General features: G+C 54.7%; 1 protein-coding gene across 1 annotated transcript; it reads left to right on the forward strand.

Annotated features, from left to right (window-relative positions):
• The first annotated feature begins 5,715 nt into the window (after positions 1 to 5,715).
• Positions 5,716 to 74,692, forward strand: SPSB1 (splA/ryanodine receptor domain and SOCS box containing 1). The gene is made up of 3 exons (XM_060013670.1): positions 5,716 to 5,851; positions 63,611 to 64,453; positions 72,681 to 74,692. Exons 2-3 carry the CDS (start codon positions 63,760 to 63,762, stop codon positions 72,806 to 72,808), a joined length of 822 nt encoding a protein of 273 aa, XP_059869653.1. The 5' UTR covers positions 5,716 to 5,851; positions 63,611 to 63,759; the 3' UTR covers positions 72,809 to 74,692.
• The last annotated feature ends 66,608 nt before the right edge of the window (positions 74,693 to 141,300 follow it).

A 141,300-nucleotide genomic window follows, 5' to 3' on the forward strand; every position in this document is an offset into this window, starting at 1 on the left:
CATTCTCCAAACTGGTCCCTGTGGGATCAATGCTAACCTTAGAAACTCCCGGCACAGAATGGGAGCTCACTCCCACTAAATGTTTGCGTAATGAATGTGGCAGCTGACCCCCTGGCTGGAAGATGGGGCATCCTGTGATGAGGATGGAGTAGAGAGGCCAGACCTGTGAGTTTGAACTCATTTTCAAGGTGTCTACCAAACATGGCAAACTGCTGTGGGGGACAGGAAGGAGATATGAGTCCCTGACTATCGGAGGTCTCTGATCTCTCATTTGGGACAGAAGGGTTACCTTTCTAGAATCTTTACATAGAGTCTTTAAAAAAAAAATAATAATTAATTAATTAATTTTTGGCTGCGCTAGGTCTTTGTTGCTGTGCGCGGGCTTTCTCTAGTTGTGGCGAGCAGGGGCTACTCTTCGTTGTGGTGCGCGGGCTTCTCATTGCGGTGGCTCGTCTTGCTGCGGAGCACGGGCTCTGGGTGTGCGGGCTTCAGTAGTTGTGGCACGCGGGCTCAGTAGTTGTGGCTCACGGGCTCTAGAGCGCAGGCTCAGTAGTTGGGGCACAGTTGCAACTGTGCAACGCGGGCTAAGTTGCTCCGTGGCATGTGGGAACTTCCTGGACCAGGGCTCGAACCCGTGTCCCCTGCATTTGCAGGCAGATTCTTAATCACTGCACCACCAGGGAAGCCCATAAAATGATTCTTTATTATCACTTGTTACTCTCTGAAATGATCTCATTTACTGTTTATTGTCTGTCTCCCTCACTTACATGGAAATGGCCAGGAGTCTGGTCCATTTTGTTCACTACTTTCTCTCCAGCCTGCAGAGGAGTGCTGTTCGATATTTATTCATTCAGTTCCTCAATATTTAGTAAAAAATAAAATAAAATAAATACTTGGAGGGGTGTTTCACTTGTACTGGAGTTTTACTATAATATTGAAGATGTTCCCACGGGGAAAAAAATACACTGAAGGACTATTGAAAACCTCTGGTGAAGAGTGAAGACAGGCATCGAGGTCTCAGCTGGCTCACTTTCAAGTCACTGAAAGTGTTTTTGAATAACTTTACAATAATTATTGTCACAAGCCCAAGGTCATCTCTTTATTAATTTCTTCTCAAGGCCATAGGAACTCTCCTCAAGCCTGGTTGCCACCCAATGTCTCATTTAAAGCTTCTGAAACTTTGCTCAGCGTCATCCCTTTGTTCTGATGACCGGCAATGTCTGATAGAGCTACACTGCAATATCACACTCTGCCAGCAGGTGTCCCTGTCTACTAATTATGTGATCAAGAGTGAAACCCACAGACCTTTAAGGCAGAGAAGAGTCTAAGAAAAGAATCCGTGTACTAATTCATGAATGCTTTAAGATCAAAGTTCTGCAAGATAAGGTCTATTCTACTTCAGTTTCACTTCATGAGCTAAGTATATGCCGTGTTAGGGATGCAGAATGGGTTTAAATTTTTTAAAATATGCTTCAGCGTTCTTTTTGTTTTGGTGTATCCTGCCACACTTTTGTGTAATGGATCCCATGCTTTTAAAGGAAACCTCTTTTTCTTATTGTCAACAATACTATCTAAAATGTGTCTATTACCTTGACGTTCCTCTAAACCCTCTGGATCTCATTTTAGCACAATACCTTTCACATATTGTACTCAATGAATATTTGTGGAATGACTGCTACTCTTTCCCCACCACCAAATCCTGGAAAACTTTAGAGCTATTCTACAGGTGAGAAAACTGGATCCCAGAAAGATTAAGTAACTTGCCCAAACTCACACAGCTGGTGAATGGCAGCTCCGGGGTTTGCCCTAGACTTGTCTAATCCCAAATCCCAATCAACAAAAGGGACTCAAAGACAATGGGAGCCCCCAGGAGGCAGGAGCTTGTGAGGGCAGCAGGATTCTGCTCTGAAGGCTCAACGTGTGTCTGAGACATCATCTCTGGACAGACTTTTCATCATCAGAAAAAGCAGCTGATAGCTAATTTGCTATCTAGTAATTTCTCCCCATCATTTTCCTGAAACAGATTAGAGAGGTGAGCAAACAGTGCTGATGTAAGTGATGAAATGTTGAGAGGAGGCGGAGGTGGAGTTGCGGGCAGATGACACCACCAGGAGCCACAGCCACCCCCCCTCCCTACTGACCCCTGTGGAACACAGATACTTGGTTTAAGACTTGAGTCAGTCTTCAAACTCCTGGATGGTGTTTATCAGCTGATGTCACAATATGACAAGTTTCTGTATCTTTTTAACAATAGTATCAGTGCTGATGGCATGAGTATACACCCCTTTCACACAATGTGGTCTCCACAATTGCTCAACACTGTTCCAGGTCACTGCTGGATGACCAGCTTCCCAGCATCGATAGGCTTACCTGCCCATGCCCTGGTGGAGAGGAAGGCTCACTCCCCAGGGATTGCTCTGGGAAATTTAGGTCAGCAGGAGCTAATTACCCAACTGGATCAGAGCTGAGAGGTCCAGATTAATGCTGAAGGAGGGTGGGGTGGGAGCGCTGCGGACTTCTGATTGGGAACGGTCTGTTTCAGGGCCCTCACATCAGAAGTGGGGCTCTGGTCCCAAATGGATGGACTCTGCCACTTGAATTACACTTGGTCTGCCCTGGAAGGTCAATAACAACATCTAAATATCGTCCAGGCTAAGGGCGAGGCCTGGAGGAGCTCCCCTCAGGAAGGCTGACAGCATCACGGTCCCAGGCTATGTGGCTGAATCACCAGCCTCCCTCCACCCCCTGTCCCGGCCAGGACAGCTCCTGGCGAGAGGTGCCCACTTCCCGCATAACACACTGACTATGGTTATTCTTTAGAGGGAGAGGAATGGAGCACAGAGGCCATAGAGGCAGCTGTACTTTGCAGCGATTAGGCTACTCTGGGGGCACACCAGGAACTCGGGAAGACTTCCTGCCACCCTGGGTGTTTTTGAAACAGGGGGGAAGGGGGCAGGGCACAACCTTTAAAAGAATGACATAGCCATAGGACACGGTATAAACTGGTTCGAACCAACTAGGTCCAAGACGGTGGACGAGTCCACTTCCACTAGACCTTGAGCCTCATCGTACACTTGCTGTAACACATCAGCACGCTAAGTGACACACCCACAGACGCCATGACAGTTCCAGGCCCGACCATAAAGGTCAAACAGTGGGCGGTGGCCCAACTGCTGGAAATCCCCACCCCTTCCCCCCAATAGCTGGAATACTCCCCCCACTCATTAGCCTATGAAATTACCCACCCCTATAAAAACCGACAACCCCATACCCTGGGGCGGCTCTCGCCTTCTGAGGGACCCACACTCTGTCTGTGGAGTGTGTTTCTCTCTAAATAAATCCACTTCTTAGCTATCACTTTGGCTCTCACTGAATTCTTTCTGTGATGAGACATGAAGAACCTGAGCTTCATTAAGTCCTGAGACCAGGTGTGTGATCTCAGTTAAAAGACCGTGGGTTCAATCCCAATCTGATTTACAAGGTTTCATCTTCATGGTTCTCCCAAGTCCCATTTCATCTTGGGATAACTAACAGTTCTCAAATTGCAAGCGGTTAAAGGGAGTCCGGTGCTCTTTTTAAATGCAAAGCACCCCTGGGGTGCTGGCAGTGGCTCCCTGCCTGCCAGGCCTAGGTTCAACATACTAGACAACTGTGACCCAGCGTGTTAACCGAGGCCAGAACACAGGCCCGCCCTGCCCGTGACTGCTCCTTGAGCCGCAGTATTTTTTAAATTCAAAATAAAACAAAACTGACTTTCAGCACCAGTGAGGTGAGCAGACAGCTAAGTCCGGGATGTCACAGAGTCCAGCCGGGCCCCAAGCTCTGCTACAGCAGGGCCTTTCACCAGTTACTGCTGCCGACGCCCTAAGCTCAGCCTCTGTGCACCGGTGCCGAACTGAATCTCCGAGACAGAGTTTTGGGTGAAGTAGAAAAGAATAGCTTTATTGCTTTGCCAGGCAGAGGGGGACACAGCAGGCTCCTGCCCTCGAAAAATATGTGTCCCGACCCGGGAGGATCTGGTGAGGAGTTTTATAGCAACAGTTCAAAGGGGGAGGTTGCTGATAAGATTAGGGTGTGTGCAGGACCTGCACTCCTTTAATCTGGTCTCAGGTCATCTTTTATTTATTTATTTTTAAATTTTTTGGCCACACCGCAAGGCACGTGGGATCTCAGTTTCCTGACCAGGGATCGAATCCACACCCCCTGCAGTGGCAGAGCGAGTTAACCACTGGACCGCCAGGGAAGCCCCTCAGGTAAGCTTCTTGATGAGCTTTTCTGGTTCCTTTAGTCTGGCCTCAGGTGGTCTTCTCTGGTATGAGAATGCTGACATCTTCCATTTGTTGGGTTTTAATTCCATAAAAAGAGTTTAAAGATATTATTGTGTGTGTCCCTTGGGACCCTGCCCCAAGGCTGTACGACTATTTCTTGGGTGTTCCTCCCTTGACTCTGCATGCCTTCTCTTCCCGGATTGGCAACTGTTCAAATCTGCCCTTTGGAACTCAGAGAAGGTCATGAAGGCTGCACAGAAAGGCTCCCTACGCCCAGGAGCCCCTACAGGGTCCTGCTCGGTTTCACTGCTTCATCTTTGCAATCGGTATAACAGTCCCGCCCTCATAGTTACGGTAGAGATGAAATAACTGTGGAGCCACGTTCTTCCCAACAGCTTCTCCAACAATGTTAATTCTCCATTCCCTTCCAGGGACACTACACACAACGAGGGGTGGAGGAATGTAAAGAGATTTTGGTCTTTGAAACCTTCTTTCCTTACAATCTTCCCAGTTCTAGGGTGCAACTGCCTGCTCTGTTGAGGGCAGGGGAGGAATTTCTTTGGTGACCTAGAGAAGTCTTGGCGGGGTTGGGGGTGGTGGGTACCTACCAGGCATTCTCTCCTTCCTTCCTTCATTCATTCAACAAACACTCAGGCGAAGCCGCCTGCTGTATGCCCAGAGCCATCAAGGAGCTGGGGATGCCGAGGTGCCGAGCCCCCAGGTTCTGGGAGTCCCAAGACCGCGGTCCTTGTGGGCACCGAGACGGAAATGCATCCCGGGGTTCCGGCAGGGCGGCGAGTCCCTGGGTTATCTGCCGGCCCAGGAACTCCTCTCCCGTGCCCTAGAATTACGGAACTTTAAGCTGCTGGGAATTTGAAATGAGGCAAGCAAGGCCTTGCTCCCGAGGTTATTGAAACAACACTGATCCTCCCAAGAGATTACAAAAATTATTATTAGTAAGCCCCCCGCCCCCACTCCGGGCCCAGCGCCGCCGCGGCCCTCCGGGTGTTGCAACTCCGGCCTCTTGCCCAGCGGAGGCTGCCCGGCGTTTCCCAAAGACGCCTCCGGAGGGACCACAGCTTCGGCGCCGCCCCTCGCGGCAGCTCGGCCGCAGCCCCTCGCGCCCCGATGGCCTCCGGGTGGGGCGGCAGCTGGGGCGGCCGAGCGAGCGCCGGGCACGTGACGCACCGCCCGCCCCGCGACCCCGCAGCCGCCGCCCCCGCTGCAGCGCTCAGCGCCCAGCGCGCCGCAGCCCGAGCCGGAGCCGGAGTCGGAGCCAGAGCCCGAGCCCGAGCCCGAGCCGGAGCCGGAGCCGGAGCCGGGGGGCGGGGCGGGGCGGGCCGGGGGCGGGCCGGCCCCGCCCCCCTGCGCTTTCCTTTTTTCACTTTAAAGCCTACGGGTGCTTTTCCTTCTTCGCACAGAAGTCGCGCTCGGCAGCCCGCGCGCCCGGCAGCCCGCGCGCTCGCAGGAACCAGGCTCCAGGCGCTGGCGCCGGGGCCGCGGGGAGGAGGCGGCTTCTCTCCCGGCGGCAGGAGCCTCCTCGGCCCCGGAGAGCTGGCGGCGGCGGTGTCCTCCCCGGAACGGTAGGCAGGGCCAGGCACGGGGACTGGGTGGGTGGATAGGGGACCGGGCCGGGTGCGCTCGGGGATCGCACTCGGGGACCGAGTGGACACCCGGGCGCGGGGCCGGGCAGTGGGGACCGGGTGGGGTCCCGGCTGGGGACCCGGTAGGGTTGCGCGGGGAGCCCTTCTCTCGCCGCGGGTCCCAGTAGGGGTGCGCGGGGAGCCCTTCTCTCGCCGCGGGTCCCAGGAGAGGGGGCCGGGGCGCCGCCCAGCGCCGCTGCCGCCGCAGGCGCGGGCAGGTCGCGCGGCCACGGGTCCCACCTGGGGTGACGAGACGGGGCGGGAGTCCCGGCGGCCCCGGCGACCGTCGCACCCGGGATTGAGCCTCGGCAGCTGCAGGCCCAGGAAGGGGCTCGGGACGCGCAGCGGCCCCCGCCGACTTGTAGGTGCCGGCACTCCCGGGGGCCTCCGTTCCCGGGACCATCCCTGAGGCCGAGGCGGGGAGCAGCGCGACCCCGCTCCGCGAAGTTACTTTCGCTTTTCCCGCCATCCGGTGTCGCAGCGCAGCCCGACTAGACCCCTCGGGGCTCCCCAGCTCTGCCCGCAGCGCCTACCCCGGGGAGCCCACCGGGCAACAACCCGGGCGGTGCCGCCTTCACCGCCGCCCCGGAGCCACCGCGGCTTCTCCCGGCCACCAAGGGAGAGCCGAAGAGTTCTGTCAGGAAATCGATTAAAACGGAAAAACCGGAGCAGCCTGGGGCCGTCGGCGGTAATTGTCCTGTTCAAGTTCAAGGCAAAGGCTCCTCGGAATGCTCACGGCCCTAGCGGCGCCGTGGCTTGGTCTGTGGGGAGAGACTGCGAGTTATGTGTGTGTGAGTGTATGGTGTGTGCTGAGGGTACGTCTGTGTGTGGGAGGGCTGTGTGAAAGTGTGTCTGTGTGAGCCCGTCTCTGTGTGTGTGTGTGCGTGAATAAGTGTATGAATGTATATGTGCTAGGGTGTGTCTCTGAGTGCATGTGTGAGTGTGTCCTTGTGTGAGTTGGTGTGCACCTCTGAGTGCCACTGTGTGTGTGTCTGTGTGTGGTGAGTGTGTCACTGTGAGTGTGTGTGCGTGTGCCGTCCATGGTAATCTGGCAGTGGGACCTGCTGGCTCCTGAGATCTGCTTACCTCGACTTTCCCCGCTTGGTTCTCAAAAGAGCGCTGCGCTGGACCCGGGAGCAGGGGAACAGGGGACTCGGGCAGTTCTGCTGGTACCAACTGAGGAGGGCTCAGGCTCCTCCCTCCCTCTCTTTTTCTCTGAAAATGAACTGTACGGTTTGGAGGTGAGTTGGCAGGGCTGCTTCCTGAGTGAGTAATATTTAATTAAATGCTCCAGCCGGTAGCATCAGAAACTGGTCATGAGTTGAGTTTTGACAGGTGTTGATGGTAAAAATGCCATCTCTGCTGACTAAAGGTGAGTATCCTTGGAAGAATTCTCTCCTGGGCAGAACATTCTGGGGGGAGGCAGACCTGTCACCTTGGTCTGGGTGTGTGGACAGCAAGCAAGGAAGGGGGCGGGGCTGCCCCACCTTCTCTGCTGCGCCCCTTCCTGGCACCTCCCCGACTCCCACCGCGGGAAGCGTGCTAGGTTAAGTGTTAGGGGTATAGGCAGACGTCTCCCCCACTGAGGAGTCATGGGGCCAGGGAAGCCCTATGTTACTTATAGGGCATCTGTCTGGGCCAACGCTTCCTTTCCCTGCAGAGGCCCAGAGAGGGTGGCGGGCTTACCCGTACCGTACAGCCAGGGGCTGCGGACCAAGTCCCCAGAGCCCTAAGCTGTTGCCTTTGGTTACTGTCAGCAGTGCTGAGGTCATGTGCCAGGCACTTGTGTCTCCCCAGCTGTAAAGTGATGGGCTGGATTAGATCATTTAAACACTTCTCTCGTTCCCTTACTGCTTTGTTTTCTGCAGGGAGGGCTTTACCCAGTAGATGGAGAGAGAGAGAAAGCAAGAGACAGAGATGGGGAGGCGTGGAGTGGCCTAATGCAATAACATTACAAACTTCCTTTTCTTTCCCGGTCTGGCTACCACCAGGGAAGCAGAGAGAGTAAAAGCAGGGGCACGTTGACCACAGTGGCTCTGACAGTCAAGAGCGGGGGCAGGCCTGGCTTCAGGGAGGTCGGGGCTCTAGGAAGAATCAGTGGGTTCTGTGGGTTCCAGGCCTCTTAGGGAGAAGTGGTCCAGCCCGGGGTCCCGGGTGATGTCACTTTGGAGCTGGGCGAGGCTGCGTTCCTTGGGCTGCTCCAGTAAGGCTGAAACCCTTCAGTGGGCTCCCTTGGGTTGCCCGGTAAAACTCTGACATCCCCTGGGGAATCATCTTCCTATGGGTCGGGGGAGCGTGGTGGGTGTCCAGCTGGTGGAGGCCCGCACTGCCCACTGCTCGCTGAGGATGAAGGATGCTGTGCTCCCCCGTGCTGTGCCGTCCTTTCTCGCACCTTCCTCCTCCTCCTGGGTGAGCAGAGACTTGCCTGCTCGTGCGTTTTCACACTTAGCAAAGCCTGTGATTCTTACGGTGTTCGAGAGCTTAGTCTGGGAATTTTGCAACAGTTCTTCCCAAGAACTAGGTGGTGGCTGTCTTTCATGACTGATTTATCTTTTAGTTCCTGAAAAGTTTGAGAATGAGCATCTTTATCAGACAGAAGCACAGAGCAGGTGTAGGTGCGCCTCGGTCCGCCTAGAGTGGACCTCATCCTTCCCCCACGAGCCTGACCGATGAAATCCAGGCTTTAAAGGACCTTTATTCTGGACTTTCAGCCGAGTGCTCTCCCATCTCCCTGTTATCTGCTAGCATCCCTCCCAATCTAAGAGTGAAAATTCTGCTTTAGTAAGTGCCACGTGCTGTGGTGTAAGTGCTTTGTGGGTACGACCTTGTTTGGTGGTGATGATGATGATACCAGTAATAATAATGACAGAGGGAAACAGTGTTATAGCCCTGCACTATCTGAGTCCTTAACCCTTGTCCTCTTCCTAGGAACCCAGGGCAGTGAGTGGGTTTTCCCGTCGTCCACCTTCTATTAGGCTGGAACAGCCACGTGACTTGGCTAAGGTTAGAGTTTTGCTACTGTTTGGTGGAGGAAAACCCTAAACGTGATTTTGGCACCCGGACCCTTAACCAGTAGTCTCCCACCTCCATCACCTTAGCCTTTTCTTCAGGAAGCATTGGTTAATTATTTTTTTTAGTTTTTATTTTTTTTGCGGGACGCGGGCCTCTCACTGTTGTGGCCTCTCCCGTTGCGGAGCACAGGCTCCGGACGCGCAGGCCCAGCGGCCATGGCTCACGGCCCAGCCGCTCCGCGGCATGCGGGATCTTCCCGAACCAGAGCACGAACCCGCGTCCTCTGCATCGGCAGGCGGACTCCCAACCACTGCGCCACCAGGGAAGCCCCATTTGTTAATTTTTTAATGAAAAATTGTTATTACTATGGAAAATTTCAAACATATACCAAAGTTGTGAGAAATATAAGGTTCCCTCACCAGCTTCACGTGTCAGCACACATACACACATACGTATGTGCACGCACACGTGCCCATGCCCACACGTACACACACATGCACACACTCATCCTGGGTTATTTGGAAGCAGATCTCAGACGTGATGTCAGTCACCTGTAAGTACTTTCTAGAAAGCGTTTAGGGGAAGCATTACGTCTCCAAGAGGTAGACTTTGGAGGGCAAGTCGGGGTGAGTGTACTCTTCCGGACTTGGAGCTGAGGGTCCTTCCTGGCGGTGCCGAGGGGAGGGTGGCTCACGGCAGGGGATCTGTCTTGTTGCCACCAAAGCTCCCACCCCCCCACCCAAAGCCTTTGGAAAGCTTCCTGCTGTTTTGTGTTTTAAAAATTCTCTTTGTTGCCCAACATAACAAATAAATGAGTCCGCTGGTCAGAAGACAGAGCACGCGAGCTCCCTGGGCCTCCCTCGGAGAAGCCACCAAGGCTGTGTGTCGTCCGTGTCCCCCCCACTGAGGCTGGGCCCTTGCAAGGCAGGCATGGGCTTCAAGGCAGGGCTGGGCGTCAGGGACGCGGAAGTGGTCCGTCCACAAGCGCTGCCCCCACCGTAAACCCAAGCTGAACCGTCCTGAACTCCCCCTGCGGATGATGGTGGGTGGGGGGCGTGTGGGAGCAGTGGCTGCCCTTGGGGTGCCTCTGGGGAAATGAAAGAGGCGGTGGGCGATATGTGCCCAAGGCTGAGGGCGTAGCGCCACGCTGAGTAGGAATCTAGGGTCAACCTAGTGACATGGTCTCAACAGCTGCTCCAGCTGTGAACAGCCCTCGCCAGACAGGCTGCTTGTGGCCACACACAGCTGCCGGCTCTGCTCTCGGGGCCTCTGACTGTTAAAAAGGTTTCCTTGGGTTACGTTGCGTCTGTTTTCCTGCCGGGCAGGGTGGAGGTGGCGTCTTCAGGGTGGGGTTGGCAGGTTTGGTAACTAGTTGGACGTGGGATGTTAAAGAAGGGGGAAGAATTGTGGCTGTCTATTGGGGGGTCAGAGTGGACGGTGACCCTATAGCGAGGGCTGCGGGCTAAGGACACAGACGTGCCTTGAACCTGTCCCAGGTGGAAATGGTCTATGCCGACGTGTCCAGATGGCAGCTAGGCCTGGGGCTCGAGAGAGAGGCCTGGGCTGGAGATAGAAACTTTGGAACCTTCTTTTAAAGGGGGTTAATGCCATCAGCAAGAGAGCATTTGGCATGAGATGAAGCCTGCAGAGGGCATGGAGCCCTCATTCCTGGCATTTCCACCTAGGACCAGGGAAGAGACCTTGGCGCTAGAGCCCTCGGCCTAACGCTCCTGTCTGGGCCTGCCATGTTCTGGGAGAGTGCACCTGTGACAAGGAGGGTGTGCGCTGGGGTCCCCACAGTGGGCGTCAGGGTGCCCGAAGGCCCTCTGGGGAGCTCTCTCTTGGTTTAGGGGTTTGCTTCTCTCCCTCTTTTCTTAATCACGGTAAATACACACGACATCAAAAGTACATCTTAACCGTTTTTAAGTGTGTCATTCAGCGGATGAAGTACATTCAGTTTATTCTGCAGCGATCATCACCTCCGCCTCCGGAGCTCTTTTCATCTCGCAAAACGAAAACTCTGTCCCCATTAAACCCTAACTCCCCATCTCCCCGTCTCTCTCCAGCCCCTGGCAATCACCCTTCCACCTTCTGTCTCTGTGAACTTGACCACTTGAGGTCCGTCATATAACTGGGATCATACAGGATTGCCCTTCTGTGACTGGCTCATTTCACTCAGCATGATGTCTTCAAGGTTCGTCTGTGCTGTAGCCCGTGTCAGAGTCTCCTGCTCTTTTAAGGCTGAATAACATTCCACTGTATGGATGGACCGCATCTTGCTTATCCACTCATCTGCAGTGGACGCTTGGTCTCTGGTTTTTCATTGCCCTCCCTGAGAGTTACAGGCTCCAGGGAGGGGCCTCATTTCGGACCTTTGGGGTCCCTGTGGGGATGAGGAACGAGGGGCTCTGATGGTGGGCTTGGGGGCTCTTGAGCCGCCACGATGTGACTGGCCCAGCCTCACAGCCTGCTGCCCCCTCCAGCTGGTCAGAGGTAAAGTGAGGCCCCTTGTGGGGACTTGCAGGGACCGGGGAGCCAGGGTTGCAGCAGAGAGGGGCCCCAGGGCTCAGGCTTCACTTGGCCGCGAGTCCCCAGAGGTGCTCTCAGGGTGGGAGAAGCGGCCTCTGCAGCAGCCATGCAGCCTCTCGTTCCCAGGGCAGCACACACCTGGCTTCCACTTCCTCACTTCCCTGGTACTTCTAGGTCTTCCCAGCAGCCCCTGGAGGTCACCAACCTAACTGCCCTCGCTCGCGAGGACCTTTCAGTTCACGTCCACTCGCCATCCCTGCTGCTTTGGTGCCGTTGCCCCTCTTTCCTGCATAGAGAGAGCTCTTCCCACCCCCCCCACCGCCCCGGCCCCTGCTGCGCCCCTCCTGGCCCTTCCTGCCATGCCTCCCTCACAGAGCCCTCCCACCCGCATGCACGGCCCCTCCTCACATCTCTCTCAGGCAGCCCACCATCTCACTCAGGTCCCGCTCGCCCCTCCCAGCTTCAGTCACCTGCATCTGTATCCTGTTGACCCCTCCTGGATTCTCGTCATGGGGCCTGACTGCCAAGTTTTCAATTCACAGACCAGAACTTCCCCCACGGCTCTGTGGAAGGTCAGGAACTCCAAAACAGGTCTCTTCTCGTGAGCTGTTATTGGACCGCTGGTGTTCATTCTTTCATTCAGACATCTTCTGAGCACCTACAGTATGCAGCCAGTCTGCTGGGGCTGAGGATACAAAGGATGGAGGCGGGGGAATCTCACTTTCAGAGACCTGTCTGTCTAGTGGGAGATGTAGGCCTGTCTCCCGTGATGACCTGACGCCAGGACGTAGGGAGATACTGACAGGGAGAAGGTGGCTGGGAGGCAGGTGGGTATTTCAGGTGGAAGGATGGCAGGTGTGGAAGGTGAGCATGGACCAGTGTGTGGCTGGAGTGGGGCTGAATGCAGGCAGAGAGGCTGGAGAACACCAGGAGATGGGCCTTGGGGAGAGGGGCCAGCACATTGGGGGTTGCTCCCATGGGGAGGGTGAGGACATGGGGGCTGTTCCCATGGGGAGGGGGAGGACATGGGGCTGCTCCCATGGGGAGGAGGAGGACATGGGGGATGCTCCCATGGGGAGGGGGAGGACATGGGGATGCTCCCATGGGGAGGGGGGGACATGGGAGATGCTTATGGGGAGGGGGAGGACATGGGGGATGCTTGTGGGGAGGGGGAGGACATGAGGGATGCTCCCATGGGGAGGGGGAGGACATGGGGGATGCTTGTGGGGAGGGGGAGGACATGGGGGATGCTCCCATGGGGAGGGGGAGGACATGGGGGATGCTCCCATGGGGAGGGGGAGGACATGGGGGATGCTGTTATAGGGAGGGGGAGGACATGGGGGATGCTTGTGGGGAGGGGGAGGACATGGGGATGCTCTTATGGGGAGGGGGAGGACATGGGGGATGCTCCCATGGGGAGGGGGAGGACATGGGGGATGCTGTTATAGGGAGGGGGAGGACATGGGGGATGCTTGTGGGGAGGGGGAGGACATGGGGATGCTCTTATGGGGAGGGGGAGGACATGGGGGATGCTCCCATGGGGGGGAGGACATGGGGGCTGCTTGTGGGGAGGGGGAGGACATGGGGATGCTCCCATGGGGAGGGGGGGGACATGGGGGATGCTCCCATGGGGAGGGGGAGGACATGGGGGCTGTTCCCATGGGGAGGGGGAGGACATGGGGGATGCTTGTGGGGAGAGGGAGGACATGGGGGATGCTCCCATGGGGAGGGAAGGACATGGGGGATGCTTGTGGGGAGGGGGAGGACATGGGGGCTGCTCCTATGGGGAGGGGGAGGACATGGGAATGCTCCCATGGGGAGGGGGGGGACATGGGGGATGCTCCTGTCCAGGGGCTGGAACCCAGGGGAGGCACCTGGAGGGTGTGCTCTGACTTGAAGTCCTCAGGGCAATGCCTGGTTCCTGTTGGCTGTCTTCACCTTCTTGACCTTGGGTCCCTGCAGCGGGATGGCTGACTCTCATGGCAGATGCTGCCTCCTGCTGCAGTTTGTTCACTAGGTCCTCGCTATAAATAGGCAAACTTTGACCGTGGAGAGGACTCTGGGCACAGTAGAACTGGTGTGTGTGTCGGAGGAGAACCCATTTTCCTGCAGGATGCCTCCTACCCTGTAGCCCAGATGCGGGAGGTGGAGGTGGAGGTGGGAGGGAGTGTGGGAGATGTGGGGGCAGGTGGATGGGCAGGATGGGCTTAGGGGCACTTGAGCACCAAGCTGGACACTTTGGACGGGATGGAGTCACCAGTGTAGGAAGAAGAGCCACACACAAGAGATCAGGTAGAGAAGGGCAGCATAAGTGCAGGCATAGGCTGGGCTCAGAGCACGGTCACAACAGCCACCTAACGGAGGCTGGCTTGTGTGGGTGCACTCCCAGGGGCTGTGTGTGCGTGAAGTCACCCAGTCTTCATAATGTCAGCGAGGCCTGTAGGGCAGGTAGGTGCTGCCCCATTTTACAGATGAGGAAACTGAGAGGAGTTCAGGGCTGCCCAGGAGCTGGGAGCTGAACCCTGCAGCTTGGCTCTCCCGGGTCTGCGCCCTTCATCGTCAAGCTCTGCCACAAAGAAGGAAAGCAGCAGAAACGAGTGCCTGAGAGACAGGCCAGAGGGTCACATGTCTCCTGTGGCCTGATACATAGCGTGTAGGGAGCTGATGAGAGTCAGAATTGGCTCCAGGTTGATGGGGAAATGGTGACTCCCCCCCAACAGAAATGGGATTGGTGGCTGCAGACTCCAAGAGGTCTCCATGTGCTGATGTGCTCTGTGATAATGGCTGACTGTGGGGGGTTTTTGTTTTGTTTTTTAAATTTATTTATTTATTTCTGGCTGCGTTGGGTCTTCGTTGCTGTGTGTGGGCTTTAGTTGTGGCGAGCGGGGGCTACTCTTCATTGCGGTGGGAAGGCTTCTCACTGCGGTGGCTTCTCTTGTTGCGGAGCACGGGCTCTAGGCATGTGGGCTTCTGTAGTTGTGGCTCGCGGGCTCAGTAGTTGTGGCACGTGGGCTCAGTAGTTGTGGCTCGCGGGCTCTAGAGCGCAGGCTCAGCAGTTGTGGTGCACCGGCTTAGTTGCTCCACGGCATGTGGGATCTTCCCGGACCCATGTCCCCTGCATTGGCAGGCAGATTCTTAACCACTGCACCCACAGAGAAGCCCCTATGGGTTTTTTTTTTTAATTGAGGTGAAGTCCACATAACATAAAATTAACCATTTTAAAGCGAGCAATTCAGTGGCATTTAGTACATTCACCATGCTGTGCACCCACCTCCATCTAGTTCTAGAACGTTTTTCTCACTCCAAACAGAAACCTTGTACCCATTAAGGAGTCACTTCCCGTGCCCCTCCCCCAGTCCCTGGCAAGCGCGTTCTGTCTCTATGGATTTGCCGGTTCCGTACATTTCCTATGAATGGAATCATCCACTCGGGGACCTTTTGTGTCTGGCTTCTGGCTAATTATGTTGGGCGCAGCACATTGAAGTGTTCCCTAGAAGGAAGCTGGATTTCCCCTCCTGGCTCACTTGGGGGCTACTCGAAGGTGGAAATAAGAGCTTGTCTTAAAACATTTGCCTGGACGAAGCAGGAAACTGCAGATACCTGCCTTTCCCCCCGTATCCATAGCCACCAAAGACCCAGCCACTGCCCTCTTGCACCAGTGAACTTTTTCATTGTTCCTCATTTTTTCCATTTTTTTTAAAACCAGGTCTTTATTTATTTATTTATTTTAATTAATTTATTTGGCTGCATTGGGTCTTCGTTGCTGCGTACGGGCTTTCTGTAGTTGTGGCGAGCAGGGGCTACTCTTTGTTGTGGCGTGCGGGCTTCTCATTGTGGTGGCTTCTCTTGTTGCGGGGCACGGGCTCTAGGCATGTGGGCTTCAGTAGTTGCGGCACGCGGGCTCAGTAGTTGCGGCGCACAGGCTCAGTAGTTGCGGCGCACGGGCTTAGTTGCTCTGCGGCACGTGGGATCTTCCTGGACCAGGGATCGAATCCGTGTCCCCTTCATTGGCAGGTGGATTCTTAACCACTGCACCACCAGGGAAGTCCCTCCAGTGAACTTTTAAAAGTGAGCACCTGACAACATCAACTTCCTTCTTAAAGCCCACCAACAGCATCCGTTGCTCTTGGGGTGAATTCCCAAACCCGTGACGTGGCCTTCAGGGAGTGACCTGGTCTCAGGCTCACTTTGGGCACCTCCCCCTCCCCACCCCCGCCCCATCTCAGGCAGCGAGGCCACACGTGTCTTTGTGGACCAGCTCAGAGGCTGGGGGTCGGGGCGCTCCTTCTCCCCCCGCCGCCCCTGGCTGGAAGCTGTTTCCAGGATTGGTCTCTGACAGCGTTGCAACTCGGTGCCACTTTCCAATCCTATTGGCCCGTCTGGGGGCAGAGCTCCGGCTTTAGCCAGGCCCTTTCTCTCCCCTTTCCTCCCAGTTTCCTGAGACCTGACTGTCTCTGTCTCATCTGCGGTGTGACCGAGAGCTTCCTGCCCTGCCTTGGGGCAGTGATGCCCTGCCCAGTGTCCGTGAACAGTGGGGCCATTTGCTCTACGTCCACCCTTGACTAGGTCCTCGGCCTTGGTGCCATGACCGTGGGTGAGGAGACACTTTGCAGACAGGCACAGAGGCCGGGCGGGGGCGGGGGGAGGGAAACTTGCGCCGTCACTGCCCGAGAGCACACCGGCCCTGTAGTTGTAGGAGCCGTCTGACAACATTTTCCCGCCTTTTCCTCCCATTCTTGGGCCAACACCTAGTTGAGGGTATCTTGACTCCCGTTTGCTCTGTGTATGACTCTACCAGAAATGGTCTTAGTTTTTATCGAATGTCTCCCATGTGCCTGGCACTGTGCTTTCTGCCATAGACGGATTTCTCGTCCTTCAAACGACCTGTGAGCAGGTATGACCTCCCCATTGACAGATGAGAAAAGTGAGCGTCAGAGACATTTTCTGTGCCGCCGGAGGTGACACAGCTCCGTGGATGCTAGGAGGTTGGCCTGATCCACAGCTGTGTTCTTCCTACCGTGACAGCTGAACACACCACGTCATCTATTGGGCCCTTAATCTTTGCCAGACATCACGCTGGAGGTGTGGGATGCAGCCCCGGGCTCTCAAGAGGCTGAGGTCGAGCAGGTAGAGATGACAGGTGTGTGCAGGAAACACTAGCTTGTTGCCAGGTGTGCTGAGTGGGCGCAGGGGGCCTCCTGTGGCTGTCCAGAAGGGTTTGCTCTAGGCTGGGGGTTTACACAGAGTGACCCCGAGGAGGACGGACTGGCTGTCACGAGGAGGATCACGGGAAGGCTGCTGTGTGGGAGGGAGCCCCGAATGCCGGGTCCAGGGGTTGGTTATCAGTGGGTACGGGGTGACCTTGCATCCCCGCCCCCATTTGCCCCAAACGTTGCTCCTGTGAAGCGCACATAAACAAGACACTTTGTCTCCCTTTGCTGTGGGGTCAGCGCTCTGACCGGTGCCTCTTAGGAGCCTCAGGTCAGTGCCCTGGTCCTTTTGCCTGGATGCACTGGGCGCCCGCTGGGCCGATCGTCAACCGTCTGCTTGGCGCTTTGGCTGCAGGTCTGACTGAGGTTGGGGTTTCTGGCTGGGGTGGTGCTGTGCCTCTGTGGCCCTGCACCTTCCCTCGGGAATGGGGTCTGATGGGGAGACCCTGTGAGCTCCCACACCCATGGTGGGAAGGCCGCACGGGAAATGGGCCTCGATGGGTTGATGCCAGGGAGCCTCCTGCAGCCCCGAGATGAAGCCGAGAGTTCAGAGGAAGGCGGGTTTTCAGAGGGGAGGGGGCGCCTCTGTGGATTTCTGGAGGGGGGAGGGGTTTTGCTTGTCTGAGTGTCTCCGTTTGGAGCTTTTAAGAAGCTCTAATGAGACCGGTTGCCCTGCCTTTGGGAAGCTTGGCAGGATCATCCTTAGGGGCAACACCAATGTGAAATCTGTTCTAATTACGTATAAATTATATAGAAATGTCAGGGTTCCTTTAAAAAATCTTCCTCATCTTTGGAGAAGTGTGAGGTTCAAAAGATAGGGCTTTCCCCCATCCTGCCCATTCCTTGCGGTTGGGCCAATTTTGAGCCGTTTTGTATATTTTATATCTTTGTCTCTTTGCCCCGCACCCCCTGCCTTGTGCCCTCCAAGGCCCCAGAAAGCCCATCTTCCTCACCATTATGTCACTCTCAGGGGTGTCTAGACAGCTTGGGATAAAGGGTTTTTAAATTCCTTCCTCATTTACCAGTCTTCCCTGAATGCCCCCTCTGTCTCGGCTGCCACAGTGCCCGCACTGGAAGGTGTCCAGACAGCGCCGACCCAGAAACAGTGTCTGAGCCGAGTCCCGAGCCATGACTGGGGTGTCTCCCCCGTCTGCACCCCCAGGGTGTCTCACTCTGCTAAGGTTTTGCTTTGCAGTCAGTGTTTACATGTATTTTTTAATGGAAAAAATTTTTTTAAATAAATTTATTTATTTATTCAATTTTGGTTGCGTTGGGTCTTCGTTGCTGCACGCGGGCTTTCTCTAGTTGCGACGCGCGAGGGCTACTCTTAGTTGCGGTGCGCGGGCTTCTCATTGCGGTGGCTTCTCTTGCTGCGGAGCACAGGCTCTAGGCGTGCGGGCTTCAGTAGTTGCAGCACATGGGCTCAGTAGTTGTGGCACATGGACTCAGTAGTTGTGGCTCACGGGCTCTAGAGCGCAGGTTCAGTAGTGTGGCGCATGGGCTTAGTTGCTTTGCGGCATGTGGGATCTTCCCGGACCAGGGCTTGAACCCACGTCCCCTGCATTGGCAGGTGGATTCTCAACCACTGCGCCACCAGGGCAGTCCTAATGGAAAAATTTGAACACAGGTAAGAGCAGAGGCCAGTGTCTGGAGCCCCCCTTCTGCATCACACTGGCAGCGGGCACCACCCAATCATTCGGCTCAGCTGCGCGCAGGAGACATCCGCCTTTCTGGACAGATTGGGCTGAGGGATGACAACGAAGCCCCGGGAGGGTCAGATGGGGCTCTCGTGCTTTGGGGGTTAAAACTGTGCTCTTGTTTCCTCGGCGGCTCTGACAAGGGGCACTGGGCGTCCCGGGACCCCATGCTCGGAAGGCTGTGCAGGGCTCTGTCCCATGCCTGTGTGGACGCCACCTCCCCAGCCCCCGATTTCCCACAGAGCCTCAGGGATGCCACACAGAGCAGGGAGACAGGCCATTTGAACAGAGCACTTCAACTTGTTTCTTTTCTTTTTTCTTGAGCGGGGTGGAGTTTTGTACAAGGCTTAATTTGGGGGGAAAATCACGGAGCTGCTAAAAATAATTTTGGGGGCCACTCTCCCAGAGGCAGATTAGGGGTGGTCTTCTCCCACCCACTCCTGCCTCTGCCCTCCCCGCAACATGCGTCAGTAAACCTGTAGGAACAGATAAAGGTCGGGACCAGGGTGAACTGCAGCGCCCAAGATGGTTCTGCCCGAGTTACCACGTGTTGGGCACAAGATGTGGTTTTATCCACCATGTTATGGGTTTGAGGATGGGATCTCTGTTTTCTTCCCAGCAAGGTGGGTTTGGAGCCTCTATGGGGACTTTTCTCCTTGGATTGAACCACACTTCCATCCTAGCCAGATAAAATAGCTGTGTTCAGACAAAGTAGAAAAGTGGGGCTGGCTTTCCCTTCTTCAGTCACGGGGAGCCTCTTGAGGACCAAATGTTGTGTTGGTGTAAGTGCTTCTCCTGAATTTTTTATAAGACAAAGCAGGTAGTACCCAACCTTTCTGGAAATTGTAGCAGTGGGAGGCTGTCTCTTCGAGGCTCAGAGTGTAAACCGTAGGAGCTAATGCAGGATTCATTTCTCTGCAGGTGGGAACCGAGGTAGGGGGATTGCAGTTTTCCTGAGTCCGTAAATGCTGGTAGCGATGTAGGCAGGTACGATCATGGAGGTTTCTTGGGCAAGCAGCTCATGAGCTGAGTTTTGCGGACTGGACGACCTCACGTCTTGTCATCTCACGGAAGCAGTGCGGTTTTGGAAAGAACCTATTGAAAGCTGCTCATGTGGAGTTTGGGGCTGTGTGGAGGATACCAAGGTGAGGTGACCAGGGACAGTGAGTGCCAGTTGCTCAAACCGGGCTCAAGGCTGTGCGTATCCCCAGCAGACGTGCGCACATGGGCCACCCTTTCCTCCTGTGTTTAGACCAGTTTGCTTAATGTTTACTGAGCATCTGCTATGTTCCAGGCATCGTTCTCGGCACTTTCCGTGCATTAACTTACACTGTTCCCAAGAACCCCGTTGAGTGGGGGGTTATTCTGCCCATTTTACAGATGGGAAAACTGAAGCACACAAAAAACATCAAATCATTTGCCTGGGATCACACAGAGCCAAGGAGTCGAGCTGGACGCAGACCCAGTCTGTGCTCTGCTCTGAATCACTGCCCCACATGGCCTCAGGGCGTGGGGAGGCTCACGATCTGGCGGGGATGGGGAGTGGGTCAGGAGGCAGCAGTCACTGGGAGACCGCACAGTGGCAGTTCTGCGATACGGGTGTGCCTGGGGTGCTCCGGGGGGATGGTGGGGGAGAAACCTTTCTGGAGGAGAGAAGCCTTAGCCAAGCAAAGGAAAGGGCCCATGAAGGGTGCCCCAGGTGGAGGGGGCACGAGAGTCAAGACAAGGAGGGGAGAACGGGTTCACGTGATGCTGCAGTGCGGGGTCGAGGCAGGTCCAGCCTCGCCCTGCTGTGTCGCCATGGCCGGCCCTTTGCAGTGGAGGCTGAATTTGCCAAGTGTCATTGGTGAGGCAGGGAAACGGGAGATCCTGAGTCTTGACTTCTCCCTTCAGGAGGGACCCAGACAACTTGAAAAAATCCTCAAACGTCCACTAGACAGTTTCAGTGTCTCTGCTGAGCTGTGAGTAGGCTCAGCCGTGTCTGCTGAATCCTCTCTCTCCTGCCCCCTTAAATAAACGAAATAGCCCCCCAGCTCGGAAAGCTGGGGGCTCCCCGTCCTGGGAGCAGCTGTCCCGGAACCCTCCTAAAGGGTCCTTGTCAGCGTCTTGACCCACTGCCCACCTTCTGCACACCCAGAGGGGCGAGATCCGAAGAGTTAGCCCTCTTTGGCTTCAGAAGCCAAAGGAGAGGGAGGGAAGTTCGGGCGGTGAAGGACAGAACCCTGGACACACGCTTCTGCTCTTTTTCTAGTAAATCCCGTAAAGAATTTCAGCAGACTACTGCCCCCTTGCTGGGTTTCCCCTGGCCACAGTGGGGCATAAGTCTTCTTACATTGTCATGTTTTTCTCTGAGAAAAAACCAGCCTTAAGCATCAGACTTTAATTACTTTCCCAAGGGACACTTCCTGTAGATATTTCCAGTGACAAGGGGCTGAGGTTGTGCTCCTAAATAAAATTAGGGTTTTAAACTGGGTCACAAACTCAGCTGGCCCCAGGGACCAGGAAAGAGGTGCAAATGAAGCAGCCAGTGGAAGGCTATAGGGCGGAATGAGGACTGTGGCAAAAAGCATGCGTGTGTCCCGTAGAAGCGGGGGCCTCTCCTACCCAGAGATGTGGAGTCCGGGGCACTCTAGCGTCCACTTCTTTCTCCCCTAAGAGAAGCCAGGCATCCAGATTTTTTTTTTTTTTAAGTAGGCAAATAACTTAAATAACTTAGTGGGTTTTTTTGTTTGTTTGTTCTTAAAGAAACAACACAGAATAGAATGTTTGTGCCCTTTCTGTACAGATGAGGGGGCAGGGCCAAGGCACCCAGTGGAGTCACACAGCTTGGGGCTTGTTTATTTACTTAGTTTTGGCTGCGTTGGGTCTTCGTTGCTGAGCACGGGCTTTCTCTAGTTGCAGCGAGCGGGGGCTATTCTTGGTTGCTGTGCGCGGGCTTCTCATTGCAGTGGCTTCTCTTGCTGCAGAGCACAGGCTCTAAGCACACGGGCTTCAGTAGTTGCAGCACGTGGGCTCAGGAGTTGTGGCTTGTGGGCTCTCGAGTGCAGGCTCAGTAGTTGTGGCACACGGGCTTAGTTGCTCCGTGGCATGTGGGATCTTCCCGGACCAGGACTTGAACCTGTGTCCCCTGCATTGGCAGGCGGGTTCTTAACCACTGCGCCACCAGGGGAGTCCCCAACTTGGGGCTTAGGGCTCTGGGACTAGACCTGTACCTGCTGGCACCTGACCTGTCCCAGTTCCCACTGGGCTGTACCACAGGCTGGGTAAAGCAGCAGGGCTGGGAACCAGCTCAGCAACTTCCACTGCACCGAGAGGGACAGAGCTCCACGGGACAGACCCTAATACAGTCACATCGGTGCCCTCCTTAGCTCCCCAACGAAAGGCACCTTCTCAAGAGTCAGCGTTTATGGCTGCCTCTCTAGCGCCAGGCACAAAGAACTTCCCCTAGATTGTCTCTGGTGATCTGACAATGCACCTGGCACGTTCTGTAATCCTCATTTTACAGATGAGGAAACTGAGACCCGGCGGTTCAACTCACTGGAGGGGGTGGGATTTGGAAGTGAGCCTGACCCTGAGCCCGGGCTTATCACCATTGCCCGTGTACAGTAGTGAGAAGTGCATTTCACCCTCCACCCGGTGCCAGTGGACGCACCCTCGAAAGGCGAGGCATTCTCATGCTGACCCACCCCCGGGGCATCACCTGGACTTTGGAGAACCTGGCATGGAGATCAATGCTGCCCTGCTTCCCTGTTCCTTCTGGACAGGAACCTGGAGAGCATAGGCAGTTCCACCCACAGAGGGACGGCTCCTCTGCTCACAAGGTTGCTGACTAATTCTCTTTGCAAACGGTTCAGTTTCACATGCTTGAGTTTCCAGTAACTACGTGGGTGGATTTGTTTCATTTAAGGGGAAAACAAAACAAAACAAAACATGGAGGGGGTTTTCTTTCCCAAGAAGAGGACTCGCCAGTTACGGGTTTACTGCGTGTGGCTCCGGGCATCCCGGTGCCGATCCGCGGCCAGCGGGGCCTCTTGCCAGGCGGGCTCTGAGGTGGAAATCGCTTAGTCATTTACCAGTGGGGACCAGGTGCGGGAGGTCAGGGAGGTGCAGCGGCCACCGGGTCCTGCAGCCTCTTCCCCGTTCAGCCCCGTCCCGCAGGGTCGGGGAGGGGCACCTGGGGAAGGTGCCAGGTGAGACAGCCGTCCTCGCCTGCCCTGCGGCTGGCTGCATCTCCCAAGGGACTGGGCCTGGGAAAGAGACACTGCCCAGATGGCCAGGCCACCTGCTTCAGGTGAGTTGGAGATGGTGGTGTGCCCAGTCACAGTAGATTCTTCTGGGGAAGGGTTGAGAGGCAGCCCCCAGGGGCAAGGGGTGTGTGTGTGTGTGTGTGTGTGTGTGTGTGTGTGTGTGTGTGTGTGTCTGCCCACACAGGCTCCACCGTGTAATGTCTGCATGCCAGTTTGGCGTGGCCACTGGCCAAGCAGAGCAGACTTGCATTGAGGTTGGGTCCTGGGGCTCCTGCCATGCCAAATGGTGAGGGGGCATGGGCTGTGGCAAAGGGGCTGATCAATGGAGGGGGCGTCCAGGGCCTCAGAGAAGTCGCTGTTTCCCAGCAGGTCTGGGAGCGTTGGGGGATCTCAGAGCCCACACGTGTCCCTGTGCCTCAGAGCACAAACGCAGGCGCTCTGCTGGCTGGTGTCTCTGGCCCACGGTTTCTTCTCTGGAGGATGCCGCCCCAGAAGCTGCATCTAGTCTGGATGCAGGGGCTGGAGCAGTTATGAACCTGGCTTCGGAGTCAGATAGAGGTGGCCAGAGTCCTGCTGTGGTACTTCCTGCCTCTCTGACCTGGGCCTCAGTTTCCCGTCTGTGAAAGGGGGGTGTCAGAGGACACCATGGCTGGAATGGGTTGACATGGGTGAACTGCCAGGTGCTGTCCTTTCTATAACTGGGCTCCAAGGCCTGAGGTGGGGTGGGGCCTTACCACCCATGGGCTTTCCTGCTCCGAGGAGGGAACATGCCTTGGAATTTACAACCCTTAATCCTGGCCTTTGAGAGCTTGCTCCGTGTGCTTTCTGGAAGGGAAAAAGGGCAAATATACTGATAACTGTCAAACAATATCATGTTAGGCATCGGGTAATAAAGGCAATGAGAGGTGAGTGGAGTTCTGGAGGATTTTGATGAGGTCAGAAGGCGAATCCAGGAAGACTCCCTGGAGGAGGTGACACTGAAGCTGGCCCTTCAGATGTGTAAGAACTAGAGAGAGAAAAGGAAGGGACGAAGGGAAGTGATCTTTCACTGGTGGCAGGGGATGTGCATATGCTTAGGAGCTTAGATGGTCCCCAGTGTGCAGTAAGCGCTTAATAAATACCATCATCAAAATCAACAGGACTCCAGGGTTTTCACTTTAGGTGTCTGGTATTTTGTGTCTGGTATTAGGTGTCTGGTATTTCGGTTTAGGTGTTTTTATAGATGTGGGAACTGAGGCTCAAAGAAGCTGAGTAATTTGTCCAGGATCCAGGGTGGAAGACAGAATACAAACTCATTGCCTTCGCAAGTCAAGAGGTGAAGGGGTGAAGCGTGTGTGTGCGCGCGTGCACGTGCGCAGGTGCGGGGTAGAGATTTTCAGGCCGCCGTGTGGGAAAAGGCGGTTTAGAAGCCGCGCGTAGCTGACTTCCTGTGGCGAAAGGGGACTGATGTGTTTTGAGCCCTTGCAGATCCGCGGGCTTCTCGGGTGGATGCTTTTTATTCTCCATTGACCTTCCGGCCTCTGTCCGTATGCCGGGCTCCGTCCTGCCATGGTCGCACAGACAGGAAGCGGGGACACAGGCGAAGGCCTGAGGGGAGTCCCAACTGTTGTTGGGTTTTTGCGCCCAGGCTCTTCTGGGACTTCCCGGTGCCCCGGGCCTGTCCTGGAGTGTCCGGGGTGGGTGGGAGGGTCTGACCAAGTGTCCCCCGGGAGCCAGCGGGGAGCCAGGGGATGCTGTGGAAGGTCGCACCCCTGACAACCAGGTGGGGACCACAGGAAGCCTCTGCTCTCCCTCTTCCTTTCCGGGAAGATGCGTGTGTATGTGTGTGTATATGTTGGGCGGGGGGGGAACCGGCACTTCCTGTGGCCTGGTGAGGGCGGAGCCCGGGGATCTGGGTTGATGCGGTGAGGGGTGAAGATGGACGTGGGAACCCAGAGGCCCTTGAGGCCCCCGGTCCTTGGCCAGGGGGCGGCCGTGCGTGCCTCCCCGAGTCTGGCCCCGCTGGGTCTGCGCTGCCCATGCAGTCCATTCCCTGTGGCCCCTGCCTCCTTGTGCTCCCTCCCCAGCTGTGTAGGCCCTGCCTGAGGCAGCGCGTCTCCAGGCAGCGGTGGGACAGGAGGTAGGACACGAGGCCCTCCGGCCGTGTTCCTGTTTGCCCGCAAGGCCACCTCTACTGTCCGGCTTCCAGCAGCCGGGGAAGACCATGAGTTTTGATTCTGGCTTTCGTCCTGGAGAGGTGACTCAGCCTCCTTGAGCCTCAGTTTACACGTGTGTAAGAATGGGCGTGAGGGTCATCACGAGGATGAAAGGAAGGACTTAATTACCTGTGGCTGCTGCCTCGGAGGCCGTTGTGTCCTTCATTCAGAGAATTGATCTTTGGTCGTCTGGCAGTTCGGGCGGCTTGCCCAGGTCAGTGTCTCTGCCGCGCTCCGGACACAGCAGGGACCCCTGAGGATTTTCCGTCCGTGGTGGGGACAGTCACGTGAGCTATAATCATAACACGGCCTGGAGGGTAGGTAGGGACTGGGAGGTGGGAGCTGAGCGGACAGCGCAGGGCGGACACCAAGCAGCAGCGGCATGTGGGCTGCAGGCAGAGTGTGGGCCCGGCAGGCTGGGGAGAGAGACAGACGGGACCACCACGGCCAGGTGCCGCTCGCCTTGCCCGTGGGACACGCCGCGCCTCCCTCAGGGCAGGGCTTCACCCCCAGTGGCTACTCCTCACCTGGGGCCTTGGACTGCAGGAGAGGAGGCCGCCTGGAAGGACAAGGACAGTGCAGCCCCCTCCCCCCTCGGGACCCCGGGCTGACGCTGTCCCCTTCTGAAGTTGGGGAGGAGGTGGGGGCCGCCCGGGGTTAGGAGCTTGGTGAAGTCCTGCCCTGCGAGGCTGATTGTGAGTGGGGAGAAGGCCTCGGATGTCCACCTGGATCAGAGAGGGGGTCGCAGCGGCCGGGAAGGAGCAGAGCACAGCTGGATTTCAGTGGCAGCGGGTGATGGATTTTCTGGGGCTTTGACGTGCAGGCTCCCCCCAGGCCCAGGCGTGTCTGGTGCGGTTTGGTTCAGGGGTGATGTTGGTAGGGCCACTTCTTGAAGGGCGGGGCTTCAAAGCACTGTCCAGCCTGGTGGGAGGAGACAGGACAGCCCAGTTGGAACGACCTCCTGAGTCCACACCCGCTGGTCCTTTGGCCACCTGAGCTGCTGCCTCTCCACCTTTCCTGTCCCCAAGCATCCACCCCCAGACCTCCTGGGAGGACCCTGGCTGGGCCTGGCCCTGGGCTGGCCACCTGCCCGCTTGGTCCTGGAGTTGGAGGTAGGACTCTCAGAAGGGTGGAGAGGAATCCATTCTTCAAGCCCATTGGGTCAGGTGACTTCTTTTGGAAGGTAAGACAGACTTACCTGCTCAGGACAGGGCCAGAGTTCTCTGCCCAGGCTTCCAGATGTCCAGGTTGGTGTCTGTTTCTCACTGTTTCTGGGCACGCCCCCACCACCCATCTTTGGTTTCTCTTTGTCTCCCTCTTAAATTTACATGGCAGAAACCTCCTTCTATAAATATTTACTGAGCACGCACTATGTCCTGGCCATTGTTCTAGGCAGGGTGGTTATAGCAGCAGTAAGATAGACTGGAGGGTGATAATTAACCATTATTGTTTCTCCGGCCAGGACTGCCCTCTGTATGTCGGGTGCATCTCTATCTTCCTCCCTCCCTCCCTCCCCCAGCCAGGTGGATTCACCCTGGGAACTGGTGATACAGAGCTGGGCCTTGGGGTTTGTAAGGAATCCAGGAGGGGCCGTGGGAGTCTTGGGGGATGTGGTGGGAGCCCCTGAAACACCCTCCAGGGCAAGATCTTGGGTATCATGGTCAGGTCCTGGTGCCTGCCTAGCGCACTGGCTGGGACCTGGTGGGGCCTCAGTGGGAACTTGTTGGAGGAATGAATGAATGAATGAATGAGCTAGGCAGCCTCTTCACTGGCCATGGGAAGGTTAGCATCCTTGATCTAATCAGCTCATATTAGCTCAGATTCTTTGGACTGTCTGTCTCCACGAGGGCGGGGGCTCCATCTACCTACTTAGGCAGCCTGACACCTAAGACTGCGTGGAACACGATGGGGCTGAATCAGTGGATTCGTTTTCAGCCATCACTTTACCCCGGCTGTAGGGGCTGACTGCACCCCTGTGTGGCTGCCCCGCACTCCCACTGATCACGCCCTTCCTTTTGACGGTGCCCTGGATGGTGGGCTCCGTGTCTCTTGTTTCCTTGTGGGGACTTTTCATTTACATCACTGGTGTTTTTGAAGCCACGCCTCCCACCGTGGCTGGTTTTCGTGGAACGGAATTACAGGAAGCTCTGCTCATGAAAGATTGGCGTGACCGGGAGAGGTCAGGCTCCAGTGGAAGACCGTCCTCACCTTTAAAAATAGTCATCTTGCTTCTCCTCTGCTCCGTTCACGTCTCAATTCCTGAGTCTCTGACCCCCTCCCCAGGCCAAGGCAGTGGGACCGGTAGCAGTGTAATTACAGGTACTGGAAATAGTCCTATTTTCTTTTGAACCTTCTTCTACACACACACACACACACACACACAGCTGGAAAAAGCTCTTAAACCTCCTCAGTTTAGTCTACAGAGGCATCACAGGCAGTGGACCTTAAACATTTGCATTCCTTGGGCTTAGCCGATTCTTTAGAGTGTCAAGTTTCTGGGTTAGTGGTACATGGAGGGTGAAGCCAGAAGTCTTGACAAAGAACGCATGTGTGTGTGGTGGAATTCCAAATATCCTGGATGGTACAGAATGGCCTCCAAGTACCTGGGCCCTTTCTCAGGGGGGAGCAGGCCCTGCACTTGATCTAAACTCCCCCTGACCTGTTAGGCATCACCTTGGTACCCGAGAGAGAGGTGTTTCAGCAGTTCGGTTCTCAGACCTTCAGTGAACACTGACTCTTCAGCCAAAAATGGGTAAGAGAGCTGTTCCAGAAGCTCATGAGCCAGTGCGGGAGACAGACACGGGCCGCTCATTGATGCTGTGTTGCGTCACGTCTGTGACCCGTCAAGAGGAGGATTCGGCATTCTGTAGTGAGCCTCTGATTGTACCTGTAACGAGCCCTGGACTTCAACACCAGCCTGATTTCAGCGATGTTACGATGGGAAATCATGCTGAGTCGTGAGAGACAGGAACGGGGGCATTGTCCTGGCCAGGGGGCATTGCCGAGTTCATGGAGAGGTTTGTTCAGCTGCAGCGGGTACCTCGGGACACAGTCTCTGGGCAGAGTGGGGCTGGGGATGCGGCAGCAGCAGCAAGATCAATGCCAGTGAGCGCTGCTGACCAAGTGTTCACCGTGTGGCCCTGTCCTGGGCCCTCGCTGTTCATTTATTCACTACAGCCTCTCCCCCTCTGGGGCAGCAGCCACGATGAGTCTGTTTCACAGGTGGGCGAGGGCCCTCCCGGGTAACTCACACCTAGGCATAGCGTCAGGCAGGGGATTTCAGGACCTGCTCTTCCTGAGCTCCCGTCCTGTGAGGGGCATGAGTGGCTCTTTGTTAACGACCCAGACCCTTGGGGCTCAGCCCCTGGTGCCTGGGCTCCTTCTTTATCTTGGCCCCACCTCTGTAGCTCGTCGTTAGCGAGCGCTCGGTGTGTACCAGGCACTAGGATGCGTGTATCCCAGCATCGTCCAACCCTCAAACCGTCCCTGTGAGACAGATGGCTATGGTCCTTGTTTTACAGCTGGGGAAACTGAGGCCCAGAACATCTCAGGTCATAGCTGGGGAGGGGTCAGAGCTGAGATTTGAACTCCGAAGCCCACGCCTGTCTCTCCCTTCCACAAGTTGCCGACAGATTCCCGTTTGTTATTCTTCCCCAGTTGGTATCGTGATTCGACCTCTTGGCAAAGTGGGATTTCAAAGTCCTGACTTGATGTTGATCGAGAAGGGATTTCTATGAATAAGACCCGGGGTGACACATGTTTCTCAAAGCCTCGTGAGAAGTGGCATATATGCTGGGGAGAGATGTGCTTCTGAGGTCCTGGGCCGAATTCTGGAGAGGCCAGGACCACCTCTGGTTCCACGGAGTATAAAAAGTGGCAGAATAACCCGGAGGGTGAGGAGAGCTAATGCAGGCGGGGGTGTACATGCGCTCCGGCCCCTGCGATGGTCAGCAGGCCGAGCTGCAGCGGTGGGCGGCCCCCGTGATGGAGGGGCGTGCCGCGTTGCACCATCAGACACCTCCAGCCCTCCCCCCAGCCCCCTGTCCTTTGTTGTCTGGCTGCGTCAGACGTCTGGGTTTGCAGGGAGGTTCCTGAATGGGCCTTGGAAATAGGTCACTCCCTTCCCGTGCTGCCGGCACTGACCCACATGTGACCTTCCCCGTGGTGACAGTGTCTGGCCGTCATTCTTTGATGCTGTCTGTGGAGGGGCAGTGCATGTGCAGGGGCGGGGTGGCTGCCCCTCCCCTCTCTGGCCGTCGAGGACTTTGTCGCCCCTGCGGCAGCGCCTGCCGGATGCGTCTGCCAGTGGCCCTCCTTCCCTTGACCATATCAGAAAGAGGAAATCCATACTCCCGACCCTCGGTCTGAGCATCCGACCTTTTCCGCTCCCTGAAGTGCCCTAGCTGGGCTGGCAGCTTTGACTGTCCAGATGGAACAGGCTAATTCCTGCTGGGCTGAAGCCGAGGGGATGCTCCTTCCGCAGAATCGCTGGGGCTTTTCTGTTTCTCCCCCTGGCTGGCCTGGGGAGCCACCCCTCAGAGCCTGCTGGCAGAGATCATGGTGGGTCTTGGAAGAGGCTTGCTGTGTGGCCCGGGTGCGAGGCTGACCCCGAAGGTCCATGCTTCGACATTGCCTGGTGCCCAGAGTCAGTGCTGGGCAGCACTGCCCCTCCCCCAGGCCTGGAACCCTGTCTGCCACAGAGAGCTTAACTTGGGCTTAATTTTCAGGCTTCATGGAACCCAGATGTGCACAGAGCAGAGAAGGGACAACACCAGGCCCATCTCCCTCCAAGGAGGTGGTTTCTTTCTCACACCTGGCCGCCCCTGGGTTTTTGGGCACCAGGAGCCCAAGCTGGGCAGATTCTGGGGAGGTGGCCTTGGCAGGTCCTTAAAGCACCCTGGGCCTCAGCAAGACAATTGATGATGTCCACGCCATCGACATCCCGCTGCCGGGCTCCCGTGGTGATGAGCAATACCTTTCTGCTGCCGTGCTAGCAGACGGCAGGGGCCGAGCGCCAGACCTCGGAACCGTGGGACCTCGGAACCGTGGGACCGTGGACTTCTTGCCTCCCTCCGCTTGGATTCTTCCTCCCTGTGGCCAGTGGGAAATTCGGGGGGACTTTTCCTGCAAGAAGGAGAACCGGGATATAGACCCCAGAGAGGGCTTCACACGCAGGCTTGATGTATGCCAGCTCCCCTCGGCCCCCGAATTCTTCCCCGGGGCATCCTGGTTGCCCCATTCGGTCACACTTCCTAGGTTTTCTTCCATTTCTTTTCTCCTAGGTTTTCTTCCATTTCTTTTCTCCTAGGTTTTGTAGGCCATATCTTTTTTGTGTACCAAAGTAGGGGGCTGAATCCCTGCTGGGTAATCACACGTTCATGCTTTTCTTAACTAGTTGGAGTGTCGGATGCAGTTGAAATGGGCTCCAGGTGGACGGCGCTTTGCAGGTACAGCACTAGCATGTAGTGGGGCTCTCAGCAATTCCTAGCATCAGTGAATTGGCCTAATTAGCTTTGTCACATCTGCCACCCTCCTCTGTAGCAGGTCCCACTGCGATTCCGTCGTTCAGTGCCTAGTAGGTCCCCGGTGAGGTTTTGGTGGGGAACATCCCTTGTGCTGTCTTCGGTGGTGTGTCTTGGCGCCCAGCCTCAGAAGGGTCAGCTTGGAAGGGCTTGAGTCCTGGATGCCGTGTACCTAGCAAGGAGGCCAGCCCCGGGTGGGGATGGGCAAAGTCAAGACAAAGGCCCGGTTGTGCCCTCAGAGAAAACCCAAACCTGAGTTTCCCTGAGGCCGAAACTGCCAATGCCCGGGCCCGCCTTGTTCCCATAAAGGGAACTTTGTGTGTGGTTCCTGGCGGTGGAGAGGCGGCCAGCATCACGCCCCGGCGCCCAGACACTCCCTGGGAATGGGCGTGACCGCCTCGGAGCCACAGCTCTCTGGGACGATAACTCCTGTGACCCCTGACCTCTTAGAGCCGACATGGGGCCAGACAGTGTCCAGACAGTCGTGTTCGGGACAAGTCTGTTCTCCGTGTCTCGGGGCTGGCATCGTCGGGGCCAGACCAGACACATTCTTTCTTGGAAAACCGAGTGGGTGAGGGCAGCAGGGACGGGGCTGTGATGGGAGGCATCTCGTGAGCCGGTCTGTGCCAACGGGCAGTGGGGGGCCGCGGGAGCCCCGTCTGGGAGCCAGCCCCCTGCCCCGCCGGCTGCTGCCCCCTGAATGGAGGGCTTATGTGGACACTGGAAGCTGGGGCCCCAGGGCTCGGGCTGTATAGCTGGCAGAGCTGCTTCTGCTCCCGGGATTTCCAGCAAAGAGGAGCCGGTGCGGGAGGAGGGAAGGGACCGAGGCTGCCCCTGTCTCTGGGTACCACCCGGCCGGGCACACTTAAGGATGGTTTGGGCTGTGAAGGAATGAGCTCTTGCTTTGTTTGGGGACTGAGTTCTCAAGGAATAAAGGGTCTGCAGGTCAGTTGGAGGAAGGTTCCAGAGCAGGTCGGGGGCGGATATATGGATGCCTCACCACCCCCTTTAGGAAAGTGGTGTAGGAGGGGAGCCTAGACCCTGCTTCTGCGGAGCATGGTGGTGAGGGCCAGTGGCTTCTCAGAATGGAAAGAGCCGCTCTCATTCAACAGGTACTCCCTGAACACCTACTGTGTGCCAGGCGCTGCTCCAGGCCCTGGGACACAGCAGTGAACAAGACACCTGTCCTCACGAGGCAGGCGTTCTTATAGGGGGACAGGCCCTAAGCAGACAACCAAGTGGATGTCATTGGAAAGTGTGGAGGCAGGAGTTCTGGGGGCAAAGAACGGTGGCCATTTAAAGTGGGGTGGCTGTGATGAGGCAACCAGAGCAGAGGCCTGATGGAAGTGAGGGAATAGCCATCTGGGTACCCAGGCTCAGTGTACCAGGCAGAGAGGGCTTGGGAGGTACAAAGGCCCTGAGCTAGGAGCTTGGCGTGTGGCAGGAACAGCAAGAAGGCCAGTGAGGCAGGACACAGCGTGGGAGGGTCGGGGGGAGGAACAAGGAGGTGGGGCTGTGAGGCACCTGCTTCTCCCCCCACCCCAACCCCGAGCAAAACCACAGGGCAGTCAGGGCAGAGGAAGCTGGTGCTGGGGCCAGGGAGGGAGCAGCGAGGTGGTGAGGGTGGCCGGGTTCTGGATGGATTGATGGTCCGGGGTTTGCTCCTGGACGGGCTTGGATTTCTGCCCCTTCATCACACACAGTGTGGCCATGGATAAGGTGCACCACTGAGAGGCAGGGTTGCTCCCTCCTTCTGCAGACATTATCCTGCTGTGTGCCCGGTGAGAGCAGCCTGGTCCCTGCCTGCAAGGACGGCGGGACAGGTGAGAAAATCAGTAGTCACAGCATCTCTCCACCTGGACCGAGCGGACTGAGGGCCAGGGCTTGGCTGTCCAGCACATACCTGAGGAACACGTGAACAGACGGAAAGAGCACACGGGTACAACAGCGTAAGACACAGCATAGAGGCATTGAAATGACACCGGGGAGTGGTTGGGAAGGCTTTCCAGAGGGAATCTGAGTCCAATCTCAAAGTACACATGGGAAGAAGCCTGATAAGAAAGCCTGGACGTTCCAGGTGGAAGAAACAACATGAGCAAAAAAGTGGAGTCTTTAAAAAGCTTGGCTTGTTGGGTCGGTTAGAACTTTCCAGTCGCAAGAGATAAAAAAAACTCAATCCACACAACCTAAGCAAAAGGCAAGTGGTTTGCTGAACTGTAAGCAGCTAAAAAGTCCTGGGGTTTCAGGCACAGCTGGATCCAGAAGCTGAAACCCTGGCATCAGTAATTACCTCTCTCTCTGTTTAAGCATCTGTTTTCTTTCTTCCTGGCCTCATTCTCAGAAGGTCATTTAAGCAAAAGTTTCAGGACTGGCTCTGGCTGGCCTGCATACTCACTGTCACAAGGGTGGGTGATGTCCCCATGCAGCAGACCGAGGCTGTGTACCCACCCCTAGGGCCTGGGGCCAGGATTGGGGTCAGGGAGTCCAAGACAGAATCGAGCTGCAACACCAGAACAAGAGAAGCCCGGTGCTGGGCAGACGGCTCAGCTGCCCACCCCAACTTGTTAGGGACAGCGTGCATATTTTCTTCTGGGTGTTCGGGAAGGGCAGGGGCAGGGAAGGGGGCCGGGATGAGGCCAGGAAGGCAGGCAGAACCGGGTCATAAAACGCCTTCATATGTGAGAGTTTGACCGTCGTCCTTGAGGTGGCCCCGTGCCTGGTACATAGCAGACACTTGGTAAACTTGCCTAGGTGACCTATATGTCTCGTGGATGCCCTCCAGATGGTTTTAATCAGGGAAGCAATGCAATCAGATGAGCGTTTGGGAAGACCCCAGCTGGGAGGGGGCCTGGGGCCGGGACCTCAGGAGGGCCCAGCGCAGAGCCTGGCCACGGGCCGCGGGCCCCGGGCGTGGGGTGGGGGGAGCCCCCTCCCCCTCCCGCTTCCTCCTGTGACAGCCTGGCGCGCTCACCCGCGCGGCCCTCTCCACATGAGGCTGTCTGGACACATTTGGGTGGCGGAGTTGGATCCTATCATTAGCTTTGCCCCCAGCATCCTCTCAGCCCTTGTCTTATCCGGAGAGCTGTTTTGTTCACTTCCCTCTTTTAGCTGCCGGCGAATGTTTGTGGCGGATGAGCAGGGTGTGTTTCTAAAAGCAGCTGGCTGCCCGGTGAGGCCGCCTTTTCACTTGGGTGGCCCTGCTTCCTGGGCTGGCACAAAACTCCCTGCGGTTGAATTTTTTTTCTCCATAAAAACTCGAGGGAAGAGGTATCCGGATCCCCTCGTCTGCCCTGGCTCCTCCCGGGAGCAGAGAAGATGCTACAAGCTGAGGTCCGTGAGGTCTTAGTAACCCGCCCGCTCCCCCCGCACCTCCTGTGTCCCCTCGGTCGCCAGGAGCACGGCTGGGCTGGCGGCTGGCATTGGAGCGGTCCGGCAGGATATTCTCTGTGGGGCTGAATTTGCTCTACCTGCCTGTGGTTGCGTGTGGGGAGGCCTCTGGTGCCCGTGAGATTTCTTAGGTAAGGAAGCATCGCCCCTCGGAGCCGCCTGACGTGCCGGCAGAAATCAGTGGGTGGGGTCTGAATGGTGGCCCAAATGGCCCCCTGAGTAGTGGCTAAGAAGGTGAGATGGGACCTCCCTCCTCCAGGGTCACTGCCTGCCTCTGGCCCAGTGTTTTCCTGGTGGGCGGGCTGGCCTGGAAGGATGGGAGTGAGGGCCGGGGGCCCCAGCCCAGGAACTGGGGGGCGAGCGAGTCTGAGGACCCCCAAAGCCGCTGTGCCCACCTGCTCTCTTGCAGCTGCAGTGCCCACCTTCCAGAAAGGAGCCGCTGGGCAAAGTCCCCCTTGCTCCCCTGCCCCCGGCTCCCCAGCCCCACCGCAGCCGTCTTCCCTCCCACTCGCCTGGCAGTGGTAACCCCCGGCCGACGGTTTGGAAGGGGCTTTCCTCATTACTGCAGTTTAGTCTGCGTTGGTTTAATTTGAAAGACTTATTGCCTCTGAGTCAAAACATAAAAATCCCCCTGGATGCGCCGTGGTGTTCACTGCCTTGGGAGCAGCTGGCGCCTTCTCTGGGGGGTCCTTAATCCTTCCCTTCCTGCTGCAGCCAGGTGGGCGAGGCTCCCGGGTCCTGAGATCCCAGGCCCCCCCCGCCGACCGGGGCAGATGCTCAGGCCTGGGTGTCAGGGTGCGTCCTCATCTGCTGCCGCTGGTTGGGGATGAGCAGAGCCCCCTTGTCTGAGTGCTGAGCACCTGGGGGCGCCGGGTGACACCTGAGCCAGCCGCCTCCAGAGTGGCTGCTTCCGAGATGGTCTCCCAGGGTGTAGGTAGAAATTTGTAGCTTTATTTTGACTTTTATTTCCTCCTGTTTAATTTCTGTCTTTTTGGGTGTGTGTTTCATAATGCATGTCATCTATCGATACAGAAGCATGTGAGAAGAATGCATGCACAATATATGTCCTTCAGAGGATACGTGCTCAAAAGTTTGCAAATGGGGTGCATAACCAAGAAAAGGCTGATGTATTCTGCTGTAAATGAGCTCTGGTTTGTGAAGGGAGGGCATCACTGGGGTCCAGGGGAGGCTGTGGCAGAGGATGTGCAGGTCCAGGGGACGGATGGCGTGGGCGTGGGGTGGGCAGACGGCAGGATCCTGGCTCTTCTTTCCTGTGCTTTGGTCACTGTGTGTCATCCAGGTACATGTGGACACGGGGGCCTGGGGATGGTAGAACAGGCTCTTGGAGGAGTTTGGGGGGGAAGTTTGGCCCCTGTAGACACCATGGTAGGCACCATTTCTTAAGGTCTAGATCAAGGGTTCGCAAACTCGAAGGGCCAGATAGTAAATATTTAGGCCTGTTGCAACTACTTGACTCTGCTGGTATAGCGGGCAAGAAGGAATGCCAGAGGCAACCTGTAAACCAAAGGGAGTGGCTGTGTGTCAATAAAACTTTATTTACAAAAACAGGCTGTGGGCCACATTGGCCCATGGCATCATCGTTTGCCAAACCCTGGGCTAGATTAAGAGGACAGGCCCAGCGACGCTCAGAACCCGCCAAGATGACCCACCAAAAAAGCAAGCCCCTGACCTTGGTCTACTACCCTCGGGGGTCTTGGGGGCAGGGGTGGCCCCACAGAGAGTTGGCAGAGCAGGAAGCAGCCCCTTGTATCACCCTGTAGAACAGGCAGCTCGGCAGCACGCTTCCACGCCTCCTTTAGAGCCAGAGAGACATGGCTATGGGAGGAGGCGGGGCCCTGCTCGTCGTAGAATCGAGAGGCAGCAGAGCCAAGAGAGACTCAGAGGCCCTTCAAACTGCTGTCCCTCGGGATGTGGCAGGAAAGTGTGTGGGAAGAACGTCCCCTTCTCTTCCAGGGTGGGAACCACTAGAGTTGAAATCTGCCAAGCTCCTCGCCTGCAGGACTTCTCAGAGCCTTTAAGATGCGGATGGGCCCTGGGAGTCTCTAGAAGGGGGTATAATATTTCCCCAAACTCAGAAACAGTTTTTTAGGTGCTTAAGGATCTGTCCAGACCACTTTGGGGAAGAGCTGATCTCCTTCGACTCTTTGTTTTATAGACGTGGAAACCTCACGCCCGAATGAGAGAGGCCGAACGTCTTGCTCAGGATGACAGAGGAGGCTGGTGACGGTGTTGGGATGTGCACTGAGTTCCTCCTCCGCCACCTGCCTCCAGGCGTGGCCTTGCCCTGACGCATAGTCACAGATAAGGGTGTCCGGGGTTGTGCTTCTGGCCACACGAAGGCGGTTTTGTCCCAGGGATGCACTGCGTCCTTTCATCCGAAGCCCACTCTGTCTCTGGCTTTCTCAACCTTGCACTGTTGACCTTACGGGCAGGATAATTTTTTTGCAGCATCCCAGGCCTCCACCCACTGGATGTCACCCGGCTTGTGACCATCAGAAATGTCCCCAGACCTGGCCGAATATCCCCTGGGGGTAAAATCAGCCCTGTTAAGAACCACTGTTCTATCTTAAGCCAGCCCGTGTGGAGCCTGCATTTCCTGGAGTTGTTGGTAAATGGTAGAAAGATTTGCCCAAGCTCTGATGGAGTGCAGGAGAGTTCTCGGTGGGGGGGGGGGGGGGGGGGGCACGGGGTGGTGGGGGAGGCGTCCCAGGCAGGTTGCTGGAAGAGTTCTGAGGGTGAGAAGCAGGACAGGGGGAACCAGAGGTGGTTCAGTTCTGCATTAGGGTCGGGTGGCCCCAGCTGAGGGGTTCCCAGGGCGAGGGGGCACATGCAGGTGGAGAGGAAGGCAAAGGTGAGATCCCGAATGGATGGAGGGTGTGTGCCCCGCGGTCAGTTGACTTCATGCCAGACCAGGAGGGGAACGACCCTGTGGGTGGGGAGTGTTCTGGAAAGGCGATGGGGGTGGTGGAGGGGACAGGTGAGAGGGTGCAGAAGGCCGTGGGGTGGAGATTGTCTTGGGAGGTGAGCCTGACAGCCAACCGGAAGCCAGGGCGGAGTCCAGGAGGCCTCCGAGATCTCGGCCTTGGAGGATGGGGGGCTTGAGTGCGGACGTGTGCCGTGGGAGGGGTGTGGAGAACATTCGGCAGCTGGTGTCATCTACAGACATTTTCTTCTCGAAACGTTGATGCTCTGGAGCTTTTAGGGTTTCTTCTGGGCCTGCTGCCTTCGAGTCCAGGGAGGAGAACTGCCCTGGATGATGGACAGCTGGTTCAGAGTAGCCCAGGAGCAGGCGGCCACACATCTGTGCAGAGAAAAGGAGAAACCTGATGGGCTGTGTGGGTCTCAGGCCACCATTTGGGGGTACATGGGGTGCCCTTTCTGACCAAAGTTGGTTTTTTTTTTGTTTTTTGTTTTTTTTTTGCGGTACGCGGGCCTCTCACCGTCGTGGCCTCTCCCGTCGCGGAGCACAGGCTCCGGACGCACAGGCTCAGCGGCCATGGCTCACAGGCCCAGCCGCTCCGCGGCATGTGGGATCTTCCCGGACCGGGGCACGAACCCGTGTCCCCTGCATCGGCAGGCGGACTCCCAACCACTGTGCCGTCAGGTAAGCCCCTCACCAAAGTTTTTAAGTCGCTAGGTGTCTGCGTTAGGGCGCCGGGCACATGGGGAGGGTTTGTATCAAAGTCTAACATGAGCTCACGGAAAGGTGAGGGACTGCGCCCTGTGGTTGCTCAGTTAGGTGTTTAAGGTGATGGAGAACGTGCAGAGGGCTCCGGAGGGTCTGCCTGGTTCTGTAGTGATGGTCTTCCAAGCGGGTGGATGGCGTGGAGTAGCACGGACATGTGTGTGAACCAAACTGGGGGACAGGAGCAGCTGCAGGAGCACGTGAACCGTTTGAGAAAGCCGTTCTGTGACAAAGTGGGCTGAGGTCAGCGTGGGAACAGTCTTTGGTGCTTGTCTCAGAAGTTTGTCTTCGTGATCTTGGGCTGAAAAAACAGAATACTCTAGACAAGGCTGCTTAAACAGCAGACATTTCTTACAGTTCTGGAGGCTGGGAAGTCCAAGATCAGGGAGGTGGTAGAGCTGGTGTCTGATGAGAGCCCTCTTCCTGGTTTGCAGACAGTTGTCTTATTGTGTAGTCACGTGGCAGTGAAAAAGAGATCATCTCTCTCGTGTTTCTTCTATAATGGCACTAATTATATTTGTGAGGGCTCCACCCTCATGATCTAATTACCTCTCAAAGACCCACCTCCTAAAACCATCACTTTGGGGTTAGCATTTCAATATATGAGTTTTGGGGGGACACATTCAGTCCATCTTTTTTTTTCTTTTTTATTTAAATTGAAGTATAATTGATTTACATTGTTGTGTTAGTTTCAGGTGTACAGCAAAGTGATTCATATATATATAATATATATATTATATATATATTCTTTCTTAGATTCTTTTCCATTATAGGTTATTACAAGATGTTGAGTATAGTTCTGTGCTATACAGTAGGTCCTTGTTGCTTATCTATTTTATATATAGTAGTGTATATATGTTAATCCCAAACTCGTAATTTATCCCTCCTCCCCACCTTTCCCCTTTAGTAACCATGTTTGTTTTCTATGTCTGTGAATCTGTTTCTGTTTTGTAAATAAGTTCACTTGCATTGTTTTTTAAGATTCCACATATAAGTGATATCATATGATATTTGTCTGACTTACTTCACTTAGTATGATAATCTCTAGATCCATCCATGTTGCTGCAAATGGCATTACTTCATTCTTTTTTTATGGCTGAGTAATATTCCATTGTGTGTGTGTGTGTGTGTGTGTGTATCTCACATCTTCTTTATGCATTCATCTGTCGATGGACATTTAGGTTGCTTCCATGTCCTGGCTATCGTGAATAGTGCTGCTCTGAACATTGGGGTGCATGTATCTTTTCGAGTTAGAACATAACAACATCTTAACCATTTTTAAGTGTACACTAGTGTTGAGTACATTCATGATGTTGTGCAATTATCACCACCATCCAGCTCCCTCTTTTCATCTTGCAAAATTGGAACTCTGTCCCCATTAAACAGCAACTCCGTTTCCCCCTCCCCCAGCCTTTGGCATCCACCTTTCTACTTCCTGTTTCTATGAATCTGAGGTACTCTCGGTACCTCATATAAGTGGAATCACACAGTATTTGTCTTCTTGTGACTGGCTTATTTCACTTAGCATAATGTTCTCAAGGTTCATCCATGTTGTAACCTATGACCGGATTTCCTTCCTTTTTAAGGTCAATTAATATTTAAGGTTCAAATGGATTTACACCATTTGCTTAGCCGGTCATCGCTTAGTGGACACTTGTGTTGCTTCCACCTTTTGCCTATTGTGAATAATGCTGCTGTGAACACAGGTGTACAAATATCTGTTTGAGACCCTGCTTTCAATTCTTTTGGGTCTTTACCCAGAAATGAAATATGGTCATTCTAGTTTTAGATTTTTGAGGAACTGCCGTACTGTTTTCCACAGTGGCCGCACCATTTTACATTCCCACCGACAGTGCACAAGGGTTCCAGTTTCTCCACATCCTCGCCAACGTCTGTTCTTTTCTAGTTCTTTTTAACCTCAACCTTGTATTTAGGGGTAAGACACCCCGAGTAGCTCCATGCCTTCCTGCCTGCCCAGGCATATACGTATAGGTATCTCTGGGGACACCGCTATTTGGTTAAATTGGGCTTGCCTTTCACATTCTACCCTGCTCTTCTCACTGAATGCGTGTGGAAATGCCCCTAGGCTCCAGTGTGGTTCTCCCTTGTTTTTCATTGCTGTGTGATGAATGGTTCATGGTACAGATGCACCAGAGTCGTCCACCTGATGAGTCAGATATGATGGAAACACTTAATTTGGACTGGCAGAAAATGGCAGTGCCTCTGTAATAAACACATATACAGATATCCTCAGTACAAGTGCTTTTATTCTTTTTTTTAAAATTAATTATTTTTGGCTGCATTGGGTCTTCATTGCTGTGCATGGGCTTTCTCTAATTGCGGTGACTGGGGGCTACTCTTCGTTGCGGTGCGCGGGCTTCTCATTGCGGTGGCTTCTCGTTGCAGGGCACAGGCTCTAGGTGCGCGGGCTTCAGTAGTTGCAGCACGTGGGCTCAGTAGTTGTGGCGCATGGGCTCAGTAGTTGAGGTACATGGGCTCAGTGGTTGCAGCATGCAGGCTTAGGTGCTCCGCGGCATGTGGGATCTTCCCAGACCAGGGCTCGAACCCGCATCCCCTTCATTGGCAGGCGGATTCTTAACCACTGCGCCACCAGGGAAGTCCCCGGATGCTTTTATTCTTGTGACCCAAGCCCCAGGAGTGGAATTGCTGGGTCAATCCCCAGTTTGTTTCCCCAAAGCTGCAAGATTTCAGATTCCACCAGCCACGTGGGTACACACTTCCTCCCCTGCCCTCCAGCAGTAGGCACCATCTGTCTACTGACTGTGTAGTAATCTGGGGGGCACAAGGCGATCAATAGCTCCTTAGTACTTAATTTTTTGTTTTCCTGTTTACTAGACAGATTGGGCGTCTTTTGGTACAAGTTTATCTGCCATTTGCATTTACTTTTTTCCTCTGAGTTGCCTCTTCAAGTCCTCTGACCATTTGACTAATAAAAGGATCAGAAGCAAATGTGACAAACTGTTGACAGTGGTTCATTTTAGGTGCTGAAAATATGTGTCTCTTTTGTACATGTTTGAATTACAAATTTTCAAAATGGAAAAAAGACCAATACCTAAATGAGAGTGTTTTAGGAAGCTCGGTCGGGGTCAGAGAGGGGCTGTGGGCAGGGAGACCAATTTGGAGACTCTTGCAATAACTTTGCGGGTGATGATGACTTGAACTGTGAGAGTGGGGACAGATTTGGGCAATTATAGGGGAATTTATACCAACTGGTGTTGATGTGGGGAGCCAAGAAGAGAGGAAGTCCAGGAAGATGAGGGGTTTGAATCTGGGTGACCGAGCAGGAGAACGAGGACGGAACTTGGCAGAGGTGCAGAGGCTGGGAGGGGGCTGTGTTTGAGTCTGGAGAAGAGCTGAGTGGGAGTGAGGGGCAGGGTTGCCATAAGAGTGATGCCGTTCAATGATGCAGTTGTCATAATAAGGGTCATGTGTCAAGTTCAAGGAGAGATGCTCCCTGGAGCTACGAGAGCAGAGGAGCCCATGCAAAGAGGGCCCCTCAAGAACATCTGTGTTTAAGGGGAGGAGGAAAAACTGGCAAAGGAGCTGGATGGCAGCCTTGCAGAACAGGGAGTACACCATCACAGAAAGCAGTGTTTCAAGGTCAAGGTCATAGTCAGGGTTTTCAAATGTAGTTGCGAGGTAGAGAAGATGCTTTTTTTAGTCCGTTCAATTTATCGATTAGCAGGTCATAACTTGGAAGAGCATGTTCCCTAAAGTGGCTGGAGCCTGAAGTCAGCCTGCTGGGCTCTGCAGCCTGAGTGCAGGGAGGGTGACCGAGGCCACAGGAAGTGTGTCTGGCTGCAGGAGAGTGCCCCGTCACTGGGCTCTGTGGCATTCCGGCTTGGTTCCAATGCTCTTCACCCACGACTGTGGATTGAGCTGCCCTTGGGGGCCATGCTAGGCACCTGCCACTACAGGTGTCCGAGACGGGCTTGACAGGCTCAGGGTCCGCAGGGGAATCCACCAGATGCCGCCTTCCTCCTGAGAACCTCAAGAACCTTGATCTACGCTGTTCAGTGTCTGTTCCCAGAGCAGCCCCAAGGGAGCAGGGGAGACATGAGTCATTTCCTGGAGAGCAACCTGTCCCAGCTTCTTAGCCATTTTGGGCTTGGCCTTTCATAAATTTATCTTCCTTTTGAAGTCCACCTCCATTTCCTGCCAATTCTGTCTCCTGGTCGGGTCTGTGAAGCACCTGCAGTGAGAAACAGCATGTGAGCACGCCTGCGAGTATTCACGTCCTTCTTTTTCTTATTCCAAATGAAAAGAAGAGAGATTGGCCAGGAGGTCTAAGGAACGCATTAGCCAAGTAAATGGTGACATTCTGTCTCTGCCAATTTTCCTCTCCAGCATGACTCCTGGGAAAACAGCTCCTTGTCTGAGCCGCCTTGGCCATTGGCTTAAAGGTGCAGATGGGGTGGGACCAGGGATGGCTGCCAAATGCCTTAGCTTTGTTCAGCGTTTGTTCCCTTAGCATCAGGATAGAGGGACCCCCCCTTTCATCACTTTGTATGCCTCAGGTTTATTTTCCTTATTTTCATATAAAATGAAGCATTTTTTATTGTGGTAGAATATACATAAAATTTACCATTTTAACCTTTTTCTTTTTTTTGCGGTACGCGGGCCTCTCCCTGTTGTGGCCTCGCCCGTTGCGGAGCACAGGCTCCGGATGCGCAGGCTCAGCGGCCATGGCCCACGGGCCCAGCCACTCCGCGGCATGTGGGCTCTTCCCGGACCGGGACACGAACCCGTGTCCCCTGCATCGGCAGGCGGACTCGCAACCACTGCGCCACCAGGGAAGCCCCATGTTAACCATTTTTGAGAGTAGAGTCCAGTGGCATTAAGTACACTGTTGTGCAACCATCACCACCATCCATTTCCAGAACGTCTTCATCTTCCCAAGGTGAAACTCTGTCTCCATTAAATACTAACTCCCCATTCTCTTTCCCCATGGCACCCAGCCTTCCACTTTCTGTCTCTGAATTTGACTGCTCTCAGTGCCTCGTATGAGTGGAATCACACAGTATTTGTCTTTTTGCGATTGGCTTATTTCACTTAGCCTCAGGGTGCATCCATGTTGCCGTGTGTCGCGATTACCTTCCTTTTTAAGGCTGAATGACATTCCAGCGTGTGTGTACACTCCACACTGCTTATCCATTCATCTGTCGGTAGCCGCTTGGGCTCCTTCCTCCTTTTGGCTATTGTGAATAATGCTGCTGTGAACACAGGTGTACAAATATCTGTTCGGGACCCTGCTCCCAAATCTTTTGGTTCTATACCCAGAAGTGGAATCGCTGGATCATATGGGAATGGTAATTCTATGTTTAGCTTTTTGAGGATTTGCCTTACTACCTGCCGCAGCAGCTGCACCATTGTATAAAGTGAAACATTTTTATTGGGTGATCTTTAAGATATCTTTGTGCTTTAAAAGCAGGTTGTGTTTATCCGGTTCTGTGGTCAGTGTTTGGAAATGAGCTTTGGAGTTAAGATTTGCTCACCAGAACGTCATGTGGCGGTAATAATTACAGCCACCACCTAACCCATTAATACATATGAAAGGCAAGGTGCCCAAAAGTGCCTCACATGTCATGAGGGCCGTGTAAGCATCCGGTATTGTCTGAGGACCTACTATGTGCTGGGAACTTTTTGGCCTCTTTGAGTATATTCATTATCTTTGCAGAATAGGTATTTATTGTCTTTCTCATTCTTTTTTTGGGGGGGAGGGCCGTGCCTCGCGGCATGCAGGATCTTAGTTCCCCAACCAGGGATCGAACCCGTGCCCCTGGCAGTGGAAGCCTGGAGTCTTAACTACTGGACTGCCAGGGAAATCCCTCTCTCTCATTCTCACAGGTGAAAAATTAGTGATGCTTTCTCATGATGTTGGTTTGAAGTGGTATTTCTTGGGCTGTTAACACACTTCAGATTTTCTGTTTACCTATGTTCTAATTCTTTCTTGCTGGTTCTTAGCCTGCCTCCCCCAAAGTATTTATGGAACTGCTGCCCCTCACAGCACTTTTTGTTAAGCCGTGCAAGGGCAGCTGCTCTGTGGAAGGAGGGGACGTCATCTCTCCGTTTTGAGTGCTTTCTGGTTCCATCCGGAAACCCGGCGACGGAGCGGGGCAGGGTGTTGGGTGAACTTTAGGAGCAGGCTTTCTGATCTGTCGATCTGTCGCCTCCCCACCTGGCCCCAGTGCCTGAGTCCTGAATCCCTGTCATGCGTTCAAGGCCCTTGCTGTCCACACCTTGTTCCTCTCTCTCCCTCTCTCCAGTTACTGCTCAAATTTTCCAAATGGCATTCTCATCGCTTGACTACCCTTCGGATCCCAAAGACAGCTGCCCGCCTCTGGTGGGGGGCGGGGTTCTCTCACCAGGGGGTGGCGGGGTCTGCCTGCTTCTTCCCTCAGCTCATCTCTGTTACTGAAACCCCAGCCTCGGTCAGGAGGCCTCAAAGGGGACTTCCCTGAGGGTCCCACCCCTCCTCCACCCTTCCTCCACCGCCACCCGTCTCAGCAGCCCCCCAGGTGGCGCATCCTGCTTCTACTGTAGCTCTCTGAAGACGTCATCTCTCCTGTGAGGCTGTGGGCATCAGGCGGCTTGCTGGCCTCAGTCTCCGTGCGCGCCCCGCCCCAGGCCCTGCCTCGCGGGACAGGCTGTCGAATTTGCCGAACGGATCATTAGTGGTTAGACAAGAACAAGGCTGTGTCAAGACTCTTTGTACTTTTTCCTGAGGGTTTAAATTTTCCTTCACCGTGTGAGGAGAAAGACTACAAGGAGAAAGTCAGTCTGTGGGTGGACTTCCCTGGCGGTCCAGCGGTTAAGACGCTGCGCTTCCACTGCAGGGGGCACGGGTTCGATCCCTGGTCCGGGAACTAAGATCCCACATGCCGTGAAGTGCGGCCAAAAATAAAAAGAGAGAGAAAGCCAGTTTATGGATGTTCAAACATAAGATAGCACTAAGGGGCTTTTTCCCTAGCTGGGCTTCTGGTGGGTAAAGCAGCAACGGTTGCCATAGCCCACGTCCCCAAAGGGAGGCAGGGACGGGGCGGGGTCACACCAAGGACGCTCTGGCGTCTTAGTCCAGTGATTCTTGTCTCCTTCCCTTCCCCCTCCAACATCCAAGTCAACACCTGAAGGTCTGGAAGAAACTTCTCCATCAACTCAAGTGAGAGGTGGAGGGGGCCTTTCTGGTAGCTTCTGTCCAGTTGTCCTAGAAATGCCCCACTTCAGTTCCCAGCGCACCGGAGCCAGGTCTGAGACTCTAAGCCCGGTATAACCCCCGCTGCCCAGCGCCCCCTAAACAATAGCTCTATGCGTCTGGGGCGGCCGGGGCTGGCCCCCAGGTCCCTCTGAGATGGGCAGGGACTCGGCTGGGTGGGCCGGGGGACCTGATACTCAGGTGAGCCAGGCCTTCACCACCAAAGGTACTGGTTTGATTTTTTATAAAGGGGGGCCTGCCACTGCCGCTGTGGCCACTGTTGGTTCCCCTCCCCGTTCCAGAGCACAGCCCAGGCAGGTCCTCGCACCCACAGGGGCCCAGGTTCTCACTCTGGAGCCGCTGGCCTGCCCGGCCAGGGAGGTCGTTGACTTGTTTTAACTTCAGGCCCTTCCTGGTTTGCAGGGGACCCTGTCTGCGGGGACGGGGGAGCAGGGTGAGGCTGGGCAGAGGTGCACCCCCAACCTCCTGCCCTGCCCCCAGCTCCCCACCATCCCTGCCTGCCCCCCCAGCACCATGGGAGGCAGCTCCCACTCAGAGCCTCAGCCCCACCCTCCTGATGGGGACGCTGGGCCAGCCGCGGCGCGGAGCCCAAGTTTGTTGAGGCTGCAGGGTCTCCACCCTCCTGCTTCCCGTCCCCTTGCTTCCTTTGCACTTCTTTCTCTGTGTCTCTCTGTCTCTGTCTCTCTCTGCCTTTCTGTCTCTGTGTGTGGGTCTCTCTGTCTCTGTCTCTCTGTCTTTCTGTGTCTTTGTCTTTCTCTGTATATCTCTCTCTGTCTCTTTGTGTGTGTCTCTGTCTCTATATCCATGTCCTTCTGTATCTCTACCTCTGTCTCTGTCTCTCTCTGCTTCTCTGTCTCTGTCTCTCTGTGTCTGTTTTTCTCTGTCTCTGTCTCTCTTTCTGCCTCAGTCTCTCTCTCTCTTTCTCTCTGTCTCTGTCTGTCTGTCTGTCTCTGTCTGTCCCCTGGGAGGCCAGTGAAGCCAGGGTGGACTCTTCTCCCCGAGAACAGTGTGACTTGAGCAGGATGGGAAAACTGAGCAGCGTGCCCTGTGGGGTGGGGTGAGGGAATTCAAGAGGGTGAGACGGGTCCTGTTTGTCGGGGGTTTGGACCTGCTGCCACATTCCCCATCCAAGGTCAGCAGTCTGGCCCCCCAGAAGGTGCCCCACCTTCCCAGTGAGGGAGCAGGGAAGAGAGGGAGCCTTGGAACCGGTACCTGGAGGACCTTGAGGCTCAGATGCAGGTCCATGGTGGGGGGAAGAAAACCTCTTCCTGCGTGTGCCCCCCACCTGGGGGAGACCTGGGGATGGGGCTGGGGTGTCACTCTGCTCTCCCCCTCCCCCGTTTCCACTGGGGCCTCTCCACGGTTTCTGCTCCGGGGTCTGGACGCAGCCAAGGCCCTGGGCGCAGGGGGCGTCCTCTGTTCCCAGGAGGAGGTGTGCGACTGGCTGGGGGGGTCTCAGGCCTACTGACAGGCGTCAGTTGGGGTCAGAGCCCAGGCTGTACCTGAAGCCCCTCCCCGGGGCAGTCCTGGTGGCCCACAGCCGCAGCTGGAGCCTGGGAAGCAGGCGCTCTCTTCCTCGCTGCTGAGTTTCTGTTCGTTTCATGACAACTTGTTTGGGAACAAGACAGCTGTTCGTTGCTGGGAGGGGATCTGGAAAGGGGGCAGTGGTGAGTGCTGTCGTGAATCCGCCCCTGCATGCCGGCTGGGGTCCACACCTGCCAGGCTGGGCCCACCTGCCGTTCTGGAACATGCCTTGGACACTGGAAGGGTGCACTGCCTGCCCATGACTGTTTGCCACGCTTCCTCTGTGACTCCAGCCTTGCGTTCCTGGGCGTCCCCTGAGTGGGGTGGAGGGAGAGTCCCTGGGTCTCGGGGAGGATGCAGCGGCAGCAGCGGGAAGGGAACGGGTTACAAACCAGCCTCCCATTGGGCCTGCAGCCTCCCTTCTGGAGGGCTTTTAAAAACTGGCCGGTTACCTTGTAATTGTTCCCAGCAGTGAGGAGGGAGTCCAGTGTTTGTTTTGCCTTCTGTGTTCTCCTGGCCAGTGGTAACCAAGGGCCGCTTCCCCTTGGTGACGGCAGAGCTCACTCAGGCCAGGGCTGATCCGGCCCGGGCGAGGGAGGCCTGGGGACCCGCAGGGCCCGGCCACTGGCAGGGAGACACCCTGCTCCCGGGGCACCAGTGAGCCGCCTGCACTCCGCTTCCTTCTCCCTGGCCTAAGGACCAAGGGCTTCCCTCCTGCGGTTCCCCACCGACACTGCCTGGGCACTGGCCCGAAACATTCCAGAGCTCCGATCCTCCGGTAGGTGTCTGGGAGACCGTGAGGCCAGTTGCTGGCAGGCCATGTGGGGCTGGGTTGAGGGCAGGGTGTGGACCTCAGCTGGGATGCTGCTTGGGCCCCGGGGGTGACCTTCATTCTAGATTCTGGGAGAAGCCAGGATCCTGAGCTAGTTTTGGGGGAGACTTTGCAGGGAAATGGAGACCTGCTGTGAAACAGCCCGGGTCGTGGAGGCCAGCCAGGGAGGGCTCTGTGGCCGAGAGGGACTGATCCTGGATGGCTGGGATTCTGGCCGGGTGGGGTTGTTTGAAGTGAAAGGAACGGCGTTATAACAGGTGTGGCTGCAAGGCAGCGTGAGGCTCCCGGACGCGGCTGGACTGGCTTGGCTGGTGGGGGAATTGGGGATATTTGGAGGAGCGGAGAGAGCTGAGGAGGGCTCAGAAGGAGCTTGGGGGGCGGAGCCCGGAAGTGGTGTTGCCCCCACCTTGGTCTTCCCAGACCCCGAGTGACTGGGGGCTTCCAGAACGTCTGGGCCAGGGAACCACAGCCTGTTTTGTGCGCCCGACGGGGCCCTGACAGGCTCTGCCCGTAACTTCTGTTAAACTCGTCGGCTTCTAGATTTGGTTTGTTGGGAGTCAGATACGTTTCAGGACTGGCTTCCTGAAGAGGGATGGACGGGGCTCCATTTATCTTTCTTGCTGATGTGTTTCCTCCTGGCCTCTGCCTTGGGGAGGGCCCACAGCACGTCCGCCATCCACCTGGGCACACAGAGCACCTGTGTTAGGGCCATTTGGAGGCAGTCTGCATTTCCAACAGGCTCCCAGGTGATGCCCCTGCTGCGGGCCCACGGGCTCCCCAGGGCGTGACCGGATGCAGGGCACATGTGGTGACTGGCTCCCTCGCTCCTAAAGGGATCACTTCGCAAGGAGGGACTCCGCATGCAGGATCTCAGGCGCGTCTGCTTTTCCGTTTGGGGGCCTGGAGGGAGGGTGCTGTCAATCAAGAGCGGGGCTATCTGGGCGGGGGGCTGGGACACGGCGCAGGGGGAGGGGCCTGAGCGCCTCTGTCCGACTTTCACACGGATTCCTTCCACCAGCCCAGCTGTCGATACTGTTTAACCTCAGTGATTCATTGAAGTGCGTTTCAAGGGAAGGCGTTGTGTTACAGAAACGCGGGTCCCAGCGGCTTGTTTTGTTGGCAGGTCTTGCCGCCTCAGCAGAAAAGAGGCGCTTTTGATATGGGAACGGAAACTTGGGACAGTGTTAGAAGCACTCAGTGTGCTGGGCGGGAGGGGACCGTGGTCTTCCTGCAGTTATGGGACCGCACTGCCTGGCTGCCCACCGGGGGGTGGGGAGGGCTCCCCACACCTGGGTCTGTGGTCTGTGCCCCCCGCGGCTGTGACGAGGCTGGCCTTCCTTGACACTGAGGGGTGGGGGACACGTCCTCTGCTCCCCATGTCGCCTGTGAAGGTGATGCGCTGCTGTGGTGATTTTATGGAAAGTCCAGCTTGCAGAGGAAATACCTTTCTGAGCGTGGTCTGTATGGAGTCGCAGAGCAGCCCAGCCGAGGCGTGTGCACGGCTCCTACTAGGTACCGGGGGGCCCTGGTCCAGCTCGAATGGCCCATCCTGAGCTTGCTTGGTTCCAAACTTGGCTGACAAGTTTGCCAGACAGGCAAGTGTCTCCGTCTGGCTTCTTCCTCCCTCTGCCCTGATTGTCACCCCGGACTAGCCCATTAAATGGACATTGGACCAATTTCCCTTTTTCCACTTCCCCTTTCTTCCTTTTGAGTTCTCAAATGTGGTAAGTGGCCCAGGCTCACGCCAGATCCCAGTTGCTTTCCTGAGAAACTTCTCCAGATGTGTCTGTCCCGGCTGCCTGGCCCCAGAGAGCACAGAGGCGTGGCACCCCACCGCCACGGCTGCCACCCCCATCACCCCCTTCCCGGAGCAGGCGCAGCGGGGAATGGGGGGGAGGCATCGGGAGAGTTCTGCAGAGGCAGACAAAACCACTGCCAGCCTCGGGCTTCCCGTGGAGACCTCTCTGTTGCCGTTAGTGAGCCTGAGATGGCGAGAGGCAGCCACAGAGCTGGGTCACGGACACCCCGAGGTGGCTGTTCTCTGAGAGCTTGCTGAGTTTGCAGTGGGGAATGGGTGTCAGGATTTGCATGGCTACATTCTACCGTTGGGGAGCTACCAGAGACGCCTTCTGAAGAAGCCCTCCCTCCCTCCCTCCCTTCCTTCTCCTCAGATCACAAACTACAAATACATGGCCAGTGTTGGCACTTTATTGAGTGCTAAGCTTTTCATGGGATCCTCACTTAATCCTTAAAGCAAACCAGTAGGGTTGAACTGTCATTGTCCCCATTTCAGTGGATGAGGAACCTGAGGCTCAGAGAGGTTGGAGCACTTGCCCAAGGTCGCCCAGCTTGTGGAGCTGAAGGTGAAGCCTAGGCAGCCCAGCCCCAGACTGTAGTCTTCTCCATCTTCTCCTTGATCCACCGTGTTTCAGTTCCAAGAAGTCTTGGATAGGGGCCTCAGGGCGACTCAGATGAGGATCCCAAAGGGATGGACTGGGCCCTTGGGGTCATAATGGCCCATCTACATTTTGCAGGTTCAAGAACTGGACTTCTTCCCCCAGTGTATCCAATATTGATACAGTTTAGAGATATCTACCAAACTCACAAGAGACTGATGTATAAACCTGAGGTGGGACACTCAGTGTACTGAAGATTTGCGTTTGCCTCTGAAAGGGGCAAATGGGAGGCACTGAACCAGAGCTCAGGGAAACGGGTGAGAGGCCCTCAGGATTTGCGCCTCAAGCTTTGTAGCCCGATATCCCTGTTGTCACAGGAGTAGATGGAACGAGAGCTGGAGTCCTTGGTCCATGGATCAGGCTGCCATCTTCCCGGGCTCTGTGTCTGCGTCCTCACTCACCGCCACTTTTGAGCTTAAGCAGTCCTTTGCTCAGGCAAGGTATGATCTCACCTATGGGATTATAGCCAGTTCGGGTAACATTCTGGATCCTACCACTTCCACCACCCCGTGGTCCGAGCTGCATCCTTGCATTGACTCCCTAGCTGGTCTCCAGCTGTCAACAGCCTCTTCTCAACACAGCAGCTAAGAGGAATTCTGTTAGAAGGGAAGCACTGTGCCCTCTGCCTGCACAAAGCCCTCTGCCGGTTTCTTGTCACACTGAAGACAGAATCCAAAGCCCTTCTTTGTGGCCCTCGGGGCCTGGTGTGCCTGCCGTCTGCCCACCTTGCACTGTCTCCTCAGCCTCTTCCTCTCTCTGCTCTGGCCATACCGCATCTCTGTTTTTCCCCCGCCATGCCACGCATGCTCAGACCTCAGGGCCTTTGCATGTGCTGTTCCCTCTGCCCAGAACACACTTCCCTTTGAATAGTCACATGCTTTTCTCCTCCCCTTCCCCCAGGTCTCTGTCCATGTATCACTGTATCAGAGAAGCCTTCCCTCACCACCTTCTCCCATCCCTTGCTCTGTCCTCACTACTCTGCTTCATTTTTCTTTAACACTTATTACCTGGCCCTACGTTAGATATTCATTCAGTCAACGCTTGTTTCTTGAGCACCTGCTTTGTTCCAGGCAATGTTCTAGGCACGGGGTCTCCCACCGTGAGCACACAGATAAAAATCTCTGCCCTGAAGCTTGCATTGATTGTTCAAGTGATTGTTACGATGGCTGTATGTCTCCCCCACTAGACTGTAAGCTCCATGGGGGCAATGATTTCTACCTATAGAGTATGTATGTGCATAAGGTATATAGTAGGTGCCTAATAAATATTCTTGGAATGAATTCCAGCCCTAAGTCACCTTATTTGGACTTGGCTGTTTTCCAAACACTCATCAGCTAAACATTTACAGACCACCTCTCAGATTGGATCACTTCTGCAGGTGTCCATCTTGTAGGTTTTGTCAGTTTTTGCTGGTTTCCACCCGGGGAAGATGCTTTCTGGGAGCATAGGTGGAACATTCTCCTACTTTCTCAGACACTGACCATCTGTGGCCCCCAGTTTTGAATCATCCACTTCATTGAGGTTCTCGGGGACTAAGGAACAAAGAAAGGATCTCGGGAAGCCCGCGCTCCCTGACTGGGGTTTAGCAGGTGCTTGTGGGACGGGTAAGTAAACAACTCAGGTGTTCATGAGCACCTACTGTATACACATAGGCCTTGAGCATGGCCCTTTGGGGCCCACTTTCCGTGTTTTCCACGAGCAAGTCTGGCCAGAAGGGGTCCGTGGGAGATGGTAGTACCTGGCATGAGAAGCTGGGGCCTGTCCAGGTCTTGAGCGACGATCCTCACGAGAACACAGAAACTCCACCCGTTAGAACAGGTTTGCGTACGGTAGCAGGTGCGGTCACACTGTGCGTTAGCCTGGGGCCTGGCTGGCCTGAGCCAGAGCCCCGTGGTGTGGCGTCTTAGCTGGCAGACGGGCACTGACAGAGGGAGTGAGCAAGGGGCTGAGTGGCTGGGATGCTTTCCTGATAACACAGAGTGCGCAGCCTTTGCCAGTTTGTCCTCGGCATGTTGACATGCTCTGTGGAAAAGCTGGGACCTGGGAATCCTAGCCCTGCCTTGTACCCCGTCGGGGGTGTGTTGGCGGGGGGTCCCCGGTGACCTCGGCTCAGGCGCAGGCTCATTCTCAGACCAGCGGCAGCTGTGCATGTGTTGGTCAGTCCCTGCCTGCGCCGTTCCGGGTGCAGGGATGAGGATGCAGGCCCGCGTTCCGAATTCCTCCAGAGAAACTCGATCTACAGGTGCCGTCTCAAGGCAGCGGGGTTGCCAAACCACAGCTCTGCGCTTTTCGGAGGAAAGACAAGGGGGGTGGGGCGGGGAGCAGAGAACTCAGCTCTAGAAGGCTCCACGCTCCCCACATATGAATATCGTTAGCTGTGTACCCGTGTGTAACCCTGGCTGACGGGCCTGGCTCTGCCCGCCAGGTCTCTGCAAGCTCTGAGCTCCTCTCTGCTCTGCAGCCCCTTTCCACACTTGCCTCCTGCCGTGTGGATTTTGGAGAAGTGCATGGTTTTCATCCATCTATGTTTTTTTTATTTGTTGCGAAATTCACGTAACAGTGACCTTTGTAACGAGGGCTGTTTCGTGGCATGTAGTACATTCATAATGCCATGCAGCCACCACCTCCATCCAGTTCTGAAATGCTTTCATCCCCTGCAAAAGAGACCCTGACCCATTAGCCGTCACTCCCCACTCCCCCTCCCCCGGCAACCACCAACCTGCTTTCTGTCTCTATGGCTTTACGTATTCTGGCTATTTCATACAAGTGGGAGCGTCGCTAGGTGACCTTTTATATCTGCCTTCTTTCACCAGCATAAAGGGTTTGAGGTTCATCCGTGTTACGGCAGGTGTCAGTCCTTTATTCTTGTTTATGGCTGAATGATGTTCCATTGAATATATATTCCACAATTGGCTTATCCAATCATGCATTGATGGACATCTGGATTCATCCACTTATGGTTTTGTAACAACAATAGGACAACAGTAAGGAAATGTGGAAGAAAGGGAAACTCATAAGCGCATCCCTCTAAACAGAGAAGCATCATGTTTCCACCTTCCTTTTCATCTCTTTTCCTGCGTGTGCCTGTATAATTTTTTCTAGATTTTACCTTAGGGCAGATACAGCTGTGTCCTTCCTTTTACTTAAGATAGCAAACCTTTTTCCGTGCCTCTCAAAGAGTGATCCTTTCAGCTAGCATCTTGGATGGCTGTGTCCATCTCCGTAGATGTGGCTGGGGAGCCCCCTTCCTGCCTCCTCACATCCCCCCCACGTGACCAGCTGGTGCCGTGGGAATCTAGCACCCGGCCGCTTCCACTTGCCTGGAGGTTCAGGGTGAATTTATCCACCACCTGTGGGCTTGCTGAGACCACCCCCCCCCCTCCTCCCCACCTTGTCGAGTTATCAGCCCAGGTGTTCCGGACTTTCCAGGTTGACAGGATTGGCGGAGGAAGACCAGCAACCTAACAGGAAGTTCCTGCAGGCTCTTGTGGCTTTAAAGGATACTTCAGTCCTTTTTTCACCAACTGGCCTGTGAGGCCCAGGGATTTACCGCTCCCTTGGCATCCTGTTGAGTTCCGTGAAATCCCACCCAGGGTACGGTGATTAGGTTGCACTAGAAGACGCACTGCCCCTTCCTTTTAGAATCCTGTCCAAGTTCATTGGCTGCGGTCCATTCAAGGTCCACTTGACAAACCTTCAGCCCAACTAGTTGTGCAGAAACTCCTGAGCGCCTTCAGACCCCACGGTCAGTTCCAAGATCGGGAAGCCTTTTGGTAGGTTACTTTCACGTTTGATTTTCTTCTTCAAAAAATGGACAGTGAGGGATGGGGGGTTCTGAGGGCCCAAGATTTTGAGGGTGATGAGAGGAGAGGTGGCCGTGAAACTGAAAAGAAACACGGGACTTCCCTGGCGGTCCAGTGGTTGGGACCATGCTTCCGTTGCAGGGGGCATGGGTTCAATCCCTGGTCGGGGAACTAAGATCCCGCAAGCCACACGGCGTGGCCAAAAAAAAGAAAAAGAAAAGAAAGGAAGAAAGAAACGGCTCTAAGGCCAGCTTGTTAGGGAGAAATTCTTAACCTCCCACACGTGACCGTCATTACAGTCAAACAACCCAGATGTCCTTCTATAAGGGAAAGTTACCAAAATTGTGATAATGGAATATTGTGCAGCTACTAACGCATAAAATTGATGTAGGAGCTGATATATTATGGCTTGGAAAAAGTGTGTGTGGTGTGATCCTTTGCCGTAAGTGGACGGCCCCTGTGTCTGCATTTGATGGGAGGGGGACGCTTTAATTCATACTGTATACATTTCTTTGAGATTTCTTATGAGCACGTATAGCATTTGAAATATTTCAAATCAAGACAGAACAGGAAATTTTTTAAAATTGTGTTCATCAATCCAAGCCTGTCAGTTCTCACTTAATGTGGATTTGAGATTCCAGAATGTTGAGCTATAATTCTTTCAAACCAGCAGTGTCCTAATCCCCTGGAGCGCTCATTAGTATGCAGAGTGCTGGACCCCATCCTCAGCGTCCCTGGTTCAGGAGGTCAGGAGTGGGGCCCAAGCCTCTGCGTCTCTAATGGGTGATGCTGATCTGCGGATCCGGGGACCCCACTTTGAGAACCACTCCTGTGAACCTGTTTGCAGGAGAGCATCCCTACGGCCTCTCCCCACTGTAGACATTTTACGGGACTTCTGCCCCTGCTCTTGACCTAAAGGGTTTACGTTATTGAATGGGGTTTTAGAGGTTGTACAACCACAGGTGGCTTTGCTGGAGCGGTGGTCTCACACGATGGGACTGGGCTCCTCGGGCCACCCCGTGAGGCCTTAACTCTCACCTGTCGTGGTATTCCCTGGCTGAGCGCTCTCTTGCACTTGGCATTCAAGATTCTGTCCTTTTCTTTATCTCATGTTGAAAGGAGGCAGGAGGGGGCAGGGAGCAGCATGTATTAAGCACCTACTGTGTACGCCCGATGCTGCGTTGAGTGCTTTAGCGACCCTGAATGCTGCCCTTGCCCCTCCTTTTACACCCCCGCGTGGTTTGAGAGCATCCCTGGATCTGCCGGGTGGGATAAGGGGACCCGGGCCCCTCTACCTCTCTGTGAGCTGATTCCTCTCGCGGCTTACGTCTCTCCCCGGCCTCCCTCCTGCTCATTCTTCCTGAAGGGATGTGGGGCGACCCACATGATCGCTCTCAGAGGTGACCTTTCCCAGTTGGCACATCCCGCTGAAAGAGGCCAGAGTGTCACCTGCTCCCACTCAGGCCTCCGGGCCCTAAAGCCTGGGCGTGGCCAGACTTTGTTCCAGGGACCCTGATGGAGGCCAGCGGCCGGTGGAGTGAGCGGGTAGGCGAGCACCCTGCGGGAGGCCAGGGCCTCCAGAGAGGACCCCTGTTTCCCTGTAGAGCCTTCTCCAGGTGCCCACCTCGGGGAAGGTGAGCCCCACTTTTCTCGGGACCGGAGTGAGCTCACTGGGGCCACCAGGCCACCCGGAGATTGTAGGCTTCTGCCACCAGCCAGGTGGGGTGAGGAAACACCTGCATCCCCAAGCCTTTCCCCATGGGCACCCATGGGCTTTCCCTCGGGGGTGGCTATGGCACTGTCCTCCGTGCTGCCTTCCTGCCCCCTCTCCATGGGGCCCCCCAGCTCCTGCGTGGACCAGGCAGGCCCAGCTTGATGGACCACACAGCCTGAGCAAGGTTGGGGGTCACCATCTAGACTTCGTTCCCACTGCCGCTCAAAGGCACATCTGCCGCTGTCTCAGAAAACTGTCAGGAAGGTCGCTGTGTGTCGTTGTGTGTCACTCAGCTCCCTCCAGAGAGCAGAGCTGCTCGTCTGAACACAGCGGAGGCCGTTGCCGTTATAACCTTGACTCGGCTGCAGCCGTGACTTTTTTTTTTTAATTTTTAGTCTCTGAATGAATGTTGATGCTATTTCCCAGGGACAAGGCTCAACTGCTTCGAGCCCTTTCTTAAAGTGCCGTGAGTAATCTGGGTCCTTCCGTAGGCGTTTACGGCAGGTGCATTTTTTGGTCTTTTCAAGTCAGAGGCTAGAGCTCCGGCCCGTGTGGGATTTTCTCTCCAGAATCACTCGTCAGAACTTTCCAGAAAGGTCCAATACTTTTGGTGGATTCTAGGGCCAGACACTGACTTTTACATCCCTGCTGGAGCAAGAAGACAGCTTTCCTGGGTCTTCCCGGGCATCCGGGAAGGGTGCAGGTGAGATGGGGTAGCGTTAGGGTTAGGGTAACCACACAGCTCTTGTCCTCTGGCTGGTGGCACCTTGGCCGGGGCTGCGTGGCCAGGCTGCACGGAGCACGCCCACCCTGGGCGCTCCCATCACCGAAATGTGTTCCGGAGCCCCGGCTGAGGAAGCACAAAACCCTAATATGCAGGCTGCAGACGTTGCATCCTGATCTAATAACCGATCGCTCAGGCCTGCTTCTCTTGCGAAATCCTGGGCTGCAACCATCGATGTGTGAGGTGGGGAGGCGGAGGGAGGGAGCTTATTTGATCTGCAGGTGAAAGGAGGCTTTATAAATAGGTCATCTTGTTCCACATCCTGAATTTTATTCTTTCCCTATCTTGGGTCGAAACAATGGTTTGACTGTTCTGGGGTCAGTCAGAGGCACTGAGGGGGAACTGAGCTGAAAGGGGGTGAGTGTACGTCTGCCGCTTCTCAGTGGCTGCCTCTGTGTGTCCCCTGCCCCGCACCCCTGTTCCATCCATTTGTCACCGGTCACCCTGGCCGTGTTTCCAACAGAGGGTATTGCTCGTTCAACAAACTTTTTTTTTTTTTTTAAAACAACAAAACAAAAGGATAATTTTTAGTAGTTCCAGGGCCAATTGATCCGAACGTGCTTTTTTGGAAGGCGGAACTGCGGAGCTGTGGCTTTAACTGAAGGGACAGCGTCAAGTTACGGGCAGGTGCTGAGTGAGCTGTCCCAGCTGAGCCAACGTTGGCATTCTTGCCCCCTCCGGCCTCTGCTCCCCCTGCCCCACCCCTGCCGAGGTCCTCCTTCCTCACCTCCCTACCTGGCCTTGGCAGGGCACAGAACCACATACAGCTGCCGGGGCTGGGTTTCCAGTCTGAGCACGGAGCAGTTCTTTTCTTGCTTGGGGCCCACAGAGACAGATAGCTACCCCATTTTTGCTGGGAAAATTAAAATTTGTTATGTGGAAACAGTATAATTGGAAGTCTTAGGAGAACTCATTCGAGAAATACTGTCCCCTTTGGGATGTCCCCAGAGCTGTAGCTGGGAATTCTTGTCCTTTTATTTTAAATGCCCTAGTGTCTCCATGTGTATCTTCCTGGGTAAATTAAACATTTATCCTGTGCTTGCTTTATAAGAAGTGACACACGTGGAGAGCCTGTAGGAACAATTGCTCTGGGGACAACTTGTGCTTGTGACTGCAGTGCGTTCAGTCAGTATTTTGCAGCTGTTTATTCTTTTTTCTTTGCTTAACCATTATTTTCATTGCAAAAGGGAATACATGCATTAAAAAATTTTTTTTTCATTTCAAAAAGTCCTTAAAGTGAACGCATCTTTCCTCCCGCCGCCCCCCTCCAGGACTAACCGTTGTGGAAGGTTTGGTGTTTATCCTTCTAAACCTTTCTCTATGCCTACGGACAAACGCGCACAGATAGCATCTTTTAAAAACTCTGTTCTTACAGACGTGGGATCATGCTCTGCATGGTGTTCTCCGATTTGCTTTTTAAAATCTAACAGCGTCATGTTACGTTTTGTGTTAAATCAGAACATCTGAGGGGCTACCTCCCTCTCTCCGAGGCTGCTGGAGTTCATGGTGAAGTGAGCATCTTTGCCCACATGTCCCTGGGCAGGGCTGTAAGGTTTTGTAGACCAGACCACTGGAAAGCTGGTCGGTGGGTGATTGCGGCATATTTTACACCTGGATGGGGACTGCCACGTGGCACCCGCACGCCGAGAAACATGTCCCAGTTGGGGTCTGTCTGGGATACACGCCCACACCTGTACACAAATGGCCTTTTCCCAACGTCCTTTCCAGTTCCCCTTAACCTTTGTTAACCCTGTGCATCCCACAAGGCTTGCCGGTCCCCCATCACCCATAGAACTCTGCCAGCATCACTTTTCTCTGTGACTCGCATAGTGAAAGCCATGGGTGTATCCAACAGGCGTTCTCCACCACGTGTGCCCAGGAGACACGGATAGGAGCATGCCCTTCCCTCCCCCTTCAGAGAGAATCACTGCCTTAGGTCATTAAAGGCTGGGTGCGGGTTCAGACCCGCAAACAGTACGCTTCGGGGGTGTTTCTTAGTCGTCCCCACCCTCTGGGGACCACTGTCCAGTCCTGGGCTTCCTTCCCTGCACGTCTGCTAATTCTGGATCTGGTTGTCCCTCCCTCCGAGGGCACAGAGAGGCCACCTGGAGGAGCCCAAGAAACTAGAGGGCAGGTGGTTTGTGAGGCTTTGGTCCTCCTTTCTGTGGAGAGCTGTGGTCCCCAGCAGACCCTCTCCGAAGCAGGGCTTTGGGGTAGGAGTACTGGTCCCCGGACCCTGAGCAGAGAGCACTTAACTGGCTGCCGGTGGCAGCAGCAGGAGGAGGTGCGTCCACTTAGAATTCCTCTGTGGACGGGTGGCTCTGGTGGATTCTTGGGAACACTGCATGGAAGGCTTCTGCCCGTTAGAGGGTCCAAGTGGCATCCTTTTTCACAGTGAACCATGAACTGACCTTTGACCCAGTGAGGATGATGTGTGTGGCATTGGGGGAGAAGGGGGTTCTCAGTAGGTGGAAAGTGTCCAACCAAGTCAAGCCATAGGGCTTCGCAGACCTCCCTCCCCCTGTGTCCCAGAGCTTTTTTTTTTTTTTTGCGGTACGCGGGCCTCTCACCGCTGTGGCCTCTCCCGTTGTGGAGCACAGGCTCCGGACGCGCAGGCTCAGCGGCCATGGCTCACGGGCCCAGCCGCTCCGCGGCATGTGGGATCTTCCCGGACCGGGGCGCGAACCCGTGTCCCCTGCATCGGCAGGCAGACTCTCAACCACTGCGCCACCAGGGAAGCCCTACACACGTATTCTTAGTCCTGGTTGAGATACTCATCCTGCTGTACTTGACGAGGGTAATGACCCACCCACCAAGCACGAGAGTCCCCTGTCCCGCCGGAGCCCGGGGCATGCAGGTGTCTCTTCTCACCCCTTTCTGGCTACGTCATTGGTCTTTGGGAAGCACCAGGTGCTGGAACCTTGTTTGCGGCAACCTGTCCCTGCAGCCTCAGGGACTGAGGACAGTGAGAACAGTGCCTTATTGGGGCGATCAGAGGTTGGGGGGCAGGACTTTGTTGTCTGAGGGTTGGCTTGAGGCAGCTGTGAGGAGGAACGGGTGGATGTGATCTTAGGAACACGTAGCTAATGTGCAATGCTTTCTGGGAAAGAGCACTGCCGTCACGGCACTGAAAGGGAGTGGGGACCGCTGGCCACGGCACTGCCTGGACCTCCTCGCCTCCCTCCTGCTCTTTAGCCCTGATGCCACCTCAGCTGCTGGAGCTCTGAGTGTGCACACACGCGTGTGTGTATGTGTGTCTGCGTGTGACTGGTGGGGAGTGGCGGCAGCAACAAGGGCACCTCTGTCCCCCACTTCTCTCTTCCAGCCCCGCAGGGCAATACACGGCGACGCCCTCCGCCCCCTCTGTGGCTTTGCTTCTCCTGGGTGGGGATGAGGGCTGGGTCCTCCCACCTCCTGGGGACTCACCAAGGACCTGCTGAGCCAGCCCAGGCCCTGACACTCCTGTAGCAACTCTAGGCCCTGCAAAGCCTGGACATCCGCACTTGTGTCTCAGACGCAGGAAAGGGGGCTGGTCCCGGAGCCGGGGCCTGTACTGCTTCTCCCACTTCCTACCTGAAGTTTGGTGCCCACCGGGGACTCCCGCCTTGGCCCGGCATTAACAGGATCTGCATAGGCCAAAACAGCATCTCCATCACTCGGCACTTTTGGATGGTGTAACCCACTTCCCCTCCCCCCTGCCCCCCCCACCCCCGCCCGACTTTTATGTCCAGGTATTTTAACGAGAGTGTCAGCAGTTTTGCTTGGGTTTAGAACACGGATCAGTAAGCTATGGCCCCCGGGCCAAATCCAGTCCCACTGTTTTTATAAATAAAGTTTTATTGGAACATAGCCATGCCCATTCACTTACATATTGTCTAGAAAGCCTAGAATATTTACCATCTGGCTCCTTATTTGCTGGTCCCGGCTTAGAAGGGACCTTAAACTTGATCCGCTCTAGCTCAGCATTCCAAGCGCTTGGGTCTGGCCCAAAGACAGCGTCCATCTGTAGGACCAGGTATGGTGACCAAGAAGATGGCTAACAGTGATCTTCATTCAGTGTACGGAGCACGGTCTAAAAATAAAAACAAAAAAGTGAAAATGCCAGTTTTCCAGGTGCTCTCTGGAACATCGTCTCAGCGGAGTCTTAGGGAAGCGTGGGACACCCATCTTACAGAGGAGCAAACTGAGGCTTAGAAAAGCTACGGACGAATCCTAGGCAGCGAAGGCCGAGGATTGGAAGCTGGGGGAGCAGGGCTGTTGGAGGAATGATGCAGAGTCAGGTGGTGAGGTTGGGGCGGAGCCTGGAAGGGAACGCCCTGCCAGGCTACAGTCCCCAAAAAGAGGGCTAGTGGATCTCTGTGGCCACATTTGGAAGTAGACGGAAAGCGGAGGGCAGCTGGATGGCTTTAGTGGCCTTGCGTGGCAAGGAGGTGGCTGTGTGTGGACAGCAGGAGGTGTTGGCCTGGACACAGGGTGGGGTTGGGCAGGTGACAAGTGAGTCAAGAGTGGCCCTAGGGTTGCCACAGTGATTGACCACCTAGGAGGTGACTCAGATGGCAGGACAGCCCAGGAACAGCAGAAGGGGTGGCTCACGTCCCTGGCTAGGCCCCGGGGTGCCCTTGTGTGGGAGTGGTCCCGAGATGCTGCAGGCATCTTTGCCTGCCCTCTCTGCCCCCTCTCCCCAGCCTCTTCCTCCCAGGGACCCCCCCCCCCCGTGCTCAAGGTCACATGGTCCAGGGGCCAGAAGGGCTCCCCCGCTTGGATGGTTCCCAACATGGGGGGCCAGGAGGGTAGGAGCTTAACACAAGGGCCATGTAAGTAAACCTGCTTGGCAGCCAGGAGGCAGAATCTCAGAAAGGGAAGAGCTGGTGGAGCTGACCTGGACAGACAGCCGACAAGTCACTGTGAGGTTACGTTGTCTTTTCTGACCCCTTGTTCTGAGGCTGGACTGACCTTGCTACCGCGAGATTCCTTTTCGCCTCCGTCTTGTGCTTTCCTACTGCAGTGATCCCTGTGCAGGGCCCTTAGTCTGGCTCGGGGGTTGGCCGACTACCTGCTGGTCTGTTCTTGTAAATAAAGTTTTATTGGAACTCAGCCAGGCTCACTTACTTATGCATTGTCTGTGGCTGCTCTCCTGCTACAGGCAGAGTTGAGTAGTTGCACAGAGACTGTTGGGCCCACAAAGCCTAAAACATTTACTAGCTAGCCCTTGACAGAGAGAGTTTACTGGTCGTGGTCCAGCTGAAGTAGGAGTTACATGTGTGCACAGACCCAGGTTTACTGGCCCATGAGCCCCTCTCTCGCTCTCTTCCCTTCTCGTCCCCCCCACCCCTTCAACCCTCCCCCCACAACCTCTGACTTGTCCCCAGCCTACTTGTTGTGGTCCTTCTCTGTTCCCACCCATTTCTCTCCAAGTATTTTAAATTAATGTGTTAGCAGGACTTCTCCCCACCACCTTCCCTTCACACACAGCCCACCTGCCCCGGGTCTCCTCTCCCCCGACCCCCAGCCTCCCCATGACTCTTCCCACCTGTTCCCATGGGTCGTGGGTAGAGTGGGATCTTCAGTACTGTGAGATTTTGGGAGAGAGGTCCTTCCTGCTGTGAGGCCAGAGCCAGACGACAGGACGGCGACAGACTGCTTCACTCCAGGAAGCGGTGAAATGAACTCTCTTCAGATATTAATCCCCTCCTTGTCCTCCAAGAGAGCTGAGCTGTGTCCCCACGGGGTCCTGCACAGAGAGGTTGCTGGGCACCAGCCAGAGCGGGTATCCAGACAGAGATGGGTGTGGGTGCTTCTGACTTTGAGATCTGCCTTGGGCCAGCTGTACCCCGGCTCAGAAAGATGCTGTTGGGGAGGCGTGGAAGAGGGGGTCAGGGAAGGCCAAGCAGCCAGTCTCTTCAGTTACCAGGACCGCGTTTCCACACCAAAACCCAGGCTCCCCGCGTCCTGGTAATCAGGCCCCAGAGCCATGGGTGCTCGCTCAGCAGGGCCCTGGGGGGAGTCCTGGAGGTTTCGATGGCTCTTGACAGTTGATGGGACTGAAAGCTTGAAACTGGGATTGTCCTGGGAGTTCTAGATTGTGAGGTCACCGTATCCACCGAACTTTCCAGAACCAGGGTGGTCTCCCGGCCGCCGAGGGACCCCTCAGCTCTGTACAGCTTTGCAAACATTTGACACGAGGGGTCCCAGCCCCTCTCTGAAGCAGTGCCCATGAGGGAGCCTCTTGTTCCACACCACAAAGGGGAGGGCGAGAAGGGGGACCTGCCCACGGAGGTAAGGAGGTCCGGGCCAAGGGCTCCCACTCCGGTGTCTACCGAGAGCCAGTCTCCAGGGGCCCTGGCCACCCTGAGGACGGCGTCTCACGGGGTCTCTTCCCAGCTGAGAGGAAGGCGTCTCCAGGGCAGCCAGGGACCAGACCGGCGTCCGGCCCCGCGCAGGTCCCGCCCCTCCTCCCGGCCCTGCTGGTGCCTGGGCGCCCGACAGGGAGGCCAGCGGTCCCAGGTTCCCAGATCTCCCGCAGCCGGTCCCTGCCCTCGCCCCCCGGCAGGCGCTCTGTCTTCTGCCACAGTGGGACAGCAACACGCCCGCTGCAGCCCCTACACTGGGCTCCTTTGTGTTCTCCTTGACCCAGGCACCATCGTGCTCCTCGGAACAAGTGGCCCTGGGATGCTTCTCCAGCAGGCGCCGATGGCCTCTCGCCCAGCTCCTCTGTATCCTCGTTTGGTCGTGTTTATGTAGCTAGGAGCCTGCCTGCTCCCTTGTCTGGTCAGTCCTGGGAGCCCATCCCCCCCAAACCAGGCAGCCAAGAGCCCCTTCTGCGGGCGGGGGGCGGGGGTGGGGTTCTGATGGCAGGAACTACCTTCTTTCTTGAGTGAGTCTCGGGAAACCCAGGTAGCTCGCGATTGTCCCTTCTCCAAGGCGGACACTGGGGACAGGCGTGGCAGGGATGGCCGGAGTCCTGCCCATCGCATGTTTCAGCCCCTCCCCCTGGTGCTGCCGAGACAGAGGACGACTGACGGATGCACTGAGATCTCTCCTCCAGCCCAAGGCTCCGATTTCCCTTAAAGGAGCCAAGGGATGGTGGAGCCAGGGCGGGAGTGAGGCATCTTGGAGTCGGACTTCCTCCCCAGATGGGCTGTGGGGACCCAAGGAGAAGTTGAAGAGTGTGGGCGGGAAGGGGTGGCCGTCTTCGAGTTGGTCCAGAGCTACCGGGGCTGAGAGCCTTTGCGCCCACCCGACTCGGGGCCCGCTGGGGGGTTGCTGCGGCCTCAGGGACCGCCGACCAGGAGGTTTATGTGCACTGGGGTTCCCTTCCCTGGTGTGAACCGGCGGTACGTCTTCGGAGGCGGCTGTGCCGGAAGAGAGAGGGACCGGGAGGTGGCATGTCAAACAGCTTCTGCTGACACTCGGGGGTTCACCTTCCTTCCAAACCGCCGGCGCACGGAGTAGGTGTCCCCTTGCTTCGACCAGGAGAGATGCCCACTGCACTGGGCTGATTTCGGCATCGGGCCACCTTGGCCTTCTGCCCTGAGAAACCGTGATGAGGTATTTGGTGAGCCTCGGGCTGGGCACCCGACACAGTTACAGGTGGTGCCCACCCGAAGTCCGCTTGTCCACGTAGACCGTCAGGTGGACGGCCTCCCTCCTTTATGCCAACCTAGCTGCGGGGACAGAAGGGAATTTCACTGTGTGCCGAGGCTCTGGCCTGCCCGGAATCCGGTGTGATAGGAGCCCGGAAGGCAGACTGCTGGGACGTGCCGGCGTGACACGAACCGAGTTAGTTTCTCCCCTTCTCTCCGCATCTCCTGCTCACTTGGCCTCCTGTTTCTCCTTCCATCCACTAGGCAGTACCAGATGCTCCACACCGGGCAGAGGCCGCCTAGCAAACTCCCTTAGGAGTGCCGTCCAGGCCTGATTGGGAAACTGGAGAAGAGGCCCCGTGATTGATGAGTTTGCCTTGGGCGTTGGTGACCAGGTGAAACGGGAGGCCGACATGGGTCAGAAGGTCACTGGAGGTATCAAGACGGTGGACATGAGGGACCCCACGTACCGGCCCTTGAAGCAGGAGCTCCAGGGTCTGGACTACTGCAAGCCCACCCGCCTGGACCTGCTGCTGGACATGCCCCCCGTGTCCTACGACGTCCAGTTGCTCCACTCCTGGAACAACAATGACCGCTCGCTCAACGTCTTTGTGAAGGAGGATGACAAGCTGATCTTTCACCGGCATCCGGTGGCCCAGAGCACGGACGCCATCAGGGGCAAAGTCGGGTACACGCGTGGGCTGCACGTGTGGCAGATCACGTGGGCCATGAGGCAGCGCGGCACCCACGCCGTGGTGGGGGTGGCGACGGCAGACGCCCCCCTGCACTCCGTGGGGTACACGACACTCGTGGGGAATAACCACGAGTCCTGGGGCTGGGACTTGGGGCGCAACCGGCTCTACCATGACGGCAAAAACCAGCCGAGCAAAACGTACCCAGCCTTTCTGGAGCCGGACGAGACGTTCATTGTCCCTGACTCCTTCCTGGTGGCCCTGGATATGGACGACGGGACCCTGAGCTTCATTGTGGATGGACAGTACATGGGAGTAGCTTTTCGGGGACTCAAGGGCAAAAAACTTTATCCCGTAGTGAGTGCCGTCTGGGGCCACTGTGAGATCCGCATGCGCTACTTGAATGGACTTGACCGTAAGTGTCCTCTGCTCTGTCTGAGGTGGCAGTGTCCCTGGACTCCCTGTGTCCCTTTGGTCCTCGCTGGGCCCAGCTAGAAGTTTACAGTTGTTGAAATTTAAATGTCTTTAAGTAGACATCCCAGCATTCAGATCCTCAGAGGCGACTCTTGCCTACCTCTGGTTAAGTGAGGATTTCTAGCCAGAGTCTGCAGATTACACGGCAGCACCTTGTGGATGGATGGATGGATGGGTGGATACTTGGGTGGGTGGGTGGATGGATGGATGGATGGATGGATGGATGGATGGATGGATGGGTGGATGGGTGGATACGTGGGTGGGTGGGTGGGTGGATGGATGGATGGATGGATGGATGGGTGGATGGGTGGATACGTGGGTGGGTGGGTGGGTGGATGGATGGATGGATGGATGGATGGATGAGTGGATGGATGAGTGGATGAGTGATTAAAGGAGTGAATGGATGGGTGGGTAGATGGATAGAAGGATGGATGGATGGATGGATGGATGGATGGATGGATGGATGGGTGGGTGGATGGATGGGTGGATGGATAACTGGGTGGATGGGTGGATAGATGGATGGATGAGTGGATGGATGACTAAAGGAGTGAATGGATGGGTGGGTGGATGGATAGAGAGGTGGATGGATGTATGGATGGGTGGATGGGTGGATGGATGGATGGATGGGTGGATGGATGGGTGGATGGGTGGATGGATGGATGTGTGGGTGGATGGATGGGTGGATGGATGACTAAAGGAGTGAATGGATGGGTGGGTGGATGGATAGAAGGGTGGATGGATGGATGGATGGGTGGATGGGTGGATGGATGGTCTTTGATAAACATGGTTCGTTTCTGGTTGACCTGCCTCCAGGTTTGATCTGCAGCTGACCACATTCTAGCACAGTAACCAGCATATTATTGAGCTGGGTTTTGCAGCTTTGGGGCTACTAGGGCCTCTCACATAAATGAAAGCCAATGGCCTCTCATTCATTAGACAGGTTTAGGGTCTTTCCTGGTGCTGGAGCCTTCTGAGTGGGCTTCTTTGGGACACAGTCCCCTGCAGGGGGTTTGTTCAGTTATGATGTCAGGAGGCCTTTGGAGAGGAGAACGTGGATTAGAAACAGGCTGAATCAGCGGCAATTTCCACCTGTCCCTTTGGAAAAGGGAGTGGCCTTTCTCAGACCACGTGTGAAAATAGCCTACCTGTGGCAGCACTGCCCTGGTTGGGGAAGCGGAGGGCTCTGTGGCTTTGTGGCTGGGAGCCCATGGTGGCAGGAGGCCCCAGCGTTCCAGAACTGTCCATACCCATGCTCAACCCTCACTCCTTCATGAGTCCCTTCTACCGTCTGCAGATCTCACCTCGGAAAGGGGGTGGGCTGGAAAGCTTCGTCCATCCATGCACTGACCTCTTTAAGGGGCGGATATGGCCTGGCACCTGAGATCTAACCCCACCTGCAGGCCAGGTGAGCCATGGGGGAGGCCGAGGGTCAGGAGCACAGATGCTTCCTCTGGTCTTGCAGCCTCCAAACCTTCAGGTTCCCCCACTCTTCCTCTTCCCCACTTTAGTCTTTGGAAGATACCAGAAAACATCCAGAGCCGTCAGTCAGAGCGAACTCTTAAAATGTTTCTCTTCGGAGGCCTCTGCCGTCCCTCTTTCCCTCGCTGCCACTCTCAGGCTTTGGCTGGGCGGTGACAGTGAGCCCACAGCCAGGCGGGGCATCGCCTCACCTGTGCAGCCTGCACCCTAGGTCCTGGGGCTCCTGGCAGGGGTGGCTAGGTGGGCATCCAGCAGGTAACCTCTCTGAGGAAGGAACCTCAGACCTGGTCTAGGGAACCAGCAGGGCGAGTGCTGTGCGTCTTGTCTCTCCAGGTAACCGGGTAGAAGGTCCACAGCCACATCTGCCCCGTGTGGGGATGGGCAGGGATTGGAAGCCCCAGGACCTAGGGTCTCAGAGGACCCTGCCTGCAGCTCTGTCTGCCTTTTCCCAACAGAGAGTGACCGCGGCCCCAGGGAGTTTAATGCCCACTGTGTGCCGACAGATGGGTGAATTGTTGGGTCCGCTGCCTTGCTGCCAGGCCTCTGAGACTGTTGGCCTCTACAAGAACAGGGCAACCCTGTCCCCTCTGGAAACAAGTCTATCAGTGCTGGGGGTTCACATGGCTTCACTGTTTGCATGCCCAGCTCCAAGGCAGAACACAGAGCCCGGAGCGGCTGGGAGGGGGCTGGGGCCTGTTCCCCCCGTGGCAAGTCAGGGCACGAGCAAGCAGAACTGCTCCCCTGCGGAGCCAGGGCGAGGCTCTGGAGGCCCAGTCCTGGAGGCCCAGACGGGCGTCATCAGTAGATGCCCTGTCAGCTCTGCATAAGATGGGAGGTCAGATGCTTTCGCAATTTTTCTTGTTTGGGAAAATTCAAAGGGGGTTGAGGGGGAGAGGAGTAGCATGGGCATGCACTACGAGGGCTACCCCTGCGCTGGACCCGGGGGCAGGGGGGAACCGGAAGTGCCCAGAGGCTTGGGCCCCCTCGACAGTCTTGGTTACGGATGAGGACGCCCCTCTCTCCCCACCATAATGCCAGGCAGTGCCGGGGCCCCCTTGGCTTCTCGCCTCCCCGCTCCTGGTCAGACATGAAAGAGCCCCAGTCTGCACTGCTGGCTGACTTTGGAGGATCCGGATGGGAAACCCCGTGAGGGTGGGGCCACTCAGGATGTTAGATCTCATGTCTTAGAAGGGTCACTCTGGCTCCTGTGTAGAAATGGACAGTAGGGGTAAGAGTGGCCGCCGGGAGGTCAGGGAGGAGCCGTGACGGTTGTGCAGGGGAGAGGTGTTGGGGGTGAGGACCAGGGTGGGTGCCGTGGATGTGGGGAAGTGACACATCCTGGTGGCTCTGCGGGTCTGGAGACAGGGTCCATTGGTCAGTGGGGATGGAGCTGAAACCTGCAACCCCTGGATGAGGTCACCAAGGAGAGGAAGGAGGAGAGGGCCGTGGCCGAGCCCTGGGGTGCATCACTGGGTGGACGATGGGGAAGGGGAGGTGGAATAGCCGTGGGGCTGGAGGGAAGAGTAGTGTCCTGAGTACCCAGTGAGGAAAGGATACTTCAAGAAGGCCACAGTGATGCCAGATCAAGTACACTCACGGCCAAGACTTGTCCATCAGCTTTGGCAATGAGGCCATCACTGGTGACCTTGACGAGGGTCGTCAGGATGGGGTGGGTCCAAAAGCCTGAGGGAGGGGCTGGTGTAGACAGGAGAGGAGGGTGGTGTGGTCATTTCCTGGGGCCCCAGGAACAGATGGCCGCCAGCTGGGGAGCTTAAAGCAACAGAAATGTGTTCTGTGCCGGTTCAGGTGTCCGAAACCAAGGCGTGGGCAGGGTCGGTTCCTTCTGAGGGCTCGGAGGGGAGTCCGTCCCACGCCAGCACGCCTCAGCTTGTGGACGCATCGCTCAGTCTCTGCCTCTGTCATCCCGTGACCTCCTCTGTATCTGTCCTCTTCTTATAAGGGCAGGGCCCGTCCTGCTCCAGTATGACCTCTGCTTAACCAATTACATCTGCAAGGACCCTGTTTCAAATAAGATCACATTCTGAGGTTCCAGATGGTCCTGAATTGGGGGGGGAGGGGCAGTGCTACTTCACCCACAGCACGTCCCCCTCCCTGTGCTACCACCTGCAGGGGAGACAAGACAGTGACAGACAGAGCCCAGTGCTCAGATGGTGGAGTGTCTGTGGAGTGAAGTCAGCGACACCCAAGTCCTCTGCCCAGGAGGGTTTGCTTGGCTTTCCACTGCAGCTGAGGAAGGAGGAATGTCAGGGTCCACCCAGGGGGAGCAGGCAGTGACAGACAGAAGGTCTGGCCAGATACATCTTCTTGGTGTCAGGCCTGGGCCGGGCTCTGCTCTCACAGTCTTGGGGGTAATTCTGACCTGTTAGTGCTCCCTGGGTTGTCTGGAAAGTCTGCTCTCTCCTTCCCCGCCCAGCCCCACCCCACCCCGGCCGCCAGGTCCTGACCTCAGCAGGGAGCAGCTGTTTGCAGAGCGGGTCAGCCGGAGCCGCCAGAGGCCTGTGCCCGGCCCCCTCCCCTCCACCCCGGCTGCTGCGCTGGGCATGTTGTCCTCCCAGCCCGCCTTCCCGGGACGCCAGGTGTACCGTCCCCCGCAGAGTCTCTGCCCCAGTGCTGGGGCCATGGGCTGAGCCGGCCGAGGCCAGAGCAAAGGCAGCGTGTCCCTATGTGACCTCCACCACTGTCCAACCGCCTCTGATCACAGGCTACTGGTTCTGACTCTTTCTAGGGGCTCAAGGCTTCCAGGGCTAAGGCTGCAACCAGAGGGGCTGCTGTGTCACCTTGCTCTTTTCTGGGGTGAAGGGGCAGTGATGGTCATTGTAGGCGGGGGGACAGGGCCCAGCTTGGCCCCTAGGTCTGCCCACCACGCTCCCTGGAGATGCAAGAGGGAAAAGGCCTATTGCAAGCGACAGACTGGCCGTCACCCAAGGGAGAGTCCCTGCCCCGTGGGTCCTCCCCGCTGCTGTTAATGGTGCCTCGCACTAAGGAAGTGTTGCCCTGCAGTTCAGCATTTTCAAATTCTCGCTTTCTTTGGCTCCCAGATACGTTTGGTGTGGTTTGTCATGACTGTGGGTTCAGGGAAGGCCCACCTCTGTTCCTGCTTTTTGCCTTGGTGACCTCCTCCTGTGGCCTCCCAGCCTCCTGGGATGCCCACACCTGACGCTGGCTCCTTCCTTCCCCCATTCCAGCTGGGCTCTGGGCGAGCTCCTCATCGCGGGGACTGATCACCCTGCCCTGCAGGGGCTTCCTTCTGGGGTGGGGGGGAGGTCACATGAGGACAGCATGTTCTCAGAACTGGGCGGCAGAGAACCAAGTGTGCCCACGTTACCTGACCGGGTGTCAGGCATCCTTCCCCAGTTGGCAAAGACAAGGGGTTGGTGTTTTCTTTTGCTTCTTTTTTGTAAAAATGCCTTGAGGTAAAGGGAAAATACACACAGGTCCCGGGATGGTCATCCTCCACCCACGACTTTCTAGAACACGTTTCTGGAGCGTTTTCACGGCAAGCTGCTTGCAGGAGGGAGCATAGGGCCAGTCCCGGCAGCTGTGAAGGCGGCGGGCGGGAACGTTGCTGAACCGGGCACTTCCTGACTTGAGATGTTCATCCTTGACCTCACAGACCCGAAGTTCATTCACAGCCTGTGAACTGGACCCGGCGCCGGGCTCTGGGGCTCCGGCTGGGTTGCAGTCTCTCGGAGAACCGAGAGGTGGCCCCGGCCGTGCGTGTTCAAACAGGCCACCAGGTGGCCGCTTCTCCTGGAGATATAGACGTGGGCGCGTGGCCTCGTGCAGTTGCTCAACCTTCTGCTCCCAGGAACAGCGCCGGCCTCGCTTCCTGGTCCCTGAGCACCACCCCTTCTCATTCATATAAACCATGCACAGGAGCGGGCACCTGGGCTTCCCAGAGGTGGGCGTGGCGGCCAGAGACCCCTCGCGCCTCCGCGGAAGAGCGGTGGGCACCGGCCACGCGGATGGAGCCGGATGCAGAACCTGCAGCCCCCCAGGCAAAAGGACTGAGGTCGTCGGGGAGGCCTTCTGGGTCCTGTGAGCGACCAACCAAAATCTGTGGGACAGACGTTTTCCCTGGCACCGTGCCCATGTCCGTTTCTGTAGCCTCACGCACGGTCTCTGCAATCAGACCATGACCCTGGCCATCGCTGTTTTGCCCTCCCGCAGGATCAGTGGCGGTGGGGTGGGAATGACCTGCTGTTTAGAAACGTTTCTTCCTGAGGGTGTTGGTAAGTTGACCTGAAACCCATTTAGCCAAGAGGTGGTGACGGGACCTCCCTCTCAGCCCTCCCTCCCCCAGCCCGGCCCCTCTGCCTCCCAGTGGGAGCTAAGCCATATCCTTGGGGGAGGGGGTGCCGGAGGAGGATGGAGGAGAGCTGAGTGGAGGAGAGGAGCTGAACTTCCCCCCTCGATTGCTCAGAGGACCACTCACCCCTCAACCACAGGTCCGGCCGAGAGCTGCTGTGAGGCGTCGCTGGCCTTCAGGAGCTCAGCCCGTAGGACTCCGGGCAGGCTTTGGTCCACATCCTTCATCTCCAGCTGGGGAAACTGAGGCCTGGGTGGAGGGAGCCATCTGCTCGAGGTCAGGCTGCTGTGCAGGGTGAAAGTGAGGGGCCAGATCTGGGGCCACCGAGGCAGGTCGAGGTCCAGTGAAGGAGACCCAAGTCTCTGCGGGCTGGCAGGTGGAAGGATCCCAGCCCAAGCCACCAGGTCTGTGGAATCCTTGACCCACAAAGATGGAAGGTCATTTAGTTCATCCTCCTGCCTCCAGGGAAGGCCCCGTTTCAAAGCTTTCCATGAAAAACATTTACTACTTCCATCCCGTCTCCTGTGACTGCCCATGGGAGATGAAGAGCCATCGTTTGTCTTCTTTTAAAGCGTGGAATTTAGTAAATGCACTATCAAGCCTAAGATGTATTCTTTTTTATTTTTCTTTTTTTTTGCGGTACGCAGGCCTCTCACTGTTGTGGCCTCTCCCGTTGCGGAGCACAGGCTCCGGATGCGCAGGCTCAGCGGCCATGGCTCACGGGCCCAGCCGCTCCACGGCATGTGGGATCCTCCCGGACCGGGGCACGAACCTGTGTCCCCTGCATTGGCAGGCGGACTCTCAACCACTGTGCTACCAGGGAAGCACTTTTTGTTTTTTTTTAATGGCAGCTTTATTGCGATAGAATTCACATGCCATACGTTTCACCCATTAAGGCGCATGATGCAGTGGTCTGCTGCATGCTCACGACTGCAGCCATTGCTGCAGGCCATCTTAGAATGCGTTCATCGCCCCAAACGGAGCCCCTACTCAGTTGCTCCCCGTTTCCCCCAACGCCCCCAGCCTTAGGATTTGGCCTTCAATCACCGAATTTTGATTATTTAATTTAATTTAATTTAATTTATTTATTTATGGCTGAGCCATGTGGCTTGCGGGATCTTAGTTCCCCGACCAGGGGTTGAACCCAAGCCCTCGGCGGTGAAAGCACCAAGTCCTAACCACTGGACCGCCAGGGAATTCCCAATAACTGAATTTTTAAATGTTATTTTTAATATTCTGAGACACACTGGTGAATATTACAGAACTTGCGTCCACTTTTTATTGGTGGAATGGGATCTCAAGGGAAATGGTGGGGGGTTTCTCAGTTTTTCGGTCTGACCTTTATTTTGTTCACAAAGGAGTTGGGGGAGACCGTGGATGAGGCCACATATGCCCTCATTTCACCTCTTTGCCTGTCCAGGACACCGTGGGGGGACCCCAGGCTGTTTCGGTGTGCTCACCTGTACGAGAGCTAGGAGGAGTCAGCTCCAGAAGGTCCAGGGTGAGCAGGGCCCACCATGCTCCCAGCAGCCTCCAGGGCCTTGGAGGCCATGACTTTCCGGTTCCTTCTGGAGCTGAGAATTTATCTGAGATGCGGGCTGCACGGAGCCTCTCTTGCAGGAAGCTAGGTCCCAGGCCCTCCTGGACACAAGGACACAGGTGCCCTCGCAGGCTGCAGCTAGAAGCCTTCTCGAATCCAGATTCCTGAGGCAGCTCTGCCGTGCGCTGGGCCCAGACTGCTGGGATTCGGATCCCAGCCTGTAGCCCTGGCAATTCGGTCTCCTCTGTGCCTGAGCGCCCTCAGCTGTAAGAGGGACTGGAGAACAGTCCCCTGAGCAGTTGGGTTAACACGACATGATTCCCCTCCTAAAGGTCCGCGTGGGGTCTGGTGCTGGGGGTACGTGCAGGGGAGAGTCCATCCTGTGTGTCCCGGATGGACGTGCACTGAGGGGGCCTTTAGTTTGATGGGTTAGAGCAGGGACGGCCTGGCTTGGAATGCTTGTTCCGTGTCCTACCAGCGGTGTGGCCCTGGGCAAGTTATTTGGATTCTGTCCCTCAGTTTCCTCATTGGCAAAATGGGGATGATGGTCACGGTATAACTCCCTGGGATTATCAAATCATTCATAATAAACCGCTGTGAGGATTAAAGGAGGGCTTCCAAAGGGGCCTGGTCCGGTGAGTTCTCCATGCTAGCAACTAAGAATTCACTTAAAGTGTAAAATGAGTTAATCTGGAGTCATCTCGTCTGGGCCTTAAAACTAGTATTAACGATGCTATTGCTGTTGTCAGTGTTGTTTGTTCTAGAACCACCTAGAGCTGTGCTAACCCAGCGTCCTCTGTCTCTCCTCGGTCTCCGCAGCGGAGCCCCTGCCGCTCATGGATCTGTGCCGCCGCTCGGTGCGCCTGGCCCTGGGGAAGGAGCGCCTGGGTGAGATCCACGCGCTGCCACTGCCTGCCTCCCTCAAGGCCTACCTCCACTACCAGTGATGCCCCACCCGGGACCGCCAGCACGGCTGCCCCCGTCCACCCCGGCGCCAACTCACTGAGCCACCGCCGTGCCCGCGCCCTGGACCAGCGTCTGCGGCATGGAAGTCCTGCCCTTCCTCTGCAGCCTCCCCGGCTGCCCCGCCGGACACGGACTGCTCTGGACACGGGCCCCTCTGTCCCCCTTCCGGACACTGGCAGAAGTTCCCCGCATGCCGCCTCACAGCCCCTCCTGGGAAGAGGACACAGAGGATAAACTACACTGAGCTCCGATCTGCTCTCGGGGTGGCCTGGGTGCCCCCGCACCTGCCAGGTCCCATGGCGCCGAGAGCAGATCCCGGGGGTGCCAAGAGGTGCTTAGATGAGGGCCGGTGCCCGCCCAGCGGGGCAGCCGCGCCGGACGAAGCTCAGGACGTCAGGAGCTCACCGTGGCCACCGAGGCAGAAACCAAACCGGGACCTTCCCCAGGCACGTGAGCACCCAGCATTAGTCCTGGCTGTCGGTGCCCCCGTACCCTGTATTTATTCTTTTAACAATAACAAAAGCCATTTATTTATTCCACTTAGAAAGGACACCTTGTTCGGGTCACCTCTCTCTGGAGTGTTCTGTTGCTTTTCTTCCACCTGCCCCTCCCTGGGATGGGTGTGCCTCACCTGGCCTTTTCGCTGGGTCGTGTCTGTCGTGTGTCCCCACGTGGGCACAGGGGTGTCTTTGTCTGGGTCCCTTGACCTACAGTTTCCAGGGGGCTCTGCTCCGAGTGCCCGAGTGGGCCCCTGAGGGGGCATCAGCCTCACGTGCAATATGAGTGCCTTGGGGGACCCGTCCGCACGGGCAGCGGCAGCTCCCCGTATCTCTCCAGGCAGCCACCCATCGCTGGGGCTCATCCGTCTTTGCGCGTGGTTTTCTTTCTTTAGTCTTCTGTGGGGTTTTTCGGTGTGGGTTGGGTTTTGTTTTTGCTTTCCTACCTGAGATTTGCCACGTGCATCCTCGGAAGCTCTAGCTTCCCTGAGGACCACCCGAACCGAGATGGGAGGATGAGTGACTCTCCATCCCCTGAGAGGCCGGGGGCAGGGCGGGGTGGGGGAGACCAGAGCGGAGTTGCGTGTCCTAGAAGCCAGTGCAGGTCTCCGCTTGGTGCCCCTGTCCGGGTTCATCATGGTGCCCCAGAGCCGTGAGGTGGGGCAGGGGTCGGGGCGGACAGCCAGCAGGAGAGGGACGCACCCTCCCATGCACAACTCCCCCGTGTAGCAGACCCCAGCACCTGCCGGCACAGTCACCGTTTCTTATGTCTTGAAGTCGACTCTCTTAGAATCTGCCTTCTCATTTCTGTACAGGTACAGTAGATGACTTTATTTGTTTAAAATGTTTAATATATATGCATATATATTTGTCTGTAAGAATTGTGTTTTAAACAGCTGCTGTAGGGTACCTTTTAAAAAAAAAAGAAAAAAACGTCTTCCAGTGGAGTATATTTTTTAAAGCACAAAATTGGCGCCAAGACTGGGTGAGGAATGTAAATTACCCCCTTATTATTTGGAGGTTTTATGTCCCCCAGCGGGTGGGGGGAACCTAACCTGTTAGACTTTGAAAGATTTTCCTCACTCCTGTTTCGGGGTGGGTCATGTTCTGATGAATGTTACACACGAGAGGGTCTCACTTATACAGATCCCAGCCTTATCGCCTTGACCCAGCCGTCTCCCACGGACGCTGGGCAAATCACCGGGGTCCTTGCCATCTCTCTGCACCTCCGCCCCCACAGCTCCCTGAACCTCGACCCCACCTTTCTTTCCTCTCAGCCCGGAGCCTTGTGGCCTGTACAGTTTTGAAACTCCCGTTCTATTTTATGATGGTTGATAATAGTCACCTAATAAAGGAAAGTTTATTAAAATACACAAACACTTCGGAATCCCTCTTTGTGCTTTGGGGGAAGGGAAAAGGGCGGGTCCATGGTTTTCAACAGATAATTGGGTGGTTCCCCCCGCCCGACCCCTTAGCAGAGGCTGGGATGCCAGCTGGAGCCCCAGATGGAGGAGAACGAGAATCCCAGAGGGGGGATCCTAGACCATCCCCATCCTTTTTCAGAAGTTTCTGAGCCTGCAGCTCAGAGCAAGGGAACTGCTGACCTAGTAGAAAGGATTCTGCACATGAGCGAGCGCCTCTGGCTTGCCGTTGAGTTGACTGGGCTTTTTGGAGCCCAGATGTGGGCTCGGAGCCCAAGCGCTGGGCACTCAGTGGGAGGAGCTGGTCCTTCATTCGTCTTTGTGTCCCCAGAGCCAAGCGCACAGGGATGCTGAGTGAACCCGTTCTGCCAGCTGCTGTGGGCAGAGTCCCCCCACTCCACACCCCAGCAGAGAAGACAGGAAATTCCGGCTTAGAGGATTGGCGAGTGATAAGTGAAGAGTCAAGAGGTTTACTAGATATGATCCATGACTGGTTTCCAGAGAATTAACGAGTGCATTCAGCTCCCTGTGGGCACTTTAAATTCTAAAGGCATGTCAGGATCTGGTGGTGCTGGGAAAAGTACCCTGGTCTGAGGGCCCAAGACCCCTGGCACCAAGGTCCCGTGTCCCTTTCTCTGAGAGCCTCCTGGCCAGCTTTCCTCAGGCCACCTGCGTCAGCCCCAGCTGGGAGGTGTTTTTTAAGATGCTCGTCTCAGTGCCCTGCCTGAGATGGACTGAATCAACATTTCTGGGGCCAGGCCCAGGAATGTGCAGTTTTCTCCAACTCCCCAAGTGACCTTGTCTAAGAGAGTTTGGAGACCACTTTTGGCCACCGTGTCAGCCTCTGGAAAAGTTGCAGGGTGAAGGGAAATTCTTTCGGTGTGTGGCTGGGTTGGACCTGCGAGGAGCACGTGGCCTCCTGAGTCAGACCTGGGTCCCAGTGTTGCTGTGACCCTCACGAGCCGTGTGATCTGGGATGAGCCTCTGCAAAATGACAGTCACCGTAGTGCCCACCTTGGAGGAGGGGAGCAAGAGCGCAGTAAAGCTTTAGAATAGCCGGGCCTATTAACAAGCATGCGAGCAAATGCCTTCCTAGCTCCTGCACTTCTGGACAATGGCAGCTCCCGGATTGGAATTGGTCTCTGAGAATGAACCGAACATTCCTCAAGCAACCTCCTGACAAATACTCTTTCTTCCCAGGTGAAGTCTCCAGAGATCAAGGTGCGTACGGAGAAAAGGGACCCCTAGATGCCTTCCCCACATGCAGTTGGAGGAAAAGCGGGGGGGGGGGGCGGGGGGCGGGGCTGAAATTATTTTTAGATTGGAGTTCATGTCTGGGTTGGAACTCGGGCTTGCTTACGAGGGGATGGCAGGGGGAGGAGAAGGGGGAGGCGGGGGGGCAGGGCAGGGGGCGGCAGTAGACGCTCAGGGAAAATAAGGGCCTTTGTGCTGCCGGGAGACTTCTAGGGGAGCAGGGTTTTATGTTGAAGGGAGTGGTCTTAATAAAACCACCGTGCAGACTGGCCCATGTGGTTGTAATTAATACCCTGCCTTCGAGCAGGTAGCAGGCTTTCGGCTTTGCCATAGATGGCAAGAGCCCCCTCCTTCTGCCGTCCATCTCCCGCACACGGCTTCCCACCCGCCCGCCCTCCAGCTCCTCCGCGGCGAGACGAGGAATGTGGATTTACTGAACCATAAAGTATGCAGGGGGAGCTGGGGAGGGGGCCGAAGACAGAGCAATTAGTTCATGCTCCAGTCCAGACACCCAAACATGGTTGGAGGCCAGCTGCAAGGAATATTTGAAATAAATGAGCTGCCTGGGGCCAGGAGTTTGCTGTGTTTTCTGCGCGGGGCCATGGCAACCCGGGAGGAAATCATGAGCTAGGGATTGGGCTGTAGAATCAACAAATGATGTCCTGGCCTAGCAAGCTTGGAGGAAGCCGCTCAGGGCACGCTGAGGGTTTCTTGGGTCCAGCTGCCGCCGGGCAGGACTGCCCGAGCATCCTCCTGGTGTACTCGGCAGATCCTGTCCCAGCTTCGGCCCTCCGAGCCCTCCATGGGGCTCTGACTTTTTCTTTTCTTTCTTTCTTTCTTTCTTTCTCTCTCTCTTTCTTTCTCTCTTTCTTTCTTTCTTTCTTTCTCTCTCTCTCTCGTTCTTTTATTTCTCTCCCTCTCTCTCTTTCTTTCTTTCTTTCTTTCTCTCTCTCTCTCTCCCTTTCTTTCTTTCTCTTTCTCTCCCTCTCTCTCTCTCTTTCTCTCTTTCTTTCTTTCTCTCTCTCTCTCTTTCTCTTTTTCTCTCCCTCTCTCTTTCTTTTCTTTCTTTCTTCTTTCTCTCTCTCTCTCTCTTTCTTTCTAAAAGAGAGAGCTAACACTTCTCTGGAACTTTTCTTCCTGGGCGAGAGAACAGCTGCTGGTCTGATAGTGCTATTCCTGGGCAGAGGGGATGTTCCTGCCAGAAAAGCCCAGGCCGAGGGCAGCTGGCTAGACGGAAGGTGGCACTGACCTTGCCCCGGGTCTGTCTTCCCACCCAGCCCAGCGGCAGCCTGTTTGGGTCTACTTTGTAAGCAGAAAAGGCAAAGGCCTCACGAATCCCTTCCCTGGCTCTTCTGAGGGTGGACCTTCCAGCCGCCCCTAAGAATGTGTTCTAGAGAAGCACAGGAGTAAGAAGACCTAGTCCGGGGACCTTAACTTGAAGTTCAAGTACCTCCTGCATCTGAATCACCAGGTGACCTTGGGGAGAAAGCAAAATCTCAGAAACTTTGATGCAGTAGGTGGAGCCTGGGAATCTGCATCTTGAAACACCCTGTAGCTGATTTTGAGACGTTGTCCCCTGGGGCCCCAGAGTCTCCTGCAGAGTTGGACCCATACAGAACCCCCTGCTGGTCCCCATTTCCTTCAGAGACCTGCAAGGGGCCGTGACCCAGAGAAGCTTGGCGAGCACTGGTGTGGGAGGTTCCATGGGATTCAGCTCCACCCACTGTTTCAGAGCGTGAGCAACAGCCCCAGAGAGCTCACGCAGGCGCAGAGGCCCTTGTCTCGGAGGAGTGAACTGAGTGGGTCCAAGGGGAAGCACCGGAGTGGGGGCGGGGAAACCTCAGGCCCGGGCTCTTGCCCCGAGCCTCGCTTTCCCCAGGGAAATCAGACCCCGGAAAGCTGAACCAGGAGCTGAGAGGCGCCATTGCCCTCGTGCCTTCCATCAGGGCTGGACACTCCGGAGATGCTCTCGCCTCCTTCCCACAAGCTCAGCGCCCACCCAGACCGGCGACCCCCCGGACCGCCCCTGTCTCTTCACGGCATAGGGAGCAGACGTTCCGTTCCCCCTCCCACCTGCACCCCCAGGCCCCATCTTTTGAAAAATTTTCAACCAGAGCCCGTTTATGAAGTACCTTCCCAATGATTTCAGTTAAGCAAAGCCACCGTTGGGCTGCTGATGACTGCAGGTAGAGGGCTGGCATCAGGTGGCCAAAGTGGGACCAGGACGGAAAAGCAGGGAAGAAAGGGTGAGGGTTTTTTCAGCCAAAAAGCAAAGAACCTCACCTTCCTGCTGGTTCGCGTGTTGACAGGGGAAGGGCCTGGACTCCGGAGCCAGGACAGCCCGGGATTCGTGCCCAGTTACCCTCCTTGCTGCCCGGAAGGGAACGAGAACCCCAGGAGCCTTGTTGTCCCCATCTGTGAAGTGAGAACAATACTTTCCTCCCGGGGGGGTCCACTGAGACACCGTGTGCTTAGGGCAGGGCACATCAGGGAACCTGGTACAAGGCATCCCTGCCTCTCCACTTTCCAGCCGGCTCTTTTTAAAAATTGAGGTGAGATACACATAACATCAAATTCACCATTTTAACGTACGTCTGTAAAAAACTTCGAGCATGGCCCCGCCCATAGTAAGTGGTCAGTAAAAGCAGCCGATGTGATTATTCGCACACCGCCTGGGGCGCCCAGAGACTCTTGTCTGTGCTACAAACTCTCCTGAAGCCGCTGTCAGAAACGAGACTTTTCCGGGAGGGCATCTTGCAGGGAAATTGCCTGGGCCTGGGAGCGCCTGTCCTCCTGGATGGAAATGAGGTCACTTTTCTAAAAACCAGTCTCATAATCAGGGCGGCAGGCTACCCAGCAGTTAAGAGCTGCATGGTCTCGCTCACTCTCTCTGACCCCCAATCCCCACATTGTATTAGTGTTTGGAGGCTGCCACGATGAGTTACCAGACACTGGGGGGTTTAAAACAACACACATTTATTCTTTTACAGTTCTGGAAGCCAGAAGTCTAAAATCAAGGTGTGGACAGAGCCGTGTTCCCTCCGGAGGCTCTCGGGGAGAAGCCTTCCTGCCTCTCCCAGCGTCTGGTGGCTTCAGGCTTTCCCCGGCTTGCGGCTGCATCCCTCCAATCTCTGTCCCCGTTGTCACATGCCCTTCTCCCCTCTGTGTCTCCGTATCTATCTTATAAGGACAATTGTCCCTGGATTTAGAGCCCACCTGGATTATCCAGGATGAAATCATCTTCAGATCCTTAACTGGATGGCATCTAAGGCTCTTTTTCCAAAGAAAGTCACATTCACAGGTTCCAGGGTTGGGACGCAGACCTATCTTTCTACCATTCAACCGTCTACACACATCTCTAGAGCAGAGTTCATAATAATACCCACTCATAGGGTGACGATGAGACTTTATGAAATGAGGAAGGTGGTAAACAGCCCAGTGCCAGACCTGTGAGGGGTGCTTCCAAAAAGGCAAGAATTCCCAGAGTTATTAGCCACGGCGCCATGGCCCGCCTGTCCCAGCCTCTGGTGGCCAGTCCCACGAGAGCAGATCTGCTCTGGAATTGATGGGCGTCTTCTATGAGGTAGGTGCCCAGGCTGTGTGTGGAAACCACAGCGGATGTGGAGAGAACTTGAAGCGTGACCACAGACAGAGGATGTGGCCCCTCTCTCTGGGTCTCCCTCTGAGTGGCTATAGTGAGTGGGTCGCAAGGTCTGGAAAGGCGTGGACATTGCTCAGGGGTCATCGGAAACCGAGCCAGGGATGGGAGGCCCGAGTGCCAAGTTCCCCGTGTGGTCTTACTGCCCACTTTCCTCCATCTTTCTCTGGGACGGGGTGGGTGGGGGGAGGCAGCTCGCATCCCTGCAGCCTCTCCAGCCAGGCCCCGCTTGTGCTGATCTGTACAAGGAAATGGAATGTGAACCCCGGGCTATTTAAAGAGCAAGAGAGACGGGGGCGAGGCTGGGACCGGGCCAAGCAGGGTGTCTCAGGTCGGCCCAGGGCTCCTCTTTGCACATGGTTTGATTTACTGGAGGGCTGCGAGCAACTCCAACTTCAGACAGAGAACTATTTGAAGCAGCTGCCAGATGTTGTGTCTGAGTTGGGTTTTTACAACTTGCTTACTGGTTAGCAGCCTGCCTCCCGCTGGAGTGCATCTCGCCCCAGCGGGTTCGGGGGCCCTGGCACTGGCCCACGGCCCTTTGTTCAGCGGCTTTGCCACTTCCCCCTGCGCAGCCCAGGCCTGCTCTTCCTCGAGTGAAGCGAGAGTGGGAGTCCGATTTCCAAAGCATCCAACCCACCTGGGGTGGCAGCGTGGCCCTGACTTCAGGGCATCCTGCAGGCACCCGAGGCTTGTGGAATGTTCCCCTGGTATAGGCAGGGTCTAAAACCAACCTCGAGACTCCCAGGACAGCTCTGCAGTGAGCGCCCCTTGGAGCAGGCCCTAGTGCCAGGGCCGTCCCCTGGGAGGCATGGACACAGACCTCACCCTTTCTTCCCTGCTTTTCCGTCCTGGTCCCACTTTGGCCACCTGATGCCAGCCTCTTCTAATGGAGCACAGAAGGCCACAGGGGACTGGGCCTGAGGCCACAGTTCATTTTAGGGGGCTGGTTCTGAAAGGTTCCCAAACCTCTGGAAATCCCAGTGAACCAGGGAAGTTCCAGGGAGGCACCAGTAAGACCAACCTTTGGATGGAGGCCACCGTGTCAGGCCAGAGGCCAACCCCATCAAGCAGGCCAAGATGTCCCAGCATGAGACTGTTGGGGTCCACAGGACTCAGGGTTAGGGGGTGTTTCTCATCCCCTCTCCCCACCGAGGAGGCCTGTGGCGAGAGTCACGTGATCCAAGTGTTCACTTCCTGAGGCCACTTGGAATGATTTCTCCAAAGTCTGCTCCGGAGCAGAGCAGGCGACCAGGGACAAGGGAGGGGATGAGAGGTGGGGATCGGAGGAGGCGGGAGGGAGGGGGGCAGGGAGGGAGGCTGTGCAATTAATCTTGTTGCATGTGAAAGCACACTTGTGTCCGTCCAGGAATCCCGAAGGCCGCCAAAGTGGACAGAGTGTTCAGTCCCCTCCTGAACGCGCCAGAAATGTTTTGTCCACTGGGCAAGAAAACATCCTCTGCTAGCGCGCCCGTGTCTGGCTCGCCCTCCGCGAATGAAAGGCCTCTGAGGGCTGTGCTGGGAGGGGCGGGGCGGGGGGGTGGGTGATGGGATGCGGGGAAGGGGAAGCAGCTCGCCGGCCTGCCTCCCTGGGGTACAACGGGAGACTCCCCAGCCTGCCCGCCAGCCCTCAGGCACCCACCTCTGCACCACCCATTTGCAGCCCTGCTCGCTTTGAACTTCTGAATCTTCCAGAGAACCAGAGAGAGACGACGACCAGGGTGCCCTCTCCCAAGAGCCCGTGTGCCCAGTCCAGAAATGGTGGCAGAATTTAGGAAGTCCCCAGGCCTGCCCACCACAGTGTGAAGCCCGCGACAGTCCACAGACGCACAGAGAGACCCAGGCAAGGGGGCGGAAGGGCTGGGGTTTGGGATCTAGTTTCAGAATATCAGTTGCCCACCCCGCGTCGCGCTCCTGTGGAGCCTCAATTTCCTCTCCTGTAAAGTGGGAATGATGATACCTTCTAGCCAAGCTCACGGTGTTGCAAAAATCAAACGAGGCCTGGGTGTGGGGCACAGCCTGGAGAAGTTGCAAAGTGCAAGCATGCCTGAGGTCTGATTGTTGTAATATGTTTACAAGAAAGTGGGGAAAATAAGCATCTTAGATAAGCCTGCCCCTCCCAGAAAGCAGTCGTTCTTCTGGTCCTATGGCTTCTCCTCATGTACCCTGCAGCCATCCCTGGAAGCTGGAGATCCCCTCTGAGTATACCCCACCAGTAGCTTCCTGGAAGGGTGAGCTGGGGTTGAACTGAAGCAGCAGCCTGCCCAGACTCACCTCTGGAGGACAGGCCCTTGAAGTCATCCTGGCCACCTAGGAGGGAGAAAAGCAACCTCTTCCTGCAGGAGGCCCTGTGGGAATGAGGAGAAGAGGTGCCACAGCCTTTGTTATCCCATTAGGCAAGCCCATCTTGACCCCTTGTCTGTGCCAGACACGTGGGGACACCAGGGATTCAGACTCAGAAAAACGTGGGAGATGGGGCTCTGCATCCAAGTGAGGCAGAGTGAGGAGCAATGGACTCCACCAGGTGATCAGGCCAAGGATGCCCTAGCAGGGTTTTGAAGGATAAATAGGAGTTTTCTGGGGGAAGGAGAATGAGTTCATTTGTGTAGGCTCCTCTGTAAAATAGGGATGGTGATAGGACCTGCCTCACTGAGTGGCTCTTTGTAAGGTACAGGATTCAGTTTCTGGCACACAGTGAGTGCCATTTAAGTGCTGGGTAGAAACAGTAATACTACTACTGCTAATAATAATAATGCTGTCTAAGCTCACAGCCTCTCTGCCTCCCACGGGCAGCCCCTTGAAGGAACCTTAAACCCAGAACTTCAGGGATCCGGGGTCCTTTATTCTGCTCGCATACAGAAGTTCTTCCAGCTTTGGGCAGCTCCTGGTCTAGGCGCTGGCTCTGAATTCCGCTGGGTGCTCCAGTCTCAAAACCCACCAGAGTCTATACTCCTGAGAAGAGCCCAGGCTTATCTGTGTGGCTCCTTTGGTGTCTGGTTTGTCTGGGAGCATCACGGTGGCTGCGTGGAGCCCGCTCAGCGCGGTGCACGGTGTCCCGGGAAGGGGGTCCTGTGCTCCCAGACCTCTTCCGAGCACGGTGACTGTTCCCTCGGGCACCGGGGCTGTCAGTGGGTCAGCCCCCAGTGATGTTGCTGCTGTACCTTGGGGTGTGTTCAGGGGAACAGGGCCCAGCATCCCCAGGTGAATTGAGGCTGCCTTTCCCCTAAAGTCGTTCCTGAGCGGGAGTCCAGGAGGAGCTGGGGTCTGCCTCTCCTGAGGGATGTGGGTTCAAAAAAGGACTTAGAGGGCTTCCCTGGAGGCGCAGTGGTTGAGAGTCCGCCTGCCGATGCAGGGGACACGGGTTCGTGCCCCGGTCCGGGAAGATCCCACATGCTGCGGAGCGGCTGGGCCCGTGAGCCATGGCCGCTGAGCCTGCGCTCTGCAACGGGAGAGGCCAAAACAGTGAGAGGCCCGCGTACCGCAAAAAAAAAAAAAAAAAAAAAAAAAAAAAGAAGGACTTAGAGTGGAGACCTGGGCTCCAGCCCCAGCTCTGCTACTGGTTGGTGATTCTAGGAAAATGACCCATTTCTCTGAGCCTCTGCTGCCACCCTCCAAAGCAGGTGTGATCACAATGTCTACGTCTAAGCAAAAACGCAATCCTGAGATCTCGCCCTGTGCCAGCAGACTCTCTTTGCACACATTAACACGTGCGATCCCGTCAGCAGCCCTCTGTGGCAGGAGCTGCCATGACCTCAGATGCTCAGAGAGGCTCATTCCCTTGCCCAAGGTCACACAGCTGAAGTAGTGAGGCCAGAATTCAAAATCAGGCCTCCCTGACACCAAACCCTGGACCCGTCACCCCAGGCTCTACCGCCTCTCTCAAGAAGTCGAGAGCTTTCTGCCACCCCTGCAGCCATGCTCCCATTCACTCAGCAGGTGTCCACCAAGCCCTTACTCTGTGCAGGACGCTGAGTGTGGTCCCTGGGCACGGAGTGGACTTGACCTGCCACAGGAATGGGAGGGTGGGCATTGTGTCTGTCTGTCTTCCTCCTTGAACTTGGCACATAGTAGATGTTCAGCAAATACACATGGAGTGAACAAGAGGCTGGGAAGCAGGGCTCAGCTCTTGAAGGCCTGGAGGGCCAGCAGGAGAAACCCCTGGGCTTTCTGAAAGTGAAGGAGAGGCAGCCAAGTCTTCTCTGACCACAAAGGCCCCAGGCCCGGGGAATGAGGCAGGGGCCATGTTAGGATGAGGGCTTAACACTGAGAAGCCAGGGCAGCCTCTAAGACAATGACGAAGAGGGAACTTGTACCTTCAGCTGGCACTGGGTGGGGGTCAGGGTGGGAGGGCCAGTCTGCCTGAAGGGTTTATCTGTCATGGGCTGTCACGCCCTGGCCTTCTGTTTATAGGAGAAGCTGGGACCCAGGTGTCCAAGCAGCATCCTGCGCTCCCAAGCCCCGGGTGCTCCGTCCCTGGCAAGCCTGCAGGGGAGCCACTAGCGTCCCCATTCCTCAGAAGCAGAAACTGAGGCTCAGAGGGGTGGCAGGATTTGGGGGCAGAGCTGGTGCTGCCGTGCTTAGCCCCGTGGGAGCTCTCTCCTGCCCCAGCTGGCCCCTCCAGCTCTGCCCCGCTGTGTCCACACAGCAGCCTTGACAGCAGCTGCCTTGCCCCTTGGGGAGGCCTGGATCAAGTCCACGCTTGCTGCCTTCTCTTCCTTCCCTTTGCCCAGAACTGACATTTCTGTGTTTGGAGCTTAGAAATGGATCCCGGAGCTGCTCACAGAGAGAGAGACTTCCCAGCAATCCTCCCCCTGTCACTTGGTTCGTGTCATCAGCAAACACCCAGCTTGCAACTCTGTGTAGGCCCCGAAGGTAGAAATTGGATCAAGTGACCACACAGAGCAATAGTGGTGCTAACACTGGGACCCCCTCACGGCGTGCCAGCGCTCTCTTATCCACGCAGTCCTCTCCCTGAGGTGGAGGGTCCAAGTCATCCCCATTTTACAGATGAGGACACTGAGGCACAGGGCAGCTGGCTGCACCGTCCACACAGGACTAAGAGGTTCAGGCCCCAGCCTGCCGGGCTCACACGCACATGCGCTCAGCTCCCAGGCCACACCCCCCAGGATCTCAGACGGCGAGGGGGACAGTGAACCTTTACAGCCCACAGAGGTGGCAGTGAGGACCCTTGCCTGGGGTGGGGGCTGCCAGGGCTTCGAGGTGGGCACGTCTGGGATGGGTGCCCCGGGTGGGACCCGGGGAAACACCATCCGGAACAGAGTGAGCAGCCCGTGGACAGGCTCCGAGGAGGGGAAGGGGGGCCCTGGGGAGGGTGGGATGCCAGCATCGGACTGAAGGGTGCAGAGAGGCAGGCAAGGGGCGAGGACTGATGGGCGATGAGGCTGGTGGAGAGGAAGGCTGGGCTGCTGTGCCCGCCTCTGCCTCATGGGTACCAGGGAGCCCCTTAAGTAAGGGAGCAGTAAGGTCAGATCACTCCAACATTTCTCTCCAGGACACGAACCTGTGTTTTCAAGTCTGTTTCCCCTCATGTCCCTCTGGAAGCATCTTGAAGACAAGACCTGACGGCTGCCTGGCCTGTGGAAAATGCTCAGTACATATTTGTGAATTGATTGAATGAATGAACAAATGAATGGATAAGTGAATGAATGAATGAACATAGGAGGTATGCCCCAGACACGTGTCTCCTTGATCAGTCACCCAGAGCCTGGCTCTCTCTTGAAGCCCAGATAACTGGGATGACCAGCAAAGGCCTCTGCACTGAGGGTGGGAGCCTCAGGAGACAGCAGCTGGGCGCTTGGCAGCCCCGGGGAGGTAAAGGCTTCTGCAGATAGAGTCCTGGCTTCTCCAGAGGCCTGTCCTGGCCAGGTGGCAGTCCTTTGTCTCCTCCTGCCCCTGAGGGGGAGACTCTGCAGCTTCCCCCCACCCAGCCCCCCACGGATCTCTGCCGAGGGGCACCAGCAGAGCTGCTGGCTTCCCCAGGGCCACATCACTCCTTGTTTTCTCTGAAAGCATCCCTGTGTCCAAAATAAATGAGGACCGTTGACCGAGCTGGGTTACCTTGGTCTCCCTGGCCCAGTCCTGTTCCCAGCTTATTTTTATGAGCTGTTTAATCTGCACACTGTCTTCTGTTCTCAATAAATGGGGTTGCGCATTCCAGGATGGCCTCGAATGATAACACCAGCTGTCTAGACGGAGGCCAGCCCACTGACACTGTCATAAATAAAAATAGCTTTGTCTTCCAACTTCCTGCCAGAGCCTGGGGAGGGGAGAGCAGACTCCCTGCAGGCTGGCTGGGATACAGCTCCCCGTCGCCCTGCCTGCCTCTTCCCCTGCCTCCAAACCCCAGCCCTGCACCTGGGGGGCCGAGGAGTCCACACTGCCTGTGGGGGGAGGAAGGAGGCCAGGCACCCCTGGAGGGGCCCACGGGGACCCTGGCACTCCCTCCTTCACGTGGCCTGTGGTAGCTGCTGGAGCAGTGGACACCCAGGTGGCCACTGGAGGCTTTAACTTCGGACTCCAAGGTCAGTACTCCACCCACTGGTCCCTGGGCCCAGGTCTGGGCTGGGAGAGGCTACGGACCCAAGCCCAGAACCAGCGGGGGTTAAACCAAGAGAAGGAGCTCCCTCTACCCGGCCCAGACCCCGAAGCCGACCAGGGTCCAGAGCTCTGTTCAGTCCAGGAGGTCAAGGCACAAGGTCAGGATTTTCAGCCGCTTGCCCTCTCCTTTTGTCATCATTTGCCTCAACTGTCACTTGCCCCCTCCTTCATTCATTCGTTCGCTTATTTGGTCTCTGCTTGTCCCTCAAACTCTGACTCAGGTCTGCCCTCGGGGAGCCCTGGGAGCAGCAGGCAGGTGGAGGAAACTTGGGGCATCCCCCAAGCTCAGCGGGGGATGGCACAGCTGTATGTGTGTGTGTGTGTGTGTGTGTGTGTGTGTGTGTGTGTGTGTGTGCCAGGAGTGTGCAGGCACCTCTCTGAGGGTGTCCAGGCCAGTGTGGGGCTAAGCACAGGCCTGGATTCTCACACTTGCCCACATGGTCTCATATAGGTCAGTTTATATCTACACTGACAACTGTCCTCACAGGTGCCCTTGTGCAATACACAACCTGAACATCTGTACAAGGCAGCCCTGTGCCACTTCGTCTCTCTTGCCCCAGGTCCAGCCAGATTGAGTCTCTGTAACAGAAAATCTAGCTCCTCCGTGGTCAGTGTGGCCTCTGGTGTGGGCTGGGGGAGTCCCGAGGGTCACTGGGTAAAGCAGAAGAAAGATTTACACAGAGCCAAAAGGCAGATGCTTTGAGATGGACCCTGGCCTCGGGGAGTTGTGAGCTGTTCACCGTGTGCCCAGCCAGGCCCATAGACGCGGGGCTGCTGGTCCTCTGCTGTCCCTGCCACCCCGGCATCTTCGACGAGTGCTTGTTAGGGGGCTCCATCCACACCGGGCAGGGCCTCTGAGATCCAAGTCAGAGGAAAATGGGGGCCGCAGGTAGAACGGGAGGGGTCAGTGCCATGAAACTCGTGCACCTGGGCCGTTCCCCAGCTCCCAGAGAAATAGCCGGGCGGGTGCAGGGGCGTCTTCTGCGGGGCTCTCTGGCCTATCGGGACTAAACGGCATCTTTGGCCAGAATGTTCAGTGGGCAATTCCCCAAACCATGCCGAGCAGCTCCGCCATGAGGAGGGACCATCCCACTCGCCCCTCTGGCTGCAGACAGGTCTCTGCCAGGACCGCCTCAGACAAAGGGGCAGTCCTGGGAGAGGCCTTTTTCTCTTCAGAAAGGAGACTGCACCCTCCTGAGAGCTTTTTCTCTCCTCCCCTTCTCTCTCCCCTCACACCAACAGACAGTGTGCACAAAACCAGGGGATTTCTGGCCCGAGCATTCGGTAGTAACACCGTGTTATAAGGGGAGAGTGAGTGAGGCGCTTCCTGTTGCCCCAGATTACACCCGCCCCCAGTCATACAGACAGACTCCGACCACCAGGGCCAGAGTGCTCTCCCCTTACTGGGGGGCCAGCCCCCACCCCAGGCATCTTCCTTCCCTGGCTGCAAGGAAGGAGGTCCGGGGAAATTCTGGGGAGGGGAGCAAAGAAGGGGACACCGGCCACTCATCCCCCCGTTGGGTGATTCTCACGCCTCCAACCTGTTGATGCCGGGTAAGCAGAAGGGGGAGAGCAAAGGAGGAGGCCAGAGAATTAGCATGCGGAGGCCTCTGCTGTGTAAAATTGAAAGTGATTGAAAATCTGCGAGTCAAGGGCCAGGAAGGAGCGGTCTGACAGTGCACAGCTGGGAGGCAAGTGACGGGAGCAAAGTGCAGGCCAACCACTCCAGGCTGTTTGATGAGCCAGCCGCAGAGCCTGCGGCTCGACCCGGCCCCTGCAGGCACTGGAACATTCTGCCTCGCTTACAAGCTGCCGCACTTCCAGGAGCTCGGCTGCCTGTCCTTGTTTTACAGAGGAGGAAACTGAGGCCTGGGGGGGAAAGGCTGGCCCAAAGCGAGACTCGCAGCCGGGAGGAGGGGGGGGCCTGAGTTCAGACAGAGGCGGCTCTGATTCCAGGCTGGCCCAGCCCCTATGCCTCCCCGTGCCCCCCGCCGCCTGGCACCGGGTCGGAATAAGACGTGTTTCTTCAACGTCCGACCCGGAGAAAACAGAGCCGTCCCTGCCCCACTCCCACACGTCAGCCTCCCAACAAGCACTTATTGAAGACGCCGGGGTGGCAGGGACAGCAGAGGACCAGCAGCCCAGCCTCTATGGGCCTGGCTGGGCACACGGTGAAGAGAAGGACACAGAGGGGACCGGAAACACAGACCTTAGCTGCAGAGCACCAGCCCGTCGCAGGCCTGGAGGTGGAACTCAGAGGTCGGGATCTCAGGCTCGGACAGGGACAGGGTGCTTGTGAATGTCTGCTGAGGCCCCCGGCAGCCTTTTCTCATCCAAAGTGTCCTACTTAGTTGTCCCGACAAAGGCAGCGGGCCTCGTTTTTACAGCAAAGGAAACTGAGGCCCAGAGGGCAGAGGGGCCAACCAGCCCCTCACGCAGCGAGGATGTGGCAGACAGGGGCGCGGCCTGCTCTCTCACTACATCAGAGCCTCTGTGCGGCGCAGCTGGGGAGCTCTAGGGGCCTGCAGTGTCTGGAGCTGCAAGGGCAGACTGTGAAGTAGCAGCCCTGTCCCTCGGGAGGGTTTATGGTGTTGAAGTCCTGTCCACCTGCAACCAGCACCCAGGAGCTTGCACCTACCCCGCCCCCGACAGACTGTCCACCTCCTGCTTCCCGGGTCTCTGGCCAGGCAGGACCCCGGCACGAAGGAGGAAGAAGCCCCAGGCCCACGTCTGCCCGCCCCGCCCCCACTGCTGCAGGTGACTGATAAAACCTCCGCCCACCTACCTCACCAAGCTGGAGGACGCTGCACCTGACCTTTCCAGAAGTCTCCATGGTACCCTGACTTCCCCTAGGCTGGGGGCGGGGGGGAAGGTGCCTGACCGGCATGTGATCCAATCCACCAGTCTCTTCCCTGGGACTCCTGCAGGCTCTGGTGGGAAAGCAACTCTCTGCTGAGAGGCTGAAGCTGGGAGGATGAGAGCCACCTGGGCCCTCCCCGGGCAGAGCTGCTGGAAGATGCAGCCAGCACAGGGGGACACAGAGCTGAGAGAGGGGAGGGAAACACACCTATTGCGGGCCATCATTTGCACACCTGAATCCAGAGGCGCCTCAGGCCAGGCCACCCCCAGGGCTTCTAGGGCACATGAGCCAGTAAATTCTCTTCTTGCCGAAGCCTGTGAGAGCTGGGCTTCTATCACCTGCAGCGACAAGAGTCTGGAGCAGTCCGGGTGGTCAGACCCCACTCTCCCTGCATCTCCACACCCTGAAGGACCCCTTTTGGAGGCAGAACTGGCTTCTTCTGGGACCCTGAGAGAAGGAGGGTACTGCCCGTGACTGTGAAGCCCAGAGAAGTCCTACAGCCCCGCACCTCAGCCACACGGCTTTGGGCAACTAATTGAGCCTCGTGGAGCCTGTTTCTTCTTTCAAGTGGGGATGATACTAATTGTAGGGACAGGAGGAGACGGAGTAGGGGCTCAGTGCCCGTCATCGGCGTCCCAGCGAGACGCAGAAGGCTCTTTGGATCCTTCAGGGAGGGCTTATTCACAAGCTGGGGAACCTCAAGGGAGAAAAGGGGAACGTGGGAGCCAGGGCTGGCACCAGGAGAGCCGTTACCACCCGAGATCCAAGAGGACAATGACGAGAGAGAGGCGTGCGGGGCAGGGCACCTTATCGGGCAGTGACCGTCGGGCAGGGGACACAACCAGTCCAAGAGGGCTTATCCCCCAAAACTCGTGTCTCCCCGAACCTCAGAATGTGACCTGAGTTGGAAGTAGGATCTTTGTGGCTGTAATCTGTTAAGGATCCCGAGATGAGATCACCCTGGATCTCGGGTGATCCTAAATGTCTACCTGGCGTCCTAAGGAGAAGAGGACACACGGAGGAGAGGCCATGTGGAGATGGAGGAGGAGATTAGATGATGCTGCCACAACCAAGGAAGAGCTGGTACCCCCAGAAGCCGGGAGACGCCAGGATGAATGGTCCCCTAGAGCCCTGAGGGACCGTGGCCTGGAGGACACCTTGATTTCAAACATAATGCCCCCCTGAACTGCGAGAGAATACACGTCTGATGCTTTCAGCCACCCAGTCTGTGGCGCCCGTAGTGACCACTCCAGGAAACTAACACAGGCCTTGAAAGGAGGGGCCTGGGAGAATGAACACCTTGCCTCAGCCTCCTGCCTCCCCCTAGCCTGCGGTGGGGCTCCCCAGCCAGAAGATGGAGGGCACAGACCCGCTGTGGTTCATACAGGCAGCCTCTGAGGCGGGAATGCTGAGGCCAGGATCTGGAGGGGCAAGTGGAGGATACTAGATAACAGTTATTATTACAGGACATCCCACCCCGATCCCAAAGGGAGAGCTGTGGTTCTTCTAATCCCAAGGAGGTGGAAACCGAAGCCCCGGGGACCTCGGTGGACCCTGGCCTGCCCGAGGGCATGGGGAGTCCTGCCACCCGTGTCTGTGCTGATGACGGTAATGTTGGTATCTGTGCACGTCACTCTCTGCCTATGATAACCTGGGCATCCATGAGATTTGCCAGCGAGACACCGTGTGCTTCCTTTCCCGTGCCCCAAGCCTAAGCCCTCGTTCCAGATCATCGTGGGGAAAATCATCAGCAAAGAGGGCCTCCCTCGCCAGGAGGGGGTCCAGGAGGACTGAGGTGGGGGCCCCCTGGGGAGGGGTAGTTCTCTGTTTCCTTCCAGGCAGTGCAGTGATGGGTGGGGACATCCAAGCAGGGAGCGCTAAGGTTACCGCAGAAGCTCCCCAGTCAAACGGTCCAAGGAATAGGGCAATACTTCCTGATTACCCACAACAAGCACTGAAGCGGCTGCCGTAGGGATGAGGCAGGATGAGGTTGGGGAGGACTTCCCGCGCTGCGCCTGTGACTCCATCCCTTTCTTTCCCACCTGAGAAAACGGACCTCGATACAAATGGCAGGGGGTGACGTCGTTATTGCAAGTGACAGAATCCCACCTCAAACTGGGTTAAGTCAGTCGGGGGCTCTAGTGGTTCATGTGTCAGCAAGTTCAGGATCGGGTTGCTCGGGGCTTGACCAGGAGGTCAGGAGGCACTTGGACCCCCTCTCAGTTCTGGGTCCCTGATTTCTTGCGCGGGCTCCATCTCTAGGAGGCCTCTCCCCCTGCAGTGGCTGATGGCCGCCAGCCCTCCCAGCTCCCGTTCATCCTCAGTGATTCTCCTCCACTGTTTCTGCAAAAGTCCCAGACAGAGCCTTTTTGATTCAGGTCACCTGCCCTGGGGCTGGGGAGATGTGATGCTGTGATGTTTTCATCGTCTGGTCACCTGCTCCACTCAGGGGCTGGGGGCTGGGGTCAGTTCCACCCAACACAGGGAGGGAGTGACAGCAGGGACGGGAGGTTCCCAGAAGAAGGTCCAGGAGCTGCCACCAGGGAATGGGGAAGGAAGGCCGGACAGGGCAGGGCAGACCTCGATGGCCCCTGTGTTAGTTTTCCGTGCTGTTATAACAAACTGCTACAAAATGACCTAAAGCAACACAAATGTATTATCTTACAGTCTGGAGGCCGGAAGTCCTAAAACCAAGGTGTCAGCAGGGCTGACTTCTGGGGCTCTAGGGAAGAACCTGTTTATTTGCCTTTTCCAATTTCTAGAGGCACCTGCATTCCTTGGTTCATGGCCTCTTCCTCCATCTCCTCTCTCCCTCTCTCCTTCTCTTTCTCTGTCTCTCTCTCTCTGCTCAGGCTGCCATATAAAATAACACTGACTGAATAACTTAAGCAATAGAAATTTATGTCTCACAGTTCTGAAGGCTTTGAAGTCCAAGACCAAGGTGCTGGCCAATTTAATTCCTAGTGAGAACTTTACTCCTGGCTCGTAGACAGTCATCTTCTCACTTTGTCCTCACGTGGGCTTTCCTTAGTGTATGCACACGATGGCGGGTGGCGGGAGCGGGAAGAGAGAAGAAGGAGGAGGAGGAGGAGGGGAAGAAGAAGAAGGAGAGGCTTCCCTGGTGGCGCAGTGGTTAAGAATCCACCTGCCAACGCAGCTGGCACGGGTTCGAGCCCTGGTCCGGGAAGATCCCACATGCCGCGGAGCAGCTAAGCCTGTGCACCACAACTACTGAGCCTGCGAGCCACAACCACTGAGCTCTCGTGACACAGCTACTGAAGCCTGCACACCTAAAGCCCATGCTCTGCAATGAGAGAAGCCAATGCAATGAGAAGGCCGTGCAATGCAATGAAGAGTAGCCCCCGCTCTCGCTGCAACTAGAGAAAGACCACACGCAGCAACGAAGATCCAACACAGCCAAAAATAAATTAATTAAATAACTAAAATTTTAGAAAAAGCTTATAGAAAAAAGACTTCAAAAAAAAAAGAAGAAGGAGAAGGGAAGGGGGGAGGGAGAGGGGGAGGGGAAGCATGGGGGAGGGGAGGGAAGGGAGAGAGTGCAACCTCTCCCGTGTCTCATGAAGACACTAATCCTACCTGATCAGGGCCCCACCATTATGAACTCACTTAATCTCAATTAGTTTCTTAGGTGCCCCATCTCCAAATATAGCCACACTGGAGTTGTTGGGGGTTGTTAGGCCTTCAACATGTGGATTTTGGGGAGACACAAACATTCAGTCCATAACTGTCTCGCTCTCTTTCTGGCCCTCCTGCCCCTCCCTTGTGAGGACCCTTGTGATCACAGGGGGCCCACCTGGATAATCCAGGTTAATCTCCCATCTCAAGATCCTTAACTTAATCACATCTATAAATCTCTTTTGCCAGGAAGGTCTCATAGTCACAGTTCTGGGGATTCGGAAGCAGACATCTCTGGGCAGCTCTTATCCTACCACATCCCCTGCGAGGATTAACCTCATATCCATCTTAATGTTCAAGCCCTAACTCCTACTAGTGGCAAATTATTCAGTCTTGCCTCAGAGAACCATCCTGCCTGTAAGATCCTGCCCCAAGTTTTGACCTATGCAAACGGGGCCCAGCACTCAGTCCAGTGGCAGACAGAGAACCGTCTCAAAAAACACCCCAGAGGTGGAGGAACAGAGGCCCGATGCTGCTGAAAGTCAAGAGGACACGGTGCCCGGTGCATCACTGTCCCCCGCTGCCCAGGAAGTCACAGGAAGGTAAAGCCAGGGGAAGGGCCCACTGGAAGGAGGGAGGGAACCCAGCTGCTCCCTACACTTTCTCAGACCCACCTACGTGGACTCGGGTCAGAATTCCAGACTCAATAAAGAGATTTTTAAAAAGAAGAAAAAGGGAGTGATTTACAAGAGAAGGGGGTGGGCTCCGACATGGTCACCCTTCCCTGAGCTGGCACGTCCAGGACGGACTTGCACACTCAGCAGGATGCTGGCGGCCTCTGCTCAGCCATTGGGCCCCAGCAGTGGTGTGTGTGGACAAGGGGCTGGGCCCTGCTGAAGGGTCCCGGTCTCAGCTAACCCCAGGAAGGGGAAAGAAGGGAAAGGGCTCCCAAGAGAGTATCCCGGCCATGGCGACTGCCCTGCTGCCTTCTGCCACCCTCGGGGCCACTCTGTAATAGCCCAGCACCGCCCACGCCGGGTCCTGTCAAGCTGGACTCCAGGAGACTGAGGTCTCCACAGCTTGAGTCCCCAGGCTCGGGCTGGGCCCTGAGGTTTCTTTCCTGGGAAGGAATAGGTCCTGCGGGGCTGGGGGCTGGAGCTCTCCCAGACCTAGCAGGCTTATCCCCTGGGATGGACTCCAGAGCCCAGAATCCCCTGTTCAGCCCTCAGCGACCAGCAGCTGGAGAGATTTCAAAGGACTCTTCAGTGAAATCAGTGGAGCCGAGCAGCGCCCCTGTTCAGGGTGGACAAGCCCGGGCACCGCGGCAGCTGCTCAGCTGGCACGGGGCCTCTGGCCAAGGCCAGCGGCCACACCCTTGGACAAGCCAGGCTTTTCCTGAGTGGGATGAAGCAGGGTTCACATCCCGTGTGCCCTGCGGGACCCAAGCGGCAGGCAGGTCATCCGGGTCCCATGGGAAAGGTGGGGAATTCTGGCCGGCAGCCAGGGAGGGGCTGGGAGAGGATGCTGAGATGCTTCCAGGCAGTTTCTCCACCCTCTTGAGTCACGCGGGACCATCTGAGACCAGGAGGCAGGTGGCTGGGGGCAGGGGGGAGGGGGCCGGCAGCCAGCGAGTGAAGCTGGAAGAAAGCTGGGAGGAGGGTCCAGCTGTAGCTTCAGCCTAGTCACCCCTCCCTCCTTTCCAGGGACGTAGCCCACCGAAGGACTCACTCTCTGGATGCACTGGCGGGCCCCACCCACGAGGACAGGGGACAAGCCTCCCCAACCCCAGCGGATCCCAGGGCGTCCCACAGCCTGGACTCACAGCCCGCCGCTCTCTGCCACCCCCGCGGGCTGCTCCTTCTTCATTCTACCCCCAAAGCATCCAACACCAAGCCAGGCAGGCGGCTGGGGGACAGTAAATGCCAGGGTCCTCTCCTCCTTAGTATCACGACACAGAGTCTTTCCAGTGTCCGCTTTGCCCCAGTAGGGTCACTCACAAATTGGAAAGTAAATAATCAGCGAGAGCTGGCTTGCGTGCTCTTGGAGGAGGTGACCGAGGAGCAGCCTGGGCTCCCCCCGCCCCGGCCCCGCCCCAGGGAGATGCTGGCGGAGCCCCTGCCTGGGCCTGTAAGCGGAGCCGCCCTCGAGCCCCACTCCCTGGGAGGATCCCGCTGCCACTCGGATCCGCAGGCTGCCTCTGGGCACCGTCCTTGTTTGCAGTTTGGCGCCTCGAGCAAGCGGAGCCCTGTTCTGCCAGCTGCCGGACTGGCAGCTCAGCCCATCCTGCAGCTGGGGGCCCGAGCCGGGAGCCCGGACGAGCCCTTGGAAGTCGCTGTCTTGGCCGACAGCCCTTCCCTCTGGCCTCCCACGAGGGGATCCCACTGCCTCTGGTGTGGACAGACACCCCCAGAGCTCGGAAGAGAGCAGCCATCTTTCCAGAAAACATGCAGCCAGGAGGGGCCTGCTGGAAGCCGCTGCCTGCAGCTCTCAGGGCTGGGACCGTGGGGGCCGTGGCTCTCCGCAAACTGACGTGGGCTTTGGGGTGCAAAGGGGAACCACAAGACCTCAAGGTGTCGAGGCCAGCCCGTCCCAGCCACCTGTCGCACAGGCAGGGCTGAGGAGAACCTTGGGGGGATGTTTAGTGCCAGCTGCTGCCTTGTACCCAGGACTAGAGGTCGGGCAGCTGGGATTAGTCAGAGATTCCGAGTTGGGTCTTCGGCCAGCCCAACCATGGGGACCTTCTCCAAGTGAAAACCTCGGCCCAGGCTTGGCTAGCAGTTGGCCTATGAGCTGGAATCAGACCGGCCCACCTGGCTGGACACACCGATGGCCCAGACCACGTTCAGCCATCCCTCCCTTCCCAGCATCCAGGGTTCAGGCCCTAGGAGGCGTGAGCCAGCGCGCAGGCCCCCGCCCTGGAGCCTCTGCTGTCCAGGAGGCCGCAGCTGCACCTGCCCGGCCGGCGGCCAGGGGAAGTGACTCGCCTCCCAGGCTCCTGCCGGCCGCATCCCGGGGGAGCCCACAGGAAAGAGTTTGCAAGTTTTACGGCCACTGAAGTCAGCTCGGGCCTGGGCCGGTCGCGGGCCAAGCCGGCCGGTTCTAATTAGGGGATTGGGCTCCTTGCAGGAGCCCTCGGGGCCGGGGGCGGCGCCAGGTTTGCAGAACGGCCAGCACTGTTTTGTACCGGTGTCTCCCAGCAACGGGGGGCACTCTGATACAGGCTGGGGGCGGGGGGGAGGGCGGCACCCCGGGAGCTGGCGAGAGCTGAGGCCAGCCTGCTGCACAGGCCTGTGAGCGGCCAGGCCTGGACACCCTGGGCTGGAGGCGGTACTCCCACTCTTGCGGCCCCCTTGAGGGCTGACCTTGGGGAGCAGAGATCCCTGTTGGGCTGAGGGAAAACTGCCCTCCCTTGCCCAGGGCACCAGTGCCAGGACTCAAAGGGTTGGGGGCAGGGCCTGCTTCTGGGATTTACTTTATTGCCTTGGGTTGCCCTGAGCAAGCGTTCTACTACCATGCCTGGCACACACGTTACAGTAGGTGTCCAAGAAAATGCAGGGCAAATAGCTGGAACCTAGTATCCGGACAATGCCTAGCGCACAGTAGGTGTCCAAGAAAGGTACACTGAAGAGCGGAATCCAGTGCTTAGAACTTCGCCTGGCACGTAGTAGGAGCTCAATATAAATGTGTCAGACAAAGGAAAGAATGAGGTTTGTCTTCGGCACGATGCAGTCGGCTAGAAGCAGGGACCCTGCTGTGCCCCCGCCCAGGTTCCCACACGCAGAGTGCCCGAGCCTGGGCAGGATGGGCCCCAGCGAGGTTCCTGCCCCGCTGCTGGGGGTGGGGGTAGGGGAGACGCCGGCAGGCAGCTGGCCAGACAGTGTGAGTCTGGACTTTGAGTGCTATTCCCGGCAGTTCCTCTGATTCACAGCTGTCCCAGGAACAGTCATGGCTGTGTCAATAAATATTGGTGACTCTGAATGACCTCTCCATCTCGCAGGGCCGTTCGGGCCTTCCTGCCCCTCCAAAGATCAAGTCCAGGCCATTGTTATTCCAGCCAGCATGTCACTCTTCTTGCTAGTGAGAGGGCCTTGGAGAATGAATGGCCTGGCGAGCTGATAATCCAGGAAGCGTGTGCCGCGTCCCAGCTTTGCATTTTCACGTACCCAGAACTGTCCAGACCTTCTGGGAATTCATGAACCTGGGTGCAGAGGGATGGGTGACACTGCGAGGCCCAGACTCAGAAAGACCCAGAAAGACGCTCAACTTTGACCCTGCCCTTCCCCCCACACCCTTGCCTGGGTGTCCCTTGCCTCCCTCTGTGCTCCGAAAGGACAATATCACGTCTCAGATGGACGCCACCTACCGGGCAGAGACAAGCTGCCCCTGCCGTTTTCAAGGTTCACACTTCCCATGGTTTAGACTGAGAGTTTGAATTCTCAGTATTTCCTCAACTGCTCTCCCTTTACGGGGTACAGATTTCATCATGAAAGGAAGGGATAGTTGTGAGCACACAGAATTAACGGTCGTCTCCAGATTCAACTTCAAGAAATACGGATTCCCTGCTTTCTATATGCCAGGAACTCCGGGGAACACAACCAAACCCAAGACGGGCTCGGCCTTGACCTTAGAGTGTGTGCAAAGCAGAGGATTAAAGAAGCCGCTCCACGGGGAAGGATCAGGGCTTTGCTGGACCACCTCTGGCGGGCGCTGCCGGAGGGATCACCAAGATGAAAAGGGCCTGCGACCAGACGCCACGCGCAATTCTTGCTTGGATCCCGGATTGAAGCAAACTAAGGCCAGTCGCTACTTTTAGGGACTATCGGAGAATTAAATCATGGATCGTATATTAGATAATAGTCCTGCATCAAAGTTAAATTCCTGGAGATGAAAGTGGAATTTGGGTCATGCAGGAGACTGATTTGGATCTTAGAAGACACTTGCTTAAATATTCAGGAGTGAGGGCGATTGTGCCTGCGATCGGCTTGAATATTTAGGTGTTTTTTGAGGAGGCAGGCACCTGCAGCCTGAGCAGGAATTAGCTGAGAAAAGCAGAGAGAAGGTGCCCGGGACAGAGAGCAGCCTGGCAGAGGCCAGCACTCAGGGGTGGCTGCACGGAGAACAGCTTGGAGGCTGGGACTCTTAGGACGTGGCAGGCAGGATGCAGCAGGATGGAAGGACAGGGGTGCTGGTGGTGGGTGTGGAGAGAAGCAGGGGCTATCTGGGACGTAGAGTCGACAGGGCTTGGTGTTGGCTTGTGCGTGGGGAGAGGGCGTGGGGAAATATCGAGAGACCTGGTTTCCGGCTTGAGATCCAGGACGATGGAGGTGCCACTGTCAGAGGCGGAGACCCCGGGGAGAAGCAGATTCGGAGCGGGAGAAGGTCAGAGCTCGGTTCAGACCCGCCAAGTTTGGGGCTTGTAGGGCATCTCTGTTAGCGTCCCAGGAATTTGAAAGTGCCTCTGGCCAAATACCCGGGAAACCAGGACTCTGACCTCAGGCGTGGGCCGTGGGATGCTGTGTCCTTTGGCAACGCCAGGCAGGCAGGCTGGACGCTGCAGAGCTGGGGCCTGATGAGGACGGACAGAGGGACGTCTAGAACAGAAACTGTGTGGCTGCCCATCCCACATCTGTTTTCCCAGGTTCCTCTTCATCTGCCGGGAGGGATGGGTTGGGCTGGGACCGTGCCATCCCTCATCCCCACAAGGCCCTCGACGGGAGCCAGGATTCTGAGATGCACCCAGAGGCCACCCACCTCCTGTCACGGGTCTGATTTCCCAGAACTCAGTGGAAACGAAGCCACACATTTCAGCCTGGATTTTCTGCGTTCCCACGTGTCTTGTTTATTCATCACCAGGGCAATGCCGGGTGGCTTGGTCAGGTGGGGGCAGGCTGGGCCAGCCTCAGGGATCAGGCTGGGTGCCTGGGCCCTTTCCAGCTCCCTGGAGGCAAAGACCTTTCCCCCACTATACAGTCACTCAGCGCGTAATTACTGAGCACCTACTGTGTTCCAGGCATCATTCTAGATGCTGACAATAGAACAGTAGGCAAAACAAGAGGCCAATCTATAGTAATAATCATTTTTATTGCGGTAAATCATTAACGTAATATAGATAATAAGGGGTCAGTATATGGTCATGGCGACCATTTATTGAGAACTCAGTACATGCTCAGTACATGCTCAGCACCCTCCATCCCCCGTAACCTTCACGACCACCTATTGTGTAGTATTAGTATTCTGATTTGACAGATGGGACAACATGGGCTCAGAGAAGCTAGCTGCCAGCCCGCCCTCTGGCAGGTGGGAGTTAAGAAGTTTGAGACCACAGACGTACTGGAGAACGTACTTGAGGATATGGGGAGGGGGAAGGGTGAACTGTGACAAAGCGAGAGAGAGGCATGGACATATATACACTACCAAACGTAAGGTCGACAGCTAGTGGGAAGCAGCCGCATGGCACAGGGAGATCAGCTCGGTGCTTTGTGACCACCTGGAGGGGTGGGATAGAGAGGGTGGGATGGAGGGAGACGCAAGAGGGAAGAGATACGGGAACATATGTATATGTATAACTGATTCACTTTGTTATAAAGCAGAAACTAACACACCATTGTAAAGCAATTATACCCCAATAAAGATGTTATTAAAAAAAAAAAAAAAAAGAAGAAGTTTGAGACCAGAGCCCGGTTCAGGTGCAGGTCTGCCCCCAGCGGTCCAGCCTGACACATCGCTTCGGCGTTCTCCCGCTCCTGGGCTCCTCCTTGAGTCTGGGTCCCCACCCTGAGGGATGGCTGGAGAAGACGACCCAGGGTAGGTTCAGGCAGGTGCGGGTGGCACAGAGTCGCCAAACATTGCGAGGGATGTACTTAGACTAAAAAGTTATTTGTCGTTTATCTGAAATTCTAATTTACCTGGAAGTCTTCTTTTCACTTGCTAAATCTGCCACTCTTAGGGGCGGGACTGCAGAGCAACGTGGCAGTTCCCAGCAGGAGGGGGCAAGGGAAGGGGGTTTGGATGAAATATCCTGGGAAGATTCCCCTTTGGGCCCGCTATTTATCTATTTATTTGTTCATCGTTGGAGGCTAGTTGATTTACAATGTTATGTTAGTTTCAGGTGTACAGAAAAGTGATTCAGTTATGCATATATGTGTATATATCTATATTCTTTTTTCAATTCTTTTCCATTATAGTTTATTACAAGGCATTGAATATAGTTCCCTGTGCTATACAGTTAAGCCTTGTCGTTGATCTATTTTATATACGGTAGTGTGCATCTGTGAATCCCAGATTCCCAATTTATCCCTCCTCCCACCTTCAGGCCTTCACCAGTCCCCCGGTGCCAGTCCTGTCAGGCAGGAGGTGCGTGATCTTAGTCGAGGACCCACTGCACCAACCATCCTCCCGGGTGGACTGGTCCTGCCACCCGGGATGTGCTTTTAGCTTGTGCCTGCTCAGGCGGGGGTCCTTGCAGGCTTTGAACCTCCTGCCCGGCTTACCCTCCCAGAATGAGGCTCACGCAGATTCTCAGACATTTGAGAACCTTTCCTTCCTGCCGCCTAGAAGTTCAGGTGTCAGCTTCCTGTCTCCTGATGGTTTCGTTCAACCAACATTCGCTTATGAGCTTCACCAGCAAAAGAGTGACGTGTAAGCCTGGCTTAGAGCTTACTGTTTACAGCGGCCACTGTGACCCTTCTTCCCCATGTAGCCCTGCACATGCGGCCACTCCCCCATCCTCCACCAATTCCAGCCATGCCCTAGAGCTGCCGGGGCCTGTCCCTTCTGCCTGGAACACTATCTCCCCAAGAGAAAGAAAGATAAATGAGCTGGATGACAGCACCCAGCCCAGAGCCGGCACAGACAGGATGTTTTTTGAATGGTGTTTGAATAAATGAATGACTCAGTGCAAAGGGCCTGGTGCCCAATATTTTGCCTGCTAGGCTGGACTCACCCTGAGTGTGCCCCTCGAGGTCACCCCCCCATCCCCAAAGGTCACCTAGGCCCACATCCTGCCCTTCCCACCAGCTCAGCCCAGGTTCACCTGGGGTCTCTGGGCATCTCCCAGGACTGGTGGGCACTGGACCCATCCAAACCAGGAGGCCCTCACCTTGGGTTCTCAGATGCCTCCCCGGCGCCCAGGACACAGCCTGTGTGTGTGCCAGGAAGCCACAAGGATGTCCAGCCAAGGTGTCTTGATGGGCAGGGAGAGTGGACCCTGCAGGCCATGGCTACAAGAACCAGTCCCCACCCCAGCTCAGACGCAGGTCACCTTCCCACGGGGCTCCGGCTGCAGGGCCATCGGCTGAACTGACGCTGCGGATGGAACCCTGTCTCTGCATTAAGAATTTTGACATCCACGCTCACGTTCTGCGCTGTGCTGATAAATGCTTAACAACCGGCTCTCTGGGGGGGGGGGGGGGGGGTGTGCCCATAAACATAGGTACATAAGGTTAGTATAAATTTTACTACAAGTAAGTGCTTGATTACCATCCACCTCAGCAAAAGAAATCATTCACATCATTGAACAGAGAGCGCTGTTCTGGCATGAAGGTTGATTAATATTTCCACTTATATTAATGCATGAGGAAGAGTGAAACAGTGAAGATATGCATCGGAACTTCACTTTTTTGCTGAATTGCGTCACAGTGTTTGAACACAGGAAGAATACGTCCTTAATTTTTTGTGCTCTTCACGATGCAGTGACCCGAGACACGACTCACTTTCAAGTTTAACCTGCATTATTACCATTTTTCCCATCACCTTCTTAAACCTAGAAAATCAACAAAACAACCAAGCCAGCCCTGACTGATAGTGTTTACCAATTCGCTGGTGTAAAGCTTCCACCAAGGCTGATTCCAAGCCACCAAGGCGGTGTCACTGACCGTGGAGTTGAGAAGAGACACCTAGCAGCCGCCGTTGTACAATGTTTCCACCACGCAGATGCGACAGACGTAAATAACCTTCAGAGCACAGACAATAGTAAAATATAGTAAAATAATGAGGAAGTGATGAGATTTGAGTATTTGCTTCGTTTTTAATAGAATTTATTGAATTGTAAGCTTGTAAAACTGAATTGTTCATGATGGCCACATTTAACCGCTGGCTCACGAAATTCCTGAAAACTGACCATTCCACCTTCGTGAGCCGGTCCAAGCTGGCTCCAGTGAAGGCACATCTCATCCCCCTACAACTCTGTAGGGTAGGATTTAGTCTCCCTGTTTCACAAATCAGGAAGCTGGGGCTCAGAGGCCACAGGACAAGGGCTTGTGCCCAGGACGGTCTGATGCCATGGTGACATTAGACATGCACCTGTCGCTCCGTGGGGCCGACGTGAGCAGGGACTGAACAGCAGGTGTGTCTGGGGAGTTGCTATTGTGTCAGGAATCCATGAACACACTCCTCTCAGTCTGGTGTGGCCTGCAGACATCACAGCCCCAGCACGTAGAATCCACTAGAACAAAGTTAACAACAGGAGACTTTCAAAAGAAGATAACATGGTGGCAGATTTTTCCTTTCCATAACACAGTACAGGAGAGCTTTGCCCATCTAGTTCTAAAAAGAGGGGTCAAGTCTCATAACCCAAATGCTGAAGCTCTTCAGACAAAAACATTGAATAGTTCAAAAGCATGGAGTCAGGCCTCAGGGTTCCTCACGCTCAGGACTACCGACATCTGGGGCTGGTCATTTCTTTGTTGTATTGAAGGGAGCTGTCCTGTGCATCACAGAATGTTGAGAGGTATCCCTGGCCTCTACCCACCAGATGCCCTAGCACCCCTCTGAACCCAGAGTTATTGACAACAGCCAAAAGTGTCTCCAGACATTGCCAGGAGAGGAGGGAAGAACCATCCCCATGTTGAGAACCGTCGGGCTTGGGAAAGGAGGAGCAGGGAGAACCCAGCTCAGAGTGGACACTTTGAGGGCACAGACTGATGAATGGGCTACATGTGCCCTGGGCCCCAGAGCTGGCCTTGGTTGCTGGCTGAGCAACAGGAAGGCTTGGCAGGAGTGGGAGGAGCCAGGCAGTGGGAGGAGCCAGCAAAACACACTCCGACATATCTGCTAGCCTTGAGTCGTGAAGTCTGGGCTTTTTCCAGAATGGCAGCCATAGGGATTTGTGTGTGAGAGAGGACTGGAACGGTGGACTTCTTTCAGACTCACCCACTGTGGCTCTGATTAATTTAAGAGCTATGGAGTCCACCGGGTGCCTGACACTGCCAGGTGCTGGGATACACAGCTGAGAGGGGAAGAGACCCTGTGCTCTGTCCCCTGCTGGAACAAAAGCTCCACGGGGACAAGAATGTTGGGTTTTGCAGAACCTATAGTAGGTGTTCAATATATACCTGCTGAATGGAGGAATGAGAGATGGGAGTTTTCAGCCTGGCTGGGGGACGGACACATAAACAGATAGTTATACGGAGCCAAGGAAAACTTTGTGGACCCCTGAGCAGAATCAGGAAGCATCAGAAGAAGCCTGCCAGCTAAGAGCGCCAGGCAGAAGGCACAGCATGTGGCAAGACATGAAGGTGAGAGAGAGACAGAGAGAGACAGAGCATTGCTGGCTGTGTGTATTAGTTTCCTACTGCTGCTGTAACAAATTACCACAAGCTTAGGCACTTAAAACAACATGTTTACTCTCTTGTAGTTCTGGATGTCAGAAGTCTAAAATCAGTCTTGCTGAATGTTACAGACTAAATTGTGTTCCTCCTCCCAAATTCATATATTGAAGCCCTAACCCCCAATGTGACTGTATTTGGAGAGAGGGTCTTTAAGGAGAAAATTAAGGTTAAATGAGGTCATAAGGGTGGGGGCCTATTCCGATAGGACTGATGTCCTTTTTCTTGGCCACGCTGCACGGCTTGCAGCATCTTAGTTCCCCGAGCAGGGATTGAACCCTGGCCCTTGGCAGTGAAAGCGCAGAGTCCTAACCACTGGACCACCAGGGAATTCCCAGGACTGGTGTCCTTATAAGAAAAGAAAGAGATACCAGAGAGCTCTCTCATTTTTTCTCCATATGCACAGAGAAAAGGTCAGGTGAGGGCACAGTGAGAAGTCAGTTATGTCCAAGCCGGGAAGAGAGCCCTCACCAAAAATCAAATTTTCCAGCTCCTTGATCTTGGACTTCCAGCCACCAGAACTGTGAGATAACAGATTTCTGCTGTCTAAACCACCTAGACTATGATATTTTGTTATGGCTTACCCAGTAGACCATACCCGGGGCTAAAAGCAAAGTGTCAGGGTTATGTTCCTGTGGAGGCTCTAGGGGAGAATACGCTGCCCGGCCTTCCCCAGCTTCTAGAGGCCACCTGCATTCCTTGTCTCATGGCCCCTTCCTCAATTCGCTCCAGCCTCGGTTCCTGTTGTCACCTCTCCTTCTCTGACTCTGACCGTCCTGCTTCCCTCTGATAAGGATCCTTGAGATTACAGGGGCCCACCGGAATAATTCAGGACACTCTCCCCATCTCGAGGTCCTTAACTATAGTCACACTGAAAAATTCCTTTTGCCACGTGAGGGCACATAGTCATGGGTTCTGGGGACCGGGATGTGGACGTCTTCGGAGGACGCTTATTCTGCCTACCACACTTTGGTCAGCCAAAGAGCAGCTTGTGCAGTGTGTGTGTTAGGGGCTGGGGGTGCCATGAGGACACAGAAAGAATCTGGGTCAAGACTTTGTGTACCAGGTCTAGCTGTTAAAAACATCAACTTGAATCGGTTCCTCCTGAGGACCCAAGCCATATCCAGCAGAGTGGAGCAGCAACAGTAACCCCTGTGGTCTTCTCTCTTACTTACTAGTACCAGAAACCCAATTCATTTTAGCTTAAAGGGGGGAAAACCTATGAGCTCCGATCTGAAAACTTCACGATGGGCCAGCTTCAGCTTCAGGTACATCAAGATCTGTGAGGTCAAATGATGTCATCATGTCTCCATCCTTCTCTAAGATAAAGTCTCTCTAGGAGCAGATTGTGGGGGCAGGGGTGTCACCTGAAACCTAAAACTTGCCGTTTTTCCAATTCACCTGCCCTCACCAGCAGGAAGGAGAGCTCCTGCCCAGCAGCAAATTCCTGGGAGGGCTCTGATTGGCCAGCTTGGGGCATGTGCTTATGCCTAAGCCAATCACTGCAGTCAGAGGTGTGAATGGGTACCCTGATTGGCAGGCTCTGAGTCATGGGCCCACCCCTGAGGAGAGGAGGGCCGGGTCTTGGAAATGCTGGGAACAGCGTGATAGTGGGCTGCTGCTACCAGGGGATGGGAGGGGTGCTGGTCCTGCAGAAACAGCAGTGCTCCCTGGTTGGGGTGGGCTTGTTGAGGCTCCTCCCAGCTTTAGCTGTGCAGTCATCCTTCCAGTGGACACCCCAGTCTCTGGGGACCTTTCTGTCCCTGAAACCAGAGGAGTCCGATCACAGCACATAGGGTGGTTCAGGCCTCCTTCCTCTGCCTTCTGGGTCACCACCTTGTCCTGGGTGAGCGGCCACCTTGTGGGTTCTGCCACTGATTTTGGGGCACCTTGGTGTCTGAGGCCCCCTCGTACCACCCACAAGGATGTTAGAAATACAATCTCAACCTAAAATAAATGTCTAATAGATTAAAGGGAAGTCGCTAAGAAGTTTTACTTAAATTCCAACACACCAGGCCTAGACAGGAGGCCAGGTCTACAGAGCATCACTCCATCCCCTGAACGGCCTAAGACGTAAGAGACAGCATCGCTCCAAGTCTGGGCTAGAGGTCAGCAGTGGGATGACAGAGGTTTCCTTTGAAAACAAACCATATATTCTGCACCCAGTAGGTGATTAGCAGATGTTTTCTGATGGATGTAGGCTGTTAGAGAATGGAACCAAAATAATTCCCATCACTGAAAAATAAAAACGTGGCCATATCCTGTGCCACATCCCCTTGGGCCTTGGGGAAGAGCATCTATTCTACAAAAGTACTCTGAAGTTCCTCTGTGTGCCAGGCTCTGGAGGGCAGTGCAGCAGGCAGTCCCTGGGTGCTGCGTCCCTCCCTCCCATGCCTGCTCTGGTCCCTGGTCCCTGGTCCCGAGCCCATCCTTCCCACCCTGTCCTCACCCTGACCCAGCAAGCAGGGCTTGGCTAGCCTGACCTGTTTTGCCTTCTAAGTGGAAACAGTCTGCTGAAAAAGAAAGTCAGCTCAGGGCAGAACCCAGTAACTCTTGATTCATGTTCACCTCTGACCAAGACAGAAACCCAGCTGTGGTTATCAGAGAGCAAGTGAGAGGCTGGGAGTGGGAGTGGGGGGGCAGAAGGAGGAGGAGGGGTTACGGGGAGGGATGTTGGGGGGAATAGAGAAGTTCTGAATCACGGGATCTTATTCATGGGGCAGATGTGGCCACAGGATGGGATGGGGCGAGGGTAGGGAGTCCGAGTCCTATGCCGAGGGCAGGCTGCACGGACCAGGGCTTCTGCATCCCCTGCCTCCCTCCTGCCCCCCTCCCCAGAGTGCACGGCATTTCCTAGGAAGAGTGGAGGCCGCAACTATCCCTGAGATCAAGGGCGTGGAGATGGTCCCAGGCCTGAGAGGAGTGAGCTGGCCTGGTCTATGGGGGTGAATGAGTCAACAGTCACCTGAATCCTGCTAGCACATTACCAGGGGACCAGGGAGGTGGCCTTGGCAGAGCCCTGGAGCAAACGTCCCCAACTGAGCAGGGCGAGGCCGGGCAAGACCCAGCAGGCCCGGGACCCACTGAACCCCCAGGGCCAAACCTGCCTGATTGGCCAACCCGTGGAACTGAGATGGAAACCCCCAGCCTGTGGCCAACAACTGCCAAAACCATTTGAAAGGGAAAGTCTCCCACTGGTTAGAAACTTCAGACTTTGCAAAGGTCAGGATTAATGAGCAAATCAGTTGCTTAGAGATCCTTAGACAGGCAGTGGAGGGCACAGGACCGGGACCTAGAGGCCAGAATGGAGAAAGTGGGCCTGGGGGCAGCCCGTCAGCAAGCTGGTTCCCGTGGGGTCAGCTCTCAGGTTGGCGATGGTGGCCTCACCCTGGCCTGAGACTCCACGCAGGGAACAGCTCTCGTCCCAGGAGCCTGAGCCAATGTCCTAACTCTTCCCATAGCCACAGGAAACTTCCAGGGAACTGGGACCTCCAAGCCCAGAGAGAACGCCTCCAAAATTCCTTGGGATTTTTCTTTTCTAGTGAACCGAGTGTCTATTTATAGATGTGGAAATATGCATGGAGAAAGGACTGGAAGGAAATACGTAAAATGTTCACATGCTTGTTTTCTTCTTTTTGGTGCTGTTTTATAAATTTAAAAAAAGACTCTCAAGATAAGAAAAAAGATTTTTTTTAATAAAATTAATCTTGATATAAGTATTCATGCTTGTTATAGAAAAGTGGGAAGGAGAAATTAGAAATCACCCACGGCACTGTCAACCATTAACGTCTCACTGTGTTTTCTTTCACTATTTCTCCTATGCAGACATGTCTGATGTAAGGTTGTTGTTTGTTTCACATAGCTGTGATCACCTTACATTATTACAAACCTTTTTCATGTGACCACAAAATCAACAAAGCATCTTTTAAAATGTCTATCTAATATTTATGCAGTAGATAATACCATTACTCCTGTAGCCATTCTCCCATGTTAGCATATACAGGTAGTTTCCAGTTCTTCACGGTTATAAATAACACTGCTGTGAACATCTTCATCTGGAAAAGTCTTTCATTTTTTGGAGATTATTGTCTTCAGATTCTCACATTTCCAGATGTGGGATTACAGTGTGAAAGGTGGCCACACATGAAGTAACAGGGTGAACTTGAACCCAGTTAGTCTCCCTCCCAACTCCCCAGCCTTTAATCCTAACAAAGGGTGTTGAAAGAAAAATAGGAATGAGGCTCCTCTGGGGACAGGGCAGGGGTGGGATCTCTCCTGCCTCCCCCATGCCCCCTCCCCGACCCCATCCACCCAACACATGTGGTTTTTATCATTAGCAGTGGTGTCGGCTGTGAGCCCAGCCCTGCCACATTTGACAGGATGCTGCGGGGGGTGAAGAGGACTGAAAGACTCCCCAGCAGAGTTGGGGAGCTAAGGTCTTAAGAATGAGCAGCTTGGACCACGAGGGAGAAACCCCTTGAGCCACGAGTGGGAAGGCTTCTCACACATGATGCACCAGCCACATCTTCCAAGGTGGGTAGGGTTCCTGCTGACAGAGCCGAGGAAAGCACTCTCCCAGGGCTGGGGCCCCGGGTTGGCAGTTAGGGCCCATGCAGAGGAACCCAGGAGGTAAGAAAGCAGTGAGAGGCCAGGCTGACATAGGGGCAAGTCAGTTCCAGGTGGGCACATACGGAACTGATGCCCCAGTACAGCCCCGGGGATGTGAGGCAAAGCCCCGCCCCCCCGTTCAGTGTCTTGGAGCATTTCCGAAGTTTCTTCACCCTGCAAGCAACCCAGCCCCTGGCCTCCCCCACCCCACTCCAGGCCTATCTCCCACTCAACCCTCGTAGCCACTGCCTCCCTGGTCCCTCCCTGGTTCCCGTTGTTCTGTGGAGACCACAGCATCCTGTCCTGGCCCAGGAGGGCTGCTGCATACGCCGAGGGTGAGCGACTTCCTGTTCCAGCCAGACTCCGTGGGGGGTCCTGTCTCCTGGCTGGCCCAGCCCCAGAACAGAGGGCAGGCTCACGCTCACACACACACACTCACTCCCACCTTCACACACACTCTCCACCCTCCCCGTGGCTCAGAACACCTTGCCCTGCTGCCCCACGAGAGGAGAAGGGTCCTGGTCAACGGGACCAGCTGGCTGGTGTCCACTGCCCCCAGCAGTTGCAGCCCCCGCCTCAGCTCCTGCCCCCTCCATGGACACAGGGGGACACGCCCAGAGGAAGGACCCAGGTCCCAACCCCAGTCCCACCACTTGGGAAGAGACTGGGCTCAGAGCCTGTTTCCCTGCCTGCAGGGGGCTTGGGCAACTAAAGGACGTAACGCGTGCTAAGGGCTGGGCATGGTGGGAGCTATGTGAGTCCCACGGATGGGATTGTAAGTGGCAGAGTTAAATATCACCACCATTAGAAGACCTCACACGTTAGGTACCAGGCCGGCGCCAGGGCCCCGGGGCTGAGCGCCCTGCCGCTGCTCTCTGTGCCCCAGGCTGAAGCCCAAACCCAGCAGCCCGGGCCCTGCCCAGCTTCCTGCCAGCCAGACACACCCAGACAGCATTCATCCCCAAACTGGGGCACCTCCGCCCTCGGCCTGGGGACCCCTCGGCCCCTCCTCCCCAAGGGCCTTGATCAATAAGCATTTTATAACTATTTTATAACTGCCCTCAGCTCTTCCTCTTTGCTCTGATCACCGTGGTGCTTTTCTTCCCTCCAGCCCTGGGGTGCACGCTGCCCCCTCCCCCTTTTCTGGCCTCAGAGCCCCTTTCTGCTCCATCTTTCCCTGTCCTCTCTGCCCACATCCCACCCCGAACCGCTTCACTACTTCACACCCATCCCCGCCTCCCTCTCCTCCCTCCCACCTCCTCCACACCTGCAGCCTCTTTCCATGACCTCCTCCCCCTCCCCTCTGACGGCTGACCATCCTTGCCACCTCATCAGACCAAGCTAGCTCCCTGGAGCCCGGCCAAAATTTCAGCCCAAGAGAGTCCTCTCCTTGGAGCAGTCTCTCCGCAGACGAGGGCTGCAGTGGGGAACGAGGTGATTCCAATGGGAGCGTCAGGAGAGCAGAACCAGGCGTGACCAGTGTGAACCGGGCTCAAGGGCCACACCTGTGTCCATCCTGCCGGGAGCTCCAGATGGCTGGGGAACTCTCGTTGGCTCTGCCCTCCCTCTCTCTGGGGCCAGGCGGTCATCCGAGAGGCACATATTGGGGCAGACTGGGCTGAGGCCTCCTGCCTGTCCTGGAATAGCACTCCTGCTACACTTGGAGAGATGCCCACGGCCAGGGACAGTGCAAGCACCCAGCCCCTCCTGCAGAGCCGTGAGCCCATCCCAGGCTGATCTGGCCCATGGCAGCTGGGAGGCCCGGCTCTGCCCCCAGCAATCTGCCCAGGACCTTCCTGTGGGCTGCAGGTGGGGATCTGTACCTCGGCTGGGAAAATTCTACCCTGGCCATGGTGCCCAGGGCACACTCACATTGGTGGCAGGCATTTGAAATTCATCTGCCCAGGATGGTTCACCTCGTGTGGGGCTGCTTGTCATGAATTCGGCGCCACCAGGTGAGAAACACAAATGCAGTTCACTCTGCTCTGCGCTCTGTACAGCATGGCAGCCAGGTTTGGGACCAGACAGACGTGAGTCTGAGACCCAGCAATGCCTCTTCTTAGCTGTGTGACCCCAGCAAGTTACTTAACCTCTCTGAGCATCAGCTTCCTCATCTGTAAAATGGCGACTGTCAGAGAACGTACCTCTAGGATTTGGAAAGTGAAATCAGCTCGTGCTTCTAAAGCCAGGCACAGGGTGGGCACTCAAACGTCTCCTCAGAAAGAAGTAGCAGTAGATGCTGTCATTGATATTATTTCTCAGCTCGGAGTATAGGAAATGAGGCGTTGTCCCAGACGCCCAGGTGGGGACAGCAGCCCCAGAGCCCCAAGACAGGACCAAACGGTGGAATTTGAGCACGAGGCCTGACCCAGGCTTTCCCCATCTTTGCAACCTGGAGCCCACCCTCTCCCACACCCAAGAGACAGAAAGGGAGAATGAGTCCATACCGGGTTTGTTTCCACTCGCTCTCAAAGGAACAGCAGGCCAAGCTCTGCTGGGCTGCCCATTTGCTTTCGTCAGCATTGCTGCTCTATCAGGCTGTTGTCACTGGATGAAGGATCGCGGTAACCCTGCTGGTTTCCAGGGCTTGCGGGGGAGATAACACCCGACTTCCGCTCTGCTTCTCCCTCTTCCAAGAGGGCTGTTTCCTTCTGTCCTTCATCCTTTTCTTCTCCAAGAGGTCCCAGGTGGTAAACGGGTGGGTGGATAGACATCACAGTACAGGTGGAAGCAGGAACCGGTTGCTGTGAGACATAGAACCGTCCTCCTAGTTTCACCTTCTTTTCCTATGTGAGCCTTTGCCCGGCAGAATTAGGTATGAGAAAACCACTCCCACCCACTACATACACGCACCCCAATTTTAAAAAAATTTTTAACATCTTCATTGAGATATAATTTACTTACAATAAGCTGTACCCACTTAAAGTGTACAATTCAATGAGTTTTAGCAGATGAATACGCCTGTGAAACTACCACCACAATCAAGATAAAATCCAACTCTATTTAACTGGCTATGGGTGGCCCATCTGTATTATTCACGGCATTTTTATTGGCCGATGGCAGGAACTCAACTCACACTGCCTAGGCAAAGAAAGGGGAATACTGATTTGTGTAACCGGAACATTCAGGAATATATCAGCTTCGGGTATGACTGGATTCAGGAGTTCAAGTGACATCATGAGTGTCCCTTTGCTCACTTGCTTTGTCTCTAAGAAATTCTCTCTCTGTGGCTGACAAGGTGGCTGCTGAAAGCCCCAGAATAACATACTATATCTCTTTATCAGTGCCAAGGGAAAGAAATGGTCTTCTCTGATAGCCCTAAGAACTCTGATACAGCACCTCTGGGTCACGTGCCCATCCCCAGATGGGGCAGAATCAGCACCACTGATGTGCTGTGAAGGTTCAGTGATGACATGTTTGTAGCTTGAAACTGGCCATGGTGGGAGCACAGGCAGACCTCAGAGATCCTGCGGGTTCGGTTCCAGACCACTGCAATAAAGCAAATATCACACTTAAGTGGGTCACGTGATTTTACAGTTCCTCAGTACATATAAAAATTATGTTTACACATAATTTTTATATAATTATGTAGTCTATGACAGACTACATAATTATGTAGTCTACTACGTGTGCAATAGCATTATGTCTTTAAAAACAATGTACAAAGCTTAATTTCAAAATATTTTATTCCCAAAAAAATGTTAACCATCTTCTGACAACGCCAGGTTGCCACAAAACTTCAATTTGTAAAAAACACAGTATCTGTGGAGCGCCATAAGGCAAAACACAATAAAACGAGGTGTGCCTGTATTTACACCAGGGAAATTGGCAAACGCTAGAAATCAGGGCTTCCGCACTCCACCCCCCCTAGAGCCAGCTGTTGAACACAAACACACCACAGGAGTCGGCCTACCTAAACCAATGAAACAGGTTCTCCTGAGGAAAGACACATTCTGTTACCGAAAGAGGGGAATTAGAGGGGGGTCAGACAGAAACAACAGAAGAACTCCACTTGGTTCACGCAGAGCTGCCTAGAGAAGATGTCAGAAAGGAATCTTCCAGGGTTTCCTCCCACCCAAAACCCTCGTGAGAACACTGACCAGGCCGAGGCCGGACCCGCCACAGAAACAGTCCAGCCAACGTGCAGGAGAAGTGTCCAGGCTCTGTTCCCCAGCCTCCACCTCCCCCCACCACTGCCAGTCACGGAAAATTCAGGAACTTTCTGAGCCCTCCACTTTCTGCAAAGCCATACCAGCAACCAGAACCATGATTTTCAGCTTGTTCAGCTCTTTTAAAACAACTCTTTCAAAGCAGCCCAGAAATGGGGGCTGTGGCTTGATTTGAGGTTAAACAAATAAGTGTCATTTACCCAGCGACACTCTAGGAATGAGAGGTTTCTTAAGGCAAATTCCCCAGCTACGTGCTCCAGAAAAACTACTGCCCCCAATTGCTGGGTTCTAGTCCACTGTTCTCCATTTCTGAAGATATCTGGGTTGCTTCCGGCTGCGCTCTGCACAGAGCATTTGGACTGAGGGCACACAGCCTCTAGGCTGTGTCAGCCTCCCACCCAGTGCCCACAGGACCCTGGAGCTCCGGGGTATTTCTTGGCCTGCTGGCAGATGACCCCCCTCCAGCCAAGGGAGCCAGGCCAGACTGCTGCTATCTGAAGCAGACCGCTTTTCTTCCCATGTTTTGAGGGTAGGCAAGAATGAGAAAAAGGAAGAAGAGAAAAAAACAACCCAACAACCACATTCTCAGACAAATAAAACTCAGCTCTACCAGACAGGAAAGCTGAGCTTCTCAGCACATAGGGTGCAGGAGCAACTCAACAGAGAAATTTTCCTTTTCTCTCTGAGAGATATCAGTCTTTGGGCCCCTGCTGGAAACCTGGGCCAAGAGTTTTCAGCTCTCCCTACTCTACGCACGAAGTACCCGGCAGCAGAATCAATGGTGCTCCCCAAGTATGCCATTTGCTCCCCTGCCTTTCCCAGCTGTGCCGTGTGACTCGTTTGGGCTGATGAAATTGAGCAGAAGGGATGCATGTCATTGCAGGCGGAAACAGTAAAAAGCCCAGGCCGTTATCGCCAGTCTCTCTTTCCTGGCCACTCTGACCATGGAAGCCAAGTGTTCCAGATAGTGTGGCTATAAGATGACGGAGATTCCGCCCGCCTGGGTCCCTGAGTGAGTCTGTGGAGCAGAACTGCCTGCTGATCTGCTGGGATGTACAGCGTGAGCAAAACCCTTGTTGTGTTCAGCCACTGAGACCCAGGGTTGGTTTGTTATTGCAGCATTACCTGGCATGGTCTGACTGATTCAAGCTCTGGTGTACTTTGCCATGTTGTCACTGGGAGAGCCCAGCATGCAAGAGGTGGAAAACCACACTTCCTCCCTTTCTGGCCAACAGCCTTCACCCAAAGGATTGCTTATATTCAGGGGCCCACGGTTCCCTGTCTCACCAAAGATTTAAGGAACTTCTCTGAGGCTTGGGCCTGTGCCTTCCTTTGAATTTCTTTGCAGCACTTGGTTGAACACAAGCATAGAAATGGTCATCTCTCACATTCTCTCACTGAACAGGAAATGAGGCACTGTCACTGGTGATCCCCCATGAGGAAGGTGGGATTGCCTTAATTCCTGTGTTAAAGATGAGAACATTGAAGCTCAGAGGGAGTTAATGTCCTCCTGAGGTTGCACAGCTAATTAAGGAACTTGAACCTAGGTCTGTGCCTGTCATCACAACACTGGTATTTCTCAAAATGTAGCTCATAGACTCCGAGGCGGGGCCTGGGAATCTGCATTCTCAGAGCCCAGCGTGCTAACCATTACACCATGGAACTGCACAGGAATCTGCATTTTCAAAGCTCCTCAGGCAATAGTGATGCTCGCTAAGTTTGAGAACATTTACACCACCTGCTTCCGTCAGACAAAGCCACCACCAGAGCGGTGGGGTTTGAGGGGTGCAGGAAAGGACCACCTCTCCAACTAAAACAACATAATGTCTCCCCTGCCAGATAGCTCGTGAAATTCTCCCCAAAGAGCCCTTTCTTTGGGTTCAAATACAAGTTGTCCTAGAAACACGTGAGGCTTTCTCGTGAATTAACTCAGATTATCCCCAGCTAGGAACAACCGTCTGTAAGACGTCACTCTGCAAGGGAAGTTTCTGCAGGGAAACAAGACCTTGCTCTGAAAGCGTGCATCCAGCTGGAGGCTGCAGACGGGGATGTCCTGGACTACAGGAAGAGGCTGAGCCTCATGGGGTTGGGGGTGGGAGGAGGACTCCAAGGAGAAGAAAGAAATGCAACTGCAGGAGGTGGTTAAACCCTCTCACAGGAGAAAGAGTCAGAAAGAACTGGAGTAAAGTCTCAGCCTTACTATTTACTACCTGGGTGAACTTGCAAAAGTTACTTCATCTCTCTGAGCTTCAGTTTTCTCATCTGTGAAATGGAACTACTCACAGAACCTACCCGTAGTTAGGCTGCTGTAAGAATCAAATGTGTTTGCACATCCATAACAGTTATTGTTTATCCATCCCTTACCATCTGCCAGCAGCCGTTCTAAGTGATTCACATATATTGACTCACTTAAACATCACAACTATCCCATGATGTGGTTACTGCTTTACCCATTTTATAAATGAGGCAACAGAGGCACAGAGACGTGAAGTAACTTGCCCAAGGCTGCAGAGCTCATAAGTGTCAGAGTCAACATCTGAACCTAGTTGGTCAGACTTCAGAAGCAATGACCCTGGGGACTTGCCTGGTGGTTCAGTGGTTAAGACTCTGAGCTTTCAATGCAGGGGGTGAGGGTTCAATCCCTGGTCGGGGAACTAAGATCCCAAATGCTGTGCGGTGTGGCCAAAAAAAACCCCAAAGAGGCAATGACCCTAATGGCTACATTCAGGGTGTAAGTGGAAGCCTTATCTCAAAGGGAAGGATGCCACTGGAGGAGGGCTGGAGTGGAGTCTGTTGAAGGCTGGAGTCCCTGTTGCTCATGTCCAAATGCAGTCTGAATGGCAGCCATAATTATCAACACAAATACCAGCACTCTTGCTCTGCCTCCAAGCCAGGCAGTGTCCTGGGAACAATGTTTTGGTTGTTGTTTTATCTCTTTTGCCTTTTTAGTGCATCCCCTTAAATAAACTGCAGTGTTGCAAGTAGAAAAGGGAACCAGCATGTCTTGAGCAGTTACTACAGGCAACATTCCATATCAGGCAACTCCATGTGTCTCATTGGGCCTCACAATTTCATGAAACAGATATTATTGTCTCCATTTTACGGATGAGGAAAGTGGGCCTAGAGAGGTTAAATGACTTGCAGCAAATCAGCAGCACGGTGCTGCTTCAAACCCTTGTCTGTTGACTCCAGAGCCACTTATGAGAAGTGATGGCAAGCCAGGGCTTTTAGATGCAACCCCCGAAGATGAAGCTCCCTGTTCCTCACCCATTCCTCCACGTGCTGAGTATTTTTGAAAGGCTGCTCTAGGCCAGGCACCAGCTTAGTGACCGTGGCAACCCCGCTTCGGCTTCATTCTATTCAGCAGGGATGCAGGTCTATCTTAATAGTATATTTGGAGAGATTTCTATTGTCCCCGGGATCTGTGAGGGCCGACCACCAGCCCAGGGGCTGCTTCGCGGGGCTTGGGGGACTCAGCCTCCTCCTGGGAGAATCCAGGCTCTGGGTGTTTCAGGAAATGTCTGACCTGCCAGGTTTCCGTGTGACTGATCAGTTAGAGCTGAGGAAGGGGGGTCGGCGGCCGGGAGGGGAGGTTTCCCGTCAGCCCAGCTTTTGTCTCGCACATGAGCCCGAGACAGACAAACCACAACCACAGACTCGACCAGCTGTGGAAGCATTGAACAGGAAACCCAGAACATCTGGTGCCCCACTTCCTCTGAAGGCTGTGCGAGTCTGGGTGTGTGTGTGTGTGTGTCCCTGCCTGTGTGCACGTCTGTTTTCTCTCCCTCTGTTGTTTAGTGGGATGGGGATGCAGACAGGGTTGGAAACCACAGGCCTTGTGGTGACAAGGGAGCCTGACACCCGCTCTCCAACCCTTACGGTGCCACAACCCTCCTCAGACAGTGACCCAGGATCTGACCCACCCTCACAGGCCACCCTCCAACACCTAGCTTCAAGTCACCACGCACTTCAAGAAAAGGATTTTTTTTTTCCTTTAGGATTTGGGTGGTTTTAGTGGAATTTGTTTGGGGATGAGGTGGGAGGGCTCTGCTTAAATCTAATTTGGCCTCAGCACACAGACTCACAGAAAGCAGCGTCTGGATGAAGGCTGTTTTTAAAACAATTTGAGGAGAACCTGTGGATGACCTCTGAGGCTGTGTGCCGGTCAGGGGGCTGTTTTCCCACTAGTCGTGTTGTCCTCTGTGTAAGGCCTGAGAAAGACAGGCACTGAGAGGGGAAGAAATGTAAGGAAGTGGAAAGAATACCCCCCCCACCCCCCAACCAGGGCACGAAGTTTAACTCTCACGTCTGTCATCTTTAGGAGGTAGGGTTATGCTCATTTTTACAAATCATGAAATTGAGGTGCAGATGGAGTTCAGAACTCACCCAAGATCATTCAGCAAGAAAGGAGCAGGGCCAAACATCAAGACCAAACCTGACTCCTGGCTGCACCGTATCTCCTAGATCTCACTTCATTCTTTCAATGAACAGTAATCATGCCCCACACACAACTGGTGTTCAATGAATGTTTCTTGAATGAATCAATGAAATGAGCTGTCACGGATGGCAGGGGCTGGCCTCATCACTGTGTCCCCAGGGCTCAGCACCAGTGGGTGCTTCCTAAGTTCCAGAACAGTGACACTTCATTTACCTGGAGGTCATTTACTTAGCCAGGTCAACTGCTTGGATCCTGGCTAAAAGTCTGAACGGAGGTAAAAGGAACCACAAGCTGTCCACAGAAGTCGCAAATCCTTAAAAGTTCAAATACTTGGCTCGGAGACCTTCTCAGGCCCTCAGTCGGAGTCTGGTTACCCTTTCTTTACAACTCGTGCTAATAAGTTTGCTTGCTGACCTTACAAGCGTTGGCTGAAAAGCTTCCTGCGAGAGGAAGCTTGCTGGCAACACAATCTGGGAATTCAACTAGCATTTTCAGACTAGTAGGTGGCATTATGGATGGAACAACGCACCAGGAGAGGTAACAGGCGAGACAAACTGCCCGATTCTCCGATATCTGCTAGCTTTGAGAAAGCCAGTTGGAACTATAGCATCTCTGACGATTTCTCTGGCCAAAATTAAAGGAACAGCAGCGAGAGCACGCAGACCTCAACTGTGCTCGCTCACGACTTGGTGTTTAAGAGCTACATATGCGCCAACCTGAGATGACACATGTGCAGTGTCGGAGGCCGTGCTCGTTTTCGTCGGCAGAGCCCACTTCTGAGCTGGGACTGACGTCATGCAAAGCGCCGCGGGGGCATGACGTCATCCGAGTGCGCCTCCCACGGTGCCGAAGCCCCCGGGCTCCTACTAAGGTGTTGCTGTGGAGACGGGGCGCCGAGCCCCGCTCCCGAGACGGGATTGGAGGAGAGCTGGTCATCTGACGTTGGTGAGGTTTCGAAAGCGCGCGGGAGGCGCTGTGGGGCGCTCTCTGCGCGGTTCTCCTGGCAAGTGAGATACTTTCCCGCAGTTCTGCCCGGCAATTTCCGGGAACGCCCCGCCCCCGCCAAATTAGAGTCAGAGCCCAAAATTCAATTTGAGGGGCTTCTTGACTTACGGTAGTAAATTTCGGATGTACCTCTTGTCCAAGTAAAGTACAAATTCAAAGTGCCCGAGACCCTATTCTGCGTGGGGCAGGAGGCCCCGTTAAGGCTTAAGTTTATCACTTAAACAGCGTAGGGATGGGAAGAAGAGTCTGGACCAGAAGACTTAGTCCTAGGGGCAACCTAACCTTTTTTTAAAATAAATTTATTTATTTACTTATTTTTGGCTGCGTTGGGTCGTCGTTGCTGCACGTGGGCTTTTTCTAGTTGCAACGAGCGGGGCCTACTCATTATTGTGGCTTCTCATGTTGCGGAGCACGGGCTCTAGGTGCGCGGGCTTCAGTAGTTGTGGTGCGTGGGCTCAGTACTTGTGGCTCGCGGGCTCTAGAGCGCAGGCTCAGTAGTTGTGGTGCACGGGCTTGGTTGCTCTGCGGTATGTGGGATCTTCCCGGACCAGGGCTTGAACCCGTGTCCCCTGCATTGGCAGGCGGATTCTTAACGACTGCACCACCAGGGAAGTCCCAACCTAAACTGTTTGAGTCTCAATTTCTTCTCCGTGAGATCTTTCCCATAAGCATATAAATATATTATTTCTTCCTTCCTAAGAAATCCTTTCCTTGACTCCATTTCTCCCTCCAGTTCACACCTCATCTCTCTCTCCTTTCTCTGAATACCAGAGCTCCTTGAAAGAGTGCCTACAGTCACAGTCTCCAGCTCTCCCCAGGCTTTGTCGAACCCTTTTCCTGCATACTCACTTTCTTCCCCATCTTCTTCTCACCTGCTCTGTCAGCAACGTTTGAAACAGTTTATCACCTCTCCTCTGAGAAACACTCTCTTCACTTGCCTTGCAGGACTGCACACTCTTGATTTTCTTCCTTGTACTTCTCAGTCTCAATTTATGGTTCCTCCTCATTCCCCTGACCTTTCAATGTAACAGTACCCCCAGGACTGGCTCCTTGGATTTCTCTCTCTTTTCACTTAATATATCTTGGTGACCTCATGTAGTTTCATGACTTTAAAGACCATCTATATGCTGACGAGAGCCTCTCCCCTGAATCTCAATACCTGAGTTTACAACTACCTATTTGGCATCAAAACTTGGATGCCTAGTCAACTGCTCAAACTCATCATGTCCAAACAGGATTCCTGAGCTTCTCTGCCAAAAGATGCTTCACCCGTGCTCTTCCTTATCTCAGAGAATGGAACCTCTGTCCTTCTAGCTTCTCAGCCTCCAAACCTTGTGTTCTTCATCCCGCATCCAATCTGTCAGCAAATCCTATTGGCTTTTTCTTTAAAATATACCCAGAATCCTACCTCCACGGACACCACCTTAGACCCAGCCCCTCATCTCTCACGGATTATTGTAAATGGGTTGTTGTAATTGCCTCCAAACGGTTCTCCCAGATTCTACCTTTACCCCTCTCTTCCTCAGTCGATGTTCACATAATGACAGCCTGAGTAATTCTGTTAAAAGTCATAACATGTGGCTCCTTTTGAGCAAAACCTTCCAAAGACACCCCTCTCACCCAAGTAGAAGGCAACGTTCAATCATGGCCAGGAGTGTCCTCCACCACCCGGCGCCTGGCAGCTTGCTGAGCCACCGCTCCTAACTCCTAACTTCAGCTCCCCCACTGCCTCTACTGCAGCCACGTAGGTCATTTTGCCAGGCTTCCTTATGCCTCCAGGACACTGGACTTGCTTTTACCTCTGCATGGAACTTGTCCTCAAATAGCCCCAAGGCTCCCCCTCTCAATGTACACTCCCCCTCTCAATGTACACTCAGACACTCCTTCTCTAACCTCTGATTTTAAGTTACACATCTGCCTCCGTAATCCCACATTCCCATTGGGCTTCATGGCATTTATCACCTCCTAATATACTATGAAGCTTACTTCTTTATCTTATGTGACATCCCTCTCCACATGAAGGCAATGATTTTGTTTTGTCATGGCTGCATCCCAAGTTCCTAGACAGAGACCAGCAAGCGACAGGTGCTCAAGAAGCAGCTGCTGGGTGAGTGGATGCATTTCAAGATCAGAGGGTTCAGTACTGGTTTCAAGCCAGAGCTTTAGGGGCTTGTGTTCCAGTCCTCCTTTGCCACTTAGCTGCTTTGAGGCCTTTAGGAAGTTTAACTGAATCTCAATTTCCTCATTTTTTAAAATTAATTAATTTGTTTGTTTATTTATTTATTTTTGGCTGCATTGGGTCTTCAGTGCTGCATGCGGGCTTTTCTCTAGTTGCGGAGAGTGGGGGTTGCTCTTTCTTGTGGTGTGTGGGCTTCTCATTGTGGTGGCTTCTCTTGTTGCAGAGCACGGGCTCTAGGCTCACGGACTTCAGTAGTTGTGGCACGTGGGCTCAGTAGTTGTGGCACACGGGCTTAGTTGCTCTGTGGCATGTGGGATCTTCCCAGACCAGGGCTTGAACCCATGTCCCCTGCATTGGCAGGCGGATTCTTAACCACTTCCACAGGGAAGTCCTCAATTTCCTCATTTTTAATGTCAGTGAAATAATACTTCTTTCATTCAACAATATGGAACCCCCCTCCATGTGACCAGCAAGCACTGTGCTAGTTGCTGGAGACTCTACAGAGAACCTAAATGCACATTTCCTCACTGCTCTGGAGTCTAGAGCCTGAGGAGGGGATACAGATAATATCCCTGTAGTCCTCCAAGTAAGTGACTATTTGCAAACTGTGATAAGTGTGACAGAGGAAAAGCAATATAGTGCTGAAGGGGGAGGGGTGGGGAGAATCTCTCCAGCGGAGTGACTTCTTAAGTATTAGTCAGCTTGGGCTGCCGCAACAAATACCACAGGCCAGGTGGCTTAAAAACAACAGACATTTATTTTCTCACAGTTCTGGAGGCTGGAAGTCCAAGATCAAGGTGCTGGCAGGGTTGGTTCCCCCGAGGCCTCTCTCCGTGGCTTGCAGGAGGCTGCCTTCTCCCTGCGTCCTCACATGGTCTTTCCTCTGTGCACTTGCAGCGCTGGTGTCTCTTCAGATGGTTCTAATCTCTTCTTATAAAGACTCCAGCCAGATCGGCTTTGGGCCCACACTAATGGCCTCATTTTAACATACTTACCTCATTAGAGGCTCTATCTCCAAATGCAGTAACATTCTGAGGTCCTGGAGTTAGAACTTCAACATATGATGGGGCGGGGGGCACCGTTTAGCTCATGGCATTAATTAAGATCCAAAGGATGTTGGGCTTCCCTGGTGGCACAGTGGTTAAGAATCCTCCTGCCAATGCAGAGGACACGACTCCAAGCCCTGGTCCAGGAAGATCCCACATGCCGCGGAGCAACTAAGCCCATGCGCCACAACTACTGAGCCTGCGCTCTAGAGCCCGCAAGCCACAACTACTGAAGCCTGTGCACCTAGAGCCCGTGCTCCACAACAAGAGAGCCACCACCATGAGAAGCCCGTGCACTGCAAAGAAGAGCAGCCCCCCGCTCACCGCAACTAGAGAAAGCCCACGTGCAGCAATGAAGACCCAACGCAGCCAAAAATAAAATGAATAAATTAAAAATTAAAAAAAGGATGCATAGGAAGGAGAGATGGGACAAGGGGAACCCCAGGGAGAAGGAAGAATATGCACAGAAATCCCATGGCTGGAAGGAGTGTGACAGCTTGGAAGAAATGACAGCCCCATGTGGCCTGAGCTCGGGGTGAGGGGTCTTGGTACGAGATACGCTGGGGTTTGGGGGGAGCAGCCCACACAGAGCCCTGGAGGCCACCTAGGCCTGTGGTTGGTGATGTGGTAGGTGTCGTCTTATGAAAAGATTCCTCTGACCACGGTGGGTGGAGGGAGGCTGTCCCCAGCTCCAGGGTTGTGGTGTGCTGAGGGCTACCTGATAGGTTACACGGTGAGTGTCGCACTCAAGGGCTCAATAAAGGGTTAACTGTGAGTGTTTTTAATAATGCCCCCCCGACACAGTTGATGGGGAGACTGATGAAAAAGAGACCAGGCAGGGCTTAATAAACTGAAGTGATAAACACAGAAGCACAGTAAGGAGAAGCATGAAGAAGGACGGAGCCTCCACATTTGGGGGCTCTGGATATAATGCAGCTTAGACAGATGTGATTTATGATTAAAACTGAGAGTTTGAGATGAAACTAACGCAAAAGAGAAAAGGTGTAGATAGAGCAGTTGAATGCTTACCCCCTACGTCTGTCTCCTAGAAGCCAAAATACAGTGGAAATGACTTGGTAAGAAGGAGCGCTCGTCTTTTTTATTTTTTTTTCAGGCCCAGCTAAAATCTTCCCTTAGGTTTTACCTTGGGGAAATGGATACACAGCAGGTAGTCCTAAAAGACTTGGAGGGAAGAAGGGGTGGTCATCTCCCATAGGCTCTCAGTAATGATGGGGGAGTGGGCGGTGTTCCCATTTCATTCCTAGAATTCGTATCAGGAAGTGAAACCCGGTGTCACTTCCCTCCCACCTTCAACTTGAGTGGTGAGTCTGCCCTCTGATGACTTAAGGCAGCAAAGACTCATTGCCTCTTTGTGTTGGAGGGAACCAAGATGAGCATTTCATCCCAGTGGCGAAAGAGCAATAACTATCCACTTTGATACTCCGGACAGAGGGCCATCTGCCAGTGATTGGGAATCTACAGGGCAGCCCATCCTAAGCTGGGGCAGAATGAACTGTTAGAATCTGCTTTGTAATATTAGGCCACATCTATGTCTTGTAAGTCTTGGTCTGGCCTTGAGGAGCTACACAGACCATGATCCCTCCTCTTTATAGTGTCAAGTATTTGACAATAGCTGTATGGTCCCCTTCTGAGGCCTCCAAGTCTTCTGTCCCCAAACCGAACACCCCCCTCCCCCCAAAAGTGTTCTTTTCTTAACAGTAATTTTATGAATATCCTCGTACATAAATCTTAACTTAACTGTCTTTGGATACATTTCTATAAGCGAAACTACTGGGGCAAATGGTACGTTTTATAGTTTTTGCTCTGTGTTTCCAGATTACCCTCCAGAAAGGGTGATTTTGTTTGTACCTCTTACAAAAGAGCCTGTTTCCCCACACCCTCGCCACCAAACTGGGGAATTTTCATCCCTTTAAGCACTGCCAATCTGATAGGGGAGAGTGATTATCTCATGCTTGCCTTCATTTGTATTTCTTTGATTACGGGTGAAGTTGGACATGTTTTCCAATCACATCCTATACTTTTGCAATCAAGTTTTGGAGCTGGACGCAGGAGCTTACATGTATTCCAGTTAAATTTTATCTTGCTGGATTCCACCAATCATTCCTTCCTGCTGAGATAATTTGGATCCTGGTTCTGTGATTCCAACATATTGGCCTTCCCACACAGCCTTGTGTTATTTGCATGGTTGATAAGCAGTTATCTTTGGCTTCATCCAAGTTGTTGATAGAATGTTAAAGAGTTTAGGGCCAAGGATAGAACGGCTTGGCAGGTCCCTGGAGAAAGCCTTGGGAGGACACTGTCCCATGTGCTGTTAGGATTCTACCTGACCACGCCCAGGAGCCGTGGCCTGTGGGTGGAGCCTTCACCTGGGACAGGGGCCAGGCACAGACTCCAGCCCGGACACTAATCGGCTGTATGGTCTTGAGCAAGTGGTGTCACCTTAAAGGGAGATGTGACACATGATTATCTATTTTCTCTTCAGGCTCTGGAGGCCTTTTTGTCACTATTTTGTCCATAAAGATTTCATGAGAACCTTTCAAACTATAGTCAAAAGTCATCACTCTGGGACTTCCCTGGAGGTCCAGTGGTTAAGACTCCATGCTTTCACTGCAGGGGGCACAGGTTCGATCCCTGGTCAGGGAACTAAGATCCTGCATGCTGCACGGTGCAGCCAAAAAAAAAACGATGTATAGATATAGATAGATATATAGATACCAAGTCATCACTCAACGCTCAGCAAACTTACTAATCTAATGAAAGACGTTCCTTCGATGGTCAATATTGACCCTTATGCTCGCCCTTTCTAAATGCTGGTCCACCATTCATGTGATTATCTGCTTTAGAATTTTGCCCAGGATCAACACTAAGCTCACTGGCTTTCCATTTATCCAATTCGTAATTTTTTTAAAATTTGGGACATTTGCCTCCATTCTGCATGATTCCTGAAAGGACTCTGAGCATCGGAAGTGTCCCGTGCTCCCTGCAGAGACAGGGCGGTTCTGCCTCCCTGGTTGTTTTCTTTCATATCATGAAGGAACACGTCACTGGGATTGTCTCCTCTGCTCCCAGCATGGACAGAGGGTCCAGGGAATCTGAGGAGGGTTAATAAATAACTTGGACAGTATTGACAAGGAAGCAGGTAGAATGGCCCAGTTTGAGGGGAAAGAGGGTCTTTGTGAGGCTGAGGTTTGCCAGCTGTTCTTGTCTTTGGCTGAAGAAACAGCTCCAGTGGGCCTGGGAGAGGGGCCTCTGGTTATCCAGCTCCGGGCGTAATGAAGGAAACAGGCATCAACGGCATCGCCTTGATGACACACGATGGGACTTTCCTTTGAGTGGCTTCCATATCAAAAATCAGACAAGACTATGCTAAGGAAGGAACAGTAAACACCCCCATGTAACAGATAAAGAAACTAAAAGACAAATTAGGTCACTGATTTAAGTGACATAATGAGTCAGTCCTAACTCTGGCCATCTGACTTCTTACAGCCATGTCTGCGAGGTAGCTGTTGATTTTCACCTTGTAAATTTACCACTAACGTACGTAAAAATGGTCGTTCCTTGCCATGTGTTGTTGCTCAGACTAATAATAACCATAAGAATGATAATAAAGACTGATACTTAGCTCTCCTGTATGTGTGCCAAGCACTGTCCTAAGTGCTGCGCATGAGTTAACCCTTTAATCCTGACAGCGCCCCTGAAGGGTCAGTGCTGTTTTCACTTGGTTTTTTCACAGATTATGAGACGGAGGCACAGAACAGAGTTTAGGCGACCTGCCTGAGGTCACACAGCCCTGAAGGGGCACAGCTGGGGTTGGGACTCAGGCAGCCCGGCTCCCCAAGTCAGGAGAGGTGAGTAAATGAGGACAAAAATGGAATAGCTAGTGGAAGTTATTTCTCCCCCAAATTGTGAATGTCTTGCCAACAGTGGTCTCAACTGCTGTGGAGGAACAAACCGACTCACCCCCTGAACGAGCTGCACGAAAAGGAAGGAGGAGCCACGTGGAAACAGGAGCTCGGGATGTGAATAACCTGTCGGGTGGGCGCACAGGCTCTGTGGAATCCCGAGGGGACGGCATAAACCTACGGTGAGTGTGACCATGACGTGGGACACACAAACACCAGGACCCAGGATTACAACCAAGCCAGATCCGTGAGACGGGGCCTCGCTCCACGGGCCCCCGCCTTCCAGTAACAGGATTGCGAGTGCAGTGACCACTGGCGCAGGGGAAGGAAGCGCTGCAGACCCGGCCAGGACTGGGCTCTGATCGGCAGAGTCCCAGTATTGTCTTCCAGTTGCTAGACTACGCTGCTTTCCAGTACATGATTAGGGATATAAAAACTAAAATGTAAGGAAAGCATTTTCATACAAATAATTTCAACCGCAACGAGGCAAACTGGCTTCTGATGAAGTTGGCAAGGGCAGGTAATGAACTCACTCCAGTTGACATATTGAGAGTTGCTCTCTCCAGATCCAACTGGCAGCTTCATAATTATGGAAACGTCCGTGTTGTTTCCACTTATCCAGGGTTAGGCCTGCTGGTATCTGATTCAGTGTTTACTTCATGAATGAGGTCAGTTCCCAGCACAGCTGGGGTTTCAGCAAAGGAACCAGAGCCGCTGGTCAGCAGACAGCGTTCCCAATCACCTCTGAGCGTGGATGTCAGGGCCGCCTTCTCACAGCTCACCCACGCTGGCCACTCTCTCTGGCATTTTCTGGGGCTTGGCTCTCCTCCCTGCTCTGCAGACGGAACCCGAGCTGCAGCCTGAATGTGATGAGATCACATCCAAGTTTCCCACAGCCCAGCGGTTCACTCTTCAACCTGCCCCCCGGCATTGCGACATCTCGCCCCTTGTGAGGTTCAGAACTGCCAGGAAACCGGGTCGCTGTTTAAAATTATTTATTCCAGGCTGGTTCCACTTGTGTGGCGTGAGAGTGACTCAGAATACCTTGGAAGCCACCTCCAGAGGTAACTGTGTCCCACAGGCCAGAGCATTCTCTGGGCCAACTCCCCACACTGGGGAAAACAAGAACAAAAGCTCACGAGGGCTCAGAACACTCGTTTACGGAGTGACATCCCCAAAGTTCACGGAGGTGACAGGGAAGCCTGCTGAGGGCAGAGAGGAGGGGCGGCGCTCCAGGTGACTGCAGCAGCGGCTGCAGGGGTCTTCAGCGTCACCGATCTGCTCCCCTGCGTCCCGAGCCGCAGCCTTGAGACAGCAGCAGCGACAGAGCGTGGGCCCAAGTCTGGGGCGGCTCTCTCAGCTCTGGCGGGAATGGCTTTACCTCAGCGAGAGAAGGTGGTAGGAGCTTAGGGACAGCGACCTGGTTTGGAGTGCACAACGATCGTGGGAATCATATGCTGAGACGGTTTCACGCAAAATCCGTGGGCTGTGGGGGGAATCTGGAGTAGGACGTGGTTTAGGAGCATGAGGCAAAGGCAGATTCAACAAGGAGGCTTCCTCCTTCTCACGCTGACAAGGCAGAGTATGTGCCACGACACACGTTGTCACCGCCTAACAGACCGGGGGCTGCTGACACAGGTGCAAGAGAACAGCGTGGAAGAGCCACAGTCCCAGATGTGAAGAGGTGAGCTCTCTCCTCCACTGACCTCAGCAGAGGGCGTTTTAGGATAAAGACTTCACTCTCTCTCTCATCTCAAGGGTTGGTCCAGCGGCCACGGGAGACTTCAGAACGTCTCTGCCCACCGGAGGGTCTAAAGAGCCTGTTCGACTCGAGTCAGATTCAATCACTTCCCTGACATGCTCCCTCAAGAGCACAACCTGCCTCAGCCCCAGGATGCTCCGTCCACCCATTCCTGTGACCCAGACCCCCGTTACTTGCTGGCGATTCTGTTGCCCGTTGTATCCACCGTTGTCATGTCAACTTCTAGTCTAAATGATCTTTTCCCTTGAATATGCTTCTGGAAGTTTTTGAAGATGAGGCCCTGAACAAAGTTCATTCCTCACCCTCTCTGGCCTCATCACCTTGGCCCTCTGCCCGCTTGGCTGCCGCTGCTGACACTGGAACGTACCAGACACACGTGCACCTCAGGGCCTTGGCACGCGCTGCTTCCTCCGCCTGGAATACTCTCTCTGGGCTGTCCACGTGGCTCCATCAATCAATCCCTTCTTTTAGGTCTTCATCCACATGCCTGCTGGCCAACCACTCTCCTCCCCAGACCCTCCCATGTGTGTCCTCCTTCCATACATGTTTGTCCCTGGAGCTTTTAACCCCATCTCAGACAGCACCCACTACCTGTCTGTTCTCCACCTACCTCCCCCATTGGAACGCCAGCTCCACGCCGGCAGGGATTTTTGACTCTTTTGTCCACTGTCACAGACTCGTACCTGTAACAGTGCTTGGCTTATCCACCCTGAAATATTTACTGAGTGTTCCCTGCACACCAGGCACCAGTCTAGACACTGGATGTTTTTGCAAAAGTTTGTCCAGGGCTTCCCTGGTGGCGCAGTGGTTGGGAGTCCGCCTGCCGATGCAGGGGACACAGGTTCGCACCCCGGTCCGGGAGGATCCCACGTGCCGCGGAGCGGCTGGGCCCGTGAGCCATGGCCGCTGAGCCTGCGTGTCCGGAGCCTGTGCTCCGCAACGGGAGAGGCCACAACAGTGAGAGGCCCATGTACCGCAAAAAAAAAAAAAAAAAAAAAAAAAAAATGTCCACTGATTGAGGCATTGGCTCAGTAGGTCCTATAAGCTGAAAGAAGCTGTGTGTCTCCTGATTCCTCGCAGAGATTTGAGGACTTGGATAAATACTTTGCCTCTCTCCCTCTCCTTCGCTGCCCCCTTGATTCTGTATATTCTGCTTTCCCAACAGACACAGGAAAGGGGGCTCATTCCAGAGGAAAGGCAGAACCTTCCATGATTTAGGAGCACAGGTGTTCGCTCTGCCGGGCCAACTGAGCCTGCTTTTTACGAGCTTCTGAGGAGGAAACGCATCTGATGTGCTGTCACCTCCCGGTCGTTAACAGAGAGCCCTGGGACTGGCTGAGCTGTGGGCGAGGCAGGCGGCTGGGGCCTTTACACAAGCTTTCCAGAGAGATGGGGGGAGAGGGGAGGTTGGCGGGGTGAGCTGATGCCTCAGCCACAGCAGAGGGACGGAGGCTGCAACCTGCAGCCAGCAGCCTGGCTGGAAAGTCTGCGTAAAGGACACCTAGAGGAAGAGGGGCCTCCGTCCCTCTCCACCTCGCTGTCACCCTGCATTTCTCACCCCCTCCCCACCCCAGAGATTTGCAGCCCGGGAGGCTCCCTGCATCTTGATCATTTAAAAGCTCGCTGGTTTCTCCCAACAAATCAGAACTTCTTTTCTTTCCTCCCTTTTGAAAAGCCTTTTGTGAGATTGGGAGTGACCCAAAAGTAACCTCTCTATTCCTGTCTGAAGGGAAAATATTTCCAGATCAGAGTGGGCAGTCGGCAGTGCCAAGCCCGGGCATATATGAATACTCGATTATGCCTCCTGAGCCGCCAGCCAGTCACAGTTTCAGAAACGAACCAGCAGCAGAGCAAAGAACTTGCGAATCAAGAGGTTTATTCTTCTCCCCTATGCAGTATTTTGAAACCGAAGTTTCCACATTTTTAAGGGTTTGATGTCATAAAATTCCCATGTATGACTGCATTTTGAAAAATGGAGTCATTGTGTGTGTGTCGGAATGTGAGAGGTTTAGCGTATCACTTAGAACCAGGAATCTGAGATGCACAGACAAGACAGGCCACTGGGCATTTTCTGTCATGAGTTCATGTGATGGTAAGACTGTTCCGGAACCATCTGGAAGTTAAGTGTCAGTCTTCTGAAAAGAACTGGGACCTCTGAGTGCCAGCTGTTGTTATGACAAGTGCAGTGTAAGCAGGTTTCTATTTAAAACATTCACAGCTGGTACTTGACTAGTTCTTGTTGTCCGAAGGGCACCCTCTCTCCCTCGGATTGTTTTCCACGCTAGTCTGGTTTAACCCAACCTGCTGGGTCAAACCCAACCCAAAGGCATGAAGAGAAGGACATTGATAAAAGGAGCAGGGAAGTTATGGTCTTGTGCTGCCGGAACCAGGCTCAGATGAAGACAAGACAGCCCTGGAGACAGTGCTGGAGGGCGAGGGGTGGAGAGCGGCCAGAGATGGCGAGGAAGGAGTGTTTCCCTGGCTTTGCGTGAAAGAGGAGGCAAAGGCAGACACCCAGGACTTATCCCTTCACAGCCTGTCTAGTAAGGCCCTTGGGTGCCCCCTGGGATCCAGGACGCCTAATCTAAGTAAACTCCAGATCTGGATAGCAGTTGCCTATGGCGGGCAGGGGACACTCAAGAGAGGAAGAAGGAGAATTCAGAAGTGGGGTGAGCGGGGCTGGAAACGGGGAGATGGAGGGATCTGCAGCACAAGCAATCGAAGGCAGAGACCAAGGATGAGCTGGGTGTCAGGACGGGAGCCCAGAGTCTTTATTATCATGTAGGTCCCCAATCTTCCTCGCCTTAATTATGGAATGAAAAGTGGTGAGGCTCGGATACTCGAGGACCGGGGCTTTAAGGCTGTGGATTTTGTTCCTATATTTCCCCAGTTGTGTAAGACTTCTCCCTTCTGATCTTCAGAGGCCCTCCTCTCCGTCCTCCCACCTCCATTCTCCCTCCTCCCTCCTCCCTCCTCCTTCATCAGCCCTCCTCCCTCTCTTCTCCCTCCTCCTCCTCCCTCCTCCACCCTCCCCATCCCTCCTCCATCCTCCCTCCTCCATCCTCCATCCTCCCTCCTCCATCCTTTACTCCATCTTCCTTCCTCCCTCCTCCATCCTCCCTCCTCCTTCATCAGCCCTCCTCCCTCTCTTCTCCCTCCTCCCTCCTCCATCCTCCCTCCTCCATCCTTTTCTCCATCTTCCTTCCTTCCTCCCTCCTCCTGCCTCATCTCCCTCCTCCCGCCTCATCTCCCTCCTCTTCCTCCCGGGCACAGCCAGTCACAAAGGGGCAAGAGTGACACCAGTGGGGACAGAGGTGTGCTTCAGCTGGGCCTGCAGTAGTCAGCCCTGGAACAAGGCAGCACTTGTGTATATAGAAGCTTTTCAAGGCGGTTTCACAGATACAGGGACGTTGGAGTGAGAGGAACAGAGAAATTCCAGAGATTTTTCACGTGCAAGCGGATATTTCCTTTGAGAGTTCGTAGACTAAATACTACTCCTTGTGTCTGAGGGACGGTGTATGCTGCTGACCTGGCAATGTTCTCTGCACGAGGCAGGCACCAGGAGCCCCCGGCGGCCTGGAGGGAGATGGAGGCAGAGGAGGGTGAGGCCGCCTGAATAAATGTCTTTATGGAAGAACATCGGGGGTGTTCTCCCCCCGCCGGACAAGAAATCCATTTCAAATATGGAGGAAGAACGTGTTGGCAGATCTTGGGAATGAAATGAGCTGGACTTCTCAAGATAAATATACCCAGGCCTCTCTATTAACCATTTTCACATATGTACATATATTTTCATCGACTTTATTTTTTAGAGCAGTTTTAGATTTACAGCCAAAGTGAGTGGAAAGTACAGAGAGTGCCCATCTACCCCCTGTCCCCACACGCACAGCCCCTCACTATCAACGTCCCCCACCAGAGCGGCACGTTCGTCATGCTCAACAAACCTGCACTGACGTCACTGTCACGCAAAGTCCACACCTCACATTAGGGTTCACTCCGTGTTTTGCATATTCAAACATGTTGACAAATGCATAATGACATGGTGTCACACGGCCTAAAAGTCCTCCGTGCTCCCCGTATTCATCCCTCCCCTGCCTCCAACCCCTGGCAAACACGGATCTCTTCACTGTCCCCATGGTTTTACCTTTTCCAGAATGTTCTATAGTCGGAATCATGCAGCCTTTTCCGATTGGCCTCTGTCGCTCAGTAATGCGTGTAAGGTTCCTCCATGTCTGTCATGGCTTGAGGGCTCCTTTCTTTTTCATGCTGAATAATATGCCATTGTCTAGATGTAGCCATCTTCATATATATTTAAGCAGCCAGATTTTTTAATGGGGTGACATAAGTTACTAATAAAATCTATGATAAGATAAAGGCAACACTTGGCTTAAATGGAACAACCTCTATATCAACCCGATTAATATGAGGGCTATTATCAATCCTTCTGGTTGTAATAAGTAAACTGAGGCACAGAGATGACCTGACAGTTAAGTTAGTGTGGGGAGATCCATAAAAAGAACAGAAGAGTCTAGAATCCCAGCTGTTTGCTCTAGCTCAGATCAGAGCGTAATAATACGTTAGTAGTGTGTTTTTTTTAATATAAATTTATTTATTTATTTTTGGCTGCGTTGGGTCTTCGTTGCTGCGCGTGGGCTTTTCTCTAGTTGCGGCGAGCGGGGGGCTACTCTTCGTTGCGGTGCACGAGCTTCTCATTGCGGTGGCTTCTCTTGTCGCGGAGCACGGCCTCCAGGTGCGCAGGCTTCAGTGGTTGTGGCTCGCGGGCTCTAGAGCACAGGCTCAGTAGTTGCGGTGCATGGGCTTAGCTGCTCCGCAGCATGTGGGATCTTCCCAGACCAGGGCTCGAACCCGTGTCCCCTGCACTGGCAGGTGGATTGTTAACCACTGTACCACCAGGGAAGCCCGTTAGTAGTGTTTTAAGTTGATAAATGTGGGGAGGGGGACGGACCCTTACTCCCAGCTCTTCAGGTTGCCTGGCAAAGGGAATTCCTTAGAGTAACACTCCTTGCCTCTCTACCTCCCCACACCACTTCCTCCTTTCACCCCAGGGGAGGAGGAGCCACTTTCCCAGTTGGGTAGTTGGGGAAGAACTGGGCATGCTCAGAGTATCCCCCAGCTCCTCTCTGGGATAGCCTAGCTGTGGAGCACACACTGGTCAGCTGGTCAGCTCTCAGCCAGCCTGTGTAAATCAGCAGGTCCAATTCAGGAAGGTGACATCAGCAAGCCCACTGGCCCACACACCCAAGCCATGTCCTACAAACAGGTTCATAAGAATAATGACACTAGCATCCCAATCTCATTTTCTCTGACTCCTACCTCTGACTGGTTGTCCTGATTTAAGTGGGGAGGACACCCACTTCCAAACCTATAATGTCATCATGAGTGGCTCTGACAGACTCTTAGCACCTTATCAGCCAGATTCTTACTGGTGCCAAAGTGTCTCCACCATCACTGAATCTGGTAACTTTGAAGCTATTTTAGGCCCAAGGGACAAGATTTAGTGAACTGAGGTAGTAAATTAATTAAAAACACTGAGCTAGCCTGGAAGCACAGCCAGCCTACTTTAAGGTAATCATTTGATCCCTTAGAGAAATCCAACTGAAAAACTAATTTTAGACCAGAAATTTAACTGCTTACAGCCTATACAACAAGTCTATCTGGAAATGTCTACATAGAACCAACTGCAAACTAAAATTTCCATGAAAGAAAACAGATATTAAGACTACATCCAAATTTTTATCAGGAGTTGCAGAAAACTTCCCTCTTCTGCCCTAATGGTTTTTTTTTTTTCCTAAAGGATGTTTTATTTATTTATTTATTTATTTATTTATTTTGGCTTCGTTGGATCTTCGTTGCTGCGCATGGACTTTCTCCAGTTGCAGCGAGCGGGGGGCTACTCTTTGTTGCGGAGCATGGGCTCTAGGCGCGCGGGCTTCAGTAGTTGTGGCACGTGGGCTCAGCAGCTGTGGCTCACGGGCTCTAGAGCACAGACCCAGTAGTTGGGGCACACAGGCCTAATTGTTCCACGGCATGTGGGATCCTCCCAAACCAGGGCTCAAACCCACGTCTCCTGCATTGGCAGGTAGACTCCCAACCACTGCGCCACCAGGGAAGCCCCCATCCTAATGGTTTGATACACATTTTCATGCCTTGAGTCCATCCCAGTACATCCAGGTCATTTGGTAACATCTGAGTTTTCTTGAGCCAAGGTTGAAATACCACCATGGCTTATTAACATCCACAGCGACAGTAAAAAGTGTAATGTTTCTGTATCTGCCTACGTAGGGACTACACAAGAACCACGATGAGCCCCTTGAGAACAAAATCTAATTTACATATACGTCGTGTGTCTAGTCCACACAGCATCACTCATGAGAGCCCATTAATATTTGACAATTAGGGGAAGGAGGGTGGCGATGATGTTGGAAAAGGTTTTCCCGAGCTCATCTTGGCTAAGGTGGGCTGCTCAGTGAGACAGACACTGACTCACTGTGGCTAACAAGTTACCATTCCCAGCCCCCTCCTCCCTTGTCTACCTCAACTCAGGCTGCAAGAGCCAAATGCACCTGGCCCAGTTCTACCAAAGGACACAGGCATGGATGTCTTCTGGAGGCCCTCTGCAAGAGGTTTTGCTTTTCTTCTATGAGGTGGATAGAACTGGTGATGCCCTTTCCCTTCTCCCTGCCTTGACAGTGGGCATGATTCCTGGAGCGGCAGCAGCCAATCATGACCATGAGGTGACCAACCAGCTCTCTGAAGCCGCAGGTAGCCTAGTGCACAAAAGCTACTCTAGCTGCCAACCTTCTCTCCCCTGGGTGTAACTATGGCCATCACAGGACATCAGAAATGCCTGGAACATCATTAATCCAAAGAAGACAAGCTGCACTATTAAAATTAACTGCTGGCCTACTACCCTCAGCTAATACGAATGGAACAAGATGTTAAAAAATGATTCTGTTTCAACTCTGGCGAAGGTCCTGAGGCAGTACCAGTAGGTCCCAACTACTCTCATGTTGCAAGGAGGCACTAGACCACGTCTGCATGGCCTGCAGTGACCACCCACGGGTTGGAGGTGGCAAGGCCTAGAGGGAGAGATTGGAAATTAGAGGATTTCTTTAAAGGTAGTTATTGGATGCTGTGGCCCCAGCTGTGGACGAGAGGCGGGGGCCTAGTATGGAGGACTTTGAGGAGGCCATTCACAGGGCTGACATATGTGCCCAGTAGTTTGGGGGACCAGACAATTGGTGTCTGTCACGTGCCCGAGAAATCTTAACAGCAAGAAGCCCTAAAGTTGGGACTTCCTTGGTGGTCCAATGGTTAAGAATCTGCCTTCTAGCGCAGGGGACTCAGGTTCGATCCCTGGATGGGGAACTAAGATCCCACATGCCTCGGGATAGTTAAGCCCGCGCGCCGCAACCACTGAGCCCGTGTGCTCAGGAGGCCGAATGCCGCAACTAGAGAGAAGCCCACGCGCCACAACAAAGATCCCGTGTGCCACAACTAAGACCCGACACAGCCAAAGAAAGAAAGAAAGAAAGAGGCCCTAAAGTCATTACAGGAGAGGTGGCTGCACAATTAGGGACAGAGTCCCACCCCTGGTTTTCCCACGGAGCAGAGCTGGCCCCAGAGGGCTGCCGGCAGAAAGGGGCTGAGCCATGAGGCTAAAACACTGGCTGAGCAAGTCTCCATCCCCCTCGAGGGAGCCACATGTGAGCCAATCCCCCAGCTCATGGCGAGTCTCCAAGAAACCCCAAAGCCCGTCCCAGCTTTGAGTGGCCAAAGGAGGCAATGGCTGATTACATGCGGGCCCCAATCACTTCACCCTGGAGGGGCCCAGTGAGTGGGAGGGAAGAGAGTAGACAGAAAATGTGGAGAAACCAAGTGTGAGCGTTCATTTTATGTGTCAGTTTGACTAGGCCACGGGGGGCCTAAATACTGGGCCAAACGTTATTTCTGGGTGTGTCTGTGAAGGTGTTTGTGGACGAGATTAGCATGTGAGTCCGTAGACTGACTGAAGCCGATCGCCCTCCCCCCAACCCGTGAGTGGGCCTCATCCTATCCATTGAAGGCCTGAGTAAGAAAGAAAGTTCCCTCTCTGCCCGACTGTCTTCCAGCTGGGACATCATCTGCTCCTGCCTTTGGACTCACGCTCGCACTGGGACTCACGGCTTCAGCTCTCCTCAGTCTCCAGCTTGCTGTCTGCAGATCTTGAACGACTCCACCTGCATGATCCGTGACGGTCAGTTCTTTAGGGTAAATATATATCTCTGTCTCCTATCCGTCCTCTGGAGACCCCAGCCTAAAGCACAGGGGGAACTTCGAGAAGGGCACCTCTGCCGTCTCCCACCGCAGGCTGCTGGCGGGGCGCGGAGTTCTGGAGCTGAGTGGGAAGAAATGTAACCTCTATATATCCATGTTGCACAGAGACCCTGTGGACTTGAAATTACCAGAAGACTTTCTGCCATCCACCGGCTGCTGGAAGGTCACAGAGCTGCAGAGATTGCCCTGGGGAGGGGGGTGGCGGTGGCTAGAGAGAAACCAGCCCCCCAGGAAGCGTGGGAGGGGCCCTGGAAACTAAAGAAGAGAGTTTCACTCTGCTGCACCCACAAACCCCATCAGCGCCGCACCTCGTTTTCACAAACATGGTGCGTGACGCCTGCAGATGATTTGTGTGTTTAGGCAGAACCCAAACATTTCCCAGGTCTCTTCTCCCAAACGCTAAACTCCTTTCTCCCTCCTTGGCAATCTGTGTAGGTTTTAGAGCACAATAACGTGTGGAATTGAGACCTTTGGTTTATTAAAAGTAAAAAGTAGCTTCGAGGAGCATAGAATTACACAGTTCCGTTTTAAATGTGCTTGAAAAGCAACTCCTTCCAAAGCCGTATCATTTCCCATCCTGCAAGAATCCCGCTGGAATTGGGAGGGTGGCCTCAAATCGAGTTCCAAGCTGTGTCTCAGCCGGTGAGAGACGCGGCAGACAGTGTGTTGAAAACCACCAGACCAGGAGTAGCTGATGTTTATCTGTCTCTGTCGAATTCCCAGGGATACCACGGGGGTTTCCAAGCCCATGTGGGAAGCGTCGTCAGCCTGTGTCCAGAGGTGCAAAAGCATGAGATTGGGCAATTTCTGCGTCTTCACCCCCGCTGCCCTCATCTCGCTTGGTGCTGGCTCTCTCCGAGTCCTCTGGGCCCCTGGGCCAAGGCAGGCTAGATCCAGCTGCATATTTATAGCGCTGCTACATGAGAGCAGCTCGTGGGAGCAGGTGGTTTCTGATAGGGGGAAAGGAAGCTGTTTATACCAGGAGTTGGATGAAAATTAGCCAGAGGGCGGGCTGCAGCCATAGTTGGTGTTCCTTGCCTTCTCAACGCTGGGGAAAGTCCTCGGGATCCTCAGGTGAAAATACCTCTCAGCCTCGCTGCCTAGACAGTTCAATTCAGCAGGTGCTGGTGGGGCACCAGGTGCCGGGTAGGCCCTGAGGTGAGTAAGACAGGCCCCTCTCCTCGTTACAGTCCAGGAGGGGAGACCTTGTGAAAGTAAACCGTGATGATGTGGTCCAGCTCTGCCCGCTGAGAGCGCCTCGGGAACACAGACACCAACGTGATGGAGGCTGCTGGGCCTTGGGGAATGGAGATGGGGTGGGGAGAGGGGAAGGAGTGGTCAGGGAGGACCACAAGGCCATGACTGCTAACCTGGCTTGGTGGGATGGACAGGAAAGGTCCAGGGAGGAAGGAATAGAATTCAGGGTGTGGAGGTTTTGCAGCCTGACCTGGTGCATTCTGGGAACATCCAGAAATCAGACGTGACCTGAGGGGAGAGGGGCTTCCTGAGGGATTTCGGAGGCGAAGGCTGAACAGGTGAGCAGGGCTGGGCCGAAAAGGGTCACTGTCCATGCCCAGGAACGCGCACTAATGCCAACTGCGCCTTCAGGCAGGAGGAGCTGGCAAAGCTTTCTAAGCCGGGAAGCGGTCGTTATTCCAGGGAGCAGGGGAAACTGTGGATCTGTGGGCAAGTTCCTCCTGTGTCTCTGGTGGCACCATGCCTGGCACAGCTGGTGCAGCATAAATGCCTGTTGAAAGAGCAGACTCACCAATCTACACCCCTTCTGGAGGTAATGTGTGCAGACCGTCCATGAGATGAGTCCGGGCAGACGCGCTGGGCGCCGGACGGCGGCTGCAGGCACCTCCCCTCCAGCCCCTTAGGCGGATCCAAGCCTCCCCAAGGTTTCTTCCCATCTCACTTCTCTGCCCCACAGTCCAGCTCTGCCCTGCCTCCGCTCTGATTCTGCCTGTTGCTTTATCTCCACCTTGGCATCCACCCTGGCATGGGTGTGGCCTCAGGCCTTCTATTTGAAACCCAAGTAATAACCATAACAACAACAAAAGACACTCCTGTGTGCTCTGGCTGAAGGTTTGGGGAGTTGAAGCGAGTTTACAAACGCTAACAACTTAAAACGGAGTATTAGCCTTCTGCTTGTTCTTAAACAACCGTAAGCCATTTCTGCTTCCCCCCGCTTCTTGCTTCTTCCTCTCCCTCCAGGCTTCTCCCCTTCTCTCTCTTCCCAAGTGCCTGTTCTTTGACTATGCGGGATAGTTTAAGGTGTTTGGGGTTTGGTTTGGTTTCTTGGTCTCCTTTCCTGCGAACTCTGACCGCTTCACCTTTCACCCTTTAGTGGTGTACTTTCGTAAACAAAGACCTTTTGTCCCCTAAGAAGAATGCTGGTCCCATAAGGTAAGAAAGTCATTTTTCCCATATCACAGCATGATGGAGCAGCTGTGTGATTTAGTTTATACCTGGCACCATAGGGGACAAGAAAAATAAGAACTGTCCTTAGGGCAAATGTTGGAAAACGACAAAGATTCTTTGCTTGACCAAATTTTTTCAGACTCCTGAACCTTCTAGGTCCATCTGTGCCCTTCCTTGTAAAATCCAGTTTTAGCAAGAACCCTGCTAAGTCAGTTCAGCAAGAGCCCCCAGCCCTTGCTATCTGATCAGTTTCTTATGCCCCACTAGCCCCCAGGGCTGTCTGCCCACCCTGGCCTGTTTCCAGCAAGAATCCTCTGAGGTTCGTTTAGCCAGAACTCCCCTAAACCCTGATGTTTCCTCTTAGGAATTTTCCACCCACCGACCCCACCCCTGCTCCTTGGCTATAAATCCCCACCTGCCTGTGCAGTGTTCAGAGCTGAGACCAATCTCTCTCCCACTGCAAGACCCCACTGCAGGGGTCCCTGCGCCCATCGCCATGGCCCCCCTTTGAATAAAGTCTGCTTTCCCGTCTTCAACAACTGTCATTGAATAATTTTTTCTTCAGCAGGAAAAAAGACTTAACCTAGAGCACTTTGACTCGGTATTTAATCACATGTTCCATGGGTGGCCACACTGTATAAAGTGTAGAAAGCAGAGGTGAAACGTGCCCGTGGTGCTGGGAGCAGACAGGACGGGAAAAGCGCTCTTCCCCATGACCTCGTATGGGAAGAATTAACACTCCAGGGCAGCTAATTGGTTTTCCGAGATGGAGCTGATGGAGGGAAGAGGAGGGGCTCGCTGGATCAGCTCTGGGGATGAGGGAGAGTGGGGAAGGGCGATGACGAAATGGGGAAGGTGGAAAGAGAAGCCGTTTGGAGGAAGGAGAAAATATAAGTTTGTTTTTTTTTTACATCTTTATTAGAGTATCATTGCTTTACAACGGTGTGTTCGTTTCTGCTTTATAACAAAGTGAATCAGTTATACATATACATATGTTCCCATATCTCTTCCCTCTTGTGTCTCCCTCCCTCCCACCCTCCCTATCCCACCACTACCAAACTAGTGGGAAGCAGCCGCATAGCGCAGGGAGATCGGCTCGGTGCTTTATAAGTTTTAAATGGATGAAGTAGAAGAAGCCGAGAGGCAGCTACCCGAGCTGTGAACAAGAAGTGCCCGGCAGCACCAAGGCCAGGGCTGGAGAATGCTCTGGACCAGCAGGTGTGGGCCGTGCTCAGCAGAGAACATCTCCAGGGGCAGCACCTGGTCCTCAGCCCCCAGGGGGTGTCAGATTCTCAGTGTGCCTTGTCTTAGAGGGATTGGGAACTTGCTGAAAGCTCTGGTATGTTCCCGACCCTTCGATGTTTGACTCAAACTCTTGGTTTCTTCTTGGAATGCTTCAAAGGTTTTCAATGCAAATCCAGACTTTTCCCCCCTCACTTATATATTTCTGTCCCATATGCATTTGGCTTGGTCAGGGCTTAGCAGAGGAAGCGAGGAAACACACGAGCTGGGTGCCGCCGGTCCAGCCACTCTGAGCAGCGCCCCACCCACCATGATTCAAGGCAATGAGGCCACTTTGGAGGAGCCATAGAGACACACACTAGGACAGGCACGCAGAGACGTGCAAAAGGCTACAATGCAAGTAAGTGTCTCTGTGACAAAGCAGTGCCAATCCCACCAGAGGCAGACACAGGACCCAAGGTAGAAGAGGACAGTGAGAGAGAGGGCCCAGGTCTGCAGGGCTTGCTGGGCCCTGAGGACAGGTCACAGATGAGCAGGGAAATGCAAAAACACCAGGGCCAAGGTGGCAGGTTTTTCATAAAGCAAACCTACATTTCATTTAAAGGGCTTCCCTGGCGGTCCAGTGGTTAAGACGCCATGTTTCTGCTGCAGGGGGCATGGGTTCGATCCCTGGTCCAGGAACTAAGATCCCACATGCCATGTGGTGCAGCCAAAAAAAAAAAAGGCCATCCATTGGTCATTCATTCTAAGAGTAAACGATTCCTTGGAAGAGCTTTCTGTTTCAGAAATGATCAGCTCAGCATCACTAATCATTAGAGAAATGCAAATCAAAACCACAATGAGGTATCACCTCACATTGGGCAGAATGACCATCATCAAAAAACCTAGAAACATTAAGTGCTGGAGAGGGTGTGGAGAAAAGGGAGCCCTCCTGCCCTGTTCGTGGTAATGTAAATTGATACAGCCACTATGGAGAACAGTATGGAGGTTCCTTAAAAAACTAAAAAATAGAACTACCATATGACCCAGCAATCCCACTACTGGGCATATACCCAGAGAAAACCATAATTCAAAAAGACACATGCACCCCAATGTCCATTGCAGCACTACTTACAATAGCCAGGACATGGAAGCAACCTAAATGTCCATCGACAAATGAATGGATAGAGAAGATGTGGCACATATATACAATGGAATATTACTCAGCCATAAAAAGGAATGAAATTGAGTTATTTGTAGTGAGGTGGATGGACCTAGAGTCTGTCACACAGAGTGAAGTAAGTCAGAAAGGGAAAAACAAATACCGCATGCTAACGCATATATATGGAATTTAAAAAAATGGTACTGATGAACCTGGTGGCGGGGCAGGAATAAAGATGCAGACATAGAGAGCAGACTTGAGGACACAGTGGGTGGGGAGGGGAAGCTGAGACGAAGTGAGAGAGTGGCATGGACATATATACACTACCAAATGTAAAATGGATGACTTGTGGGAAGGAGCTGCATAGCACAGGGAGATCAGCTTGATGTTTTGTGACCACCTAGAGGGGTGGGATAGGGAGGCGGGGAGGGAAGCTCAAGAGGGAGGGGATATGGGGATATATGTATACGTGTAGCTGATTCACTTTGTTGTACAGCAGAAACTAACACACCATTGTAAAGCAATTATACTCCAATAAAGAGGAAAAAAATATTTTTTTAAATGATCAGAATAGGGACTTCCCTGGCGGTCCAGCGGTTAGGACTCCTTGCTCTCACAGCCGAGGGCACGGGTTCAATCCCTGGTCGGGGAACTAACATCCCCGCCAGTGGCGCAATGCAGCCAAATTAAAAAAAAAAAAAAGAATAGTATGTGTCTGTTGCCCTTAAAGTTCTTACTTGGCAAAGCAAGAAGTCAGAAACATTAAGTCCTTCCAATTAAAAAGGAAAACAATGGCTCTGGGAGGCCATGAACTTGAGGGCACCTCTCCATCGCCCAGCTTGGCACTGGCAAGCGAGGCCCTCTGCAGGGAGAGCTCCAGAAGGAAGGCCTGCGGGGGAGAAACAAGTTTTTCTGACTTCTTTCTGGGAAAGAGACCGAGCTTCCTTTTCTCTCCACACCCCCAGCCCCGCAACAATCACCACATGAAATCTCTGTTGTAAAAATGTCCCAGGGCAAAAGCTTGCTCAAACTAGGCTCAGGGACATGGCGTGTGTGCACAGAGGCCGGTCCCATCCGGGCCGGTGGTGGCCAGAACACAGATCCCAGGGGACCAAGGGCCAAGCTGACCTGTAGAGGCCCTGTTTGAAACCAGAGCTGCTTTTCCCATCCAGGGCCCCCAGCCATCCCAGGAGCGGCCTGGGGGCTCTGCAATTAAAGTATTAGATTGTGATGCCTCCTGGGCCGCCCTCCCCAACGTTCCGGGCTCCCTGGAGCAGGTGGGTGGGGATCAGGTGGGAAAGCCACCTGTATTATCAGCGACATGGAGCCCAGTGAGGCCAGAAACACCCATGGGTGGAAGAGGCACAGTGAGACCGGCCACCTGGGGAAATAGAAACAACACAGACCCCCAGGCCAAGAACGTTGACTGCTCTAGGGCCTCGCTTCTGCTGCCCGAATGCAAACTGCACTGATGGGCAGAATGGGGTGGGGGGAGGGGGGGAGGGACCACCCCGGATTGCATCCTTGTGACTTTTACGCACACAGGCGCTCACACAGGTGCACACACACCGTTTTGTGGTACGACCCCCTCCCTTCGCTCACCTGGTGGGAGAGTTGAGATCCCTCTCCAAGGACTCCTGGGCTGGGCTCC

This window comes from Delphinus delphis, chromosome 1 (genome assembly GCF_949987515.2).
Source record: "Delphinus delphis chromosome 1, mDelDel1.2, whole genome shotgun sequence".
Lineage (NCBI taxonomy): Eukaryota > Metazoa > Chordata > Mammalia > Artiodactyla > Delphinidae > Delphinus > Delphinus delphis.

Excerpts from the sequence above, each read along its gene's own strand:
- SPSB1 (XM_060013670.1), top strand. The coding sequence starts at position 63,760 with ATGGGTCAGAAGGTCACTGGAGGTATCAAGACGGTGGACATGAGGGAC. Across the intron at positions 64,454-72,680 it reads CTACTTGAATGGACTTGACC|CGGAGCCCCTGCCGCTCATG; the intron begins GTAAGTGTCCTC and ends CGGTCTCCGCAG.